Source organism: Triturus cristatus, chromosome 12, assembly GCF_964204655.1.
Source record: "Triturus cristatus chromosome 12, aTriCri1.1, whole genome shotgun sequence".
Classification (NCBI taxonomy): Eukaryota; Metazoa; Chordata; class Amphibia; order Caudata; family Salamandridae; genus Triturus; species Triturus cristatus.
The window spans coordinates 166,196,593-166,340,771 of NC_140595.1; the positions used below are offsets into that span (position 1 = coordinate 166,196,593).

The 144,179-nt window shown below is 46.3% G+C and overlaps 1 long non-coding RNA gene across 2 annotated transcripts; it reads left to right on the forward strand.

Annotated features, from left to right (window-relative positions):
• The first annotated feature begins 27,074 nt into the window (after nt 1-27,074).
• On the forward strand, nt 27,075-105,273 carry LOC146772987 (uncharacterized). 2 transcript variants are annotated; one of them, XR_014972115.1, is made up of 5 exons: nt 27,075-27,184; nt 72,044-72,112; nt 81,558-81,598; nt 102,940-103,574; nt 103,850-105,273. It is a non-coding gene; the product is annotated as an uncharacterized LOC146772987 (long non-coding RNA). The 2 variants fall into 2 exon arrangements; XR_014972114.1 differs by having other exon boundaries at nt 102,940-105,273.
• Nucleotides 105,274-144,179: the final 38,906 nt, after the last annotated feature.

Below are 144,179 nucleotides of genomic sequence, written 5' to 3' on the forward strand. Positions count from 1 at the left end.
ATCCATATTCCTATGGTGGAAACCATAAAACACAAATCTAAGATTGGTATGCTTTATCAGTTATTTGTACATGAACTGCCAGATGATTTGGAGAAAAAACATGCCAAATGGAAGATCAGGTTAGTGGTTGAGGGGCCCTATATCTATCATTCATTGGAACTAGGGAACAAGATACTCCTAACATCTAGCTTGAAAAATCAATACTTTATGACAGCTTTTAATTTGTATTATACACCAGCAAAGGTTGCACAATGGAGAGGTGTATTGTAGGCAATTGCAATAGGTGTGGGGCTCAGCTTGCAGATAGTGTCCACATTTTTTGGAATGTCCAGAATTGGGGATTTATTTACAAGAAATTGAAAGGTGCCTCGTATCAGTATTAGGTGTACAGTTTCAAGTAACTCCCGCCTTGATGATCTTGGGGGTTAAAGATGACATGTGTAACAGCGAAGTGGAGCCACAATGGGCATCTTTTTTTATTTTTAGCTATGTCAATTGCTCAGCTATGTATTAGTCCCAGTGCCTAAGTCCGGAGCCCCCCAACTTTGCAGCTTGGGAATCCAGGTTGTTAGCAATATATGTACTCGGCCTGAAGCTGGCAGATTTATTTATTTACCATGCACCTTGGGTTTATTCCCTTCAGTCTGAAAGAATGTTTTTGTTCTACCTCTGAGTAAGAAACCATCATTCAATCCAGATGACCCTAATAGCTATTGTCCCATTTCTTGTATTCCACTCTCGGACAAAATATTTGAAAATGTCTTGAACTCTCAACTGAGCGAGTATATCTTTCAGAACAACCTTCTGGAAGCCTCCAAATTTGGCTTTCGTGCCAGTCACAGTACGGAGTCTGCTCTCATTACTGCCATGGAGGAGATCAGGCAGGCCTTAGACAGGCACAGTTCCCATGAGGCACAGGGTCAGACTGATTTGCATATGGCCATGTCTGAACTGGGGTGGCAGAATGGGCTAAAGAACGGTGATGGATTAAACCCAGATCAGTTGACTGGGGGTGAGTGCTTGCAATGTTCAACACTCCGTCCATCATTTCCTTTGGTTTAGGCCTTAGACAGAGGCGGCTGGGCCGCCCAGATTTTGCTTGACGTATCGTCAGCCTTCGATACGGTCAACCATGTGCGGCTGATGGCTCGCTTGTGCGAGATTGGGGGGACTGGATGAGACTGGAAGCTCATCAATTCATTCTTATCTGGACAAGTGCAAACGGTGAGATTAGAGGGATTCTCTACTCCTTCCTTCTCTCTACCCTGTGGGGTTCCACAAGGGTCTTCATTCAGTCCACTCTTGTTCAATATTTATGTCACTCCTCTAGCGGATCTCATTAGATCCTTTGAGTTTGAAGTCACGTCCTATACTGATGACAACCAAATAATTATCTCCCTGGGAACAGCGGATAGGACAGCAGCGGAAAAATATTGTGCCTGCTTGAGAGCAATAGGAAATTGGATGTCAAACAATTGTCTTAAATTGAACACCTCTAAAACAGAGGTGATGGTGTTTGGAGCTCAGCCATCTTTCTGGACCCCAGAGTGGTGGCCTTCTGAGTTGGGGCCCCTCCCTACTCCTTCCAGGCATAAAAGAAACCTAGGTGTTCTTTTCTTACTTTCTTACAATGACCAAGTGAACGTGATCACATCAGCAGCCTTTTTTACCTTGAAAATGACAAAAAAGATTTTGCATTTTCTTCCAAGACCCCTTAAAAAAACAGTAGTCATCGCTCTAGTGGTCTCAAAAATTGATTATTGCAATGGGCTGTATCTCAACGACCACTGCCAAGATCTAAATACATTACAGGCGCTACAGAATATGGCAGCAAGATTGTTAGGTAATATTCCCAAGCAACGATCTGAATCTCATTTGATAGCCAATTTACACTGGCTTCCAGTTAAACAAAGGATACGCTTTAAAGTTTTGTGCACGGTCTTTGAACCACTACACGGAACGTGTCCAGACTTTTTGAAAAAATACTTTTGGTGGTACACTCTCTGCTGCTCCCGCAGGTCCTCCTCAGCCAAACTTGGAACTCACTAGTTTGGGGTGGGGATGGGGGTAGAGGTTTTGTTCTATGAGCAGCAAAGGCGTGGAACGCTCTCCCATTGCATATTAAATCCCAACCTAACCTCTGGTCCTTTAGGAAACCACTTAAAATCTGGCTTTTTACCTCCAACAAATTTGTTTTGGAAATCTTTTTATGCTCAGTCAGCCAGCGCCAAGATCCTCTTTTGGGCATGTGTGTGCTCTACAAAAACAATTAACATTAACATATATAATATGGAGGTCTCTTTGCATGACCTTGAAGGGGCTCAGAAAAGAAGTCTGGGATGCAGAATCTGGGCACCGATTCCCACCTGGATAGAAGGTTAAACAATTCGGAAAGACCTGCTAACTGTGGGGGATCTTTGTTCCAATTTTAGAAGGCTGTGATAATTCTCAGATATTTAAAAGCCATGGGGGCTCCTTTTTTACTGTGTTTGTTTTATCTGTAATATTAACTTAAATGCATTTGTGGTATTTATGAGAGTGCTATTCTGCTGCTTTTTATATTTGCTGTAATGTCATATAACATGGATTTTATAGAGTAAGACTGTAATGAATTTTCTTTGGGCTCTGCTCTGTACATTTATGCTAATGAAAGCAAATGTGTGTGATGGGAAGCAATAAGAAAAAAATGATTTAAAAAAGATGTTTGTATACTCTTTCCGGTGGTTTGAAATGCTCCCGCTGCCCCACCGCAGTTGGTGACACAAGAGGAGGAAGTGAGGAGTCATTGTTTACCTCCTGCAGATGTTTTGCCATAGCTGCAGATGGTTGAGAATAACATTTACATCTTTAACAACACCCCTGCTGTTGATACAGCGGCCTTTGTTGTTGTTGCTGCATCTGAGGCCATTGTAAAGCTTGAATCCTCTTTGGGAAGTGGCTGCAGTCACACCAATTGTAGTCATGCTTCTTTGTGGCCTTTCTTTTTTCACTTAGCCCACACCCCTAAGGATTGCTATAGCCATCTTCATTGTATTAATTTCCTAATTTCATGTGCACCAGAGTATTTTTTGGGTGGGAGAGATTTTGAATTCCCCGGTTAGATGCTAGTAGTAAGCCAAGATGTTCCCCTTAATGACAGGCAGTGGCCATAGCCTAGTTTCTAAAACAAAAAAATTATAATTTTACTGAGGACCATCATGCCTCCCTTTAAAATCTCCATGAAATCCTCTGGTCTCTTCCATGGTAAGACATCAGCAAACTGCTGTTGGAAATCCTGCAAGGGTGTGTTGTATCTGCCCAGTAGGGCAGTAACACTTATACTTTCATCGCCATGGCACATATTCTAGAGACTTTCCACCCCACAGAGTCTCAGTGTTTGCTCTCCTTCTAACGAGGAACAGTAGAAGGGATGCCGTGCCATGGTTCTTTTTTTGCAGGAGAGATAATGGCTTAGTTTGGAGGATGATATCTTAGGAGACAAGCATTGGCATAGCCAATAGGTCTCGCCTTTGGGACCTTATAAGTGCTGGATAACTAAAAACTTATAAGGTCCCAAAGGCGATACCTATTGGCTATTCCAATGCTTTTAAATATCTGTGAACAAAGAAAGGATGATCACAGCCACAGATAAACGAGTTCCAAGTACTGAGCTCGGGTCCTGCGCTTCATTTATTTAGCACAACGAGTGAAGCACTGGAACGGTCCGCGCTCAGCAGGGCTTTCCAGAGACTGCCAAAGCGGTTGAAGCAAGCAGGCCCACGTTCAAATTAAGGGCTTAATTTGTGTAAACAAAGCCTGCCTGCTTGGCTATTAAAAATCTCCGCCACCCTGAGAAGTACAATTCGGCTAAATTAGCACTAATTGCTGGCAAGCCAATTAGGAGTCCACCATCTACAGAAATATTAATCGCTCAAATGTGTTAACAACGTGGGCAACAGAAAAGTCACACATTCACCCCTTTAAAGTTTTGCAGTCCAAATATTTTAATGCTGCACGTCAGATATCCAACGGCATAAATCGTGGCAAGCCCGACTATGCGCCCGCTCCCAACTGTCAGGGCAGTCGGGAGGCAGCGGGAAAGGTCGGAGGTGCCAGGGAGAGGGGGCTGGACTCGGAGAGGAACCGAGGAAGCAAGGAAGAGAGGGGAAGACGAGGGAAGAAAGAAGAGGAGGAAGAAAAGATGAGAAGAAAAGAGGAGGGGCGACGAGAGAAGAGAGGGATCAAAGGAGGAAGGGGTTTAGAGGGAGAACAGAAAAGGAGTGACAGAATAAACACTAAGGAAATAAAGCATGAAAGCGAGCGAAAACGAAGGAAGAAGTAGAAGCAAGAATGGACGGTAGAAGGAATAGAGGGGAAAGATCGACAGGGAAGAAAGAAGAGAATGGAAGGAACAACAAGAGGAAGATCAAAGGCAAGGGAGAGCGGTGGCTGGTAAAACAAGCGCTGGTCACACGCCGCTCCTGGCACCCCGAGCGCAGCGAACACGCTAATTAACATCTGTTTCGAATTAGCATGGTGAAAGCGACCACGCTAATTCAAAACCTTGCTTGTGAGAGAGAGGGGGAGGGGGAGGTGAGCCCGCAAGTGGTGCACGCGCACACGCTTGGGACAGCAGTCTGCTCATTTTCAAGAACTGCACTCGTGCTTGTGGTGCGCCGTTGCTCGCTCCCGCAAGGTGGATGCCGCCACAAGCACGAGTGTGTGCTTGAAAATGAGCAGACCGATGGCTAAAGGTCCTTCTAGGGCAGCGCATGCGCGCTGCCTAGGCGAGACCTAAAAAGGGCCTTGCTCCCATGGTCTGCATTTTTTCTGAAGATTGGATAGAGCAGCTTTCACTGATACAGAAACCAAAAACAATTCCATCTGGAACTAGGGCAAGGTGTGGTTTTGTTGGATAATTGTAGATTTACTTCTCAAACATTACAGTAGCAGTTGCAGTAGAAATATGGCAAAGGAATGTTACCTTCATTGGCGCCTCGGATCAAGACTTCTTGAAAGAGTTCATGTCATCAATGGACGAAATTTTGGCGTTAGGCAAATCAGCTATGTTTGTAGAATATTTTCTGGCACTTGATCTAGAACATGAACAATAAGGCGGGGAAAACGTCCTTACTCTTGAAGCATATAATCAACAAACGAGATCTCCTAAAGCAGCTAGAATGACAAAAGTGAAGTCTGTGTTGATGCCATCACAGAGAGTGTGATCAACAATGTGGATTTATGGATTTCCTTAGGGTATTATCAGGAGTAGAGTGTGGTTTTGCTTCTGGTGCCGGAATGGTTGTAGCTCTCCTCTTGGGGGAGAACTGCCTGGCTGTGGACACAACTGAATGCCTGAAAGAGGAGAATCCAGAATTTCTGCCACCGGTTTAGCAATCTTGTGAGTGCTCTAGCTCTGAAGTGGAAGGCAGCCTTCTTGATTTCAGTTTGTGAATTCAACGACTGGTGTAAAAAGGTCGATTGAGTACGCCTCAACATCAAGTGATACATCGGCATCATAGACTCTTTCAACATCGAATGACTCTGTTTCGTCAATGTTCAACTGCTTCCATGACAGCAAGCCAGCACTCGATGGCAAGCAGGTAGCCATTGTACCTTACCACAATGTCATGGTTCTTGGCATCAAGTGGTAATTGTATAATTTTACGTGATGATGTATACTCTTGGATTTCCCCCGAGGTAAACCTTCAAAATGGAAATTGGAGTTCTGGCAAAAGGATTCCCTTCTTGCTCACCTGACCAGATTGCCCTATGAGCAATTCATTCCTCTGTCTGAAGTTCATGAAGCCTGATTATTTTATTTCTCCTTCAAGGTGCACCTTGAACAATTCTGACAGTGCTGTTTTTTGTCACTATGATAATAATTATCACTACGTATGATAATTCTGCTTGTGGTAATACTGCATGCCAAATCACTGCATTGCTCAAAATCCAGATTTGGGTAGAAATCCCTGTTTCTCCCAGAATACGGAATTTCGAGTACTACAGGAGGCGATCCTAAGTGATGATACTACCCGCTGAAAAGTAAAGCTCTAGAACTAACAGGAACTATGTGACTCGTAGTTCCTGTGATGGGCATTATATCTCCTGGAAGAACATTAACATTTGGATTTCCTGTGTTCTACTTCAGAACTAGTTGTAAGAACCTTAGTTGTTTGCACAATGTATTGGGCAACTGTGCTTTAAAATTCTACTTTCATTCCAAATTGCTTAAAGTGTCCAAGAATGCGTCAGACATTGGAGCCCTGGGGAGGAGTTTCCGGTAGGTGAGACCACCCACGTGGTATCATTGTACGTCGACGACGGTCTGATGCATATGCAGAGCAAGGAACACAATGGGCATCATTTTGATGCTGTGAAAAGGCTGTTGGAAATGGATATTGTAACCCCGAAGGCGGTGCCTGTCTCTGCGCCGCCGCAATTGTAGGACACTGCTCCAACCACTTTCCCATTGGTATCTATGATCGTGGTGGAGTCGGCGGTCTTGTTTCTGACAGATTAGGATCCGACCACCAGCATCGTAATGCAGCAGTTGGACCGAAGGGATGTTGGCAGTTGGACCGCCACCAACAGCCTGTCGGTGAACCAACCCCCAACATCCTATTCAGGCCCTCTGTTCCCATACTCCTAAAGTCTCTGAAGGCCTTTGGAGAGGTATTGGGAATCTTAGAAAACATTAATAATCCCAACTGTTTCGGATGGGTACTCTAGCTGGGGTTAGGATGGAGACACTCCCATTGGTAAGGCTCCCATGGGGATCCAAAGGGGTCCGTTATCTGGGCGTCGAGATGGCCTATACCAAACAGAAATTCCTAGATCACAACATGGTAAGAATGCTGGCGGGTCTGCGGGCATCGGTCTGCTTCTGGACGGACTTTCCGCTGTGTCTGATGGGAAGAGTGGCATTTGTCAAAATGGCGGTCCTCCCCAGATATCTGTATGCACTGCAAAGTACACTTTATGAGATTCCCCGTCGGTACTTCACCGAGCTCGATAGCTTGCTCGTGGACTTACTTTGAGGTGACAAAAGGAAACGGAGAGGACTACACATGCTGAAACAGACCTGGGAGATATATAGAACTCTACTTTATGGCGCACAGCTCCAACACACGGTCCACTGGCTGGATACAGCGGATAACTGGGAGAAAGGTCTCTTGAAGGGATCCTAGGTACCCGGGCACTGCGTGTGTTGCTCATGTGTGGGGCACAAGTGCCGTCGGACATGCCCTTCTTCATACGGCAGGTATGCCGTATATGATACCGCGCAGTGACGAAGGTATTGCTGCGGGCCCCGTATGCACAGGACATGCCACTGTGGGAGCTTATACCATTTGTTAGAATAGCTGAGGTAATATCAGTTCATAAATGGAAAGATGGGGGCTGTTTTTGTGCGACTTATAACTCGGAGGCCAATCTATCATGCAGGAGGATGCAATAGAGTGTTTCGCACTAGGCAGTGGACAATACTTGCAATATGAGAAGATATCCGCTACAACATGATAAATATGGCCCTCTTTCCCAAACAAACCATCACCCTCTCAGACACTGACAACACTCCTTTCACTGACAGGATGCTGTCAGCTAATTTCACACCTAACCCTGCGTTATGGGAAGACTTGCCGAAGATAACCCCCACAGCACACACGAAATGGGAGGGCGCCCTTGGAGAATTCCTATCCAGCTGAGACCCCCACAGGGTCCATGCAGGGGTAGGGACGGTGAGCTCCAATCCGCGTTTCAAACTGATACAATATCATTATTCCCATCAAGCGTATCTCTCACCCAGGACTCTGCACACCATCTACCCCTCCTGGCCAGGTCGGTGTGCTCGCTGCAGGACTCCCGCAGCGGATTTCATATACGTGTGTGGCACTGCTCTGCAGTAACACACTTCTGGGGGGAGCTGACTGAAAGCCTGTTGGCTGCCCGTGGTCCACGAAGGGGACCATCCTAAGAGGGCGGCCGCCTTAGTGCCACATAAGGGCACACCAGTAATTCCAGTTGTGAGAGACCCACCAAGGGTCCGCATGCCTCGTCACTTCCTGTAATGGGTGGGCGGGGGATGCAATATAAGTGCTTCTCCCCGCCCATCTGGCGGCCTCTTTGTGGCTGCCCTTTACGCCATTTTTGTTATGCAAATAAACCTGCAGCAATTTTCTCCACAAACAATGTGTTGTGTGGTTTATTTACTGATGATATTGCTGTATGTGGGATGGGGAGTGTTGCTGATATTGGCACTATAAACAAGGCTGCTGGTTGGGAGGTACTGATTACACCGCGTGTTATTTTGCTGGGTCTGATTCCTATGCCAGCTAAAATGAAGCTTTGCCACCAATGTATTTCACTAGGCCTATTGCTTGCAAAGAGACACATTGGCATAAAGTGGATGAGTACTTTGCCCCCCAGTTATGCGGACTGGCTCCGCGATATGACGGAGTGGGCAGTGGAAGAAGAAATCAGGATGAAACATGTGCGGACGGATGAGAAATTTGAGGATGGCGTGGTGGCATGGGCACTGCTGTTGACTGAACAGCGTGTGTGGACTGATGTGAATGTGAATACGGGAGAGGTAGGAGAGAGGGTGGCGACCCACGACACAGCGAGGATCACAGGGCAACTGGAGAGAGGGAGTGTTTGTCCTGATCCCACTCCACCTTCCTCCATACTGACCGGAGGTTCAGAGACCGCCAGAGGAGACTAGGCCCAGGCTATCCCACTAGACAGACGACATTGAAATGCTATGGCCAATTTAAGAGCTGTAACTAATGGCGTGACCGCCGCTCCTTACTATGATGAGCACCCAAACGTACACTGTGGAACCAGGGATATATGAGTAGCACTAGCGGGTGGGGGCGTTGGGGACTGATTTTACTGCACAATCTTATCGTAATATTGGAATTGTGTACATACTGATTTATTGTTATGATATGATGTTTCTAAGCTTGCGAAAATCAATAAAAAGTTATGTGAACATAAAGTTAAGGCTATCTAACCCCATTCCGGTTGGATTTGCTCAGTATCCCACCTCACTTGGTGTATTCTAGGGTTGATTTGATATCTTTCTCGTTGGTTCTGTATATTTCTACTGGACCCTGAACGTAGAACTGAGAGGCATGGAGTGCATTACAGTGAGGTCAGGGCTTTAAGTGGGCTGGATCCTGCCAGTGCTCACCACCAGCAGTTCTAAAAAGCAGGTGCTGAGACGGGTCCCTATCGGGCTCTCCGTTTTTGCCCTCAGGCTCAGGTTAAAAAAAATCTGAACTCTGCAGCAGTACCACCCTTCTCTGCCTTAAATGTAACTTCAAAGAAACTCGTTATAGTTCTTTCACAGTCTCATCATTTCAGAACTGAAGCATGTTCAATATTCTATACAAGGAAGCCATAGTTGTTTGCTTATTTTTCTTATGCAAATAACAACCATTGGCAAAGCCAACAGTCCTGGCTTGTTGGAAGTGTAATTTTTTTGGGGGATGGGGGCGTTTGGGGAGAGTGACTAGGCGCCCCCCTCGCCTAGGGGAGGGGTGCCCTTAGTCGCGCCATGAAACCCAAGCTTCAGTTGCAGAGGCTGGTTTGGGTGGCCAGATTTCGCGATGACGTGTGAGTACACGTTTGGAAACTGAAACCTATCTAATTTTTGGTATATAAGACAGCGTCCCTGGGGTCTCCTCCTCTTTGTCTCCTTGGACCCAGGGAAGCCGCAAGAACATCGGAAACTAGGTGGAGTGTGGCACGGGGTTTCAAGGAGGCCGTGGTGTAGAGGTGAACGGTTGTTTGCTCAGTTAAGTGATCTCTCGATTCCTTATGGGCAACGTTGCATTTTTCTATTGTCGACTTTATTTCATTTGAAGGTTGCGACGATGGCGGAGGCCGTACCTATCTCTGCATGTCCTTTTGAGACTGCAGAGATGAAACATTGGGCTGCGAGCGGTTTCATAACACATTTTTGTTGGTGTAATATTTCCCGCATAGCCGCTTTTATTTTCGCGGCAGGTAGCGGTGTAAGTTGGGACGGGCCCATAGGCGATTGGGGCGTGAGGCGGTATAGTTCTGGAGGCTGCGGAGATCTCGTAGGGGGATCCCATTTGTGCACGTCTTTTTCAGAATGCTGAGGATGAAATGTTGGGCTGCGAGCGGTTTCATAACGGGCAGGCACATTTTGCTGGTGTAATCTGTCCCGCATGTTTAATGTGCCGGTGTTGGGTCTTATCTATCAGTGTGGTTTTATCTATCAGGGTGGCGCTCCATGTTACTGAGGAAACTCGAACTGCTGAAACATGAACTGTTCTTACTATACCCGTTGTTATGTCTATGTACGTACCTGTCTTCAAGGAGGCCCGTACTACTCACTGTACAGTCTGCGCTCCATGTGACAGAGGAAACTTGAACTGCTGATGTTCGTATTATACTTGTTGTTTGTCTATGTGTGCCTCATTAAGTGTGCACTCCTCATGCTGCCCACGCTGTACCGGTAGGACAGGCGCATTTTTACTCAATTGAATAGGACTAGAACGGCGCTGCTCGTGTCATCCTCCAACGCTCCCCAGTTTTTGACCCTGTTTCTCCAAGCCACGGGTACTTCCATGGGGAGTACCTTTGCTCCTAGTGTGGCAGGCCTTTACGTGTATGATTTCGAACAAAAGTACATACTGACCCCCAACAACCCTTTTTCACTCTATATATCTCTTTGGAAAAGATATATAGATGATATTTTGTTGATCTGGAAAGGACCTGAAACCCAACTTGTAAAGTTCTTTGAATGGATCAACACCTGCGACCCCAGTCTGAAGTTCACCTACACGTATGACCAGAATGAAATAATCTTTCTGGATCTTACGATCACCAAACGGGAAGGCAAGCTACTCACAAAAACCTATTACAAACCGACCTCAAAAAACAATCTGTTAGCCTTCTCCAGTTTCCACCCACGACCACTTAGAGAAAACCTCCCTTTTGGTCAATTTTTGCGTATCAGACGCAACTGTAGTCGCATGGAAGACTTTCGCACCCAATCCGATAACCTTTCCACAAAACTGAAAAGAAGAGGTTACCCAGAAAAAATTCTAAATCGCAGCTACAAGAGGGCCAAGAATCAACACAGAGAGGCGTTACTGGAGGATTCAGTAAAAGCAGCAGAAGATATCCCTCTGACATGTGTGACGACTTACAGCACGGCTTCTAATGCTGTTACCAAGTCCATCCGTAAAAATTGGGGCATTCTTATGAGTAACAACTTGAAATGGGAAAAACCCTGTTTTCTTTCAGGAAGGCTAGAAGCATAAAAGATGCTCTAGTACACACGAGACCACAAACGCAATCACCTGACAACATCCCGTCTGTCCTACAATCCTGGGGACTTCCCAAAGTAACAGGACATTTTCCTTGTGGGCAGTGCAGTGTGTGCCACCTCACGAAAGCAAGCAAGACTCTGAATCTGGAACAAGACAAAGTGTGGAGTCAACGTACTCACACGAACTGTAACTCATCCAATGTCATCTACCTACTTACATGTCCGTGTGGGATCAGATACGTTGGAATGACCACACGTAAAATCAAACAACGCATTGTCGAACACAGAAGTACAATCCGCTGTGGGAAAAGCATTACCAAAATGACAGAGCACTACGCAGCACTCAAACACACCCCTGACGACCTAACCTGGACTATAATTGAACAAATTAATCCAGGGATCAGAGCGACCAACATTCTGTTCGAAAAGGAACAACGTTGGATTTATCGCCTGTCTAGTCATACTACGGGTTTCAACGATAATATCCCATGGGGCACAGTGCTAAAAAGATAAATAGTTAATAAGATGATATGCCAATGAAATAATCTGTTGGAAGACAAAACATCTAACCAGTCACTCTGTGGTTCACTACCTGTATTTTCATGACACCACGATACTGTGTTTTTTGCTCTTCATAATGAACAAGTCTTGGCACCACTGAACACCCATCAGGCAATATTTCTTACACTCCCGCCATTGCCTTTATTCTAAAGTATTATTATCACGGGTTTAGAGCAATAGAAACTGAGCAATGGGCATGTCTTTTAAAAGTCTTTACTCTATTGAACATTCCTGTCATTGCTTTGTTCGAGAGTATGTAAATATTAAAACATCGTAAAATCCGTTGAAAAAGCCACTCCAGCCGAAAAAGTTGTCACATACACCCGCTTAACAGGCGGTACGCATAACTCGCACAATGTGATAAGCCTCCCTTCCGTCACATTGAAACCCCCGCCCCTTTTTGGCACCAAAACCTCTAAGAGTTGTGCGATTCTCCCGGAAGTCGACCAAGCTTACTGTATTGCCTGACAGTCAGCAGTCTAGCTGTTTCCTCCCACGGTAACGTCTCACGTGACAAGCGCGATGACGTTACGCCTTCTGATTGGTAAATGCCTACTATTTTTTCTTCTCGGCTGCTCCGGACGTCAATATCCGAGTCCGCAGGAGGGACGAATAGGTGTTGCAGAGGGCTGGTGACTTTGGAGTAGTAAGTAAAGGTTCTACGGATTCCCATACCTTTACTCCAACCGTGTAAGTTTTTAACTCTTTTTATTCTTTTCGCTCCCCGTCCAGAGTGTGACTACAAGTCCCGCCTCCCACCCGGACTCATGTAGCGAAACTGAATTGAACATCACGTAAGCACTGTGATCAGCTTTCTCGATGTTCACAAATCCATACGACAGGATAACCCTTCGAAACTCCATCACAAACCAAGCATTTTACTTTCCTTTCGCCTCCTAGAAGTCGGCCAGAGTGCAGTGCTGACCATCAGTGTGAAGGCGATACACTTATGCCGCTTTGCCGTATCACCCCCCAAAAAAAAGGGTGTAGCACTTTCTCCGGCACGATCAGTTATAGCGCTAATGAGCACCACATGATTTTACATTTTGATCACGGGTAAATACTAGTGAATTTTTCCCGTAGGCTCAGAACAATGGACAATTCCCACCATGTGTGTGCATGAAATACTTCCACAACACTTGTGTGATTAGCCCAAGTCTGTTTTCTTGTGAAAATATATATGTATTTTGTGAATCATTGTATGTTTGTTCTGTGTTGTTTCTTTTTACTTTGCCTCAACAGAACTAAAGCTCTCAGAAATTGCTGAAGGGTAATCTTAACCGTAAGTCTCAAGCGGTATCTGACCCCACAGGTTAGGGTACGCCTTAGCGCGCGTATACCGCCGTGGTGGTCTCACTTTAGGTCCTGACGAATGCTTCGTGTACTGACGCCAGAAGCAGAAACATGTTGACCACTTTTTTCACTTTGCACTTGATTTAGGACGTAGCTGGCCTAATTATCACCAGTTTCTAACGTCCGTCACACCAATTTTAATTGTGTCCGGTTTACCACTATTAAAATTCCTTATTGGTTGAAACTGTGGCATATTTTAACTTACACTATCACCCTTTGCACTGCATCCACACACAAAAAACCAGCTCCGCTGTAATTCAGGCGTCGCAGCACACCGGGGAGACATTCGGTCTCTCCGGTGGGAACCCAATGATGAAGCATGTCACCAACCAGGTTGGTGAGTGAGGGTTCTTTTAAAAACATAGTGATTCACTTTTCTTAATCGCTCTGCACTTGTTCACATCTGATGGACACACTCTTCTGTTGTTGATCTATACTAGCCCTGGGGGACTAAGAGTGGCTCCAAAAAACTCCCTCTCTCTCCTGTTGTTAATTTATATCCTCCAACGCTCCCCAGTTTTTGAGCGAGAACACCTCCCTCTTACATTCTTCTCAGGGACAGACTCTTGGACACGAGCCAGATGCGAGAAGTCTCGGCGCCCAGGAACCAGTTTCTTAGACACTTCATTCCCATCCCCGTTACTCACCGGGTTGTAGATCAGTTGCTGATAGGCCATTCTGGGGGCACTGCTGCTTCCAGGGGCGGCTGGTGACATTTGAAATTGGTAGGGCGGAAAAGTTGAGGATAAGTGTTATGTCGATAGCGAGTGAGCCGGCTATCATAGGAGGGACTCGAGGGGAGAGGGACTTGCAAAGTTTACAGCAAATTTGAGAGGGCAAGAATGTTTCCAAAGCAATTCTGAAGGTGTAGACTTGAAATATGCAAATACATTACAAAATACCCCATATCTTACAGCACTAAACATATCCCCCTTTGACTGTAGTGTACATATAGTAGTGCAACATGTAAGCTTTTAATTATCTTACCAGGTAAATACTACACCCTTACCACCACATTCCTGATGAACGAGTGTAGTGCATTTGTGACACTTGTCTTGTGCTACCTTTGGATTTTACACAATCCCTATGATTTCAGTCACAGCATTGATGGCAGCACCCCCACTCTGAAAATTGTTCCAGCATCCCTGCTGCCTTCAGTTATCGCAGACCAGATCAATAGACCTTAAGTCGATGCACTTTCATTGTGGGCCTGTCTGCCACCAGCAAGCAACACGTGAGTTCTTTTAACCATAGATGGTTTTGTTTGATTCAGACAAAACTGTAAAATTAGTTGCCAAACAAAACCACATGATGTCAGTATTGCATGCTCTTCGTAATTTAAACAAGCATTTGCAATGCAATCGGTCTCGCATTTACGCAAGTTTGAGTTACTGGCATTGTAAATGTCAATGCCTTTTATTTATGTTTTGGGTTTTAAAACATAAATAAAAGGCATTATCATTTACAATACCAATATCTTAAACTCGCGTAAATGCTAGACCTATTGCATTGCAAATGCTTGTTTTCTTTGGTTGTGGTGGCCTTACACTAGTGGCTGGGAGGAGATGGAGGTGTCAGAGACAAGGCAGTGGGGTGCAGGAGGGCACTTCAGGTGATGGGCTGAGGGGCATTTGTAGATTCAGTCCACTGTGAATCCTTCTATTCTGCCTAGAACAATTGTTTTCCGTGCTGTAATCGGAATGGGATGTTCTCACTAAGTGCCTGGATTTCCAAACTGTATGCCATTGCATAGTCCCCTGTGCATAAAAGGAGTGCATCCGATCAGTCAGCCATGAATGTGGACATTGCACTGACAGCAAGTAACCACACATTATTTGTGTCTGCATCTGTGCCCAAATTCAGCATGGCTTAGCAATTAGGTTGGCCACGAGTATCATGATAAACACAACATGTCTAAGTAAAAAATACAATACACACAAACATGAAACTGGAGGTTAACCCTAGTCGGCAAATTATGAATTTAAGGTAACATAAAAAGCATAACCCAAGCACAATTAAAAAAAATCACATCCATCTACTGCCTGATAATAAATAACTGGCAAAAACTAAAGAAAGCAACAAAGACTGAAGCCAACAGGACTGCTTATCTTTAAACTAATCTGGCAAACGGTCAAAAAATACACGAACATATTGCTGTGAAATCCTAGTGCAGTGAATGGCATAAACACCAGTGAAACAGCGAGGCGAACATACTGCGCGGAAAATGAAAGAAAGCCTGGTCTCAAGAGGATAGAGATGACATACTTCAAAGGGAATTGGCTAGGCCGGGCATGAGGTATACTGTCAGTGGCGGCTGGTGTTAAGGGGCGTAGGGGGTGTTGCCCCACCTACCAGCATCGTAGAAAACTAATGGGAGAGAAATTGAATGAACACCACCAGTGGAGCAGTTTAAAGAAGTGCTCACTGCTTGGTGCTCCCCCGTGAAACTTTAAAGTTCAACTATGTTAAATAAATATATATATATTTTTACTTACTTTAACTTTGTCCCGGAGTCTTCCTGCGCAATGTGCGCATGTGCAAAAGCTGGGCGAGAACTATTCCTCGCCCTCGGGGCGCAAGTGAGGAGCGAGGAGGCGGGTGACATCAGCCTTGTGGGAGTGGCTGAAAAAAGCAGCAGTAAATAGGTTTCAAATGGGGCGATAATGAATTGGCCCAGGGCGCGGTAAGTGGAGCGCCATTCAGAGTAATGGGAAGGGGCAGGGCTGGCTCACAGTGCACTGAGTGCAGGGGGTGGTAACAATTACAGCACTCCTTTTGCCTCCAAGAATGAGGCTTTCTCATTGGGTAAGGCCAAGGCGACCGGGAGTGGCAATCCATTTAGTTTCAGTTTGGCAGGCAGGCAGCTCCTATTTCCGGGAGGGGTGTATTTGTTGCTGGAAAAAGGCGCCTGCAGCCGTGGTTTCAAACGACACGGCACATGTGCAGGTAAGCTTTTTCCCTTTTTTTGAACTCCCGGACTGGGCAAACCTACTGGTAAAGTGTAAAGTCGTTGCGCAGTGGAAGCCTGTGGAAGCGGGCGCGGCTTGGCCTCCCCGGTGTCCACGGGCCGCACTCGTCGCCGGGCTGACCTCGGGGGCCCCGAGGTCAGCCCGAGTCGGGGCTCCATCTTAAGCTTGTTCTGTTGGGAGGTGGTGTTCATACGGTGCAGGCAGCTCACTGTAAACTGCCACTTGAAAAGGGAGAACCTTGTTCAAAATGCGTTTAGAATGCTACAGTATACAGGGGCGGCTGGTGACATTTGAAATTGGTAGGGCGGAAAAGTTGAGGATAAGTGTTATGTCGATAGCGAGTGAGCCGACTATCATAGGAGGGACTCGAGGGGAGAGGGACTTGCAAAGTTTACAGCAAATTTGAGAGGGCAAGAATGTTACTCTGAATGGCGCTCCACTGACCGCGCCTTGGGCCAATTCATTATCGCCCCATTTGAAACCTATTTACTGCTGCTTTTTTCAGCCACTCCCACAAGGCTGATGTCACCCGCCTCCTCGCTCCTCACTTGTGCCTCGAGGGCGAGGAATAGCTCTCGCCCAGCTTTTGCACATGCGCACATTGCGCAGGAAGACTCCGGGACAAAGTTAAAGTAAGTAAAAATATATATATATTTATTTAACATAGTTGAACTTTAAAGTTTCACGGGGGAGCACCAAGCAGTGAGCACTTCTTTAAACTGCTCCACTGGTGGTGTTCATTCAATTTCTCTCCCATTAGTTTTCTACGATGCTGGTAGGTGAGGCAACGCCCCCTACGCCCCTTAACACCAGCCGCCACTGGCTGCTTCACCTCACTGCCTCTGCCTGTTTCTCGGGAAAGACACTGAACTCTAGTGCTCTACAGGAGACGCGCTCTTGCAAAATCAGACCAGCTTCCTCCTGCAGTAAGTTTCGTTTCTCTTTTGGAGGGCTGTTGCGCGGTTGGCTTTCTCGAGGGAAATGAAGCGTGCATTGTTAACCCCAGAGATGCTGAATCCTTATGCTAAATCTATACCCAGGGCCACTGGAATTATGCGGTAATGGAAAACAGCATTATGCGGCTGGGCTGACTAAATTATAGGACAAGAAAAGACAAATTAGTCCAGGACAATGAGATATATCCCGTGTACTAAGGCATGCACTACTTTGCCATTTAACACACACATTCATATTTTCCATCTAGACAAATGTTTCACCTCGTATGTACCAGCAGAACTCCTGAAAACACCAATCCTGCAAATGAAGGATGACAAGTAACTCTGCAAAGTCCCGGGGCCTGTCACTGTCAACTCAATTGTGGCAATTGACATCTGGCGATTTTTTTTTTTTTTTAGTGTCTCTTGCCCTACACATATTTTTTTGTTGAAATCTGTAAATGTATGCATCAGATGGTGGGCTGAGTTCAAGTGCACTAAAGCCATAATTACGTGGAAGCACAGCGGCCACACAATCCCATAATTTCAGTGCCCCTGGTTTTGCCAGACCCGCCTACACGCAATTAGTCAGCGTTTTGCATTGCATAAAAAATGAATGGTTTGCTCCACACTTTATGGGTTTAACACTGTAATGGGTTCAACAAACAACATACCGCAGTACCATTCATAATAGATGTTTTGACTTGAAAACATGCCTAAAAGCATATCTGATTGAATATAAAGTAATATCCTACATAATGCCACGCTGAAAAAACTACTTATTTTGGATATATTGGAGCTTATATTGGAGCTTCCACATTATGCTCCATTTAAACGTGTAATGCGCGCTTAAGTACAACATTTCGTCTATAAGAAATATTACAGTTCTAGAAAAATAATTTGAATGCTTGATAAATTCTAAAATTATTAAAACAATGATCCTTATAGTAAATAGAATGCAATCTGTTCTCTCGTTATCCAGTGATCTTAGTGCAGATATGTAGCAGTGTTATTTATCAAATTCCTTCGAATTGTCCACATAGAAAACAAATATTTAGCAATTGCAGACACAATCACTGCATTAGTATTAGTTTTTAGAATCCTAAAAAAAAAACAAATATTGCTTTACGCCCAGGTTTTTGCACAGCTGAATTATCCATTTCCTCCTAATGTTAGCATATGCTGGACAGAAAAGGATAACATGTACAGTAGTTTCTTCCTCAGTTCGACAACCTGGGCAGGGACGTGCCAGACCCCCTTTCCACCTATCAATATTAGAGTAAAAAGGCAAAGTGCCATATCTAAATTGCAAATAGAGCTTTTTCGTTAAAGTAGGTTGTATTACATCAATCTCCGGCTCAAAGCTATAAAAAGACTTGACATCCAAGAAGATGTCAGTTAAGCTGGAAGTTTTTACTGAGCGAAAGATATTGCTTAAATTAAAGTCTTTTACAACACAAGTCACGGTTTTCTTAGAAATGGCTGGACAATAGGCCTCGGGGTTTAGCCAGAGTTCCTCGAGCCCAGTCAATGTAAGTGATTGTCTTACAAATGTTAACCAAGGGATCCTACCGGATCCTAATGAAGCCATGACTACTTTAAGCTCCTCCTTGTAGTTCACCAGCTCAGGAATGCTCCACAGGCGCTTCCAATAAAGTAGGGGCCGGATAGCGATAGCGTCTGCGATTGGACGAATGTTCAAGTATAGTCTAAGCGGGACCAAGGGAGTGCTTTTTGGCAAATCCAATAGTTGCCTTATAAAATTATTTTCTGTTATCGATAGGTCACTTGCCGATATATGTCCCCAGAGTTCCGCCCCATAAAGGGATGATGCCCTGGCTTGGACTCTAAAGATTTCAAGGGGGGGCACTTATTGCTTTGAGGGTACAATTCTTCTGCACTTTTAGAATACCCCCAGCTGCTTGGGTTAGTCTTAGGTTGGCCTTGGCCAGTTGAGGACCCCACCCCATTTTGTCATTCAAGGTTAAACCCAAATAATCAAAGGTTGGAACCCTTTCGAGGGGTCTGCCTTCCATCATTGGATGGGGGCAGTTAACAGTACTAGCATTAAAAACCATGTACTTGGTCTTATTTATATTGACCACCAGGTTCCTTTTATTACAGAATTTGGAAAACTGATTCAACACCCGCTGCTTCCCCATTGGGGATTTAGAAAGCAGCAGCGTATCATCCGCAAACATTAGTGCGGGAAATCTTTGGGCAGCCAATTTGCGGGAGTCAATGTCGTTGATGGCAAGGAGATCTTCAATAAGCCCGTTGAGGAAGAGGGAAAACAGGGACGGGGTAAGCACACAGCCCTGTCTAACGCCTTTCTCAATCGTGAATGATCCAGTTAACTGACCTTGCCTACCAAAACGAACTCTGGCAAAAGTGCCTTCATGTAGGATCTTAAACTGATAGCATAGATATGGCGGAACCCCCATTGATAATAACATGGTCCATAGCTGGTTCCGGTCCACCATATCAAATGCGGACTTTAAGTCCACGAATGTAAGATATAGACTACCCCCTTCCAGGACCACATGCTTCCAGTGGAGGACCTGCAACCGGAATAGTTGGTCTATTGTTGATGTTTTGGCCCTAAATCCCGCCTGTAACGGGGTCAGGATGTTGTTATCATTAGACCAAGCCTGTAAACGTTGTAACAGGAGCCTGGCATAGATTTTTTGGGTCACATCAATAAGGCTAATAGGCCTATAATTAGAGGGTTGAAGCGGGGAACCCTTCTTATATATTGGAATTATCTCCGCCCCCAGCCAAGTACTTGGGAGTGGTAACCCCTGCAATATCGCATTAAATAGTACCTGACGGTATGGGCCCCAAACTACTGGTTCGTCTCTATATAAGTCACCTGGGATCCTATCAAGTCCCGGTGCTTTGTTTGGCTGAATACTTGAGATGGCCGACTGAACTTCGACCAACGTAAATGGTTGTACTGGCCACATGGGGTTCGGAGCCAATAGGCTCGGTGGGGCTTCACTTATAAGTATGGAGGAAAGAGAATAAAGATCTTTAAAATATGAGGACCATGCTTCTTCAGAAACGTTTGGGGCAATAGTAGTCCTGCCCTCTGATTTTCCAGTGTGGACGAGATTCCAAAATGACCTTGAGTCCTTTGCCACAAGTGCGGATGTAATAGCAGACCAACGATCTGCCTCCCATTCTAATTTTGCGTTTCTTAGCATTTTCTTGTATGCTTGCCTGGCTTCTGTAACACAAAATCTGTTACCTTGTCTTAGGGCCAACAGTAGTGCAGCTTTCGCATCCCTACAGCACCTATTAAACCATGGGTTCCCATCATTACGAGGTTTAGGCCTGGCAAGACCTGTTTTATGGAAAGTGTCCTTTAATAATGCAACCATTTCACTATGGATGTCCATAAGTTCGCCCATATCAATATCCGAGGGATTGGTAGGAGTGGAATTTGCCCTTTCGAGCAGGGGGATTACATCTCTATAAATTTTTGCCATGGTTTCACTGGACGATTTCACAGCTGCCCATCGGATTCTTCTCCCACCTTGCACTATTCTTAAATCGCTACTTGGGATACTCATCGTAAGACTATCCTCCCTGATTAGTTGGAAATCCATTTCAATTATCAGGGGATTATGGTCACTTTCAGTTCGAAGTGGAACGCTAAAATCTATAATTTTGGGCCACAGAGACAAACTAGCCAAAAAATAATCTATTACAGATGCATGCCCCATGCCACTGTAAGTATGCTGAGCTGGAATGTCGCTCTGGAATCGACCGTTACAGGCTCTGATAGAGAACGTATAGGTAAGGGAAATTAGCTGAAGGACTAGGGCTGTCCAGTTTTTTACAGGATAAGCATTAGGGGGCGAGACTGACCAGATTTCGTCTTCTTCCATTGTGATCGGGGGGACCCCTTGAAGTGGTTCAAAATGACAATTGAAATCTCCACCGATCAACAAGGCAACGTCGCCCCCAAGCAGGTGCAAAAGGGTAGTTAATTTATCTAAAATGTTAGATGTTCCACGCGATCGCACTGGCCGTGAATATATATTGATGAGTGCCAGTTTTGGTGTTTCTTTGTGAGACATCAGGATACACGTAAGATCAGGACTATTTGTTTCTAGCCTTTTCAACGTGAATCCTAGATGGACACCCACCCATATACACAGCCCCCCTGACGGTCTGCCTCTCGGGCCTTTTACTGCAGGTTCCGCAAAGGTTACATAGCCTAACCTATGGGTAGGACCTACCGCCCACGTTTCCTGGAATAAGCAGATCCCATGTAAATCCACAAATGAACACCAATCCGGAATATCTAAGTTAGATGTGGGCCCGCTATATTCCAAGATAAAATATTTAAGGTCCAGTTTGTCATTGCCTGCTTATTTCCCAAGCTTCCCTCTTGACCAGATCCAGCAAGACCGTGCACCCCAGGGCTGGCTAAATGCCCATCAAAGTGCGTGCGGACAGTCTGGTGTTGCAGCACAGGGATAGAAGGGGGAGGTGGACCATCCCCTAGCTCCCCTGAGATTACATAAAGCTTTTCCTTAGGGGTCATTCTTGCTTCGGTAGAGGGTGAAAGATTAATTACGGTGTCCGCTACCCCCAAAGAATCCCTCCTGATAATCTTCAAACCTTCCTCCTTCTTATTGACATCTGTTCGATGGACCAATAGGGGACTGGGGGCATATGGAGTCAATCCACTTGGTCCAGCAAACTATATCTATTGTTTATTGGAAAACACAACACTTCACCCCTGACCTGTCCACCCCTACTTCTATCTCCATAATGCCAGGAATCCTCTTGCTGGAGCCATAGGTCGTAACTCCTATGATTGGAGGCCTGATGAGCATGATCTATTTGATAAAAGTGGTCTAACCTCAAGGATTTAATAATTGTGTCGGGGCTTGTCTGATGCCTGCTACATACGTAATCAACTGCCCTATAATCCTCGAAATTAATAATTACACAGTCCCCAAACACATTTTTTGGCTTGCAACCCACCCACCCCACCCTTCTAACAAACAAGATTTTACTTTGAATGGATCTAGGCAAGGGTCTATGGGTGTTCAACCAATGCATTGTCTTATTCTTCAGTTCCTCATACGATTCATGTTTGATGTTCCTCAACTTTGGAACCCCGGTTAGGATAACCACATATGGAGCACAGTCCGGAGGCAAGTTGATGCATGGTAAATCTCGAGAAGCGTCTTTTTCCCCGGGTTGATTTGGGAGCTCCTTTCCCGGGGTTTCGATATCTTCGGAGATTACCTGTTGCAGGGGCTGTGCCTTTTTTACAACTATGGGGCCGTTTTTAGGCCCGGTTATGCTAGAACTCGTGTTTGGCCCCTGTGTGATGGTCGATGTGAGTTGATCATTTATAGTAATAGGTGTTAGCTTATATTGGGACTGCGGGACATTCGCTGGTTTAGCCAGAGCTTTAACTTGGGCTTGAATAACAGAAAAGTCTTTTCGGAAACCCATATTTTCCACAAGCAGTGTCTCCATTTTTCCCAGCCTGTCATCTAAGGATTTCAGTTTTTGCTCCACAGGCTGAATAACAGAAGATAGAACCATGCTTAGTTTTCCTACCAATAAGTCTAAGTCGAGGGAGCATGTGGATATAGAATCTGTGCCATTCCTATCAGGGCTATTTGGGGAAACCACAGGGGGGCTAGGCTCGGGTTGATCTACAATAGGGGGTTCCGGTTGGATGTTGTGTTTAGACTGTTTAGGTTTTCTACCCCGAAGTGAGGAACCAGCCCTCTTCCTTTTCGGGATAGCACCCTCTTTGCATCTTGTCTTGTTCAGCGTATTTATACTCACTTCGGTTTGGGCAGGTATTGTATTTAAGGACTGTCCACTTAGTAATTGGATTGACCCATCCACCTGGTCTAGTGAATTGTTTCGAGTAGGATGTACATTAGTAGGAAACTCTTCGATAGCTGTATTTGGCTGGAAAGGACCAGGTGAACATGCTTGTGCAACGGAGCCCAGGGATGATCTCCTTAAGAAGACCGGGTCCTGGGACAAACGGCGTTGCGTCATTACAATTTCACGTTCCAATACCGATGATGCTCTTGTAATGAATTGGTCTAGAGTCCCTGCTACAAGCCCTATTGGTGTCGGTTTTAAACCCCTTCTAGCTGCCATAGTGGTCAAATGTTAGTATTGGGTACGAGCTATAGATGTACTCACGGTTCCCTCTAGATGTCAGGGGGCTGGCCCGGTCCGGCCTCCCTCGGCCCCTGACGGCCACAGACGGTCCCGCCCTTGTCCCGGGCATCTCCCGGCGCGTCCCGCGCGCGTCCTCGCGGGCGAGGGACAGGGCTGGGCTTTAAGCGCCTCCTGGCGCGTGGGATGATGACAAGCTGGCCCAGGGGATCTTGGGGATTGTGGTTCTCCGGCGGAGCAAAGCCCGGCCGATCCTCCGATGTCCACGGGGGGGGCGGAGCCAAGCCCGGCCGCGGGAACAACAGTAGAGCAGGGAGGCAGGCAGGAGAACCTCACTGGCGCCCAAAGGAAGCGAGGTAAAACGTAATAACATCAGCTGTTGGTCACTGATGTTTGCAGTTATTCGGTCCTAATACTTCTGCCAGTGGCAATGGTGGCTAAATTGCTACAGGGTAAGTAGGTCCGGCCAGTGTCGTCTGGGTCAGTTCGGTACCAGCCTACATACCTATGCTTACATCTAACAACATGGCTGGGGTGATAGCAAAAGGGGTGAACTAATTCGCGGCATTAATAGGTAGTTTCTCATTGGGTTCTCATGGTCCTACTACTGCGTCTAAATAGCCAGTGCCAGATCCTTTTAAGGGCGATTGTCGCAAGAGGACCGCCCTCCACCCAAAGTTGGGATAATCAGTCCGTGACCATGCAGAGCAGAATATATTCCTTTCCCCAAGGGTGGTTAGGAAAACTTTCAGTGCCACCTTACTAGGGACAGTACATGTACACAAGCACAATAGCGGGACCACTTACTGGGGACATGAGAAACATCTGGGTATTATATATTGTTTGGCTGCACCAGCGACTTCTCTTTGAGTGGGTACATGATCTGGCTAGTCATCAGGTAAAAAACAAAAAGAAAAATATTAATAATAATAATAATAACAATAATAATAATAATAATTTCTACAGCTACTGCTTGCCTGGAACAAGAGCAGCACAATTTTCTTATTGCTGGGCACTTAGGTTCAATAAAAGTAATAAGCACTTGGGTTAAATAGAAGTAATAGGCTTAAGAGACTGAATAAGTGTCACCAGTCGAATGAAATGCACTGGTCTTTTCAGGTAGAGGGAAGTGTTTAGCAAAATCTACGCTGAGCCACTTACCTGGGGACAATGTAACAGGAGGTGGTGTATCAGTTGGATTAGGGTCCAGCCTCTCTACAGGCTGCTTGGTAGACGTGGCGATTAGGTACCGTATTCATAGGCTTCATCTTGTGTGCGGAGTAATTACACATCATGAGGTATATTGTCATAAGTAAGCCAGCCTGGGATACCATCGGTAGACATCTTGCCATTTGGTCTTAACTGTGTATAGACAAGCACCAACCCCCACATAGGGAGCAGCCTCGGTCAGCAGGGGCAAGCTGTACATCAAAGGAAATATCCTCAACTCACGCAGAACATTAAATGGCAGGGCGTGAGTAAGGGATCCCGACAGAAGGGACACCTTAGAGTTTGTTGGGCTCAGGGCGAGTGAGGGGGCTGACCTGCTGTTGGTTCCGGACTTTCTGTCCTCACTTGTGATGCTCGGTGGATGTTCTTCGGGTGTTGCGCTGGGCTCCAGGCACACTGACTAGGACAATGCGTTATTGGTGGCCTGGGTGGGGTCGTTTCCTCCAACATGCAGGGTACTGGGAATACAGAAAGTGGTACAGATGCGGACGTGTCTCTGGTTCCGGTCAAGTTGGCATGGATTCTAGACTGGGATAGGAAGCAGGAGTCTTCGTAGTTGGCTGGGAAGCAGGTGAAACTCCGGAGTAGGTTAAGGGTGTGTTACCCTCTCACTTCCGGTACAAGCTGGCCAGGTGTGGGAGATTACACCTGGGAGCAGGTATCCTAGGGGCAGTGCTTACGTTGTAAAAGAGGGAGGGCAGGTGCCCAGATTTCTGCTGCTGGGAAGCACACTAAAAAATTGTAAGTGCTGGTCCCCATAAATAACGTTAGTGGCCAGCACGGGCTTCCATTGACTCAGAGTAAGCACTGCCCAGTGGGCCAATGCGGTGTGCGGTGCTCCCTCCCCCCCACCTCCGTGATGGTGGAGGATATGGACATGTGGTGAAGTTGTCACAATAATTTCCCGTACATTCCCTTTAAGAAGGAGCAGGGATGCCCTGAGTGGAACATGGACATGGTTGTTGCAAGGTGGGGCCTGCTGGCACACTGTGCACAGCGGCTGTCACAATAAGTATGTGCTTCTCCCCTGATGGGGAAGGAGTTGGACATGCGGTGAAGTTGTCACAATCATTTACCGGTACATTCCCTTCAAAGGCGACAATATTAAGGTCGGAAGTGATTCCGCGAATGGCCTGAGTCGGTGGGTTTCCGGTAAAGGCCATGAACGAATCGGTAAAGAAGTTGAACCATTCCATAAAAAGCATTTTAACAAAGCCCTCCATGGGTACTATTAGACACAAATTGCTACATCCCGGGATGAGGGAGTTTGTTCCATGAGGATGGGGTGTATCTGTCTGCCAAGGGGATGGCGATCTTTATCCACGCTGTACTGGGGGCTATTGTGGAGCACAGCCAGTGCCAGGTAGAGGGGGGAGGGCGAGTGTGCCAGGGACCTTCTCACCCTGTGGCGGAGCGCTGGCAGTTAACACCAAAGGGGGCATGCGCAGCAATGGAGGTTCAGCGACTGGATGGACCCCAAGAGGGGGTATGATGGAACTGTGCAGTGGATAGGCGGGGAGGGGACTGACCTACTGGTGGTCCTGGACTCTACTGCCAAGGGTAGGCGCGGGGAGGGGACTGACCTGCCGGTGGTCCTGTCTCTACTGCCCTATCCCGCAACGTATGGACTGTGTGGACTCTTTGGGAGGCTGCCTGTGTTCAGGTACCTCGGTGGGCCGGTGCGCTATGCGGTGCCCAGTATTTCAAGCAATTCAATGTTTGCTGTAGCGCGTTGGGGCTTGCCGGCACAATGTGTGCAGCTGAGTGGGTCAGCCGAGTCGGCCAACGAATTTAAGTACATGTGTATGGCAAAGCTAAAATCAATTATAATGTTATGCCTAATTTCCTTACTGCCTTTGACATGTGGATGTTGCAAAAAGTATGTTGCTGTGGATCCTGATATATATCCAAGTAGTACTTTACTCTTGTAATGGTTGTGTAGATTTATATGATTTGATGTGAATAAAAGTCTACGCCTTGGACAACATAACCGATGTTTGGATATTCTTGGGCCCGTGGGCACTGAGGGGTGTCAGAAGTGAGGGGGAGTGAGTGTTTCATTGTGCGCGTACTATTTTATATAGTGCGATCTTGACCTGACGGTATGAGAGCACTTTACATGAGCACCTGTTGCCTTACAGAAGGACACTTGTCACTTGTTGTTTTAAATAACCGGATGCAATGACAGAAGCACCAAATTACCAGTGGGGCTGCACACTATGCTACGCACAAATTTGTAGCTTACATGTTGCAAGCCACGCCCTACTCACATCGGCCACGCCCCTTTGAGAGACCCCCCCTCCCCCCATTTACTTCATCCCACTTAAAGCCGTGAGCGAGATCATGCTAGTAAGAACACCCTTCGTTTGCCAATGATTAAATGTACCAGTAAGACTTCTGTAACCAGTTGTCTGGCTACGGAGTATAGTCGCACACCGCCAGAAGTAAACACATTAAAATATCAGTCATTTATCCACAACGCAGTCATGTGAACCCACTTCATAACGAAAGAAAGGAGGAGCGTGTGACTTTTAAAAACACAAACGACTTCCTCAAACCATCAGTCTGCAAAGGCTCTAGAGGAAAAGGGAACAGCAACTACACGAAAGGACGGAGAGCGGGGCCAGGCAGGATGTTAACTCTACTGACAATGACTTTGATTCTCCAGCTTATAACAGGTAAAAAAAATAGAATGCAAATGACAAGCACCGTATTACAGCTTTGTTTTATGATGTCACTAATGGAAGTCACTTAAAAAAAAAAATCTTATTATGGTAAATATTATTTATACTATCATCTTTGAAAGCTGTTCAAAATGCTTCAGTGGCTTTGTTACTATGAGGTGCTGTATTTAAAATGCAAAAGGCGGCATCTGCGACTATCCACCGCCTTTGAAATGCATGACGTCACAGAGAGGATGAGCGCAACATTTATTTTAATTTTATTTATTTTATGCGTTTTTATACAGCGCGGACTTTACCCGAAGGTGTCAGAGCGCTTCACAATAGGAACAGTACTGATACATGAGGAGAAAATTACAAGTGAGCATGTTACAAAAGCAAACGTTACGTAACATGAGGCAATAGTGACAATTGTGCAAGTATCAAGAGCAAACAAAATACAAGAGGTAGCAAACGATACGTTACAAAAGGAAAAAAGTGACGTGTGTGCATGTTATAAAAGCGTACAAAGTACAAGTAGAGGTATAATACTGCAATAAATGGCAGACACTCAAAACACAAAAACAAACGTTACGTTACATGAGGCAATGGTGGCAATTGTGCAAGTATCAAGAGCAAGCAAAATACAAGAGGTAGCAAACGATACGTTACAAGAGGAAAAGGTGACGTGTGTGCATGTTACAAAAGCGTACAAAGTACAAGTAGAGGTATAATACTGCAATAAATGGCAGACACTCAAAACACAAGAACAAACGTTACGTTACATGAGGCAATGGTGGCAGTTGTGCATGTATCAAAAGCAAACAAAATACAAGAGGTAGCAAACGATACGTTACAAGAGGAAAAAGTGACATGTGTGCATGTTACAAAAGCGTACAAAGTACAAGTAGAGGTATAATACTGCAATAAATGGCAGACACTCAAAACACAAGAACAAACGTTACGTACCATGAGGCAATGGTGGCAGTTGTGCATGTATCAAAAGCAAACAAAATACAAGAGGTAGCAAACGATCGTTCTTCAGACATAAGACTGTGCATTATTCCCATTTCCAGTGCATCATTCGTGCTGCGGTTTCCTTTTGGTGTGCCAGAGAAGCTCAAATGTCTCAGGTCTGAGTAGCTCATCCAGCTAAGCTCACTTATTTACATTCAAGTACAATACCAGAATGCAAAGAAAACAAGCACTGGCAAAGGCAATAGGTCAGGCTTGCATTTTTGGTGCCTGAATAAAATATTTAAAAAAACTGCTGCAGTGAAAAAGAAACGAAAATCCTACTAGATTTCTACCCGTCGAAAATCGTGCAGTGGGAAACCTTTTTGTGCGGTTATTTCTGCACATTTTGAATATTTTGATTCCGGGTAAACTACCATATGTGTCTAAGCAGAATTACCACGGCCCATAGAACAAGGACATGGTGTCTGAAAACCTTTTTGGCGGACAGTTTCCCGACTGTAGTCTGAAAATATACAATTTTTGACATTTAGTCATTGGGAATGACTTTAATTTTCTGTCACCATCCCATCCATATACAGACTTCCATTCGATGTTTCTAGTTAGTGTCAAGTGCTTTGACTAAAAGCGCTATAAACATCCGACAGATACCTCAATAATAAATCAGTATTAACGCTACATGTTTTTCTTGATATTTCCATCCAACATAGCTTGGAAGGCATCAAGCCACTGCTTAGTTTAACAACCATTTTTAATAAAAGAGCTAAATAAATAGTGGGGTAATCACAAAAAAATCCCCTTCATAGTAGCAAACGGAAAACGCTCTGTATTCTGGGAAACACATCTCCGTTTACTGAAGAATTTTCCTGGCAACTCAGGAAACAAATTCACTGGAAAGATATCAGAGCCTCTATAATTGTTTTGAAACAACATTCCTGACAGTGGTTTCGTAGCACCGGGTGACGTATTACCTTTGGGGGCGTGGCTATCAATAGTGCAGCAGGTGTAGTGGGCCGGAAGAGACCCAGAGCACCCTAAGTGTAACCGTTTTCAACTTCCAAACCGGATAATGGGTGCCATTTTCCTTGCTTGCATGAGGGCCAATCAATCAATAAATCAGGGTATTTTAAGCGTGCTACTCACCCCTGAGGGTCTCAAGGTGCTGAAGGGGGGGGGGGGGGGGAGCAGATCCATTCAGCCAAAGAGCCAGGTCTTAAGGGTCTTCCTGAGGGTGTTCAGGGAGTCAGGGAGGGGTCCTGCCTGATGTCTGCCGGGAGCTCGTTCCATGTTTTGGTCTCGGTGTGGGAGAAGGATCTTCTGCCTGCTCTGGCTCTGTGGATGCACGGGGTTTCGGCCAGTGCGAGGTTGGAAGATGGGAGGTTCCTTTTGGGTGCATGGAAGTTTATTCTGTTGTTGAGGTATTCGGGCCCACTGCACCTTTTCTAAGTCACTGCTCGACTTTGCAACCTTTTGAATGTATGAATCGCAGGATTCACCAAGTTACAACAGTTGGAGAGCACACCTCATGTAAATTTAAATGTAAGCTTGAAGTAAATAAATGTATTCATGGTGTCCAAGACAGCAGTGTCTATGCTCCGTCTTTGCATAATAAATAGGGCCAGATGTGTTAAGGACAAGCCCGGATGCTTAATTTGTGGGGTCTACACAGTGACATTGAGGTGTGTAGAAACTATCAACTATGCACGCAATTCAGAAGACCCGTTTTACTCCCAGACGTAAGCTCTCCGGACCTTTATGGTGTAAATGGCACTTAGGGAAATTGGGACCTAGCTCTGTGGGCACACATTTCAGCTGGGTTAGGTTGGGTGTGGACACTTCCAAGGGAGTGTCATGGGAGTGCCAGCTGCTAATGTTGGGAAGAGCCCAACATCGAAACTTTTGCAGAAAATAAATATATAGCACACTTTCACTAACCCTAGAATTGGGGATTTTTTATTTTTTATACCACGCAGTCGTACAGTTAGAGCTAACTGTACAACTGGACAATTTCCCCAGTTATGTACCTGACAGTTGTATGGGTGCCCCAAATAAGCAGTTCCACTGAAACTGCAGGTATAAATTCATAATTTACTAACGCTCTGGGATTAAAACTGTTACAGCTATATTTTGGTAAAGAACGACACAAAATTGGCATGCAGGGGAACCTTTGAATTTCTAACACCACGAGATCCCGCAGTAAGTCATGCGAGAGGTGTGGGGTGAGGTTTTAGGCGGAAGGAGAGAAAGGTATTTTCATCTATTCAATAATAGTTCATTATTAATCCATACGACCTGATTCATGAAGCGGCTGGTGTGACAAGAGACACTAGGCGCACAATTACTATAACTTACAAGTACAAATTCATGTGAGCGATTCGAAAAAAGTGAATTTCCACCGGATGTGTACACACATACATGAAAGTCTGACACCATGGCTTCTCAATTTGTAGGTTTTTACACCATTTTTTATTTAGGCTGGTTTAAGGCACGAGAAACAGGGTCTCTAGCCAAGAGCCCGACTCTTTTAGATGCCCTGTTATCAGAGGATCAACACTTAACTCCTGTTGGTCCTGTGTTCTGATACTTTTCTTCTCATAACCTCAAATAGGGGGTTACATTTGTTTTTCATAATGCACATTTTTTTTTGTAGCTGAGATAGGAGGGTGGAACGGGTGGAAATCTAGCTAAGACGCTGTGCAATAAACTCAGGTTATGTTTAGTAAACATAGTGCAATGTCTACAGGACTTGTCCTTTAAGCAGCAACATAATACACATGTATTTTCACTCGGCACTATTAAATAGGGTGCTAGTAACAGCTGCTCTTTACTGTGCTAAGAAATTGCAAAACTGCAGTAAGAATTATTAGCCACAGGGCCGGCTTTAGCGCTGGTGGCGCCCTGTGCGAGAATCATTTTTGGTGCCCCGACACCCCATGACTGCCCCTCGATTCTCTCACTACTACCAGGCATAAGTGCCTCTCATCTCTCCAATCATAAGTTATTGCTAAACAAGCGTCCCTCTCCCATGAGGTCCGCGCCCCCTCCACAGGTCAGCGCCCAGTGCGGCCGCACCAGTTACACTGCCCTAAAGCCAGCCCTGATTAGACAAAAACGACTTTATTATTCCTGCACGGGGAGAGGTTGATCTGCTTTATCACAGCAGTAACACTGGTGAGCATTGGCTAATTCAATTAATAATGAACTACATGGTATTTCACTGGCCGCTGGTACATGCATTGTGGATATTAGATGGCAGCATCTATGGCTGATAAAGTACTGATGATAAATATTATTATTAAAAATGCGGTGTTCGTTTACTATTGCTCAACGACTTTTTGTCGCAAAGTGATAATGTTATTAAAGTGTCGCAAAATGACACTAAACTCGAATTCACGTGCTCGGAGCACAGATATTTCTTTCGCATGTTGCTAAAGTCAATAATCTGCTTCTTTCAAGGACGTAGGAAGATGTGCAATCAGGGGCGTAGGCTTAAAGGGGGCCTCCTTTATTAAGGCCCTCGGGATCACAATTTCTGTGTGATGCCGGAATCAATCCCGTCTCTATAACCAGAAGGATTAGTTCTTTAGCGACATCGATCTGTAACATCACCAAAGGCTCGACCTATGGTCTGAGACCAGTGTCTTCAAGATTTGTGCAGCATGTGGAACTGTTGTTCTTCTTCCTTAAGCCTCACCATTGAAGATATCTGTACATTGAGAGCCACCTCTAATATCAGATGGCCTGAGTCGGTCAATTCCCTGTAACCAGAGGGATAACCGTTGCTCTCTTAGGGCTGTGCTTCTAAGATATGTTCATAAACATGGTGATCCACCCACAGGTAGGTGCGATATGTCAGAAACTCCCGCAGAAAATATGTATCCCACAGTCGTGGAGAATACACATCAGTTGTTTAAATACCCCTCACACACCAAAAGGGCCCTTGGTGTCATGCTTCATCATAGGGGTCTTCCCGCCCCTCTACGGGACGGGGCGTGCTACGACCTACATTTGCGTGGGAGCACTGTTATTAGTGAGACGACTATGTGTGATGCGAGGGTGTGAGAGGAAGGGTCAGGAGTGGATGGAAAAGTGAATTAAAAAATACCTGGCTCTTTGGTCTAAAGAAATTTATTATACCGTTTGAGCTGGTATGAGTAAAAAGGTGAGGGGGAGGAGGAATGGATGCCTCAATGAGCTGTGCCTCCTAAGTGTGTCGACATGTTTCGAAGCTTCCCCATGCTTCTTCTTCAAGACCTTAAGGATCCCTTCCTAAAACTCACTGTGATGTGTAAAAAGGCAAAAAATGAATGAAAGAATGAAAAATGAACAAGGAAGTAAATAACCTCCTTAGGTAAGTAATGCCTAAATAGGTCTTGTATGGTCCATTAACCTAGAAAAAACAAAGGGGAGATAAAAGCCATATTCACGTAGCTAGATGATCAATCCATCGTGAGCATTCAGTGATCTGAAAAAGAAGTGATATAGTAATCTCCTCTTAACGCTATCCATAACGTTATCACGTGGTCTGTGGTAAAGATAATGGGTGACAGTAGACACAAACATAAGACAGAACATACACGTAACATAAAGCACAAACTCTATTCAGAAAGGAACAACGTTCCTATGATCCTAAAATCCCAAATCAATAGTTATCCATAACAGTGGGAACATGTCAAAAAACAACATACTTGCTGTCAAGAGAGTAAGTAACCTCATGAGCTCGTGGACCGAGTGGTGGAAGTGCCAAATCGGCTATCTACATGGTGGACAAAAAGAAGAAAGTACATTCCCGATGGGACACAAGAATTACGTTGAAAAGGTCCAAGTAAGGCAACCCCTCGACGTAACGGCTATGCCGTACTTACAACTCCCGGGATCAATGTCCTGCCAAGATAACCACCCCGGTCAGCTCCGCCGATGATACTGAGCGGGTGGGAGGGAGTTTAAATATAGGTTTCAACCAAGGTAAGCGCGCGAAAATCAGTGTATACACCGTTGCGCGTTGACCCGCTGCCTCTGCCATCAATGACCCGGAACCGGAAGTAAACCGGCCGGGTCAAAGGGTGCGTGAAACGGGAATTAAATAAAGTTATTCAGAGCCAAACACTAACGTGCCTATTCAATGAAGCCGCGGACAATAATCCTAAGGCTGGTATATACAAAAAGTGGGATATAAAAATGAATTCTGCTTCGGTGAAAAAAGTTATCGCCGAAAAAAAAAATAATAATAAGGGTAGAATTACATACAACCATGTTACAATGAACCAGGTCTAGGCATAGTAAGTTGCCACTTGATCGGAAAATATACTTCAAAGGGGGTTTAGGAGGAATACACCACCCGCTGTAGCCAATGGCAGCGAGCATCAACCTTGGTTACAGAGAACCAGGTATGGGCACAATGGTACTTAAAATTATAGTTAAATGGTGGCAAAAAACACGGGAGACGACCACAAGAAGGGCAATCTCTCTAAAAAAAGTGGGAGGAAAGAAGGTTGCACAAAACAGGAAATAGTCAATGTTACATGAATAGTCAATAGTTGAAAATCACAAATGGAATTGATTCCATGGTATTTCGTCATTTAATCCACAGATATGGGTTCTAAGACGGAAAACCCAACGCTGTTCTTTTTCAAGATGGCCATGTTCTCCGTCCAGTTGTTCGATCACTGTCCACTGCAAATCATCAATACCATGACTGCTGGATATGTAGTGACTGGACATCTTAGTGGTACTCCTCCCACACCTGACATTACTTCGATGTTCACCGACACGTATCTTGATTGGTCTAGTGGTCATCCCCACGTATTCAAGACCACACGGGCAGGTGATTAGATAGACCACATTTTTGCTATTACAATTAGTAAAGCTTCTCTGGTCCCACTCATCACCATTCCTGAATTTGATGTGCTTGCTTCTTTTCGTGAGGTAGCATGTGCTACAGTTACCACATGGGTGATGTCCCTGTATTGGTGGTAGCAAGCCTTCAATTATAGGCCTTGGTGTGTTCCTAGGTCTGGTGTGGACAAGCATGTCTCTGAGGTTTCTACCTCTTTTGTGTGCAAACATCGGTTTAGTGATATTTAGACCGCAACTATTTAGAAGTCGCCAATGTTTGTTCACTATCTTCGTGATTTTGTTGGAATGCGTGTTATAAGTGGTTACACAAATGGGTCTCTCTGAGTGACCACTTTGTCTTCCAATAGGGCTTCTCTGTTGTTATTCCTTGCCCTCTTAAGGGCTTTGTCAATGACTCTGTCGGGATAGTTCCGTTTAATCAGTTTTTGGCGTAGTTCAGATGCTTGTTTTCTGAACTCAATAGTTTCAGTACAATTCCTCCGTAGACGAAGGAATTGCCCATACGGTAGGTTCTTCTTCAAGTAGCGGGGGTGGAAGCTATCGAACAGAAGTAAGCAGTTCTTAGCAGTAGCTTTAAAATGTGTGGTGGTTTTCAGTATACCCTGGTCTGGATAGATATTAAGATCCAGAAAAACCAAATTATCACCTGATACTGTATGTGTGAATTTAAGAAATGCGTTTTGTTGGTTGAGCCACAGCATGAAGGCTTCAGTTGAGTCAGCATCACCTTCCCATATGACCAAAACATCATCAATGTATCTTTTCCAGACCTTGATGTGTGAGAGGAAAGGGTTGGTGGTGTGCAAGATTTTGTTGGCCTCTAGGTGATGTACATATAGGCCTGCCAGGCTCGGAGCAAAGGTACTCCCCATGCTGGTACCGTGTCTTTGTTCATATATGTCTTTGGCATACATGAAGAAGTTCCGGGTAAGTGCCAAAGATACACATTCCATCACTACATTGCGAGGTGTCTGATATTCCCAAGGAGCGGAGAACAATGCTTCCTCTATAATGAGCAGCGTTTCGTCATGCGGGAGGCTAGTATAAAGACTCTCAACATCAAGACCCATTAGGAGATTCTTGGTAGGGTCAAAATCAATATCCTGCAGCACTTGCAAGACATTCTTTGTGTCTCGTAAATAGGTGCTGGTGGCTTGAACCAAGGGGCGAAGAAAGGCATCCGCGAACCTAGATAGTGGTTCCAAGATGGAGTTGACCCCGGAAACAATGGGTCTACCAGGGGGGGACCCAAGGTTTTTATGGATCTTAGGTATAGTATAGAAATAGGGGACCCTATGACTTTTATTGATCAGAAATTCAGCCTCTTTCTTGGAGATCCAGTCATTAGCTAGCGCTTCTTCCACCATGGTGACAATTCTGATCCTGATAGATTCTGTAGGGTCTTCCTGTAGGATACCATAATTCCTACGATCATTTAGGAGTTTCCTACATTCGTTATCATAATTGTCTGTAAATTGTAACACAATCGCTCCCCCCTTGTCTGCGGGTTTGATTATGATATCCTGGTTCATTGATAATTGGCGTATGGCCTCCTTTTCCTCCCTTGACGTATTCTGAAAGGTATTATCAATCACTGTGGAGATGTCCTGTATTTCCCCCATTTTTCGCGCACTTACCTTGATTGAAGCCTATATTTAAACTCCCTCCCACCCGCTCAGTATCATCGATGGAGCCGACCGGGGTGGTTATCTTGGCAGGACATTGATCCCGGGAGTTGTAAGTACGGCATAGCCGTTACGTCGAGGGGTTGCCTTACTTGGACCTTTTCAACGTAATTCTTGTGTCCCATCGGGAATGTACTTTCTTCTTTTTGTCCACCATGTAGATAGCCGATTTGGCACTTCCACCACTCGGTCCACGAGCTCATGAGGTTACTTACTCTCTTGACAGCAAGTATGTTGTTTTTTGACATGTTCCCACTGTTATGGATAACTATTGATTTGGGATTTTAGGATCATAGGAACATTGTTCCTTTCTGTATAGAGTTTGTGCTTTATGTTACGTGTATGTTCTGTCTTATGTTTGTGTCTACTGTCACTCATTATCTTCACCACAGACCACGTGATAACGTTATGGATAGCGTTAAGAGGAGATTACTATATCACTTCTTTTTCAGATCACTGAATGCTCACGATGGATTGATCATCTAGCTACGTGAATATGGCTTTTATCTCCCCTTTGTTTTTTCTAGGTTAATGGACCATACAAGACCTATTTAGGCATTACTTACCTAAGGAGGTTATTTACTTCCTTGTTCATTTTTAATTCTTTCATTCATTTTTTACCTTTTTACACATCACAGTGAGTTTTAGGAAGGGATCCTTAAGGTCCTGAAGAAGAAGCATGGGGAAGCTTCGAAACATGTCGACACACTTAGGAGGCACAGCTCATTGAGACATCCATTCCTCCTCCCCCTCACCTTTTTACTGATACCAGCTCAAACGGTATAATAAATTTCTTTAGACCAAAGAGCCAGGTATTTTTTAATTCACTTTTCCATCCACTCCTGACCCTTCCTCTCACACCCTCGCATCACACATAGTCGTCTCACTAATAACAGTGCTCCCACGCAAACGTAGGTCGTAGCACGCCCCGTCCCATAGAGGGGCGGGAAGACCCCTATGATGAAGCATGACACCAAGGGCCCTTTTGGTGTGTGAGGGGTATTTAAACAACTGATGTGTATTCTCCACGACTGTGGGATACATATTTTCTGCGGGAGTTTCTGACATATCGCACCTACCTGTGGGTGGATCACCATGTTTATGAACGTATGACTGGGAGGAAGTATCCACCTCCACCACTCGTGTGAGTGGTACCTCTCTACTCCCCACTTTGTTCCTCTTCGCTTCTAAGATATGTGTCACATAAGCAAATGATTTGCTGTAAGATGCTTTCACCAGAAAGATCGGTGTAGCATGAGACAACAATTTACTATCAAGTGCATCGGCCTGTGAGTCTTGTGGGTGGATCTGCAGCCCGAACTTTGGTTTAAGGTTGTTGCAGAAGGAAACATCCATTACAACGCAGTCATTACAACGACCTACCTTTACAACGCAACTACCTTTACATCGCATGCCATTACAATGTATGCCATTACAACGCATGTCACTACAACGCATGCCATTACAACGCATACCATTACAATGCATGCCATTACAATGCATTATAAGGTAAGTAATGGAGATTTTTTTAGTATTACGATGTGTATGGGTTATGGGGTACATGGGAATAGTAATTTGTACCCCTACACTATCCAGCACTTTCCCTACTGTTGCACTCACTGGAGTGGGAATAGTAATTTTTACCCCTACACTATCCAACACTTAGTAATTTTTACCCCTACACTATCCACCATTACCCTACTGTTGCACTCACTGGAGTGGGAATAGTAATCTTTACCCCTACACTATCCAACACTTAGTAATTTTTACCCCTACACTATCCACCATTACCCTACTGTTGCACTCACTGGAGTGGGAATAGTAATCTTTACCCCTACACTATCCAACATTTACCTTACTGTTGCCCTAAAAGTATTATGCATTGTAATGGTATGCGTTGTAATGGTATGCGTTGTAATGGAATGCGTTGTAATGGTAATTTTTAAAAAATGCGTTGTAATGGCGTGCGTTGTAAAATCACGCAATGTAATGGTAGTTGTGATGTAAAGACTGTGTTGTAAAAGCATGCGTTGTAATTGCATGCGTTGTAATGTCATATATTCTGTTGCAGACCATGTGTGCAAGTTCAAGAAGACCTTTCTTTTGGTCTTTTCCCTTTTGTACTTTTTGATTACAAATCTGTCTTTTTAATGTTTTTATGTCTTACAATGGCCATCTCAGACGGTGATCTTTCTTGCAGAGTAGGCTAAAGTATATGTTGTTAATTTATTGAAGCTGGTGAGTGCAGGAGGTCTCCAGAATGATTCAGGTCTGCAGAGTTTGGTGGCTTAGAGGATTAGCATGAAATGGGGACAGGGGTTATTTTTTCGAGGATGTCATACTTGTCTTCTATGCTGGCCGCTTCAGCGCTGTAGTGTGGTCTGAAACCAAAATGGAGATCTTGTAGAAGGTAACTGAAGTTAACTTTGCCTTGTAATTGGTTAGTGAGTGATCAATTCATAACATTTTAGAGGCATGGTAGGTATGTGATGGGTTAGTATCCGATGAGGGTTTCAGGATCACTATTTGCTATTTTCTTCTGTATTAGGGCCATAAGTGTGTCTGAGTGCTTTTGGGTAAATCACTTGTGCAAGCAATCCCTTTACTGTGTTGAGGAGCGTGCTTCTTCAAAGAGAGGCTTGATGGTGATGGATAGAAGAATGTTACCTCCCTATGTGGTGAATTAGAGGGTGGAAGACGTGTTAGCAAGGTCTATATGGGAGCTCAATAATATAACTCGATTATTGTGTGCAAAGGGATGGAAGAGAAGGTGGTAGCTTACTCTGAGCTGTTAATGTTGTACATATTTTCTGTGCTTAATTCCTGATTGCATTGCCGGGAAAAGTGGAATAATGGGATATGTGACCAAATTAAGACACTACTTGATGGCTTGTAATGTTGGCCTTGATGGCTTTGAAGACAAATTGGCATGGAGTTTAAAGTCCAGGAGAAAGATGTTGTTGGATTAGTTAACAAATAAGGTGCTGAAGTAGTCTGTGTTTACTCTATGAAGGTTTTTCAGGATTAGATGTTGCTGTTCATTTACCTGATGGATAGAGTTGGCAGCCCAGAGTGAAAAGAGTGTCCATTTTATGCTATGTTAATTTTAAATTATTACGCACTCGAATCACCCCTAACGGGTTTCTCGGCATAAGACAAAGACAACGGGTGGTAGGCAAAACGCACTCTTAAAATAGGTAGGTCTTCAGTGCTTTTCTGGAGTGGGAGTGATTTTCACAGATGAGTAGTTGCATTGGCAGTTTAATCCAGAGATGAGGGGCAAGGAAGGAGATAAGTAAATACGTTTCTATATTAAACATATGAGGCCATGCTTCTGAGTAAACTAGCCAATGTCACAAGGAAGTTATTTGCCCACATTATTCTATCATTAAATTACTGTACATACTATATTGTGACTGCATTTTACTCAAGCATAATATTGAACCCCTGTTCTGATTAATTCTCAGGAAATAAACAAACTTTGGGATTTGTAATTTCTATGTTAGAAACACCAACAAAACAGTAAGCATGCCAAAAAGATTCACATCTCATTTCATCATGTCTATGGATAAAGAGAGATTATTTCATGTGCTTATCAGATTTAAATCTGCAGATAAGATTCCTGAAAGATTATTGCATTCAATGATCATATATTTATTCCTCGCATCATAAATTATGACTACTACATGAACAGGATTATGCGACGAGGGAGGAAGAGCTAAGCGAGAAGACTCCTGAAGAAATCCAGGAGAATCTCTAGCTACGGAAGTGCAAAAATCAGCAGGGGTGGCTGGTGTTAGTGGGCAAAAGGGGCGTTGCCCTGCCAATCTGAGAGGAGAGGCAAGAAAAGAATTTCAAAAGCCAAGCAACTGAAAAGAAACTACTACTTGCTGGCTGCTCTATTTCTTTTAATGCTGCAGCTGTAATAAACTGCAGACGTCCTGCTGCACATGTGCCTGCCAGGGCGAGGTCATCTTCCGACCTGCAGTGACATAATAGCGCTTCAGGAGACATGGGCACTGGATGATTTACCCCTGGCAGGCTACACACACTATACAGTACCAGCAGTAAAAACAAAAGATTCATGGACGGCCGAAAGGGGGATTGGCAGTCTATATATCTACTGCATTAAACATCGAATCGGAACAGATTGTCTCTTCGGGCCCAAACATACAATTAACAAAACTCACCTAAGGCATCGTCGGCAGAACAAAAACTGTCCTGTTGACCAATCCATATGCACATCCGATAGCAAGGATAAAAACAGCCCATAACGCCAAGTTAATAGCTACAATTAAAGACATAAGGAGCACATACCCCTTATGGGATATGGTACTGACAGGGGACTTTAATTCCAATTTAATATACAACCTGGATGAAGACGAGAAGCTAGTAGCTGACAACATATTTTGGAACATCCGGCTACAATACCAACTGAAGAGAACATCTCCGGAACTCGTAGGTCAACGCCTGGTAAATGCTTTAGAGGTTCTTGGATTGAGAGTAATAAAAGGGAAAACAACGGACGACTTCCCACCAAAACATCCATTCCATGGAGGAAAGACATGATCCAGACTGGATTATACAGCCATCTCACTAGCATTGATGCCATTACTCTCTCATTTTTCCATAGAGTACACAACCAGGAGTGATCATTCTTATCAACATGTACATTTCAGCTTAAAACTAGCCAAACATCAGGTGAATCCTACAATAGAAGGAAGCATTTACACAACTGACCTAAAGCGTCTAAAATGGTCAAATGAAATGATAGAAACACTTCAAACTAAATTAAAGAGGCTGATAATGGATATTGAATTCGAGGCCCCAAATAAAATTCAAGCATGGGTAAAATTCACTTCAGATCTTACAACATAAATGCCCAGGAAACAAAAGCAGACTAAAAACAAAAAAAACAAAAATGAAATTAAACAAAAATTAAAGGAAGGGGTGAGAGCCTTGAAATGCGAACTCAAAAAAGCCATCAGGAGGCTAAAAATAACATTCCTAGACCAAGCAACCTGGGACAATGTACGTCATCTGAGGAAAACTTTTAAAAAAAAGTTATGGGAAGAAAAGAGAATCAACAAAGATACATTTTGGGCTGAATTACTCTGTAGTGCAAAGAAAACTAACTCGAATACATTCTGGGAAATAATAAATAAATTGCACAGGCCGGTGAACATGCTATCATCAAATATACAAGACCACAAGTGGGCTAAATTCTTAACTATAAAGTTTACAGAAATCATAATTCTCAACAAGCCAACATTGAACAATCAGGAATTACTGGAGGTAAAAAATATAATGGAAAACATCATACAAGGGGTTAGTGGTACAAGCAATCCAGGTGAGACCAGCACGAGCAACTTAATAGCAAAGAAGGGTTCTGGTGCTAACCCAATGGAGGAAAACACTAATCCGCTGGGCAATAATTGCTCCAGTTCCCTCAAAGCAAAGACAGACCGGTTCTCCGTGTCAGCTGATGGAATAATACGCATAATACAGAAAGGCAGAGGAGATGGTGCTCCAGGACCTAATGGCATTCCTCAAGGAATGGAATGGAATGGATGTGGATTTATAGAGCGCGAATTGCTGCCCGAAGGCGTCCAAGCGCTAGAATAACCAGGGACCTGCAGAGGGGCCTAACTGGGATTAGTGGGGCAGATTAAAAAGAAAAGTTTTTAACTGTTTCCGGAATGTGGGCAGATTGCAATTGGCTCTCAGGTGCAGGGGGAGGTTGTTCCATGCCATGGAAGCGTTGTAGGCGAACGTCCTGCCGCCAGATCTGGATCTTTTTATTCTTGGTATCGTGGCCAGGAAGGTCTGGCTGGAACGGAGGTTTCTGCTGGGGAGGTAGTGAGTAATTAGGTCCCAGGTAATCCTGGGGCCCGTATCCCAGAAGGCCTGATGTGCAATGCACATGGCCTTAAACAGAATCCTCTGGCGCACTGGTAGCCAATGAAGGTTAGCCAGCCCGGCCCTCACCGATTGTCTGCGCGGGATGTTCAGCAGCAGACGTGCTGCGCAGTTCTGCACTATCTGGAGTCTGCGTATGGTATATTCTGGGGCACCGAGATAAAGCACGTTGTTGAAGTCAAGGCGTGATTGTATTAGACCCTGTACAGCCACCTGTTTTGCCTCCATGGGAAGGAGAGGGAAGATTTTTTTTAACATTCTCATGAGTCCAAAACAGGCGGCTGAGAGTTTTGTGGCCTGGGTGCTAAATGATAAGGATCTATCCAACCAGACCCCAAGGCTCTTGATGTTGTTTTTTGGGGTTGGAGGAAGGCCTAGACAAGGGGGCCACAAGGTGTTGGGGAAGTAGGGATCCGGGGAACCTAGGAGCATCAGCTCCGTTTTGTCCCCATTCAATTTGAGGAATGAAGAGGACATCCAGCCCTTGACCTCCTCTAGGCATTCTTTGAGACCGCCTGACGCAGGCATATTGGCCTCCTGCGCCAGTGAGACCACCAGCTGCGTGTCGTCCGCATAGGAGGTGATCTTAATCCCAAATGAGCGGACAACCTCGGCCAGTGGCCTCATGTATATATTAAACAATGCGGGGCTCAAAGAGGAGCCCTGAGGGACCCCACACTTTAAAGGTCTACAGGTGGACATAGACTCCCCCTCAAAGACTCGGAAGTATCTATCCTCTAAGAAGGATTTGAACCACAGCCAGGCTTTGTCCCTGATCCCGGCGTTGGATAAACGGCGCAGCAAGATGTCATGGCTGACCGTGTCAAACGCCGCGCTGAGGTCAAGGAGGATCACTGCCACTGAGCCTCCTTGATCCAGGATCTTTCTGGACTCCTCTGTGACCATAAGAAGGGCGGTCTCAGTCCCATGTTTGGGTCTAAAGCCCGTCTGGGTGGGATCTAATAATTGTTGTTCTTCTAGAAAGTTTACCAGTTGGAGATTTATGAATTTTTCCAGAAGCTTACTCACCCATGGGAGCAGGGAGATTGGACGGTAATTACCAAGGTCAGTCGGGTCCAGGTTGGATTTCTTCAATAAGGATCTGACCATAGCCTGCTTCCAGGCGGGCGGGACAATGCCGGAGGTGATAGATGAATTTAAGACATTTCTAATGGTCGGCAGAATGAATTGTGAGGCCGCCATGATAATGTCTGGAGGGGCTGGATCGTCAGGGGATCCGGACTTGACTTTTCGGGCTATGGATTCAAGGGTTACAAGGTCTAGAGAGGGGAAATGGGTCAAGGTAGATAGAGGTTGTGGTGGGGAAGAGATTGGGGTTTCATTGGGTTGGGCTGATAGGGTGATGTCCTTATGGGGGAAGGCTGAGTAGATTTTATTCACTTTTTGATGAAAAAACTCAGCAATGTTATTACAATGAGTGGAAGATTTAGTGATTGGTAAATCAGGTGGGGGTTTTGTTAACTGTTTCACAATTTGAAAAATTTCTTTAGGCTTTGATTTAGCACTCATAATCTTGTTCAAAAAGTGGGCCGCCTGAGCAGTTTTAACTTCTGCTTTATATTTGCTGAGTGACTCTCGGTAGAGGGATTTGTTCTCCGTCGAATAGTTCAAACGCCAGCGTCTTTCCGATTTCCTGCACTGACGCTTCATGTCCCTGAGAGCTTCAGTATACCAGGGAGCAGTTTTGTGAGAGCGTTTTAGCGTGACTTTCTTTTTTGGTAGTATGACATCCAGAGTTTGAGAAATCCAGTCAGCGTAAGTTTGGTAGACTACGCAAGGGTCTTCACTATAATGGGGGTGGCTGCTAGCAAGTTTGACGGACCAGTCGTCAATTACGAGGCGAGACCAGGCTCGCATGACCCTTGTGGTGGGTCCAGTCGGGGGGGGCTTGAGTGAGGTCCACTCAAATGGGACCAGTGAGTGGTCTGTCCACGGCAGAGGAATAGGTAGCCCAGCTACAAGGTCAGTACAATTGCTAAAAATCGGATCCAGCAGGTGGCCCTTAGCATGTGTGGGGGTCTTCACATGCTGGGTGAGTTGCAGGGCTGCCAAATCGTCAGCCAGGGTAGTGGCTGTATGATCTGTAGAGGAGTCAAAATGGAGATTAAAATCACCTAACAGGGTATAATTAGACGAAGTAAAAGCCCGTTCAGCCAGGCTCATAGGTAGGCACTCATGGAACTGCTTAGAGGGGCCAGGGGGACGGTAGATAAGAGTGCCTGAAAAGCAGCTATTAGGAGAGAGATCGATGTCAAAAGTGAGGCTCTCACAGTCTGGGATGGTTTCAGAGGTGACACGACATTGAAACCGTTCCTTGTAAATAATGGCTAGACCTCCTCCCCTGCCTTTCGGTCGGTCTTGCCGCGTAATTTGAAAGCCTGGAGGGAGGGCGACGGCTAAGGCGGGGTCGGACTCCGAGGTCAGCCAGGTTTCTGTCAAAAACAGGATGTCTGGCATATGCTCCTCTATCAAAAGTGCAATTTCAACCTTATGTTTCGGCAAAGAACGACAGTTCAGTAGGAACATTTGGAAGTCGTGGGTGAATTCGGCGGTAGGTTTGGGTTTAAGGGAGCACTTACATTTGGGACAGGCTTGTGGTAGAAGCTCAACGCAGTAGGGATGCTGCGTACAAGCAGTGACAGGGGGTCTGAGGCTGTACAGAGTTTCCGCATTATAATGCCTGAGCTCTGGTATCTGTAATGCAGGGGTCATAGCCCTAGGCCCGGGCTCGGCGCGGACGAGCGCAGACGAGCTTGCCTTATGCGCGCCTTCGGCGCGCAATCGTCAAGCCATCTTCAAGAACAATCTATCCTTCTGGAGTGAGCATTTATTCATGTTATTTAAAGAAATAGAGCTGCTAAATTGTATTCTCCCTAACTGGCAAGACTCGATAATGACACCTATCTTTAAAGGAGGAGATAGAACAAATCCATCGAACTACAGGCTAATCGCCCTTTTAGATTTCAAAGCCAAATATCATGCCTCACTGATTTTGGAAGACCTGAAGTCAAACAATCTCAATCTGATTCCAGTCAACCAAACAGGTTTCAGGCAAGGCATAGGGATGATCACGAACATCTTAGCTCTATCACTAATAGCAAACAAATGCAAGCGGAGGAAACAACAACTTCACCTATGTTTTATAGACCTAAAGGCAGCGTTTGATAGCGTAGACCGTCACCTCCTATGGAAGAAACTGTGAGCCAGGAATATCCCAGAGAGGTTGCTACAAGGAATACTGCATTCCAATTCTAATACATGGATAAGAATTAAGATAGGAGACGGCTCTAAACTATCCAGAAAGCTGACTACGACTAAAGGCCTTAAACAAGGTTGTGTATTGGCCCCACACCTTTTCAATTTGTTTATGTCTGATCTTGCACAAAGGCTAGATTGTATTAATTCCCATCCTCCGCAAATTGGCAAACTATTGCTTACACATCTCTCGTACTCCGACAATGTGGTGTTAATAAGTTTAACTAAGATCGGTCTTCAAAGAGCTTTAAATGAAATGTCAGATTATATCTCGTAATAAATTAGAAATAAACACATCAAAAACTAAAACAATGTTGATTGGCAATCACCGGAGAAGCAAACAGAACATCTGGCTCAATGGCAACAAGTTAGAGGAAGTAAAAAGCTACAAATACCTGGGGTTCTATATAGACGATATACAAAATCATCAGACAACTGGCAAAAAAATTGAATGGTCTATCAAATAAACCTCTGCTATCGGTGATTGCGGCCAAAATCCTGCCAACGCTAACGTATGCCAGTACCGCTCTCCATGGCAAAGACTCAGACCTTTTAAACCGACTAATAGTCTCTAGATACATCGGTCAGCCTCACCGGCCCAGGTACGTCTTGAATTTGGTCTTTTAAAATAAACTCTAGTGAGAATGTATACCACAATAAAGCTTTGGTATCGACTGAAACTGAACGCTGCTACCTCACCAATTAACAAAGCCCTTTGGTCTGAAGTGGACGAGGACAGAAAATCACCATACAAACAATATCTGTATGAATCTTTGATAACAACCTGCACGACCGAGTTATGGAATAAAAACTTGCCATACCAGTCCTTCAAACAAGCAATAAACAAAGCAGCAAAAATCCATTCATCAATGTTCGACAAAAATATCTTCAGACTAAGGTTGCATGCTTGGATGGTGATTAATAACTACAAGACTCTTGCAACAGCGCCTTACTTGAATATGACATTCTCAATCTACCTGAAGAAGCAATTAATGGCAATACATTTTGGACAGCAGATCAGCCTACCTGGGAGCACACAGGGCCTAAATCAAGTCGACTTTGCGGCAACCATAAAGAGGATTTTATCCCTATAATCTGTATGTGCAATAAACTCTACAATGCACAAGTCACTTTACTCAGAAAATCTTTTAATGCCAGAGGTATCAAGACCTGCAGAGCTGCAATACTTTCGGGGCTAAATCCATCTGACCCACAATTGAACTGCAAATTGATTAAATTCCTTAATGTCTTTGACCGGGCCCTGAAAACTGATTTTTTTAAAAGCCACCCCGAAGGTGGTAACGTTTGACTCTTTCAAAGTACAGTGACTCAAACTTCTAAGGAAAAAAAAATAGAAAAATAAATCAAGTTCGTTGAAAGGGTTGGCATTTGTCAGAGGTAATGGACAAGAATCTGGAATAATAATTTAATCAACTGTGTTTAATATTTTATAAGCTACATATTGATGTAAAGTGCTAACAATTAGCAAACAGTTTTTGAATTTTAAATGTTTTTTATATTGTTAAGGTTTTAATTGACCAAACAATAAAACTTACTTTGACTTTGACTTTTTGACCTGCAGGCACAAGCTTCTGTAGTGACATCATGGCAGGGGGGTGCTGAGTTAGAATGCGCATGAAAAATCTGCTTTTCGGGCGCTTTACAAAATGGCCCTGGGAGGAGTTTGCAGAACTCCATTGGTTTCAATGGCAGAGGGAGGGGCAGGCTGAGAGGCAGAACAAGGTAGTGGGTGGCAACAATTAACAGTCATAACGAGAGGGGCCAAGCTGTAGGAGGGGTGCATCTGTCTGCACTCTTCCTTTCTTTCCTTGTGTGGTGTGCTTTCACTTTTGAAAGCGTTGTGCAGCTGAAGCTGAGTCACGTTTCATTGGGATTGTTACAGCGTATGCCCAAAAGAATACAGGTTGGTAGGTGCCTATTTTCCTCTTAAGCTGAAATCAATTTACATAACTTTTTTTGGATTTTTAAATTTATGTGCAGTTAAGCAGCCATGTGTTGTTCACGCAGGAGAGTTTGTAGTTAGCAAACTCAACCTTAAGGTATTGGCGCGCATGGCATAAGCACCCGGCCGGGCTACATTAACTCCAGGTCCCTTATGTCCTTGTCCCATTCATTACTAATTGGAGATGACCATCTCCCGACAGAAAAAAAGATCAGAAGAATGCTGGGACACTAACCCCGCCCCTCCCACTGGGAGTACATAAGGGGCACTTACCCAGCATTCCTCCTGTTCTTTTTTCTGTCTGTCGACAGTCTTGATGTGGATGCTGGTGCTGCTCCTGCTGGGCTTGAGTGGCTTCTTTTCCTGTTTTACCCCGTCCGGCTGCCTGGCTGTGCGGTTGGGGATTCTGGTTCCTTGCCTCCCGGCTTGCTGGGAGGCTTGGTTTCTTGGCCGGTTCTTTGATTCCCCTGCATGTGGTTTCTGATGGCCCTTTGCGGCTGGTGAGCCGGCCTCCCAGGTCCTTCCGGGTTACTGGAGGCTCGTCTTCCTGGGGCTTGGCTAGGTGGATTTTGAGCTGGTTTCCTGGTTCCCCTGGTTCCTGCCGACGCTCTGCTACCTTTGAGGTCTGGCGGCGGCTTCCTGGATCCCGTACGGTGTAGGGGGGGCCTTGTGACTGTTTGCGGCCCCCCGGGTGAGTCCCGCTTTGCGGTATTGCTTTTCAGTTTCTTGGTGGCAGGCTTGCCTTCTGAAAATTATCGAGTGATGCAGCGGAGACTCCTGGAGCTGCTGGGGATTGAACCCAGGGCCTCATACATGCGAAGCATGTGCTCTGCCACTGGAATTTCTCCTGCTGGGTGATTGGAGTGGGGGCCTTGTTTCTGGGGTTGGCCCCCACTCCGGGTGAGTGCTGCTTGCAGGTTTCTAGTTTCCCTGCCTGTTTCACTTCTTTTCCCCGCCTCCTGTGCGCTGCGGTGCTTCTGCTCTGTTGGTGTGTTTGACTGCGGTTGGTGGTGGGGGCCTTGATGTCTGGTGGCCCCCGCTTCTCCTTGGTGTTGTAGGCAGCATGGGGTGATGCTCGTGGCTTGCGGATGGGCTTCAGCCTGCCTGCACTGCGCGTTTTCCTTTTTTCCTGGCTCCTGCGGGGCCTTTTTGTGTTCGAAGGGGCGGGTTACCGATGTCCTGGCTGGTGGCGGACGGCTCTGTGGGTTGCTCGGCTCCTGTACTCTGCTTTCCCGAGTCTGTGCCCTGGTGGTGTCTACTCCCTAGTATGTCTGGGTTTCTGTTCCTTTGGGTACTGCCTCCTGCTGTGGTGGGTCCTGTCGGCCAGCATTGTTGCATGCAGCGTGCTGTTTCGCCTTTTTTCTCCCCCTCCCACACACACCCCCCTCGACCTCTAGCGGGGTTTCTGCCTTTCACTGGGTTGTATGTGTCTTCGGCTTTGCTGGTTGGGGGTGTGCTGCTGCCGGCTTCTTCATGGTCTGCGTTGCTGTTTGTGGCCGTTGCTGTTTGCGGCTGCTGCTGCTGCATTCCAGACTGGGTCCTTGGGCACTGCTTTGCCCGGCTTGACATTGGTTGCTGACATGTCGTTCTGGCACGGTTTCTGTTTGCTGTTCTTTCGTGCTGGTGTTGCTGCAGGTCTCGGCTGTCATTGGGGTTAGTCTGGGTGCCCCGCTGATGCCGGGCGTGTTGCGCTGTGCTGTTGTGCTCCCCCAGCGGCTCTGCTGTTGTGCTGCCTGCCGCTGACCCCGTTCCCCTGTTGTTGGTGGGTGTTCGTGGCCCTCCTCCCCTGCAGGCTCCTGCCGGCGCCTGTTCCCTGGTGGTCCAGTGGGGGGGCCTTGTTCTTCTGCTGCCTGTTTTCACGCATCTTTGGTTGCCCGTGGTGCTGGGTTTCCTTTTGGCACATTCCGTTGGGTCTTCGTGTTCCTGCGCTCATTCTCGGCTGTCGTTCCCGGATACGGGGTGCTTTGGGATGTGTTGTGCTCTGGCAAGGCCTGGTTGCTCCGGGGAGCCCTTGCTGGGGCTCGGTTCCTTGTCCCGGTTTTCGTCTTCTGCCGGTCTGTGAGGCTCCCTCAGTTCGGCGTCGGGTCTGGTTCCGTTGCTGTGGTGTGTTTCCTTTGTGGAGACCTCGCCTGTCCCACGCATACTTTGTTCTTCTTCTGTGTGGGGGCTGGGGTTTTGCTCTTGCTGGCTTTTTTTCAGGCGCGCTGGGGTGTGCCTCCTGTTCTCCTGCTCTTTGGCAGGTTGGGGCGGTCGCGTTCCGACTTCTTGGCCCTGGGTCGGGGTTGTTTGTCTCCCTGGCCGACTGCTGGTTGGTTGGTGTGTTCAGGCTTGTTCCTTGCTCACACTGCGGAATCGTCTCTCACTGGGCTGCCTTGCATGGTTGTTCTGGTGGGTGTTTTCCATTGCGGGGGAGGGGTGATTGTTTTTGGGTGCCTCCCCTCCTGTTTCCCGCGGTTCTCCTCCCCTGTGGTCCTGTTCTTTTTGGCGGCTGTCCGTTTGTTGGCATGCAGTTTTCGTGCTGTAGCCGGGTTGTCTTTCTTGGCCAGTGTCCAGTGTTTTTTCCTCTGGCCCCCCGGTGTTGCCGGTCTGTGGGAGCCTGGTCTCTTCTGCTCTCTGACCTGGCCTGGCATTGGCATTCCTTGTGTCTCTGTGGTGGTGCTCTGGGCCCCAGTTCCTCTGGTTGGCTTCGGTGGGTCTCTACCCGTTGCTTCTCCTGAAGGTTGTGCCTGGGTGGCTGTGGTGCTGGTTGTTGGCTCTGTCATCCTGCTGCTGTCCTGACTCCCGCGGTTCTGTTCCGTGTCGCTTTGCCTGCGCTTCGGCCTGGCTCTTCTTGGCGCACTTGTTTGTTTTGCGTTTTTGCCCTGGTGGTCTGCTGGCCCTTGCGTTCCGGCGGGTTGCTGGGGTTTCTTGGCTGTGTCCTATGCCTCGGGGTTGCTGGTCCTGGCCTGTTGTGTTTTTCCTGTGGCCTTTGCTCCCTGGGGGCAGCTTCTCTCATGTTTGGGGTTGTCTGCCTGGGTTTCCGGTTGGGGTTTTCTCCTCTTTCTGCTTCCCGGGATGCTGGCGGGCGCTGTGGTGCTGGTCTGGCCTCCTTTTTGAGTCTGTCCCCCTTGTCGGTGTGCTTTGGGGGACTCTGGTCGGCACTCTCTGGTCCCTGGGCTGCTTGCTGGGGCTGTGTTGGGGGTTCTTTGCTTGGCCTGCCACTTCTTTGATGGTGTCTTTTCTGCCTGTGGGGTGGCTGGTCCCTCTGCTGTTGGGTTCTGGTCCTGGCGGGTGTTGTGTGCTCCTGCCCTTGTGGCCTCTTGGCTCTGGATGGGCCTGTTTGGGTCTGTCCTCAGCTTCTGTTTTCCCCTACTCTGGGGGTTTCGTTTGGGCGATGCCGGGGCTGTTTGCTCTCTGGCCTGTGCTCTGCTGGGGCCTTCCCTCCCCTGGTTCTGGGTTGGGCCTTTGGGTCCTTCTGGTCGGCTGGGCTGCTCGGTTTTGGCTTCCCGGCTGCGGTGTCCTCTGTGGCCGTTTTCTGCCCTGGGTGTTTTTCCCCTGCTCGGGCCCTGCTTTTGGCCGTGCTGTGCCGTGGGGTTTGGTTTTTTGTGCTTTCCGCCCTGGCTTCTGTTGCTTCTGTGGTCAGGGCATTTTTTTGGGTGTTGCCTCTCCCCTGGTGGGCTGCGGTTTCCGTGCTGTGTTGTTTGGGCCTGTCCCGCTCCTTTGGGGCCTTTCTGTGTTGTTGGCCCTCGGCGTTTTGGCTGTTTGGGGCCGTCTCTGCCTGGCCTGTCTCTGGTTGGGCTTGTCTGCTGCTGGTGTTGGCACCCTTGGGGTTCCCTTGCCGTGGTCTTGGATTCTCTGGGTCGTTTGCCCGTTCCGTTGCTCTCCTTCTCTGTGGTTTGGGGTGTGCCTTCTTCGGGCTGTGGCTTCCTGCCCCGATTTCGCCGGTTTCCCGGTTGGGGTTTCTGCTGGGGCTGTGTTCTTGGGTTCATGTGTTCCTCTTGTTGCCTTTTCTTCTTTGTCTTCCCGGGGTCCTTGTTTCCTGGTCGGTTTTCATCCTTTGGGGTTGTGGTCACTGCTGGGTCTGCTCCCTTCTCGCTCTTGGGTCCTCCTATTAGTAATGAATGGGACGAGGACATAAAGGACCTGGAGGTAATGCTCTATTACTTATCGGTAATCTTCATTACTCCTGGTTCGTTGTCCTCGTCCCATTCATACACCCCGCCCACCCTCCCGGATGGCCGGCCTTCCTTGTAGGCTTGGTTGTTCAGGAGGAATGCTGGGTAAGTGCCCCTTATGTACTCCCAGTGGGAGGGGCGGGGTTAGTGTCCCAGCATTCTTCCGATCTTTTTTTCTGTCGGGAGATGGTCATCACCAATTAGTAATGAATGGGACGAGGACAACGGGACCAGGAGTAATGAAGATTACCGGTAAGTAATAGAGCATTAATCAAGGTCACTCAGATTTTTTTAAGGCACCAGCAGTATAAGTGATTTGCCCAGAATCACAGGATATACTCGAGCCGTGCGCCGAGACTCGAACAGACCTTATTGTTAACCCCTTGTTCGTCTCGGCTCAAGGGTCAATGTTTAAATATTTTCACTGTAAGGAGCCATCTGTACACCTCTTTTGTGCCAAGTCATATCTTCCTGCACTTCTCTGCTCATATACACTGGCAACCACACTTGGTTGCATTGCTGCCGTGTTGGTGTTTTGCCACCATCCGTCTTCACATCATATTTATTATTTGCACTCTAGAGCATGTAGGGTTCCGATAGAGGTACTGTACACTCCAGCCCTTGCACATTACTTCTGCCCTTGGTAAAAATGCCTTGCACCTTTCCTTGGATGTTTGTTTTAAGGCTGTAGCTGACGTTTCATGCCAGAACTGGAATTTCACAGTTACCACCTCTATGATTTCACTTATAGAGAAAATGTGCTTGAACTGGCAACCTATTTCACGTTTCTGTCTGATAATGAATGGAAAGACTGTTGACATCAGTAAATTGCGAGCTGGAATGTGTTCATCTGGTGACTGCTTCCTGCTGAAGAATGAAGAGCGAAAATAAAAAAGAGGGAAAGCTGATCTGAATTTTAGATGGTGACATTCACATATGAAGCAATTGGAGTTTCATTTTGTGGGGTTTTAATTGTTAATTGACAATTATAATCCTAAAGAACTCAAATTTAATTGTTTCAAATGTAAATGTCACCATCTAATATTCAAGACCAGATTTTCATTTTTCAGGGATGTGTTTCATTGTGCATGTTTACTTTCACTCAGTCTACACACTCTAACCGGACTACTCCACATTTATGACTCAACAACAATAATGAACTCAATTCCCTGGACACTGGCCATAACTAATTGTTAATCATTCTTTGCAGGGGGGCACCTGCTCTCAATGGCAGGTTTTGCACTATGTTGATCTGTTTATTTATAGCTGCCAAGTATTCAGATTGCTTATGTGCAACATATTCATAGTTTCATTTGCACAGTACTGAAGTCCAAACATTCAAGTGGCTCAGTACAGTAACTGTTTAACATATTTAAGGCAGTCAGATATGGGGCAGCTTTTGATGAGTTTAAATATTTCATCACTGCACTTTCACAATTGGTTAATAAACCTTTCTTTCTCAAATTTGCTTTAAAATATACAATTTGCCACTGGTTTCTTGATGGTTTTCTCCCCAAACACGAAATAACACTTGAACCCAACCTTTACGCCTTACAACTTTCAAATGTCAACAGCCGCCACTGAAAATCAGTACTAAAAATACAAGCAAATGGGCGATGAAAAAACTGAAAACCATTGTGTAGCAATAGGTCCATCACTTGTAAATGCCTCCTTATATATATTTCAAAATAAACTAACATCACAAGAGAACCTCTTCTTCCATCTTGGATTGGGAAATCTCACATACATTTCCCTGGATACACCACTATCATGGAAGGGGCAGACTGTAAGGCTTCTCCACACATTGTTCCTAAAAATTATGGAATAGATTAGGGTATGAAGAAGGGTAAGTTTGGCATGTTAATTTTAGTTATATTTATAGAATGCTTTTACTCTCAAAGGTTTCAAGGCGCTTATATCAGCATATGAGTGTTGCCGTGAGATGATAGAGGCCTCACTTTGCAGCCCATCTGTCTGTGTCATTAATTAAAAGCTTGTGTCGAAGAGCATGATTTAAACGGTCTTAAGAAAGATACCAGGTCAGTTTTAGAGCATAGCTCAAGAGAGGGAGAGTTCCAGTCTATGGGGGATAAGCTAGGGAAGCTGTGACCACTGAAACGCAGCCTCAGTTTTTTAAATCTCTGTATTTTAAGCAGGATACCTGAGGAGGAGCTAATGACTTCTGACATGATGGTCTTAATGCATGTAATTCTCTAACCCTTCTTAGGAGAAAACTATACTTTGAGACAACTGCCTTAATATGTAGTCTCAAGGATAAACGAATGCCCGCAATAACTCCTAAGCTTTTAGCAGCTTCCTCGGGTTTAAGGAGGAGTCCCGTCTCTTATGGCCAGCACTCTTCTGTCTAGAGCAGATAAAATGCATGGGGGCTTATTTACAAGCCCCTTGCCCCACCCGTACATCACATTTCCCATGTAAAAATGACGCAAAAGTGGTGCAAGGGGCTTTATAACTAAGCCCCACAGTGTCTTGGAAATTATGTTGCAATGAGGCATTTTCCTCTGGGCAGAATATTATTTGAAAATCGTCTGCATAGTGGTACAACTCTTCCCTAGCTCTTTTAAAAGGGGTCTCGTATAAATGTTAAATAGGTGTGGGGATACTTCGGATCCCAGGGCAACTCCGCATTGTAGCTCTTATCTGTCAGCTGTGAAGGTGGGCGATTACACTGCTTGAATTTCGTTCTTTAAGTATGATTCCACCCATAAAAAGAAGCACCTTCAATACCCGCATATTTTACCCACTGCAATAGAGTGTTATGATCAACTGTATCAAATGCTGTGGATAGATCTAATAAAAACAAGTGCAAGGCAGGGCCCATGCCAAGTCTGCTCTCAACTCATCCATGGCAGACGGTAAACAGCCAAAATATCGAAAAAAAAATATCGAGTGGACAGAATATCGAGTTTTAAATATAGAATGGACAGAATATCGACATACCAAAATATAGTGGTGAAGAATATCGAAAATCAGGTAAGAAATATCGATTTACATAATATCGAAGTAAGTAATATCGACAGTCATAATATAGTTGTGAAAAATATCGATTTTTTTTTATAGTGTTTTAAGTGTTAGTATATGTGTTAAAAGTATGTATTAATTTTGGAATGTATGTTTGAATATTTTTAAAGTGATGAATTTTATGTTATTTAATTTTTTGTAATTTAATTCCGTAGCGGGTTGTGGGTTTATAGGGGATTAGGGTGGGAAGTAATTTAATTATAGTACAATAAATAATAATTTTTAGGAATTATTAATTATTTGTCATTTAAGTTTGCGTTTTACTTCTGTAGCGGGTTGTGGGTTTATAGGGGAATAGGGTGGGAAGTAATTTAATTATTATTAATGAATTATTAATTGGTAATAACTAATTTATTGTAATTAATTATTCATTGGTAATTAATTTGTAGTAATTGGTAAATAATTTTTATTAATTGGTAATTAATTTGTATTAATTGGTTAATTGATAATTATGTTAATTGTACTAATTTCTTATTCGGTGCGGGTTGTGGGTTTATAGGGTAATAGGGTGGGAAGTAATTTAATTATAATTAAGTAATTATTGAATATATTTTTGTGTATTAATAATTAATTTACTGTTAATTATTAATTGGTATTTGTTATTATTTATCAATTTTTGGTATAGAAAATTAATTGGTTGTTGATTAATTATTAATTGGTAATTAATGTGTATTATTTGGTAATTAATTTTTATTAATTGTTTAATTGATAATTATGTTAATTGTATTAATTAATTATTTGTAGTGGGTTGTGGGTTTATAGGGGAATATGGTGGGAAGTTGTTTAATTGTAAATAAATAATTTGTTGAAAATATTTTTGTATATTGATAATTAATTTATTATGAATTAATTATTAATTTGTATTTGTATTTATTAAATTTTTTTTATTGAACATTAATTGGTTGTTAAATAATTATTAATAGGTAATTAATTTAAAAAAATATTTATTGGTATTTATAAATTAATTATTAAAGGTTGTGTGATTGGTAAATAATGTTAATACATTTTTTATTACTATTAATAATTAATTTATTTTTAATAAAATATGAAATTATTATTTTTCCTACTATTGCACTCACTGGAGTGGGAATAGTAATTGTTACCCCCACGCTATCCAACGCTTTCTTTACTGTTGCACTCTTTGGAGTGGGAATAGTAATTTGTACCGCTATGCTATCCAATGCTTTCCCTACTGTTGCACTCTCTGGAGTGGGAATAGTAATTCTTACCCCTACGATATCCAACGCTTTCCCTACTGTTGCACTCACTGGAGTGGGAATAGTAAATTTTACCCTCCCGCTATCCAATGGTTTCCCTACTGTTGCACTCTCTGGAGTGGGAATAGTAATTTTTACCCCTACGATATCCAACGCTTTCCCTACTGTTGCACTCACTGGAGTGGGAATAGTAAATTTTGCCCTCCCGCTATCCAACGCTTTCCCTACTGTTGCACTCTCTAGAGTGGGAATAGTAATTTTTACCCCTTCGCTATCCAATGCTTTCTCTACTGTTGCACTCTCTGTAGTGGGAATAGTAATTTTTACCCCTACTCTATCCAACGCTTTCCCTACTGTTGCACTCTTTGGAGTGGGAATAGTAATTTTTACCCCTACGCTATCCAATGTTTTCCCTACGGTTGTACTCTCTGGAGTGGGAATAGTAATTTTTACCCTCCCGCTATCCAGCGCTTTCCCTACTGTTGCACTCTCTGGAGTGGGAATAGTAATTTTTACCATCCCGCTATCCAATGCTTTCCCTACTGTTGGACTTACTGGAGTGGTAATAGTAAATTTGACCCGCCCGCTATCCTACGCTAAAAATATAGAATATTTTTTATTAATATTACGTTAATATATATAGGTATTAATTTTTTTTTTTTTTAAACTTACATTAATTATTTATTAATTGTAAAGTTATTTAAGTATTTGTAAGTATGTTTTAGTTAATTATATTTATTATTTCATTATTTTTACATTACTTTTAATATATTTTAAAAATTCGATATTTTGACTAACTATATTTTTTACAACGATATTTTGGAATCGATATTTTAGTACTTACCTGTTTGTAGATAGGCAGTCGATATTTTGGCATTCTATATTTTTTCCTCGATATTTTTGTAGATCGATATTCTGTCAGTGATCCATGGCAGACAATATTGCTGACTCTATATTATGCCTGGCACGAAAGGCAGCTTGTATGGGATTCAAGGAGTTTGCACATTGCAAATGAGTGCTGATCTCCGGTGCCACGTGCCATTCCAGAACCTTTGCATAATATGGCAATACAGAAACAGGGCAAAAGCTTTTTAATATCTCCAGGTTGTCTCCTGGCTTTTTAGGAATGGGATCACTGTGGCTCTTTTAAAGTTTTCTGGGACCACACCCTGCATCAGGTAAAAGTATAATACTGTACTACTGTAAGCAGAGATTCCAAAATAACAGGAGTGATCCATTTTATTACCCCGGGTGGACACACATCGTCGAGGGACCCTGATTTTATTTTATTAATCAGATTCTCAAGAGAGTCTCTAGCCACAGGTTTAAATGTGGTTAGATTGGACTGGTTAAAATCATTCTCTATATGCTAAATTGTCATAGCACCGACATCCTTTGACAACCATTATACTCTGCTGCTCCACTGCCACCCTTGCCGCCCAGCACTTCATATGGCTCGCACAACATGCTTGAAGGTCACAGAAGGGACCAATGAAATCAGGTTCGGCATGGGGCATTGCCACTTCGCAGTAAATGTTCGAAGCAGCAGGGTCCCAGCGTGGAACTTAATGTAAAGGGATCTGGCTGCTGGAGGCTCAATTGCATCCATTTATTCTTCCAGATAATAGGTGTCTCTAAATTCTGTAAAAAATTGGGGTCAGGGTACCTAACCCCCCCCCCCCCCAGTCCTGTGGGGTTTGCCATCTGCGTGTCCTTGAGCATGGACTTGGAAATGCCACGTGTCGTTTTCGGATGTGCCCACATATTTTCGCACCCAATCTCTACTAGACAGCGTCTAATGACCCCCAATCATGGGATCCCAACAGCCTTAGTGAGATTTAAGATTTCTTCCAGGCCCATCCGAAAGGGCAATAGGTCCACTGAGGACCAAATTCTCCTCCAATACAGCAGGGGTCTGAGTAAAACTGTGAGGGCAAGAGGTCTAACGCCAGGGTTTAATTGGAGTGGCATGAGTGGAGTGCTGGCAGGGAGATTGGTGAGGAGTTGTATAAAACGATTTCCCATCAATTCCATGTCACTGACGTTATTGTGACCCAAACTTCAAACCATATAAGTACGCCAGCACTTGAAAATAATACATTTGAAATGCTGGGGTTATCAGAATAAGGCTAGAGTCGTTCAAGGCTCTCAAAATACCACCAGTATAATGTTCTAATTTAAGTTCGCACTTTGGATCTGAGTAGATCAACCAAAATGCTTGTTAAGGGTGAACTCAAAATATTCAAAGGTACGGACTCCCTCCAGTGGACAGCCGTTATGGATTGTGTGCGACCTTGTTGTATTGCAGGGATTCAATACCATACATTTTGTTTTACTAATGTTGATCTTCAGCCCTCTCTGCTTGCAGAAGACACTGGACTGCTCCAGGAAATTTTGGATGCCCATTGCGGATTTCGAGACCAGTAGGGTGTTGTCCACAAACAGGAGCGCCGGGACCTTCCTTTTGCCAGACACGGGGTATAGGAAGGTAGGAGCCTTATAGCTTGGGTACCTCACTTTTTGCCTGGTGTCAGTCTGCTTTTGACCTAGTCTGACTGGGATCCTGCTAACTGTGCTTTTTCCCTAAATTGACCATGGTAAGTACTTTTTTACATCGAAAATTAACTACTGGTGTACTCTTGTAAGTCCCTAGTATATGGTACAGAGGTACCCAGGGCATAGGTACACCAGGGGTCTCTCAAGGGCTGCAGCATGTATTGTGCCACCCATGGGAGTCCACTTAAACTGTGACTACAAGCCTGCCGTTGCAGCCTGCATGAGTTGCTGCTTGCACCTCTCACAACAGATATAAGTTACTTATACCTGGGGTCACTACACTTACAACCTATAATTCACCCCTAAGGCAGGCTCTTAAGTCCTGAGCGCAGGGTGCTTGGTCATAAGTGTGAGGGTGCCCCTGCATGAGCAGGAAACCCCTACAAACCCCAGAGTTGATTCTCCAGGCTGTGTAAGTGTTGTCGGCCATTTTAATACATATAGTAGACATCAGTCATTCCGAGATATCAAACTACATAGTGGCTGCACCGAACCTGGTCATGGTTGGTATCAAACATGTTGAAATCATACACCCACACTGATTCCAGTATTGAAAGTATGATCCCATATACAGGGGGTCTCCCTTGGGGTACCCCTGTACTACTCAGGGGCGGCTGGTGACATTTGAAAGTGGTGAGGCGTAAAATTATTGTCCTAATGCACCACAGCGAGCGTAGCGAGTGAGCGAGCCGGAACAACGTACGCAGGGTTCGGGGAGGTTACCCCCGAGAACATTTTGAAAAAAAGAGTGGACAAATGGTGTATTTTCGAGCACATTTGAGAAAGCAGGAAGGTTAATAAAGCAATTGTGAAAGTGCAGTTATTACATTAATAAAGAGATGTCATATAACATAGGTAGCTGCTTATTCAGTATATGTGTCTTTGCTCTCCCTGTGCCCTTACATATCACTCCTCTGTGTCTTTGCTCTCCCAGTGCCCTTACATATCACTCATCTGTATCTTTGCTCCCCCTGTGCCCTTGCATATCACTCCTGTGTGTCTTTCCTTTGTCCGTGTCCTTACATATCTCTCATCTGGGCCTTTGCCTCGCCATGTGCCCTTACATATCACTACTGTGTGTTTTTGCTCTCCCCGTGTCACTACATATCACTCCTCTGTTTGTTTTCCTCTTTTTGTGCCCTTGCATATCACTCCTGTCTGTCTCTGCTCTCCCAGACCCCTTACATATCACTCCTCAGTGTCTTTGCTCTCCCTGTGCTCTTACATATCACTCTTCGGTGTCTTTGCTCTCCCTTTGCCCTTATACATCCCACCTCTGTGTCTTTGCCTCTCCACGTGCCCTTACAGATCACTCCTCTGTACATTTTCTTTTCCCTGTGCCCATCCCTCCCAACCCCCTTTGCCTTTATCCACCACTTCTAGATCCTTTGCTTTCTGTGCCCCTTCTGCATCAGTCGTTGTGTCTTTCCTTCTATCTGTTTCACTTTTGCCTTTAACTTTATCTCGTATCAATCGCTCTGTCCTTTGCTCTACTTGGGACCTTATAATAATCTGTTCGTCTCCGTCCTCTCCCTGTGCACTCATGCACCTCTCCAGAAAACTTGAATAAAACCATCATACTAAAGGGCTGCTAACCGTATCTACCTGCCAAAAATGCACCCATATCCCACAGCACTCTATCTTCAACCACCTCCTTCATCGCACTCTACGTCCTGCGACGCGTCCTCAGGCCCTCTGATCTGTCACAAACGACAAAAAAACACTCCCCCACACAAGATCCCAACAATACACCCTGCCTACCACTCATTCCCCACTGTGCAGCATGCGACCCGCTATGTGTAGAAAATATGCATCAGCTTCCAAGAGAGATTTCTCTGAGTGAGGGACGTGCAATACTTTTGATGGGAGAGTGCCAGCACTTCTCAATACCACAAAGGCACTCTTGGTTACTGAGTACCTACACACCGTTGTATTTCCTTTTCATTCACTGTCCATTACTGAAATGTGCTGTTGAATAAAAGACTTGGCCACACGTGCAGTGGACTTGGAGCACGGAGAGTAGACGAGCCACACATCTCCCCTTGCTGTGATTTACCCCCTACGACAAATGCTCGTGACCCGGGACACAACAAATGGCCTGCGGTGCTCTTGGTATCTGTTAGTAAGCCCAGAACCCATGTGCCAGTAGCTAGACTCAGCAAGAACAATTGTCACAGTTAAAATACAATTTACACCAGGGAGTCTAAAATCATACGTAAATGGTATTATTGCTGGTGTTAATCTTTTACATCACACATAACAACAAATAGCATTGTATCTCGTTGCTTCATCGTCGTACCCGATATACACAATGGTCTAAAACGATGACGGCAGAGCCAGGGAACCAACGTTCAGCCTTCGCCTCCCCGGATGACAAGAACTGTGTGATCTTGGACATGCCACTTCGTTTTGCGCCCTTTCTTTAAATTTCCTCCTCACCTGAAAAACTCGACCCTTTAATTAGTAATAGCTTCACCACTGCTTTAATAACTTTATCAAAGCACGGGTTGTGACTGGAATTTTAAATGAGCAACAGTTGAAAGATCAGGCACTGGAGGGAAGGGCCTGGGACATGGGATCTCCTTTTCCCTAGGATTGGCATCTCCGACTGTAAACAAGACAGCGCTTGGAGGACTATGGCCACGCTCTAGGCGCTCTAAATATGGCATGAACACACAGAGCATTCAAAACATCATCTATAGCAACTCAGCCAATTGTCAACTGAAGTGTGTGGAATAATTACGCAACTCAAGGGTGGGCAAAAATCAGATGCACGAAATACCTCGTCACCCAACCCCCTTTGAAATGTGCTTTGCTCCTTTGCCTTGTTCCACCTCCCTCCCTTCCTGCGCCTGAGCGAAGCGCCTGTGAGTCAAATTCCATATCTCTCATATATCCTCCCTGGACTCATGCTCCCACCAGCCGAGGCACCGGCGTGTTTCCCAGACCTCTTGGTGACACTTCCAGGCTGTTGGCTTGAATTACACCGCGGAAGCCCCTGGTGATGCCTTCCAATGAGAGCAGCCAATGGCAACAGATGTCTGAGGAAGTTCATGCAGCGTGTGCGTGTTTTCTATGTTTGGTGAAATGCGGAGCTGCCTTCTTCCCGAAGCCGGCATCACGTATTAGGGAAGTGTGGCCGCGAGAACCGTAACGTGCTCCTTCCCGGTCTGTCCTCAGTGAAGCGTTGTCAGCTTGTTACTTCATAAAGTGCGAAGAAATAAAATGACATTTGAAAGTGTATTTTTTACTTTATCAAGTTCTCATATGGAGATTTATGCAAGTTCTTTAGAAATGTCTCTATAGGTGTGTCATTATTTTAATAATAACCATATATGTAGAAGACAATAACGGATTTTTTCATATACTTCTCTATACGCCTCTTCTGTAATAACGCGTGCACCTTTTGTCTAATTTAATGGTATTCAATTTTTTTCCCTGGGGAAGTTTGAAGGCTCAGATTTGCACTCGTGAGCTATAAGGTACGGAAGGTTCAATCGGCAAGTGTTCAACTCACTGAGTCATTCATTGCACCAGTGCACACTGAATTGGTTTTTGGCACTTTATAATAAGGATTGATACTTGTCAAAAATAACCACTGTAGGAGAGTAGGATCTGCACTTATGTTGCCCCCACTTTTTTTCTGATGGTAACACTGGTTTCTGGCTATAGTCTGGCTGGGTCCCTGCTAATCAGAGCCCCAGTCTCTCTGTTCCCTCTAAACAACTTGGAGTGCATACTAGATGCACTAGTGATTGGATACTGTGTTACCTTATGAGCCCCTAGTATATGGTACCCTAGGTACCAAGGGCATAGGTACTTCACAGGCCTACCAGAGGCTGAAGCATGTATTATGCCACCCCTGGGAAGCAGACTAAATCTGACAACACAGGCCTGCTACTGCAGCCTGGGTGAGGTAGTGTTAGCACTCCTCACTGAGGTATAGGTTCCTATATCTCACCATACACACACATATAAACCTATCAGTCACACCTAAGGCAGGCCCTACCAATCCTGAGGGCAGGGTGCTTGTTTTACAATCTGAGGGGGTGCCTCTGCATGAGCAGGACCCCTCTGCAGCTGGCAGAGTCTATTCTCTGTGGCTGTTTGTGGATGTGGTTAAACCATATACTCTTAAGTGCATTATAACCCAACGGTAAATGCTAACTTTGGAATGACTGCATCAAAACATGTTGTGTTTGGTGTCAAACAACTTGGAATCATACCCCCACACCAGTAACTGGTGTGGGAGTATGATCCCACCCTTCTAGAGGGGACGACGTGTACCCACTGTGGAAACACGGTAGAAATCTGAAAAAGCCCTGACATCACAAAATGGATGCCACCAGCACAGACACTGGGCTGCCCTCCTGCTGCTGACTGAAATTCGCAGTGGAGGAGGCCCAACAATAGGCATCCTGTCACAGGGAGGTGTCACCACCTTCCAGACAGGATTTAGTGTATTGGGGCTGGGTGTGTGCACTCCTAGAGTGCTTTGAAGTCCTGCACTGGGGGAGCAGTAGGCTCCTCTGTGCATATGCCAGCTCAAACCGGTTCAGGGGCTACCTGTCCCTGCTCTGGCGTGAAACTGGACAAAGGGAAGTGGGTGTAACCACCCCCTACCCTGACCCTCCCAGAGGAGGGGTCATAAAGCTAGTCCCTCTCTTTCTTTTAGTATAAGATAGGGAACCCTTGCCATTGCAAACTAGATATCCCTGGACGACGCTTTACAAGAAGAATCCTGGTCCTTCAACGTTCCACTACCTTTGAAAGAAAGAAGAATCTCCCTTGGAGTCAAGGAGTGACTCCCCTGCTTCGCAGGCACCAAAAACTCTCATCAACGGTCGCAAACTTTCCTGCTCCCACCGGAGTCCAAAGTCCCTGCAGCCCCAGAAGTAGATTTCCTGACTTCTCGACAGCCATTGTGAGTCCCCAGCAGAGCTGAGGTGAGTGGACTCCACGAGTGACGAGGAACATCAATACCCGTGTACTGTGCACTATTGTCAAGTGCAACCCCTTCACAACGTTCTACGAACTTGTGCTTTAGACCATTTGTGGCCCAAGCCTCCAGCAGGTTTTACAGCAAAAATCAGAGGCCTACCCCGTCCTGAGTGACCGTGGGCTCCTGTGAAGCATTTCCTCATGAGGCATCTTTGCGATCCCTTGCCTTTTGGCTTGTGGGTCCCCTGAAGACTTTCTGATCAAACCAAAGGGTTCCCCTGGTTGCTCCCGGCCCGCCCTCACTCATCTTTGCTGGGTGAGTTCCTCAGACCTTGCTGGTCTGCACCACTGACTTTATTCACTTTCCATGAGGCTTGCTGTTGCCAAGGCTTGTTGGCTCCGATCCGGTTTCTGACACATCAGTAAGCTGCAGACGTCATGGTACACTTAGAATCCAGCTGCTGGTCATCATTGATGCCTCCTGGTCCTCGTGAGCGAATAGTCAAAACACCCTTGATCACCTGAAATCACCCGACTTCCGTGGGCCTCCATCTTCCTGGCCCCAGGTCACTGGCAAGTGACTGTGAACACTGTCCCTTCTACTTTCAGGTCATCTTCATCTTGAATCCAGCCTTGGATTCCACCGGACACTTCTTCAGTCTTCGCAAGCAGCAAATCTTCTTTGGCTTCCATAGAAAACAGCGATGCGACCCGACACAAAAAGACACCTATGCACCCGGCTTCCCTGGGTGAGGTAACTCGTGCACTCCGGTGCCCTAGTGTGTGTTGGCCCTCAAATTACTTACCTTGTAAGTGGCTTGTTTGTAGACGTTAAAAATCCAACCGCGACTTGCTCCATTGAAATCAAGAGGGAACCCGCGGCTGTGTTCTCACACTGCACGCGTCTCCCTTGGGTCTTTCACTTACCTGCTTTTGCTGCATTAGTGAAGCCCCAGCGATTCTACAGGCCCTAGGCCTTGTCCCTCTGCAATTCGACTTTCCTAAACCTCTTTTTTAGTATATGGTCTGGTACGCCCCTAGGGCCCCAGCCATATTTGTGCTTAACTTATTGTGAAACGTTGATATTTGAATGTGTTCCTGACTTCTAATCTCATAAAGAGATTAGTAGAGTGTGTCTAGTAATAAATACATATATATTTGATATATATACCTGTGTGGTGTCCTTTCATTTGGTAATTCAAGAGATTATAAGGTAAAACATGTTGCTTTACATTCCTCAGAGACTTAGCCTGAAGGCTTCTCTCCACAGCTACCACTAGGATAGCTTTCTTTAAAAGGTTGTCTTAAACCTATCTACCATAAGAGTCGAATTGAACTGGTGCAAGGTGGCCACTATAACTAGTGACCAGCATATGCCAGGCCAACTTCTCACAACCACTTTAACCAACCTTAAAATAATAAAAGTTTCAGTTGCCTTACAGGTATTGCAGTGAGTGAATACCTCATACAGGTACTTTAACACTTTTGTAACGCGTGATCTGCCGGTTATACATGCATCTCTGAACACATGCAACAACTCACTGAGCAATCTTACCGATAATACAAATAAGTGACCTACAACTTACATGCAACATTCTGCAGTAGGTACTTTTGACCCTCTAAGTTATTTTATAATTCAAACCTATGATTAGAGTGAACACAGACCTCTCCAGCAAGTGCATTAACCACCTGAGCTGTATTAACCACCTAAGCTGTATTACTGGCATATCATGCGACGTGCCTGATGCCGAGAGATGCCTGCAGCAGGTGCCTTAACCCTCTAAGCAATCTTAAATTGTGGTTTTGACAAAGGAAGGCAGAACAGTTTTACTATCACATTTTTCTTATTGTCAATTTATTTTGGGGGCAGTGTTTGTAAAATTAATCTATACGTACTGCCAGACCATAGGCGGACTGTCACCCGCTCTATTCCTCCTTGCAGTGCTCTCTATGGGGACTCACTCGCCCCATTTCAGCCGCCATCCCCTCCCTTGCCTCAGTTCTAGCCCTGTTGGCAATTGACTGACTCTGCCCCAGCCCGACTACAGCGAAAAGGGATTGCCTGAGAATGATGTGATCGGACCAATTTGCACGCTGCTACTTTATTTTCCCGCTCACTGATTTGTGAAAATCTTAGAAGTAATGATGCGTATGGCTTAATATGCCACCCCAGAGAAATCTTCTTTGCCGCGTTATTACTTGCTGTAAGTATATCGCGCCGCAGTAAACGCTGTAGCCAGACCCAGGCGCCCTCGTGACCCTGGGACACCAGTCATTAAGGAATGGCAGTAATTATGGGTTAATTCCAAGCCACAACTGAAAGTAGATGTCTCGCAGGTGCCTGGTTTACCCTCTGTCCATCCACAATGACATCCTGGTCGCAGTCTCTGATCTCGAGGCCTGCGGTGCTTGACCCTGCTAACATGTCACCCCCTCTCTCCACATACACAATCACACACTTTCCCTGGGGACCTTCCCACACTCCAGTACCGTGGCACAAGGGGCTTTATTCAGTTAGTTTTATGGCTTTTGTCGGAGTCCGGATTGGAATGCAACAGTCGAGGGGGGGGGGGGGGTCGCGCAGGGGTGGGGGCTGGGGCCCAGGGAGAATAAAAATGTTAAATTTAGAAAAAGAAAACTTACCTGACCTCCTCTGCTCCGCGTTGGCAATGGCGCCTCTTCAAACAGGAACAGCACTGGAGTGGCAACCCCTCAGCCAATCCTGGCGCTGCTGCAGCACCAGGATTGGCTTAGGGCATGGTTACTCTTTGCCCGCCGCCTGACCATTAGGAGACTGAGGGGCTCCTAATGGGCATGCGCAAGCCAGTGGAAACACAAGTGCGCATGACTGGGCACGAGCGAACAATTCGCTCACCTTCCCCACTCATGCGCACTTGTGCTGCAGTGCTGCCTCTCCCTGGCTGGTCTGACAATGCATGTCAGTCAACATGACACCGGACCGCCCACCCCCTTCAGACTCTGAAGGGGGTGGGTGGTGCGACGTCATGCTGACTGACATGATTGTCAGTTCTCCCTCGGCGTCTCTGAACTTAAGTAAACTAAGTTCAGAGACGCCGAGGGAGCTGCGGGCACGGGCGGGGGGGCAACACCCCAACGCCCCAATGGACGCACCGCACCTGGTACTACTGGTAACAGCCTTTCAGGGTGCGACAGCAAGATACTGCTGGTGTCGACCACAGACACGATTCTGCACTACTGCTGCTGAGCAAGCTCAAGCAGGAGAAGGTAGAACAATACATTTCCTGCACAGGGAGGTGTGACCACTTCCCAGACAGGACTTAGTGTATTTGGCTGGGGTGGGGGCGCTTGCCAGCACCATCAGACTGCTTTGAAGGGCACATTTGGTGCCCTTCTTGCATACTCCAGTTTGAACCAGTTCAGGTAGCCCTTGGTTCCCACTCTGGCACGAAACTGGACAAAGGACATGGGAGTATCCTCCCTCTGTCCGGTCCCTCCTCTGGGAGGGACCCCTGAGTCCTTCCAACCCTTTCCCCAGGGTACCTAACGGCTTACCCGTGGGTGGTTCCTTAGATTCGTTGTGGGACAAGACTCAAGCCTGAAACCATGTAACTCTTCGACCGTCTGGACACTTGGACTTCGCTGAACTTCGCCTAGAACCAAAACTGTACCAAGGAAGACTGCTGCTGCTCCTGGTCTTGCTGTTTTGCAAGTCTCCTTCATCGTCTGTGTCTGTGCTTCTTCCAGGATCTTCACTAGACCTGTGGGAATTAAGGACACCCGAAGTAATCTCCATTGAAGTGAAGGAGTCACTCTCCTGCATCTGCTGGCACCTCAATGAATCTGACTGGTCTGCTGCCCCTGACATCCCACGGACTTCGAAAAGCTCAGCAACACAGGTGGTGGTTCTGCAACTCCTTCGAGGATTGACCTGTACTCTCTGCAATTTTGAGGCCAGTATCCCTCGTCGGAACTGCTGGAACCAAACACCTGTGCACTGTGTCGACTTGCCATTGCCAAGGCTTTGCACTCCAGAGATCTTCAGGCTACAAGAAGCTCCAGTATCCAACATCTCTTCCTGCCAAGTAAAGTGTCCTCACCACATCCTCTGCGCCGTGGGCTTTCCTTCTTGGTGAGCTGCTCAAGATCCTCTTGTGACTACTGTGCCTTTGGCCTGTGGGTCCTCCTGAGGGTCTTCTCCTGCTTCAGTGGGCTCCCCTGATTGCTCGGGCCTGCTCTGACTCTCCTGCTTGTGGTGAGTCCCAGTCCCAGTTGCAGTTACCAAGGCTTGCTGGTGTTTTTGCCGGATACTGCCCCCCTGGCCATGGACATCCAACATGGGATAGCTTGTGCATGGCTCCTGGTCTTCCTCAGTATTGCTTGGTCCTCACAGCTGCAGCTACAAGGACACAGTCAACTCATCTGAACCGTCTGACATCGGTGGGCATGGCTCTTCCGTGCCCCCTGGTCACTCCTGAGTGGCATAGACTCTGTCCCCTCTGCTTGCAGGTTCTTCACATTCAGAATCCATCCTTGGGTTCCACCGGATTTCTTCACCAAGTCTTCCATTGTCGTCTATGGAGGTTTCTGACGTCTCTACACCCCTATGCACCTCGCTTCTCTGGTATAGGTATCCTGGTCTCCAGGGCTTCCACGGGTGGGGTGGCTCTCCAACGTTCCATCCTCCAAGGCTATTCTTCTGGGTCCTCTGGGAAGCGTCCTTCTTCTGCAAAACTGCAAAGCAACTTCTCCATTAACTTCCTTTGGGCAAGCATCTGTGTTCCCACTCTGCTCACAATCTCCTTGTGTTAAAAGCAAAACGACAATCGTGAACATTGCCTGCGTCATCTTGTCTGGTGGAAATTTCTATGTGCACATAAGCTGCAGTCCTTTTAATCTATCATAGCCATTTTGTACTCTGTTGGTCACCTTTGTTTCACCCTGCCCTTACTAGCATCCCTCTGACCCTCTAACCGACCTAGTATGTGTGCTGGGGGCTATAAACTCTATTACCACAACAAACCTTAGTGCCACTTGCTGCCACAAACTCGTTTTTCCTCTCATCTCTGTTTACAGGCAAACCTTTGGACACTCTACCCCTCACTGCACCTGGTTACACAAACAGGTTCCAAACACCAAAAAGACTCTTGCAACATGATTTATTGCACTGCAAACAGCAAGACTTGTTTTTACCAACAATGGGACCTGTTTTTATCAACAGAACGGACCCGTAGATATGTCCGGTCTCACATGTTTTAGACCCTGAAGCAAGGTCTAGCTGCAAGATAAGATTGTCTGTTTGACCTGGGTGGGAAGAGAATTACTGTTGGCCTTGTGTGACAACCTGCCCGGGGCGGGGATTCCAAGCTTGTGTAACCATGTTGATGAAACAAATGCATTGTGACAAACCTGTATAAAAGGAAGAGCCAAAGGAGTTATCAGCAGAACACCTCCCTCAGACATCCCGGTGTCTGCAGTTGACGTGATCTCCTCATGAGAAATAAACCTTTTTCTTGTCTTCCAGTTTCCAGCGCTTGCCTCATTATTTTGATAGCGAACCCAACGTGAATTAGAGGTGGAACCCTGCACCAGGCAGCATTGAGGGTCTTAGAAGACTCGCTGCCTTTCACAAATTGGCGCCAAACGTGAGGGCCCATAAGCAACGTGTGGGTCCAGTAGAGAGGTGCTAACGACGGAGTGAACGACTAAACGATTGGGGTATACCTGCCTGAGAAGACCCTCGTCTGGCTGCTGATCGATTGAACTTCACCGGTTCCGAACGGACCTCTCTCGAGTGACCTGCCAAAAGGAGTGATGATCTTTCCCCTTGTTTGCAGCTAATAATGGCTTCCATCTAGCCACTTAATGATCATTTGACCTTGCCCTGTACAACTTTATAGGAGGCTCTAGCTTCCTGGATTTCAGCTTTGGTCCCTCACTTAATGGCAGCCATTAGGGACTGCCTAGCTAGCCGACATGCCTTAGTGAACCATTTGCCTCATAGGCCCGTTTTGGGAGAGTCCTAACTTCAACCAAGAAGAGCTCCCTTATGGAGAAGAACAAGGAATTGTGGGTGGCAGTGAGGTCCTCCAATGAGCACACTGCAAGGGAACTCCCTCCTAGTGCGAGAACTGCTTCAAAAGCGGTAGCAATGACCTCTTACAGCTGTGCCTGAATAGTCAAAGTGGCACTGATAACACTCCATTTCAGTCTGCGTTGATTGCTGGTTGGCAGTAGCCTCCTGTCAAGGGGTGCTCGGTCATGAGATGGAATGCTAGAGCCCAGCGACCTCAAGGAGAAGTCCAAAGCATTATGGAGCTCAAGGAGAAGTCCAAAGCATTATAATCGCTGTCCTGTCTGGAGGGGAAACAGCGTTTACAACGCTGTTCCCACAAGGCAAAGCTATTACAATGCAGTTGTTACAATAACCGCGTTGTTAGTACGCAATACCTTTACATCGCAAGTCATTAGATCAACTTGCTGTGGGGGGCGCACTGGTATTAGATATAAGATCCAACAGCCTTCCCTGCTGTTGCACAAACTCGAGTGGGAATAGTAAATAATACTATTCCTAAGTCCAGCGCGCCCCCTACAGCAAGTTGTTGTAATGACTTGCGATGTAAAGGTATTGCGTACTAATAACGCGGCCGTTGTAACAACCGCGTTGTAATGGCATGCAATAAAATCGCATGCCCTGTAACATTCTATATTCGTCCAGAGACCACCTCCATGTCAATTACTTGCGACCACAGTCTAACATCCATCAATATGTAATCTCTATGGCTGTCTCCACTCTGCCGATTTAAGGCAACCTTCCCCTCTTTATCTAATGGGGTCCTCTCATTGCAGAGTCGCAATCCATTATAAAAGGGTAAAGGTATTTAACTGCAAAAGTGTAAGCTCCGGAATTGCCCATACTTCATTCTCTTCTCCACTAAGTGTGTTGGGGGGGACCTCAAGCCATTGAAACTCTTCTTGTTCCCTGCCTCATCTCATAGGTGATTATAGTACTGTGAATTGACAGACTGGATGGTGGTGCCTTCCTGATTGTAATGTCATCTCTTCAGGTGGAATCATCTGTAACAGGGTTTCTGTTCTCTACAACCACACAAATCTCATTGTAAGAATGCCCTTAGGTCACATGACCACAGAATTATTGTAAGGTTTTGATAGGTGCTAGATTATAGCTTCCTGTATGGATGCATTAGGTATTATTTTCGCATACTTATTTTGTGATGACAATACCCATCTCAATCCATGCAAGCCATTCCTTGTTAAAGCATGACCCTGTAGAAACCTGCTGTAGTTTTAAGAAGTGTGTTATTTATGTCGTTTTTTACATTAAACATAACTTCCTCTGCTCCTTTTAGGGCTTCATTACAACTTACATAGATATAGGTACCGAAGTGTGGGAATCTCTGACACATATCCAGGGAATGGGAACTAACAGGTGGACCCTAGAATACTGTGTCCAGTGCTGCATGTTTTCCCCACTACTGGTGGAAATAATGGGCACAATCCGCACACAGTTACCTTCTGCTTGGGAACGGCGGTAAATGTTCGGGAGGCCTTCTCTCTCAGCCGCAGTGCGAACGGAGGAAGGATGGCAGAGGTCAGTACAAGTTTTAAATCAGCGTGATGGAGCTGTTTTTGTCCCCCGCACACATTCTGCCGTATGAGGAAGTGAGCTGGGCACAGCAGCGGATAGCACTCGTTACAACGCATGCCTTTTCTATGTATGCCATTACAACGCAAGCCGTTACAACGATGCGCTGTTACATCGCATGCCATTACAACACAATTCGTTACAACGACTTGCTGTAGGGGGGCGCTGGAGTTTGGAATAGTATAATTTACTATTCCAACTCCAGTGTGTGCAACATTAGGGAAGGTGTTGGTGTTGTCTGCCCCCTACAGCAAGTCGTTTTAACGACTTGCGTTGTAATGGCACGCGATTTAACAACGCATCATTGTAAGGACTTGTGTTGTAATGGCATGCAATGTATTACATGCGTTGTAAACAATGTTTCCTCACAGCAGCTCCTCACAGCCACCATTGCTCTGCCGGCAAGCCTGGGCCTCCTGTTTCCCTGCTGGAAATTATTGGGTCCAGAGTTTGAGGACCTAATAATTCTGTGCCTGGAGACACAGGGAAACTCATAGTTGCACGCAGCTGTACCCAAGAATGCCACACGTCATACAAACATAGAGGATGAAATAAGATTACTTGATAGCTCCATGTCATGGGACACATGATGTTCCAGGTCTCGGAAAGGGGGGAGATCACAGAGACCCAAACCGGAGCCGGACCATACCCTAGTATACCCGTGTGGGGCACATATTGAAAAGGAGGAGAGGGGGAGGGGAGCGGCCCCCGTAGTGCTGCGACATCCAACTATCACACTTCCTGACACGTCTTTCATCCAACTAGGCTCGAGGTTCGTCTGACCAACACAGAAGGGACACGGGGGCAGACGGCAGTGCTCAGGGACACCAGGTCCAACTGGCAGTCCGTTTTCCTTAAAGTAAATCTAGATGAGTTTAAAAAAATGAAAATTAAACCTTTAAGTTTCTTTTTTAGGAATAGACAGTGGTCCATGGGACCTTTGTCTGCTCTTAAAAAAAGATGTTTTTTTCATTCTCAAATGGGAGAGGTCCCATGGGGACCCCTTGTCATTTGGGAATGGTTACCACTACCTTTCAGTAGTCGTAAAGAATTGCTATTTTGCAACCATAATTCAGTTGCAAAACATTAATACATACATACCACTGCAACTTGGTATTTGGAAGGGACACCCAAAACACGCCTCTTCCAAAACCAAATTGAAAGACCAAATCGCGTTTTGATAAGAAGTTACCTAATCACAATTTGGCTTTTGTACATTTCAAAAAGCTTGTTTGCAGTTACAAATGGCTGGATTCTAGTCATCGGGCCATTTGTGACCTCTGAAAATGTTTGTACATGAGGCACTTGATTTTGTAACTGCGTCTGCTTCTGCACATTGCAATCCTGCTTTTGTATACTGTGAATCTGTACTGGTGAGGATACGAGTTGTACCAGCTCTTCAAAATCATGAATTTACACTGACTTCATTTTTGCATATTTTCTTACATTTCTAGCTTTGAACCTCATAGCGTTTTTTGTACTTTTAGCTTTTTAACTTTTATTTATAACTGTAATGATTTTAAATAATCAAGCAATAAAACATTTAGTTACGAGACCAAAAAAGTAACAAACACAGCTTCGATTACATCTGGTTGAAGTCTCTTTTTGCCTCACAGTAATTGGTAAATGTATTTCATGTGTTTTCCAGGTTCTCCGACTCCATCAGCATTTTTCGATTATACAGGTGGATGTGCATTCACACATGAAGATTATTATGGTAAGGCATATCTAGTTCCATTGCTAGTGCAGCATGTGCCTGACCTTTCAGTGTCTGATTTAAAAATGTTAGCTGTAGTACTTCCAAAAATCCATCATGCCATGTGATTGTTCATATGTTTTATTCTTGGGTGAGGGGAGCAAGCACGATTCTCCTTCGCAACTAGTATAGGAGAACTCATAGCGCATGTGGAATCTGGATCAGTAGACTGCTGTCACAGGCAAGAGAGACTGGAGATGTGAGAGTTGATTTTCTGTCAACAAAGAGCATTGCGAACCAAGCCTATGCTAATATTAGATTGTGGTAAAGGAACGCGTGGTAACGTAGCAGTCAGGGTAGTGACTGCGTTGTAAAGGTATGCGTGGTAAATGCTTGCGTGATTACGTCATATGTCCATTTACGGGGAAACATCCTTTACAACGCAGTCTGAACTACAACTTTCCTTTACAACGCAGTAACTACTGCAACTGCGACGTTACCACGCGTTCATTTACCACACAAGTCGTTACAACGACTTGCTTTAGGGAACGCTCTGTTGGACTGATGTTGGATACTAAGTCCAAATCCTTTCCTACTGATACACCGACTGGAGTTGGAATAGCAATTTATACTATTCCAAAAACCTGTGCTCCCCTAAAGCAAATCGTTGTTACAACTTGCGTGGTAAAGGAACATGTGGTAACTTTTCAGTCGGGGTAGGGACTGCGTTGTAAAGGCATGCGTGGGAAATGCATGCGTGGTTCCATCAGACATCCATATTTACACTGTCCTCCATCTTGCCTCAATCTCAAAATATGGCATTTGATGACAGCTGCTGATTTCTGTTCTAAATCAAGTATTGCTATAGGTCACATGACTAAGTGGAGAGTGTTCGCTGAATGGTTTTTTAACTGTACCGAATCAAGGACGTTTCCAACCGTCCAGGCTCATTCTGAAACAATATATCTGTTTAACTGTTCAGCTAAACTGTGAGAATGACTGAATCTCAATGTATTACTATCCCGAGAGAATCCTCGAATATATTCTGTAGTAAAATGTTTTTTCTAGTCTTCTCCCTATTGGTGCAAAACCTGAGAACCATATATTGCCACTGAATGTATGAAAGTGTCTGTCTAAAGTCTATAAAAGTATGTGCAAATCTGGAATCAGAGAGACCCCTTGTCCCCACCCTACAAGGCAAATCTATGCCAGATTTTAATTAGAACTGTACCAAGTTGCTTATGGCATCTTTATTGTAATTTGTCTAATAATTCTTTATATAAAACTTTGAAATGTCAATCCTTTTCAGTCATTCTTAACAGAATGTTTCAACATATCTATGTGAGTCCCTGTAACTCGAACCAGCCGTGAAGCGCCAAATCTGTATCAGGACTACACCACTCCTGGTCCTAGCAGTTGACGTGCCCCATGCAATAGAATTTGAGACTAATTAAAGCGCTGACGGAGAGTTGTTAATAACTATGAAATGCTTCCCAGTGAGCAGATGTAAGCAAAAGGTAATACGTCCAGGCCCAGTTTTCTGGCTACAAATGAGTCTTTCGGTAGCCTAGCACGATTCTAAGTGAGCCTGTCACAGGTACAATGCATCCCGGTTGAGACCACTGGATAAGGGTCCCAGGTACAGTGCATTCTGGGTGAGACCACTGGATAAGGGTCCCAGGTACAGTGCATCCCTGATGAGACCACTGGACAAGGGTCTCAGGGACAGTGCATCTCGGTGAGACCACTAAATAAGGGTCCCAGGTACAGTGCATCCCGGGTGAGACCATTGGATAAGGGTCCCAGGTACAGTGCATCCCGGATGAGACCTCTGGATAGGGGTCCCAGGTACAGTGCGCCCCGGGTGAGACCACTGGATAAGGGTCCGTACAATGCGTCCCTGGTGAGACCACTGGATAAGGGTCCCTGGTACAGTGCATCCCAGGTGAGACCACTGGATAAGAGTCCCAGGTACAGTGCATCCCGGGTGACACCACTGGATAAGGGTCCCAGGTACAGTGCATCCCGGGTGGGACCACTGGATAAAGGTCCCAGATACAGTGCGTCCCGGGTGAGACCACTAGATAAAGGTCCCAGGTACAGTGGATCCCGGGTGAGACCACTGGATAAGGGTCCGTACAGTGCATCCCGGGGGAGACCACTGGATAAAGGTCCCTGGTACAGTGCGTCCCAGGTGAGACCACTGGATAAGGGTCCCAGGTACAGTGCATCCGGGGTGAGACCACTGGATAAGGATCACAGTTACAGTGCATCCTGGGTGAGATCACTGGATAAGGGTTCCAGATACAGTGCTTCCCGGGTAGGACCACTGGATAAAGGTCCCAGGTACAGTGAATCCCGGGTGAGACCACTGGATAAGGGTCCGTACAGTGCATCCCGGGTGAGACCACTGGATAAAGGTCCCTGGTACAGTGCGTCCCAGGTGAGACCACTGGATAAGGGTCCCAGGTACAGTGCATCCGGAGTGAGACCACTGGATAAGGATCACAGTTACAGTGCATCCTGGGTGAGATCACTGGATAAGGGTTCCAGATACAGTGCGTTCCGGGTGAGACCACTGAATAAAGGTCCAAGGTACAGTGCGTCCCAGGTGAGACCACTGGATAAGGGTCCCAGGTACAGTGCGTCCCGTCCCAGGTGAGACCACTGGATAAGGGTCCCAGGTACAGTGCATCCCGGGTGAGGCCACTGGATAAGGGTCCCAGGTACAGTGCATCCCGGGTGAGACCACTGGATAAGGGTCCAGCTTTGTGTTAAACAAGATAGAATCTTGTTCTCACTCTACGCCATTAATATTTGTCAAATAAATGCTGCCATTCTTGCAGAAATGCCTTCTGTTTCAGGTATTCTTTCAGAAGCTGATGACAACCGAAGGGTTTTGTCAGGGAGCTATGTGCACAAAGATGAAAGTAGTTGTCTGAGATTGTGGTGTCCCATTTAAGATATTAGTAGTTCTCTGGGTTTTGTTTCTTACCTTTTTATTTTGCCATGTTAGTTTGCATTTACCAATAAACACATATATACAAGTACTCACTCTTCACTAGGGACACCCTAAAATCCCTGGGTGGAGAGGCTGTCAGGGCCCAGCAAGGCAGCCATTGTTCTCTCTCCACAACTAACAATTACAAGGCTCGTCAACTTTCAAAACCATATTATGTAATGTACCCCCTGTAAGACCCAGTTTCACATCTGCCTTTGCTGTGCATCTTTTTGTTCAACTGGCTGTAAGTAAGAACAAAAATATTTTGTATTTTTAAATGTTGCTAGCAGTCTCATTTTCCTGCAGTTTAGTAAGGCCGGAAATAGGAAAAGTTATTTAATAAGGCCAGTAGTCTTCGTTCCTCAGGCATTTTCATTGGAAGTTCTTCCTCAGAACAATACTATGACAGATGTCCAAGCCAAGCACAACCATTTTAAAATATTAGACTGCTCAGCTGTGGACCCCTGAGAGTGTGTTGATCGCCTAATCCATTCAAAGACTTCGGGGCATAGTTATTAGGATGGCAGTAAATAAACGCAAAGCGTGCTTAGCGCTTGTTTATTTATCGCCGTCTACCGCAGGAATTTATCGCCCTGGTAACATGTTATTAACAACGCGCTACTCCAGGGTGATAATATTCCAGGGAAATGGGCCAACATCGCTGGAAAACCAGCGATGTTGCACCCAAAACGGAGATTGCCTTGGTGATACGACCCTGTGGTCGTATCACCATAATCCACCTCCCATGTTAGCTATGCCTTAGTCAAGAATTTAACAGACGTTAAATTCCTGCGTTAAGGCATAGTAAATGGGATTTAAAATATCGCTACCTCTCGTTGATGATATCACGAAGCTGGGGTAGCGATATTTTCCCATGGTGTTATGTTAGGCACGTCTCCTTTGCATCTCATTAGAGATGCAAAGCGAGGCGTGAACAAAACGGGAGCTGAATCAAGGAAACATGCGCTAGCATGTCCTTGCAAATAATATATAAATATAATTATTGCCACTTTTCACCCGAAAACGGACGCTAAAGCAGCGATAACTATATCTTCAGCCCTTGATGATATGCCCCTTCACCTCTTACCCACTCAGTTAGGCTCTGCCCCTAAATCCACTAATTCCTACATGGAACGAATTATTTCTGGCCAGAAGGGGACTAGGGAGCCAAAACGTGTGATCCAACCCCTATAACTTGTCAGAACCCAGATAAATGCGTCTAGAACCCACAGATAGTTTACGTTTTTACAGCATGTGAGGATCGAATGCTGAAGTGGTTCTCAAAGGTTTTCTTCATCTTCAGTCTACATTGAACCCTTAGAACTGTGTATTGCATAGCTTTAAAGATCATCAATTGTGCTGCACAACCTTTTTTTGAAACTGCTTCTCATTTGCAGTTCCATAAATTCCTTTGTTGTTGTCCTGTTTGACCTAGATTTTCGCAAATCCTCAAAATACAATCTCCACTGCTTCAATCGGCTGATGCCCATGGGGAGGAAATTAACCCATTTTGGTTTATGACTAAAAGAAATATGACTCCCCAATACCATACCGTAGCACTTTCCCACTGAACCCATAACTTGTGACTCTGACATCACCTGACAGGATAACTATTGTTTTTAGCAGGTATGTAGCCCTGCGGCTTGCACTCAGCAGCCTGTCCACCATATTTGAGATTTCAAACACTTATGGCAACAGTTTCTTTACCAAAGGTGCTCATGCGGCTTCGAGAGAGCACTTTTGGCTAAGATTTGAATCTGACCAGGCCATGCCAAGGGAGCATGGTGTGCAATATTGTTCTGCAGAAATAAACCTTGAAAGGGAGAGTTTCTTTCAAAAAACAAAAAGCAAAGTCCCTGACGCCCAGAGAGTTTGCAAGCGCCATACCTTTCATGGGGTAGCTGACCAGGAAAAACACCATCCGAAAACCTGCCCTAAACAGGGAAGGCCTTCTGACACTGTGGAACCGGGTCGCTTTAGGGAAGTGGCCCACCATCAAGGGATATTTCATTACGAAACCTCTTGAGGTTCTGGCACCAGAACTGAGTAGTTCCCCTGTCTGTCTAAATCAGGCAGCAAAATAGAAAAAGAAACCAATGTGATATCTCCAGTTGTTTTACAGAATGTTCTGTTGCCACTCTATTTAACCCCTTTAGGCTTAAAATTGTAATGTTGCTGGTTTTTGCTCTTGCCTTTGAATCGTTGATATTTACTACAGCCTTTTAACTACTATTTGTGTCCTGTGTCCGTTATCTGTGGACTTTTTTCTGCTGCCTATGAATTGCAAATAACCAAACAATTTTCTAAACATGGCTTGGACATGCTGGGTAATCTTGACGCTGCCATCTAAAGAGAAGTGTTTCTAAAACCATGAGAGGTAGTCCTGTTTCTGTCAAAGGCCTGCTGTGTTATCTTTATGTCCAACCTGATCTTGCCAGGGCAAGAGTCACTTCATACCTGGCCCGGTATCTGCTTTACAATTGCAGATGGGCCCCGAGGCATTGGCCAGCATTGCTGGTGCTCCACGCAAGGTGTTACACTCTCTTCAGTCATAGGCAGAGGCACGGCGGCGTGGGAATAGCAACCCAGAACTGTTCTTGGGTAAAGCCAGGGGGTGCAACTGATGGCAGGTCCACAAAGAGCCCAGGCCCTTGGGTAAAGCTTGGGAGCAGGCCAGCAACCAAACACTCTATTGCCCATGAGAAAGGCCAGTAAGATCGCTGACATTGGAGGTGTCTTAGCCAATACAACCCTGCCAGCACAGGGGCATGACAAGGCATGGTTGACGTTGGGGTCTACCACAATCTTTCTTAGGGAACCAATAACAACTCATCCAATCCTTGAGCAAGGCCTGAGGGTGGCTGACCTAGAGGGCATCAGGCCCCACAAAACCGTCTCTGACCCTCGAGCAAGCTGGGAAGTAACTGACCGTTCACAACTTTGCCAATCCGAAGCCACAAGAATGACTTGGGTCCTGTCGTTCCAGATCTTTTTGAGAACTCTTGACAGGAGTGGTTTTGGTGGAAAGGCATACAGGAGGCCAAAGCTCCACTCAAGGCGTAAATCACCTCCCAAGAGAGAGCTGCCTATTAAACTCCAGCATGCAAAACCGCTGACATTGCACTTAATTGGCAGAGATGAACAGATCTAACCAAGGATCTCCCCAGTCTTGGAAGGGACCTTGCACCACCTCTGGATCGAAAAGCCATTAGTGATCCGCTAGGCAACAACGGCTTAGTTTGTTAGCTGCGACATTCACAGAGCCCTCCAGGTGTTGTACTACTCAGGATATACCCTGGTGTTCCAGCCATGTCCAGAGGTGCAAAGCCTCTTGAAAGAGGGTCCATGACCCCACCTTGCCCTGTTTGTTGCAATACCACATGGCGGTGGTGTTGACTGTGATCACCTGTACCAGCCCTTCCCTCACTGTAGGAATAAAGGTTTTCAATGCCAACCAAATCGCCTGCAGTGCCTGATGTGGTGCTCAGATTCTGCTGAAGACCAGAGTCCTCTGATCTTCACCTCTCCCAGATGTCCATCCCGGCTCAGGATTGACACATCTGTCACACAGTCAGCTCTGGTTGGAGAAGGGAGAAGGGTCTGCCACTGACCCAATCGCAGTTCATCAGCCACTACTGGAGGTCTTTTGCAGTTCCCTCCAAGATCTGGACCATGTCAAAGAGAGTCCCCTGATGGTGCGCCCACTGTAGCTTCAGATGCCACTGCAGAACTGGCATATGCCAAGCATAATGCAGGAGGCCATGAAGCCCAAAAGCCTCATGGTCGTTCTCACTGACATCCAGGCTAGGGACTGAAATATTGGTATCATAGTAGAGATAGCGGAAGCTGGATCACCTGACCTTTGGAGGTGTCCTGAAACTACCGCTATCACCTTGTTGAACACCCAAGGTGCGCTGGTAGGGCCAAAGGGGAGCACAGCAAGCTGAAGTGCTCTTGGCCCACTGTGAACCACAGGTAACGTCTGTGTGCAGGCAGGATGGGGATGTGGAATTATGCAGCCTGCAAGTCCAAAGCTACCATCTAGTCTCCCAGGTCCAGGGCAGACAGGACTTACATGAGCGTGAGCATTTTGAATATCTCCTTTTTCAGGAAGAAGTTGAGAAAGCGCAGGTCTAGAATACGTCAGAGGCCTCACTTTTTCTTGAGCACCAGAAAGTAGCAGGAATAGCAACCACAACATACTTCTAAGGTTGCGGTGCTGGGAGGGGGTGATGGTTCTGGCCCGACTTCTGGCTACCCGTAAAGTGCCATCAAAGGGCATGCCCATGAGCGAGGCCTGCACATCCGCCGAAAAGTCAGTGAATTTCACAAAGTCGTGGCGCCTAAGGACTACTGACAATGACATTGCCCTGGCCAATGAGTCTCTCGTGTCCAGTCCACATTTTATGGTGAACTTGGCAGCATCCCTCTCATCAGCATTTAATTGATATAGTATGTCTCGGTCCTCCTCCGAGACCTTGGGCAACACTTGCGCATCTGAGTCCCAGACCATATGGGAGTAACAGCCCAAGAGGCATGCGGTGTTCACCGACCGCAGTGCCAGGCTGGAAGAAGATAACATCCTCTTCCCGAAGGTATGCAGCCTTTTGTAATCCCTTTCCAGTGGAGTGGTAGGGAATGTGCTGTAGTTGGTTTTGGGGGCTAGGCGATGGCGGTGGACAATTGTCTTACCCACAGGAGCTCCTGTGCAGGGCTTCAGTCGGGCCCCGATTAGGACGTCAGTAAGGGCTTCATCAAATGAGACCAATGGTTCAGTGGAGGGAACTCCTGGCTGAAGCACCTCCATCAAGACATTTGTCTTGACTGCTACTGAGGGTAGGGTAAGATCCAGGACCTCAGCTGCCCTCCACGCCACCCCTGCAAATGAGGCACTCTCCTCCGTCGCCATGGCAGGGAGAGAGAGATCAGGCCAGTGTCTGGGTAGGTGGCCAGTGTCTGGGTAGGTGGCCAGTCCATTGGCATCTGCCAGATCCTCATACCAGGTGTCCTCGGGCTTTTCTAAAGGTTAGTAACCATAAGGGTAAGCAGACCCCTCCCAATCATACCAAATCTAGACCTGTTGAAGGACTAAGGCACTGGCTCCGATATGGGGAGTCTGTCTCGATTCGGCGCCGGAGCCGGGTCGTAAAACGCCTGTCTGACTCTGTATTGGACTCGGGAATGATGATAGGGGTGGCACCACCTCTGCCCCTCGGTTGTACCAAGTGTTTCAGCACTGGCGTGGGCACCAGGGGAGGTCAAGGTTGCCTGACCGGGGCCACTCCGAATCCATCACTAGATCTCGGGGACCTGACCGGCACTAATGGCAGGCCCATCTGCAGAAAACCGGTATGGGGCCTGAGAGCACTTCATAGGGGTCAAGCAGCCCGAAGATGAGGTGCATGCCCTCATAAAATTATCTGAGTTGGGCGGTGGGGTCACTCTGGCTCCCGGAAACTCAGAGAGGCACCCAAATGGCCCAGGCGCAGGCTACACCACAGAGCTAGGCCTTGAGGGCTGACGGTCCCACGACTTGCCCGAAATATTGTGCAGCAAAGTCGAAAACCTCTTCAACTTCATTTTTTTGTGGGGCGTACCCAATTTCCTCGATGACTTCGAGTGGGATGACAATCACCGTGTATGACTTCGCAAACTATCTCGGGACTTTCCTCGCGACTGAGATCTGGAACTTCGCAGTGTCGGGTAGCGTAGGGTGGCAAGGAGCATGAGGAACTGCTCCCTCAATCCCTTGATATGCATAGCGTGGCAATCCTCGCACATCTTTGTGTTGTGATCTTCTCCAGATACCAAAGACAAACCAAGTGCGGGACCGTCAGCAACATCTGACGGTGACAGGTACTGCATGGTTTAAAACCTGCCTGTCTGGTGTACATCCTCACACGAGGAAACAAAGTCTCTAAATATCTTTGACAAAAGGTCAGAGAAAAAAATCACTGGGGGTAGCTCTCTCCAGAATTGTGATGACTGGTGCGGAAAGAAAAGAATTGATGTCAGCACATCAGCTGGGGGGGCACCTATATATGCACCCCTCATGTCACTTCTGGCACGGACGACAACGCTGACGCCACGGTGAGCCGAACAACGCCACCATCCAGCGCACAAATGTTTCTGTATCCAGTTGTACGTCTTGGGAATATTCTAAGGTAAGGAATCTGCAGCTAGAAGCCTTTATCAGATTTTACAATTCATTTTATTCAATGTTTTATGAAAGTATGGAGGTAGCAACTACATGAACATGGACATAATGTGTTCTTGCAATAGATTTTTAAAAAGTATTTAATGGTATACTGCATGTTTTATATCACCCCGGCTACTCACCATCTGTTCACTCCCAAGTGATTATTTCACATTTTTTTAATAGTTGAATTTCTTTACAAAAGCCCTTTTAATTGTTTTCGACTAATTCGAAATGTGATTCCTAATCTTTGTCTTCATATTTTCTAGATGAGTTCAATGCTACGATTGACGAAGGATTTCACAATACCGTAAGTAACTGCTCTTATTATTATTAAATAAAAATTGTCTGACTTTGAAACATGTCCTCTTTAAAGTGTAGCCCTTCTCTTCAGTGTGTGAAGATGATGAGCCTCCTGTTTCAGTGAGACTAGTGCAATGGCACCTTTATATAATGTGTGAAGCGATCAGTTGGTGTTACTTTATATCCCTACGTGGATTGAGTAAGCCCACCCCAATCCACTCTGAAATTACATAACATTTGTGGTAGGGGTATTCACACCATTCATGATATAATTCAAGTAGAACAACTAAGGTAAATCAAACAGATAGACTTAGTTAGAACTTTCATAAATGTAGTTTATTCTCCTATAAGTCCATGCAGCTCTGCTCATCTTAAATTCCAGCCACTATGTGTTTCATCCCTTTACTTGAGACGCAGGCCTGGGAATTTTTCAAGGCTGTGAATTATATATTAAATCAAACTTTATTTGCAACAGGTGTCATGAACGTTAAGGGCAATCCAGTAAAAAGCATAAAACGTACTCTTCTTAGAGATAAGAAAAAAATCATTCTAAAATTAAATTTTCATAAAAAGACATACTCATAAAAAATATTCAATTTCGAAAAGTTTTCTATACAATATATGAAAGAATTCTCTAAAATTACAGTGCACAGTAGGCCTGTGAATATTCTATGCAAACTTCTGCCAGCCTGATAACGGTGCTGCCAGCCTGTTAAAGGTGGGATCAAGATAAAAAATACAACATGCTCGTTTATAGTGGCTCTCCAATCTAAAAAGATATCACCATCTAGAAGTAGTAAACACAGCTATACAGCCATTAAGTATTGTGCAAAATGCAATGTTCAGTCACTACATCATTATAAAGTTCTGTAGGCTCGAAAACAATTCTAATTCGCATAGTCTAAAATGTCCAGGAGCGTGCTCTTTTTTTTTAAACTCAGCCATGCAATAAGAGAAATATATCCATCACCAATGAGACTGAATGATGACATTATATCATTATTCAGTTAAAGACTTCAATGCTAGAATTAAAAAGAGATGGGTCCTCCCCTTCTAAAAATACATGACAGCTTGGTTAGCTAGTTTATGCTTGTATTACCAAGGCTTTTTGCCTATATATTCCACATCCAGCCCAAATATTTATCAACGGAACATGCATAAAGAGGCCTGGGATCAGACCTTATTATTTTTAAAGCTACTGAATAGTTCTGTACACCTAGTTGCAAACAGACTGGCTTGATCCATCTTAGTCTCCGGCGTATATGGGAAACAACCATTACAACGCAGTCATTACAACGCACTACCTTTACAACGCAGTCATTACAAGACAACATACTTTACATCGCATGCCATTACAACGCAGCCATTACAACGCATGTCACTACAACGCATGCCACTACAGTGCATGCCATTACAATGCATTATAAGGTAAGTCATGGAAAATAGTCATTTCACCCCCACACTATCCAACACTTACCCTACTGTTGCACTCACTGGAGTGGGAATTGTAATTTTGACCCCTACACCATCCAACACTTACCCTACTGTTGCACTCACTGGAGTTGGAATAGTAATTTTTACCCCTACACTATCCAACACTTACACTACTGTTGCCGTAAAAGTATTATGCGTTGTAATGGTATGCATTGTAATGGCATGCATTGTAATGGAATGTGTTATAAGTGTAGTTTCTAAAAATGCGTTGTGATGGCATGCGTTGTAAAATCATATGTTGTAATGGATGTTGCGGAGTTAAAACCGCGTTGTAAAGGCATGCGTAGTAAAGGTTTGCGCTGTAACGTGCCCTATTCGGCGTATATAAGCCGTACAGGCAACAAGAACGTGGGCTACATTTTCAGTATGCATTTTGCATGCTGGCTGGGCATTTCACCAGTGACCTTGGCGAGACTGCCCATTTTGCATAAAACACCTTGAGGGGTAAGAATCTTATCCTAAATTGGATAAGAATATCCCCTCAGTTGGATCACTGATGCAATCCAAATATTGTTCATAAATTCTGGTTGTCTTAAATTGGACAAATTCAGAAGACTAGGACCCTCTATTGGTGTTCTGAGCGTCCATTTGTACCACCCACAGCCAGTATAGTTTCTTTATGTGCTCTTTTAAGGGAAATGGCTAAGACCCAATAGACTCCCAGAACCTCTGCAAACCCAGAGAACTCAGCAGATTTTTGATGTGGTCAACCCAATCAATTTTGCTAAACCTATCCAGCTTTATTACATCTTGTAATGCTTCTGCATAGGCAGCAAGTTCGGAGGTAGTTCTTAATCTCCTCCAGAAAAAGATGGTTTTATTCTTGCTTTCTCTAAGATTGACGTTCTTCCCATGTCAAGATTAATTGGATATGTTGGTGTACTATTGGGTAGAGAGACTAAAGTTCTCGCAAATTTGTGTTCAGATTTTACAATATCTGCTAGGTTACAAAAGCTCCAGAGTTCTGCGCCATACAGTGTTGCGCCTATGGCTTTTGAATGATGAACCTGCAATGCCAGGGCAACTGGTTTACTGTAAGACATGCTGTGTCAAAATAGTGCCTACAATTTGTTTGTGCTCTAGAGTCGCTTTATCTACATGTTTTTTCCATGTCATACCAGCTTAATTCCGAGGTAGTCGAGGGCGTCCACTCTTTCCAGTTCCACTCCACCCAGGGTGATCCTCCCTCCATATGATTTGCGCTGGTTAATAAACAAATACATAGTCTTGGGTGCATTTACCCATAAACAGCATGCAGAGCAAAATGCCTCCAAAGCCATTCAGTAGGCATTGTAGCCCACTTGCTGTTTGCGAAACTAACAAAGTGTCATCAGCAAAGAGTAGGGTGAGGATATTTGCCTTGGCCAAGGATGGAGCATTGGCGGGAAAGAGTGAAAAGAAATGCACTACCTCATTCAAATACAATTAAAAGAAGGCAAGGACACATCCCTGTCGGACACGCCTCTTAACAGGGTTTGGGTTTGTGAGCAGACCCTTCTCTCTCCATCGGACTCTAGCAAATTGCCCTCATGGAGGCAAACAAAAATTGATAGACAATTCAAGGGCCTTCCTATCTCCCACAACACTTGCCAAAGCTTCTGCTGGGGTACCAGGTGAAATGTGGACTGTAAATCGACAAAGGCCACATATATGAGACCCTTGCCGATTAGCACGGTTTTTCAATAGAAGAGTAGGAAGCAGAAGACCCGATCAACAGAGCTAGTATTCTTCCAGAACCCTGCTTGATATGGGGTAAGTAATTTTTCTTCATCAACCCACTCATGAATTTTCTCCAACACCACCCGACAGAAAACCTTCTGGATGGAGTCATTAAACGTATTGGTCTATAATTTATTGGGAGGTTTCGGTCTCCTTTTTTATAAATAGGTACCACTTCAGCTCCTTTCCAGGTGCTGGGAATGGGCACTCCCTTAACAATGGCATTGCTCAGCACTAAAATGTAATTGGACCAATTTTGTTTAACATAAATTAAAATGTAGCCTGGTATGCCACCTGGCACTGGACAGTGGCACATATAGCGACTTCTACATCACTTAGGTCAAACATTCACTCTCTGTTAATGCTTTAAGACTGTACTGGGCGTCATTAGTCAGGTCATGTGTTTTGTCGCAATACAGTGCCCAAAATGATTTGCCCAGTATAGAGGCGAGATGTAATTTGCTGGTTGTGATGATGCCTCATTTCTGCCCCATGTCACCAGAGACCAAAATGTATTCAAATCTTTCTCAACACAGGTGTTTAAGAGATCTTGCCACCTTTTCTCATCCCATTCCCCTTTCGCTTTATGTTGGGCTTGTTTATATACCTTCCTTAGGGTACTTATTTGCCCAAGGGTCTTTTTCATGATAACTAGTGTTAACTGACTTCTAGGTTTCTATACTCCTTATTCAAGCAAGTGCTATTTTTGCAAGGGTTCCTCTTGCTATGTGGATTTGGCACTAAAATGTAAGAAACTATGTGTTCGAAAAAACTTGAATGTTTACTTGTTGCCAGCATGCTATCATTTTTGTCCATTACAGCTTCTAATCTTGTTATAGCACTCAATAAATTGGACCCAATAGAAGACAAGGTGTCCAGGTGTGCAGCTAGCTGATGCCATTTAAGATGTTGTTTGTCATTAGCTAGCTGATCATCCTTAGTTACACAGTGCAGGTAGAGGTCGAGTGGCAATTTCTCCCAATATGTGAGCATATAGAGTCATAAAGGGTTGTGATCTCTCTTGATTCTTTCCTTAACAACCATGTCCTCTACACTTTACCATAGTCTAAGATAGATCAATATATAATCAATACGGCTCTGGCGGCAGGGTTTATTATATGTAGCTGCCCCTGCTGTCCGATTTTGTTCTACCATTAGCTGCCCTAAGCACATATTCTAATGTAAGGGCCTTCTGTTGTAGAGCAGCCTGGGTCCACTTTTTAATAGGGGGCTAGATCGAGCTGAGGAATTGCCCATTTTTCAACCTCTTCGCTAGTCAGATTAATCTCGTCCCCGTGCAAGGTTCAAAGGTATATACCGGGTGGTTCCTCTTTTCTTACTGGTCTTCAAATATTTGTATTGTTTCTGACGATTTGCCTCCCTGGACCCCTCTTGCGCAGATATTATAAATTTCCATATTGGGATTTTGTTTGTCCTAAAGTGTAATACTAGGATGTCTGGGGAATCAATGTCTAATCTCACGATTTTACACTTGAGTGAAGCTCTCTCTCATACAGTCATCCCACAAAATGGATATGATTTTGCTTTAATGCAATAATTTACATAGCCAGCCCTGAACACTGGGTCAGTACTTCAAATATCCTGGAATAATCAGATGTCAAACTTATCGACAAAATTATTCCAATCAGGTAGGTTCAATTTCGATTTTAAGCCTGCCACATTCCAGGAGACAATAGAAACTTTATCAGTCTCATCACTGCTTAACATTTTAATAGACACACTGAGCTGTGTCGAAGGAATAAAGTTTGTAGAAGGAATCATTTTTTGGGCTCTTTGGGGACTCGGTATTGTCATCATCTATTGGCCTTCGCTTGGGGTCTAAAACTCCTTGCATGTTAGTTGGCTTAGAGGCTGCTAGATCAGTTTACTTACTGTGCCCTGTGACCCGATGTGGAGGCTCCAGTGGCACCTGTTGTGCCACTAGGCAGGGAGTAATCCCTCTACTCAGCCAATCAAGTTCCCCCAGAATAGAACTAGTATCTAGGTGAGAATGCGGGGATCGATTAACATTAGTTACATCCATACTTGCCCATCGATATTTAAATTGGATGATTGAGTCTTTTGGAGGACTAGCACTTGCATCTAGGGCCCCCAAGTTATTGGCTAGATTTTTGTTCTTTAAAATTAATTCAATGCAGTTGTATTTTGAGCCATGAACAAATTGCCTTTTGATGCTTCTAATGTCCTTTCTAATGAGTGAATTCAAGTCCCTAACGTGTTGGATCTAGTGTAGGACTTTATTTTTTTTAAAGAGTCCTCACACTCATAACTTGAGAGAGACTGAACTTTAGGGACATTTATCACATAGATTTGGGGGGAATAGTATGAAATCCCTCCGTTGGCCATGTCTTATTACATTCCCATTGTTGACTGGTAAGTCTCGGGTTCTAGTCACCATCAACTTGCCTCCCAGTGCACTATAACCAGGTCTGGATAACTGCTGTTCTCCAATCTGCATGCTTGATTATCATCTGTGCAGGACCCCTAACTGGTCCCCCCAATGATTCCTTGCATGCTCTTGGGTTAGTAGATCTCATGTGTGGCCTCACAAGACTCCCAGTTCCATTTTCCTCCTGGCTACTCTTTTTGCTGCTATTAATTTCTGCTTCTGCCACTATCAGTTGTTTCATCATACCAGTTAGTTGTGATACCATGGGCATATTAGCAAGGCTCAGCGATAATTATCGCTAAGCGTGCTTAGCACTGTATTTTTTATCGCCGGCTATCGCTGGTTTACATCGCGGAGATAACGCATTATTATCAACGTGTATCTCTAAGGCGATAATAAACCAGCGATAGCGGTGATTCTCCAGCAATAACGCGGTAATTCCAGCAATGAATTCCCATCGCTAAGAAAAAGGTTGCTAATTGGCAGGTGAGGATTCAGCCGTAGAATCCACCTCCCATAGAAAACAATGGCTAAGTCAGGATTTTAGCAGGTGTTAAAATCCAGCGATAATCGCGGTTAGCTCGAGTTTTTTTATCGCTTCGCGGGCATTGCTAATAGGGAGAAGTTGTGTTAGCGACTTCTTCCTATTACTTTTAGTGAGGAACGCCTACTTTGCATGTCATTAGCGATAAATATCGCTGACATGCAAAGCGGTAAAAAACGGCCGCTATCCCCATTAAGCTGTCGCTAACAGCTGTTAGCGACAGCTTGCTAATAAGGCGATAAAAATATTGCCGCTTTATTGGCAAAAAGTGCCGCTAAAGCGGCGATACTGCCCTTGCTAATATGCCTCCATGTTTTTAAGGCTCCCTATCTCAGCTCTTCAATTGACCCTGCAAAATCTTCGAGGTAAGTTGGAGACTGATCGCTAAATACCCTTTGTCCAGCCTGCTTAGATGATACTTATGGGCCGGCAAAAGGTACAGGTGCCATTTGTAGGGGCCAAAAACGATTGCTACAAACAATAGAAGGATTTAAGTGAGGTTCCTGTGGTGAATCTGGGCAGGGCGATTTAATGAGGTAGGATTAGTGCAAAGAACCTCCTTACGTGCTGCCTTGCTAGCTTCTTTCTTCTTAAACAAAGTAGGTAATGTTTTTGAGGCGTGTTTTCTTAACTAATCTTCTCTGGGTCTTAGTTTGGGGCTTTTATTTTCAATAATTGATTCCACCTCTTCTATCAGGAGATATATTTAGTTAAGGGTACAGTTGTTCGCTTTCCTCGTCGCCTTGCTGAGCTTAGCAGCTTCCTGGGCTGGTTCTGTGGCTTTGCGTTTTCCCATAGCACCACAAGTGTGCTATTTACCCATAAAGTAATAAAAGTGCTAGAATCTTGCACTTAGCTTTAATGATACAATATAAAGGTAACTGCAGCCAACAAAATACCAGCAGTAAAAGTCAATAAGAATAGACCACAGTCACAGATTGGATCAGAGATTTCACAAGTTGCTGTTATTTGTTTCCCTTTATAATTCAATGTTCAGCACCCTTGCATCATCCAAATAAGAAGGGGAAACAACCAGAGCGTTAGGCAAAGTGTTCAACTCCTGCTTCTTCACCAGATCCATACAAGCCTCTGTCCAGCTAAACCTACCAGTATTATCTGCAAAGCGAGCTATTGCAACAATCCCTTTCCTGGATCAAATCATGAGGGCAAGTTCCCAGTTTGTAACAATGAGGATTACAGTTCCTTATGGTGATAAGAAGAAAATATAAGGTCAATGGGGATGGCCTAGACCAGCCTCATCCAGACTCTGATGGGCGCAGAAGGGCCTACTCTTGGCCCGGGCAGGTGCACGGGTACGTCCCACGCACTACTATGACAGCGCGTGCTTTATAGTGCTTGAGGTCTCCAGGCCCCTCCTCTGAGGCAGAACAGTGCACTCTGGGGGCTGTGTCGCCCCTGCAGCTCCTCACAACAGCGGAATGATGGCCCGCACAATGTGGTGCCAGGGTGTGCTTTGTAGCGCTTCAGGTCTTCAACCCCTCCTCTGAGGGAGGTCACCCTATGGCTCCTCACAACAGTGGAATGATGAATTATATAAACAAATTAAAATAACAATATATATGGGTCAGTATACAATATGATTGTAACATTAGCTCCAAACCTACATATCTAGGTGGTGCATGTAGGAAGCTGGCTCTTCATATTCTATACCAAAAAGAGGTATTCTGTGTAAAGAGTTCAGGTATCCCTTATGAGTGGACAGGGGCTTGCTCTAGCAATCCCAAGGTGCTCTATCTAAGGTAGTGTGGTCGAGCAGCCTTAGAAGGCTAAGAGAGGAGTGTTAGACATGTGTTACACAGAGTCAATAAATAATGCACACATTCAAAAATGAGATAGGTACCAATTTAGAAAAATACTTTTTTTAAAATATATATTTATAACACCAAGAACTTTGTAATTGGGTAAGTACTGCCGAAATACACTTGCGTTTGGGGAGTTATCACTGTTTTGCTGTATACCGAAATACACTTGCACTAGTATCTACAAGGCAGTCATGTTATCCTATAGGAAAGAAACATATACTGAATATGGGTACTAAGCAGCGACGGTTCTTCCAGATTTAAGGTAAGTGTAGGGCAGAGTCCAAGGTAGCACCAACAGGTCACCTTGGTCGGCTCTGGGGCTTCCATGTGCAGAGGTACATTACAGCGCCGGGTGCCCCATTTAATTCAATGGGGAATGGTCTGGTTCAAAAGAGGCTGCAAGCAAGGCCTGGGGGGCCAGTCCAGGCAAACCCACAGGGGGCTCAGTCATTGAGAGTCTTGGTCACACAGAGCCACCTCTGGCCCACTGGAACTCAAGCTGGGCGTGTTGTGTTCAGTGGTGCTTTCTCCAGCAGGATTGCACTGCGGGAGGCACTTGCCCTTTTTGGTTGTCTGCAAAAACAGGCTGGAGGCAGAAACTGGAAGACCAGTCAGCTGAACCCAAGGTGGGGTCAGCTGTGGAGGGCCTCAGGACCCCGTAGGCACTGTTGGTCTACTGCTCCTTGGGCTGTGGGGCTCAGGTGCAGTGGTGTCTTCAGGAATCGGTTGTGGCAGCCCAGAGGCTCTTGTGATTCCTGCTTTCCTGCAGAAAGAGGCGGCAAGAAAGGGCTGGGAGGCCAGTCCGGCTAAACCCAAGATGGGGCCCAGCTCTTGAAAGTCTTTGTGACTCAGGGGCACCGTTGGATCAAGGCAACACGGGCTGAGGGGCTCATGTGTAGTGCAGCTTTGTCTATGGGGGGTCACGCTGCAGAGGCTTTGTTGGTCTTTTTAGTGCCTGAAACGTGCAGCAAAGCAGCTCCTCTGCTCCAAAGGAGATTTTGCTGGCCAGTTGAAGTTGTGGGTCACTCCTCCACAGCTATCGGAGATGACAACACTTTCTGGATTAGTCGGCTCCATGCAATTTTCGGGGCCAGCCAGCAGGCTGGCAGGGTTGGCACCACGTCAGTTGCTGCTCCTCAGTTCTAGCATTGTGGGTTTCTTTCTTCTCCAGGCAGACAAATTTGATTTCCTGTTGTCAGGGGGCACCCTAATTACTCAATTTAGGGATGTTAAGGAGAGTGAATGGTATTAGCCAATGGGTTACTTACCCATGGAGTCACTACAACCTCTAGAAGACCACTTCCTGTGAGGAGTGGGCATCACTCTGTCCCTAGTTTCACCACAACCAGTGTGGTGAAAAATCCTAATTTCTGTGTTCACTTCAAGTAGCCCACCTTACGGGTGGGCCTAGAGGTGCAATACGCCTCCTTGCTTGCTAATTCACACCTGTCCTGGTGCAAAATAGGCCTCAGGGCAGGGGGGTGGCATCCTCTAGGTCTAGAGAAAGCCAGGCTCACATATCAAAGGCGGTCTGTTCTTTGAAGTTCCCTGCCTTGACTAATTTACTAGCCTACCTGCTGGAGGAGGTGTAAACACCTCCTGCCAGAGCAGGCATTGTTTCTGATCTCTGGGATCCGGGGCTCTCTCCTCCTAGGGGGTCAGAAACTCGTCTGTGTTAGCAGGCTGGACAGGACTAGTCAATCAGCACACTAGAGGACTAGTAGAGTTCGGGGGTGCCTCTACGGTCCCCTCTTGGTGCAGGTATTAATAAATCCATCACTGGAATCAGTGTGGGTTTATTAATATGCTGTGTTTGGTACCAAACACCATGTGTTTTAGTGAAGCCACTATGTAGTGGAGTAACTCGTTTTGACCAGTTCCCAGTACATATTCTTAAGATGACTTCCCTGATCACTTGTAATGTCTAGTAATAGAATTAGACATCTCAGGGCATATCTACTCATGCAGATATGTCCTCAAATAAAATATAATGCACTGTGCATTAGGACTCAAAATCCTGCTGTAGGGGGGACTTACTTCTATTAAATGCGGTGACTTTGGCATGTTTTCACTCATGGTTTGTGTGCAGCCCTTAGTGACCCTCTTTAGTATCCATGCACTTGGTACCAGGGGTACCATTTACTAGGGACTTACAGGGGTGCTAACGTCCTTTGCCAATTGTACTACAATTAATCATCACCTTGTTTTAACGAAGGAGCAATAGAACTGAGGTCTAAACCAGCATCTAGTAGCTAAAGGGGGCTAAATGTGTGTGTGGGGGCACTGCAACAGAAAAAAACAGTTTCCTACATTGCACCCCAGTGATCAACACATAGTGGAAGAGGAAATGTGGTACTATTCGGGACTGAGGGTGTGTGTATAGTGCTAGTGAGATTAGTTGGAAGCACTCCATGCTAGAGCATTTGTTGTAGACAATGCTGAAACAAGAAGAATTATAGGACATCTACCAAATGAATAGAATTATATTTACCTTTTATCAACTATTAGGAGGAAAACAGGGACGTTACACCACTCAAGATAAATCAGAATTAAGTATGCAAGTTTAAGATAAGAAATTAGAAGAAAGGATATCTGAAAAAATTATTAGACTATGGGCCTGATTTAGAGTTCGGCAGACGGGTTACTCTGTAACAAATGTGACGAATATCCTGTCCGCCGTATTACAGGAGCCACTGGATATAATGCACTTGTAATACAGTGGACAGGATATCTGTTATGTTTGTGAAAGAGTAATCCATCTGCAGAATTCTAAATCAGGCCCTACGTTATCAAAGTAGCTGAGAAGAAAAAGGTCTCTTTTTTAAGATCGCTGTGCTACATCTCTCGCTGCTCTACATCTGCAAATTATAGATGCCTGCAAAAAGGGCCATTTGGGTTGAGACACTTTTTTTGATGTGCCAATACAATGAAGTTGACCTGCTTTAGCTTGAAATAATGATAAGGCTTCTGCCACCCAAATGGGCATCTGTTGTTTTGATAGTGATTGCCCTTTCTGAAGTGGTCCAAAAGCTCCCAATATCGGGTTCGATGTACGAAGGTTCCTTGGTCTATACATATAAAATGTAATGCATCTTCTTAAATCCAAAGTGTGCTATGCTCTATTGGGTCACTGTAGTCAGATTATAGAAAAGGTTTTTTAAGCTCGCTGGCTCATTGAGATGAAAGTCTGTGGGAAACTGGGGAATGAAGCACAGGAAAATTCTCAAAGTGACTTTCTTTCCCAAATTGTAGAAAAGGCTCTTTTATTGTAAATGCCTAAATTTTGCTGACTCTTCTAACCAATGGTATAGCCAGAAGTAGTGCAACCTTCCAAGATGAATAGTTCATATATGTGGATTTGCCCAGCTGGACTTATCATGAACTGTTAGAAATCAATGTTCAATTGCCATGATACTGGTGGGCATCTTACATAGAGAAACCCCATATTTGTGATAACAGTAAGAGTGCATAGTGATGGTTGGTTTGTGATTTATCTAATAGATAGCTGCAAGATGGTGCGTTAAGCCTGAGCGTGCTAACTGTAGGAGGTACCTCAGGATTTGGTGAGGCAAAACAGTAATAGGATGAAGACCTTAACCACTGGTCCATACATAAATCTATTTCCGCTTATAAGTCTTGTTGGTGGTCAAAGCCCTGGCCTGAGACAGCACCTCAGGGCAGTCCTGAGGAGTGTGTAGGTGATAGTGCTCATTTTACTCAGAAGCCATACTGACAAGTTCATGTATATTGTATTGAGATGTACGACTTGACCTTTGAAATTGGACAGATTTGGCACAGACGATAGGGTACCGAACCTCTGACAGGAGAAGTAGCTGTGTGAAAGTACTGTCTGCACCATGAAGGGGCCATCAGAATTAAAAGACGGACCAATCGACTCAATTTGCTGAGTACTGTTGTGAGGAGGGAATACCACAGAAAAAATGCAAGCAAAGGTCCATGCAATCAAAAAACACACTCCCAATGACCTGGATGGTGCAGTCCTGCTTGTGTAATACCAACATTTGTAGTTCACATTTATTGCATAGTAATATAAATTCAGCTTGCCCCAGGGTTGAAAATTCTGTTCAGTTGCCTTTGACTCAGCCATTACTCGGTGCATCCTCCTGGAGATATGGTGTGTCTGCCTAATTGTTACTTAGTCCCAGTAAGAGCTTTATTGTTAGAGTTTTCCATAGTTTTTTTCTTTCTCTGCAAAAATATGTGACTTGGTTCCATCTGGCTTGTTAATGTAAAAAACCGAGGACATGTTGTCTGTTTCTGTTATAAATGGGGTTTGTAGTTGGCAGTCCATATGCACCCTATCCAACTAGGGACCCTCACTCTAGTCAGGGTACGGAGATCACACAGCAAAGATAGCTCCTGCTCACCCCTTTGGTAGCTTGGCACAAGCAGTCAGGCTTATCTCAGAGGCAATGTGTAAAGCATTTCTACATACACACACAGTAACAAAGTGAAAACACCACAAAATGACTCCACGTCAGTTTAGAAGAATAGCCAATATGCATCTGAGTAAAACAAGATCAAAACGATAAAAATACAACATACACAGGTAAAGATATGAATTTTGCAAGAATAAATTTAAAAATACAATTCCTCGAAGTCGATAGTGCCAACTGGGGCTATTGCGGTGTAGTGAACAATACAAATGCAACAGTTCAGTGATACGGAGTGGGACAGTCTGGGACCTTGCGTTGAAATCCGAAGATGAGGCGTCGCCGGTAGTCATCTGTTCTCAAAGTCGGCGGGCCTGGGTCTGCAGTGCCGTTGTGTTCGATGTGTTATGCTCTTCACAAGTGGTGATCATGGCTTTGGTGCAGGCAGCGGCTCGCTGTTGGTGATGAGCTCTGTGGTCGTCAGACCCGGGACTGCGATGTGAAACAGGGCAATACATCATGCTCTTCATGAACTGTGCCCTCAGTCACGGTGCAGACAGCAGCGTTGGAGAAGAGGTTGGAGTCGATGGCGCTGTCATCGGTACACCAGGGGCTGTGATGTCATTGAGGCGATGCATCGTGCTCTTCACGAGCGGCGCTCTCAACTTCGGTGCAGGCAGCGCCGTAGATGATGGTGTAAAGCAATATAAGTGGTGAGGCCGGGGCTGGATGTCATCATAGTCACAAGTGGTGATCATGGCTTTGATGCAGGCAGCGGCATCGGGATGGCGTTGGGTTTGCTTTTCTGGAGGTTACAACACAGCCACTCAGTTCCAAGGGCCCAGGACTGGTTTTGACACACCTTGGCAATGCAGGACTCACAGCAGAAGCATCCCAGTACTGATAACAAGATGTGGATGAAGTCTTTGACATCGCCGAGACCTCCTACAGAAGCTCAAGCCCTTGGAGAAACTTGGAAAGTAGGATGTAGAAAGCAAAGTCCAGTCCTTTCACTATCCAAGACAGAAGCAGCCAGCTGCAGGCCAACACAGAAAGCAAACAGCAAAAAGGTAGTCCCTGCTGACAGCGAAACAGCTCTTCTTCCTGGCAGAATGTACTCAGTCCAGAAGTGTTCTGAAGTTATGGTGTCACAGCTCCAGTACTTATACCAATTACTGCCTTTGAAGTGAATACATTTCAAAGGAAAATCTGTGTAGTGCACACTACCCTGCCTTTCCCTGACCTGGCTCCAGACACACTACAGGGGGGGGTGGAGACAGCTTTGTGTGAGGACATGTACAGCCCTATTCAGGTGTCAGTGACAACTCCACCCACCACTCTAGCTCAGGAAGGCCCATCAGACTGGTGATGCCTCATCAGGATATGCAAAGCACACCTCAGCTCCTTTTGTGTGACTGTCGAGAGTATATGCACAAGAGCCAAACTGTCATCCTCACCCAGACGTGGATTCTACAGGCAGTCAGAGGCACAGAAAGGTTAGGCAAGAAAATGCTCACTTTCTAAGGGTTTTTTAAACAAAGAAGATCTGACCACCTTATTTTGGTTCCTGCTATTTCTTTCAGCAGATTAAGGGCCAATGGAAATGTTTCTTTCTCTTGGTCCTGGCTATTTCTTTGCCGTTACTTCAACAATGTTTGCATGTTTTTCAGAACATTTAAATGCTTGCCTGAACATGGAACGATACACTTAATAATCATAACAAATCAAAACATAAGACGAAAACAATTATTCCTGAAGCTTAACGATAAGTACATGAGTCACATATGTTACACCTTTACTATCAGAAACGATTGTCAACAAGTGCGCGAGTAGCATTAATCGTAAGTGCATTAATCACATTACACCTACAATTTGTCAAGATCCATATCTTACATGAACTCTATTTTTAACAATTATTTGACTGACTTTTTTAGAGTTCCTTAAACCATGGGGCTAAGCTCAAGGTCTATGTGGGATATAATTTTAGTTCATTATCCCTCTCTTGCCTTTGGGCTACATTTCATGTACGTCCCTCATGGAACCTTATATAGAAAAGTGCAGACGCATTTCAAATCCCTGTATTATCAAGGGATTATCTTCAGGGCAAATTGATTCGGTGTAATCTGAAAAATTAAGGGAAAGTGGAAGAATAATTTAAATTGAGCTCTTCTCTATAAACAACACTACTTTCCATTCTTAAGATTACCTTCACCTGTTCTTTGAATGAACCTGTGCTCTAGATCGATTGACTGTTGAGTTCTTCCTGAACTGACTCCATGTGCAGAAGACAATACAGAATTAAGTGAATGCAGGAAGACATTATCCACATGAAGGACTTCTAGAAACGATATCTGCTGTGAAGACTAAGGAAAAACTTCCTTGTTGGGGTAAATATCTTCAGACAGACTTTTGTAGATGTTTTGGCGATTGCAAGGAATTTCTGAATAACAGCAAATCCTCAAAATAGGGAAATACTTGACAGCCTAGTGTCTTGAGATCTGCTGCCAATGGGGTGATACACTTTGTAAATATTCTTGGGACTGATTTTAGACCGAATGGGAGGACCTAGAATTGTTTTTTGGTGGCCAGTCTCTTCAGAGCACAGATACTTCAATTATTCAATCATTTGGGGTGGAATGTAAATTTACTATAAAATGTAGACTTGCATGTCTCCACTCCAATAATTCAGGCGGTAGATCATAATTTATTAGTGTAAAGTTACTTCTAGTAACTTTACACATGAAGGACGAGATTGCCGCTACAGGGGTGGAGCTCTCCCTATTGTAAAGTATTGGGAAAAGTAAAAAAAAGTTGAATCAAACAAAATAAAAAAATACTACAGCGCTATTAACTTAATTTGAATTACAAATGTAATTAATTTAAATATAGTAAATGATAATTATATTTTAAAGATTTTTGTTTTTAAATTACAACAGTACTCTCAAACCTCCCACCAACACTTACTTCTCTGTCAGAATTTTTTTTAAAAGTGAATAGGAGATTGAAGGGTTTCATCTATCCTGGAGATCTTGAATGAAATGCCTGTGGAATTAAGAATACAAACAGATCCCAGATATTCTTAAACATCTTAAAACAAATATATTCAATCTTCGTCGCCTAGTTAGGACACCTTGGCCTTAGGTCAATGCTGCACCATAGAAGATATGCATTCCTATTCATTCATTCACCTAAAGTAAAATGCTTATATTTATTTATTATGTATTAAAACATATTAAGTTATGTAAATAATTAAATTCAGTTAATTTAATTATTTTAACCAATTAAAAGTCATATTTATTTTTAAACTAATTAAGGTTGATGACCTTTTAGAATAAAATAAAAACATGTTTGTATCCATATATAACCATGTGTGGTGCTGGACTTACTCCTAGTGTCAGCTGGAGTACATTTATGACTGTTTCAGGTCATTTTTGTCGGTAGTATCTTTAGATGTGCGCTTGTGAACAGGAATGGGCTTACCCTTTTGTGGGGGGGGTACATGTCCCTCCTTTAGCCCCTTAGCCCTCCCTTAACCCAAAAGACCTACACATACAGATTAGTGAATAGAATTTTGTAGTCTGAGATTAGTACTAATGTAGTACTACTAAAAGTACCACAAAATAAAATTTGTGAATAAGCCCCTTTGCTTATTTTCTTCATGGCAAAAGATCTAAAATTGGCCTCTACTTGCAACACATCTTGTAAGAGAGGAGAAGCGAGGATAAATTCCTCTATTTTGCTAGAATTTGGGTGCTAGTTCAATGGCCCCTATGTGTAACGTAAAGAGACTCTTCAACAGCAGATAAAGGTGTTAGGATATCCTCTTGCAAGAAGGACTCTTGTTGAACTCTATGTTTGCCCGTACTTTGCTGTAGCAAGCTGAGATTCTCCTCTCCTCTGGGTCTTATGGGAATAAGTGAATATGAATCCTGGCCAGAACTTATTGGCAGTTAGCCTGTCAAGTAACATCCTGCACTTTTCATTGGCTTCCTTCTGTTGCCGTGCTGAGAGTATGGTTGTTATAGCATTGTAGTGCCACCTAATATGATAGATACCTGTAGGGCTGTCCTAATTCTACTCCTTAGTCACCAGGACAGAGCTGCTGTTAACTTTGTTGTAAAACTTCCCGTGAACCCGGCAGTATTTGGGCCAAATTTAGTTCATTGAAGCGTCACTTTTATATGCCTGCCAAATAGATTCAACATAAAACAGCATGTCTAATATTTTGTTCTGAAGTTTGGACCCAAACAAAGTTAAGCAAATCCCACTTTTTCATCTTACTACAGTTGTTCCTGCTAGATTTCGGAAACATATTGTGAGCGCATCCAACACTGAGGGCCTCATTACAATGGCGGTCAGACGAGTGTACGACCGCCATTGTTTTGAGCCCGAGACCGTCTGACAAGGAGTCGGCAGTTCCGACGGCCCAATTACGATATAACCAACGTGCAGGTGGTCGTAAACATCCCTTTTTCCATTGCGGCTTGTGTTACGGCCAAAAAAAGGGCCGCAGCACAAGCCGCAATAGAAAAAGGGATGTGTTTAAACATCCATGCTCACGGTGCATGGATGTTTGGGAGGGCATCACATGTGCATCCTAGGCCTCATCACGGGGCCTACACAGGACTGGGGCCCAGCTAGGGGCCTGCTAATGTCACTTTCCGACAGCCTTTTCATGGCAGCTGGAATGCCATGAAAAGGCTGTGGGAAACTGATATTCTAATCCCTACTGGGTGCCTCAGCAGGCACCTCCTCAATTGTAGGGATTAGGCTCTGACCGCCGCCCCAACAGGCTCCTTTAGCATGTCAGAGACTGCGGTCTTTCCCCCCAGCTTCTCGGTGGTGCCGCGTTCTTTTCCCCCAGCTTGGGTGGTCCACTCAATATTGTAATCGGGCCCAGAGTCTGTATTAGCTGCAGAGTCCCATTCAGCTTGCTACAAAATTGCTTTCATCTCAGCTCATTTATCCTCTGGAATTTTATCAAGGAAAGTGACTATGTATGATCACATTTGCCTATCAAATCAATCAAGAATTGCTAAAGATCTGACTGCTCAAATAGAAGTTACCACCATGCCAAATACTGTTTTTCCAATATTATATAACTTTCTTCTTTCCTTATCAGGTGGGATAATGCAGGGTGTTGTGAGATTCAGTGATATTCGCTGCATTACCACTGAATCTTCCCAGGGATAGCCAAACAGGCATGTAGGGGTAATATTTGTGGCCTTGTATGTGTTATCTAGACAAGGTACGAATGATGCCAAAGAAACAGGAGGATGTTTCACTTTGAGTCCTTCATGCCAGATGTGACTAATTATTGGTATTGCTCTGTCTGTTTTTTCAAGTTGTTCTTTTAAAATAAAAAAAACAGTCTTTCTGCTTACTTGATGTATTCAGCTCAAACTTTGCAAAGCTCTCTCAATTAAAGAGTGAAAACCTATGATGATGTCTGGCGGTGAAACTGTAGGAGGTACATGGATGATCCAGCAACCAGAACAACATAATCATCCTATTCCACTGTCCTATATTGAAAAGTGGTTCACTGACAGAATATCGCCACCTAAAATATCCCCATACCCCAATATCGAGTTATAAAGATCGATGTCAAAAATATCGACATCCTATATTTATAATGGTAAGCATAAAAATATCGAGGGGAAATATCGGTCATAAATATGGTTGTACAAAATATCCAATGTACTTACATAATTAACATATTTAATTATCAATTAAAGAAATATTATTAATTAAAAAACACATAAGAATGTTTTAACTTCCCACCCTTTACCCCTATAATACCCACACCTAAAATTAAACTGAAAAAAAATTACACAATTAAAATTGTTTTTCAATTAAAAAACTAATAGTATTAAACAATGAATTATAAAGTAAGTAAACTTAATTTACTCCCCACCCTTTACCCCTATAAAACCAAAAATACATGCACACAAAATAATGCAACCATTACCCTGATTAATTCTCAATTAATTAATATTAATTATCAACTAATTAATAATTAATTAAAAATAAATTACTTCCCACCCTTTACCCCTATAAAACCCACAACCCGTGCCTAAAATGAATACACAATTTCCATATTTAATTTTCAATTAATTAATATTAATTATCAAATAATTACTAATTAAATAAATTACGTCCCACCTTATATCCCGATAAATCCCACAACGCTCACATACAATTTACAAAAATAAATAATTACACAATTAACACTATAAAATCTCAATTAAATAAATAATAATAATACAAAATAATCATTAATTTATTATAATTAAATTACTTCCCACCCTATTCCCCTATAAACCCACAACTCCCTACGGAACAAAAAAACGCAAAATTTCATTAAAATAAAACTGATAACTACTAAAAATGTAACATATATATTGAAAAATCATGATCAATACTTATCCCAAAAAATACAGAACATACATTTAAAATATATACTAAAATACATAACACTTATTAAAAAATCGATGTTTTAAACAACTATATTTTTGCAAATGATATTACTGACTTGTATACTTTTTTTAAAACAATATTTCTTACCTTAAATTCAATATTCTTGATCACGATATTCTTGCTGTTGGTATTTCTGTGTCACGATATTTACTACTCGATATTTGTGTAAGTCGACATTTCCAACTCAATATTTTGTCTAAATACCTTGTAAAGTATTGTCATGTATCTTCACAGTGATTGTTGTAGAAACAATCATTCTGTGGTGTGGGGCCTGAGTTCAATAGGTACTGGGATATGACATTGCAGGTCAGCAGCTGGATCTGTTAAACACTAAGTGCAAAGGACGAGATGGTCTGAGAATGATCAGAGGGAATTTTAGAGTAGTCCTTAAGACTCATATGAATTCCTTCCAGAAATTGCAATTTCCTCCTGGTGAATTTTCAACACATTGGGCATTGATATTAATTGCAAAGTACTGATGTCATGAAGGAACAGTGTACACAAACAGGCTAAATTTTTTAAGACTTGGATCCAATTTAAATGTTGGCAGGGAGGGAAATCCATTACAACGACGAAGGAGTTTCCTCCCGACCAACATTATGGTCCGACCGCCGACTTTTATTTGGGCGGACCATAGTTTGATGACGGCGGACATTACTCTGTCTAGGCCACGGTCAAAGTTCTCTGATGGTGTAAGGGACATTCTAGATTTGGCTATATTACACCCAGCTAATTTAGATGGAAGGACATATAGCCATTTTTCAATGTCCGTAACTGCTAGGAAAAATCTAGCAGTAAAGGCACTGAAACATCAATCAATCAAAGTGGATTTGTATAGCACCGCTATTCAACCGAGATGGCCGAAAGTGCTCAATCCCCCCCATAGGAGAAAATCCCCAGGGCGAGGCGGCACTGTTTTTTTTTTTTTTTCAAATAAAAAAAATCCAGTTTTAGAATTTTCTTCTAGAAAATAGAAAAAAAATTGTAACTTTGACATACGTCTCCATCAGGTTTAACAAAGCTTTACGGTAAAGTTACAATGTATTGACAGGAACACCCTTGACGGCGGTTCATGTCAATTCTTGAAATGCTAAACACACAAGATGATGGACGGAATGTTGCACATTGGCAAAACATTCACCCCCAGTCACAGATCTGGGTTTAATCCATCGTTATTTTGCTCACCACGCCACCCCAGTTCAGACATGGCATATGCAAATCAGTCTTGACCCTGTGCCTCATGGGAACAGTCCAGCCCGAACTGCCAAGCCATGTCTTCCCTGGACCGGAATCAAGCATCCCAGGACCGGTTTCAGGGTTTCACCCCTCTTCAGCCAGGATAGCTTGAATCCAGTGGCGTAGTGAGCACGGGACCCACGTCTGGGCATACCCTTCCCACATAGGGCGAACAGCAAAACACACAAGATGAAATTCTTGAAATGCTTGCTGGGCTGGTGGACATCTCAAACTTTTGAGGGCGGCACCTCCGTCAGGGTGACGGAGTAATTTACTCCATCGCCCTGGCGGAGGACAGGCCATACTCCAAATATTAACCCAGGCCCTTTGTCTGTGGCCCATCAAGGTCACTTCAAAAACAGTTAAAACATGATGACTTTGGACAAAGGATCCAAAAAGGACCACTCCCCATCAAAGGATTCACTGTGAATAAGTGTAAAGGAACACAAAAAGCAATGGATTTGTGTGGAAGTTTACCAGACTCTAACTATAAACCAGGAGAGTGTAGGTAATGCGGCAAGTGTCCTCTATTATTGGATCATGGCTTCTAAGAGCTAAAATCTAAACTTTAAGTCAACTACCAAAGCTGTGCCCTCTGTATAGCAGAGTCATCCTGGGGGCTGGAGCACGATGCTGTTGTTTTCTCTGTAAGGCTGGGCTGTTATCTGCCCAATTTCTTTCATTTCTCAGTTTAAAAAAGAAACATTAGTAAAATGTTTAGAAGTTTCTTCAGCTACCTTGTTGGTTTAAGGCTTTCCCTTGCGATCTTTAAAGGGAAAGTATATAGGCATGTTTAAGAGGCTTTTACTCCTGTAAAGTCTCCAGGATGCCACACACAGTCAAATGTATTCATTTTGAATGCCTATCAGTGAAGATGAAATGATGAAGGAAAAGAACTCAGAATCTATCCATCCTAAGGTGTAGCACACTCACGATTATATTTCAAAACACATTCATGCAAATGGGCATTCGTCAGCAGCACTACCACTGGCAGAACTTTTAAAAGATGATCTTTGAATTGTTTATACATATATTACTTCTTGATGATTTTTGACGTATATGCAATGAACATGTCATGTAGCCATTGAAGAGGAGTTAACATGATATACACTGAACAACTATAATAAAAGTATATGTTTTTTCCTGTTGACCTAAAATATTACACTGGTACAACTACTTCAATAATGTATGTAATGGTAAAAAGCACCTGATTGTATTGTGACAGCACTATTTCTTTGTGTTTTACTACAGGGACACTGGATTAACCCCCCGCCTTCTCAGTTTTCAGTCTTTTTCTTCTGCATCTCTTTTACATGGATGATCATCTGTCAGTGTTTTATATGAAAAGTAATATATATGTGGCATTAGAAATAAGGGCAAAATACTCCACTGCCCTGGCTGAGTGCCAGACTCCTAGAGATGTCTGCCAGCCCAGTGGACATCTCTGACCATTGACAGGAACTGCCATCAAGGCGGTTTTTGTCAATGTACTGAATGCATGCTGTGCGGCATTCTTTCAATGTTTTTTTTTATTTTCAAAAACAAAATCCCTAAGTAATTTTCTTTTCTTTTCTTAAATAAAAAAAAATGAATGACCACCTCACCACGGAGGTTTTCTCCCATGGCGTTGGAGTCATGTAAAGGTTTTTACTTACAATTATGTTGTGGATGGTGGAATATGAAAATAAAAACTGTCCATTCTGTCACCCACTCTAAATCGGGCAGAGGGTCAAATAGTCAAATCTCCAACAGCGCTTACTCCATCAGACCATTGGAGGAGTATGCCAGCGATAGAGATGGAGTAATTTCCGTGTCTGACATCCTCAAGCTAAACCCAACCAAAAATGTGGCGGATGGAGTTAGTTTGGTGGAGAGGGTAATCTGCAGTAGCAGCTCGTGGAGGGAGTGCTGCGGGACGGCGGGGTGGGGGAGGACCAGGGTGGGGGATAGTAAACTACGGAATATGGCCGAACAGAGGTAAGTAAAAAAAATAATTATTAAAATGAATTTCATTGCGCGTGCTGCATTGCCAAATGCGATTTGGCACGCGAAACGAAATTCGTTTTATTTATTTATTTGTTTACTTACCTCCGTTTGGCCGTATTCTGTAGTTTACTACCCCCACCCTGCTCCTCCCCTACCCCGCCCCACCGCCCCGCAGCACTCCCTTCACAAGCCGCTACTGGTACTCTGTTGCAACAAAGTACCCTCTCCGCTAAACTCTAAATCAGGCCTTAAGTCACAGCAGACATACTCGGTCATCCGTGGGTGAAAGAAAAAAAAGCGTTACTTGCCTTCGATAACTTTATTTCTTATGGCTACATACCTTCTTCCAAATTCTTCATCTTGGACCATTCACAGACCTCTAGGCTGGATCAGAAAATGTTCAGCAATTCTGCATCACTGGTGAAGGTGGTTCTTTAATGGAGGATGCCGCAGACCCACGACATCATCTCCAAAAGTGATAAAGTAGAACTGGAAAGGGGCCAAATTATGACGTCAGTTTCACCTTGTCTTTCATGTCTCATAAAGGCCAAAACAGAAAGACATCGAGACATAGCAAAAATGTAATCAAATTCTGTCTTTTTGTTTTGTAATGTAATGTATTACCGATTCACATATATGGTGCTTTTATTTTTCACATGCTGTACTCCAAATATGTTTGTTCATTTTTATGTTTTTTCTTTGAAATGAAAATTTGTATTAACTTAATTAAATTGAAAAAGATAGAATTAAACAGTGATATAAGTTTGAAAGGATGTTACAGAAGAATCATCATCTGATATGTTTAACGTGCTACAAGGACTGGGGCATGGCCGACCCTTGTTCCTTTTGCTTTTTGAGAGTATAATTGAGCACTTGGCTGAACTGATAAGGATACGTGCCCAGACCAAAGACCTCGAGTGGGTGCCAGGGATAAACGAGAGTGTGGCACTGGATGTACGGGCATCCTTGAGTGACCTGGAGTGATGGGGATCATGGGTTTTACAGATTCTTCTGATATTTGGTGATTTCACAGATCCCCATGTAAAAAGGGATAAGTCATCCCTGTATGTGCCTGATGCAGCTCCTGGGAGCCTGGGATGGGCGACAGACTTGTGAGTGGGTGCAGATGGCTGTAAATACTCAGAGGTATATGTTACCTGGATGCTAACAGCCCGTGGAACATGAATATACAGCCTCAGATCCAAAGAGTACAGAATGACACACGATTCTGGACGGCTCTTCCATTTTCCTGGGTCATTCTGCAATGGTTAAAATGGTAGCCTTGCCACGTCTCCTCTACCAGCTGTGAAACTTCTGTTGTACTTACATTTCCTGCTGCTCAGCCAGTATGCATGAGTGTGTGTTTGGAATGTTGGAATGCCTGATGACTGTGTGGAATGTTGGTGTGCCTGGTGGACTGGAGGAATGACAGTTAGAGAGAGTGGGCTGAGCAGCAAAGATGCAGCTCCTGGTGGGGTCTTGAACTGGTCTTGAACTAGCCATGAAATGGCCATGAACGAGCCATGAATTGATCATTACCATCTTATCTACTTGTAACTACCATCCTGTAACTTACCAATAAAACTCTACTTTGACTTACCTCATGACTACAATTCATCTTTTCAACATTGGCGACGATCTGGAAGAAACCCTGCGTGCTTTGGCCACAAGACTACTGAAGGTGAGAAAACTTACATCTTTACAGAACAACTTCTCAACAACTTCCATTAATAGATCCTTCATAGTTTTTATCTTAAATTAAATTCTATGCTCCGGGGTTTTCTCTGGAAAGATGGGACTCCCAAGATTGCTCTACATAAATGTTTTAAATCCATTTACGGGGTCATCATTGCGGCGGATGATACTGAATCATACTTTTGAGCCTCACAGTTAGTTATCCTAAAAGAAGGGTAGTGGAATGCGGACTTAGAGCCAACGTTTTTGCCTGAGAAGTGGGCAATCCTGGAACAGCAGCTGGCACACCTTTTATATGAGTGTAAGGTGGAAGGTGTTCTGCCACCAGCCACCGAAGTGATGATACAAGTTTGGCACAATACTATGAAGGCGTTGGGTTGGAGGTTCAAACTCACCAAGGAGACCCCATTGTGGGAAGGGACGTGGTTGCGGCAGTGCTCGCAACTGCAGGAAGTCCGTAGCTGGGATGTGATCGACATCTCCAAGTTGGGACATAGTATGCCTGGAGTGATGATTAAATCCTTTTCTACCCTCAAGGGGGAGTTCCACCTGCATCCAAGTAATTTTTTTAGATACTTGCAGCTCTGACATGCACTTAGACCTTAGTCAGAAGCACTCACAGAGCTCCTAGATTTAAGTCCATTAGAGACAAAGGTCCAAACAAATGATTTGCTGGAGCACAAACTTTTAGCAGGGCTATGCTCTGAATCCTTAACTCTTCTGCTGGAGGCCTGGGGGAAGGACCTGGGGTGTTTGACCGTCTATGACTAGTGTGAGTCCTTAGCCTCGTTGCGTGAGTCAGCAATCGCATCCCAGTTTAGAGCAGTTTGACTTAAGTTTCTACATTGGGTCTATTTCACTTGACTTAGACTTTGGAGAGTAGGAGCGCCTGAAGTGCCGCTGTGCCTCTATTGTTCGAGGATTGATGGGGATTTGGTACATAGCTGTGAGGTGCTGGCCCCTATTGTGAAAGGGTGCTCTCCAGGCTGGTTGGGGTGCTGGCTTGGTGAGAGAGCCGGCTGCCATGCTATCCTAAGATGGCCCATCGGCACATCAAAATTGACTTAGATAGTGTTAGAAATGGAGGTCTCTAGTTGGCAAGGGCTTGCACCTTTGTCCAAATAGGGACCCTTCTTCCTAGTCAGGATAAGGGAGTTACACTCCTAAAATAACCCCTGCTCACCACCGTGGTAGCTTGGCACGAGCAGTCAGGCTTATCTTAGAGGCAGTGTGTAAAGCATTTGCACATAACCAACAGTAATACAGTGTAAGCACTACAAAAGGACACCACACCAGTTTAGAAACATATCCAATATTTTATATACTTGAAACAAGACCAAAATGATAAAAATCCACAATACAGTACTTACAAATCTTCAGTTAGCAAAATAACTTTGTAAAACAGTTCCTTGATGTCAATAGCTCCGTCAGGGGCTATCACGGTGTCGTGAGCAAACAAATCCAAACAGTTCTGGCTGAACGCGGCGTCGCGGGCCAGTTATGGCATCGGGAAGACCCGCAAACAGTACCTTTCAGAAATGCAGTGCGTCAATGACCTCTCGTTGAGCTTCCGAACACACGGCGTCTGCAGGCATCGGTTCCGGAGGTCGGTGCAGGAGTTGTCGGGCCCTCAAAGTCACACGCGTTGCAGGTCGATCTCCTCTTTGTTGAAGTCAGGAGCGCTGGTGTCGGCAGGAATCGGGTGCTGCGGTGAGAAGTGCAGGGGTGCGGCGTGCGGCGTGCGGTGCCCTCAGGTCGTGGTGCGAGCAGCGGCTCGATGGCGGCATCAGGTGGCATCGTCGGTGAGACCAAGGTCGTGGTGTGAGATGACGGTGGTGCTCGTCATGGTGCTGGCAGGTCACGGTGCAAGCAGCGGCGGCGTCGTTGCTGAAGTGCTGTCATCAGCTGACGAACTGGAGTCGATGGCACCAGCATCGGTAGGCCAAGGCTGCGGTGCGGGATGAGGGTGGTGCATCGTGTAACTTTACGAGCGGTGCCCTCGAACCATGGTGCAGGCAGTGCCGTTGATTCTGGCGTGGAGCGGTGTTGTCGGGGATACCAAGGCGTCGTCGCGGTGCGGAGTGCGGTGCCCACGGGTCGTGGTGTGAGCAGTGGCTCAGTAGCGGTGTCAGCAGGCGTCGTCGGTGAGACCAGGGTCACAGTGCGGCATCGCGGCGGTGCCCTCTGCGGTGCCTTCAGGACACGGAGTCGGCAGCATCATCGTAGACGGCGTCGAGCTTGAAGTCTTTGCTGTTACTGAGACTTCGTGAACAGGGGGCAAGCTCTACCTCAAGCCCTTGGAGAAACTCACAAAAGTAGAGTGCAGAAAGTTCAGTCCAGTCCTTTCACTGCCCAAGACAGAAGCAGCCACTGCAGGCCAACACAGCAAAGCACACAGCAAAGTCGTAGTTCCTCCTCACAGCTTCTCCAGCTCTTCTTCTTGGCAGTCTTCTTGAGCCAAAAGAGTTCTAAAGTCTTGGGTTTTGGGTCCCAATATTTATACCAGCAATTCCTTTGTCCCCTGAAGGCAGAGGGGCCTGGACCTAGTTCAAACCAGTTTTGGATGCATCCTGTCAGTGTGCACCTTCTTCCTTTGTCAGTGTGGGTCAGGGTCCTCAGATGCACCACAGGAGGTGGAGCCAGTATTGTGGAAGGCAGGCTCAGCCCTATTCAGACCCAGGTGCTACTCCTCCCACCCATCGATGTACAGATAGCCCTATTCAGCCCTGTGCTGACTCACCCTGTCTCCTGGAGTCTCCCCCAGCCCTTGTCACTCACAAACCAGACAGACAATACACAAGCTAGCAGAGGCAGGCTGGATGGTTAGGTCAGAAAATACCCACTTTCTAAAAGTGGTATTTTCAAACACAGAATGTTAAAACCAACTTCACTAAAAGATGTATTTTATCATTCTGAGTTCAGGCATACTAAACTCGACTTTCTACCATGCTCCCTGGGTCAGTTAGGATTATAGGATGTTATAATCAAACTGGCCACTCTAGCCTATGGGGAACAGGTAGCCTTGCAATAGTGAAAAAAGAAGTAGGCTGTAATTCACTATCAGGACATGCCACACACACCAGGGCATGTCCTACCTTTCACATACAATGCACCCTGCCCATGGGGGTACCTTGGGCCTACCTTAGGGGTGACTCACATGTAGAAAAGGGAAGGTTTAGGGACTTGCAAGTAGGTGCACTTGCCAAGTCGACATGGCAGCCCCAGGCTGCGCACAGGCTCTGCGATAGCAGGCCAGAGTTGCACTTTACAGGCTGTTTGCGTGGGTGGCACAATCCAGTGCTGCAGCCCACCAACAGCATTTGATTTATAGGCCCTGGCACTCGCAGTGCACTTTACTAGGGACTGACACATGAATGAAATAGGCCAATCAGGGAAATACCAATCCATAACATAGTTTACATAGAGAGCACTTGCACTTTACCACTGGAGAGCAGTGAGAAAGTGCGCAGAATCATTACACCAGCAACAACAGAGTCAAAACCGGGAGGTCAGAAAGCAAAACCTCAGGGGAAACACACCAAAAGATGCCAAGTCTAACAGATAGTAACTGCAATAGCAATAAAATGGCTTTGTTATGGTTGGGTCTCTTGGTGGCTAAGTGGGACATTGCAGGGAGATGGAATAGTATGAGCCATTCCCCCTTAGAGGAGCGAAAACTGAAATCGATCATTGCATTGGCCAAGAAATGCTGATATTCTAGACCAGAACCTGCCTCCAAAAACACAAGAATATATGGGGGATTGGGCTGAATATGGAGGCATCCTGCTACCGCCCGGCAGGAAAAGGTCATTCAATTTGGAGGATTAACTCTGCACCTATCACCCAGTCAATATTTAACAAGGGGATTGCTTGGGTGGGGATGGTTGGAAGAGTGAAATAAGCACCGAATAATGTGATGTTTGTTGTAACTGTGGGAGTCTAATGCGCATGTTTTATCATCATTCTATGTTTTATGCCGCTTATTAAGCATACAATCAAATTCAATTAAATGTGTTTTTTTTTTTTAAACTGTTGCCACTGTGCATTCTCTATGATGACAAATAGATTGCTCCCTCAGCAGCAGTGCACCCTTTCGAGGCTTCGGTATGGGCTACCAGCAAAGGCACTCCTTTCGAGGTTGAGGCCAGGGAACAGGACAACAGCGTCCAGGCTCCCATGGGCAACTGGCTGCCCAAACTACAACCACCCCCTCCTGCAGCTGCCACAAAACGCCTCTCATTTTTTTGGGCGGCACACGGTCGCCAGCTTGAAGGTCGAGCAGGGCCGGACTGGCTGTAGCGGCACGGGCAATCCCCGGTGCGCCGGATGGGTGAGGGCCCGTTTTTTGCCCCTTGGGGCTGTTTTTGTTACAGGGCCATGGTGAGGGGGGGGGCGAGCACTTTGCCAGGGACGGTTGTGGTTCCCAGTCCGGCCCTGAGGTCGAGTCACATTTCACCTGCCTAGATAGAGTATCACATCTGATTAGTGGGTGCTCAAGATCATGGAACAAGGATACCTCCCAACCTCCTGCCACATCCCCTGACATTCCAGCCACACAGCAACGTTTTCTGGAGGGCCACGTGTCCATACTCCGCAGCGATGCATTTTGCATGCAAATTGTTTTTGTAACGAAAGTCTGTGCAAGAGCATGATATGAATTGTGGAATGTTCAACTCCTGGTAATGTATTCGAAGCGAACATTAGATGAGGGCGAAATGTGCATACAACCATAGGAGTCAATGCAAACAAATGCCTACTAAAGTGATATGAAGCAGGGAAACAGCAGTGTGTGGAGTACTAACAACAAATGCAAACAGGCACACACATTGGGCAAAGGATGGGGTGGGTGCAGTGCTTAATTTGAGCCGGAGCTTTCCGGTGCTGAGCACCGGCACTTAATTGGTTTCCGGTGCTCGGCACCGGGACCTAATTATCAACACCACACTTGGGGAAGTCTGCCACAAGGTGGCGCTACTCATGTAATTTAGAGATCAGCAGATTAACAGTTGTGTAGGAAAACAATATACATAAACAAATTGCTAATACATGCCTCCGTAGCCATTCCTTTAGCTTTGGGGACCTAGAATAATCTGACCTGTCGCATTTACATGCGAGAGACATGGTTAGTGATTGTTTTGGCAGCGATGACAGGGGTCATGGTTGATGCAAGCTGCAGTGGCCTCCTGGTCAGAGCCCTGGCACTTAATATTTTACAAATTAAGCACTGGGTGGGTGACACTGAATGCGTTTTACACCGGTAACACAAGTCACATTAGTAAAAAGTACACATGTTGCACAATGCACTCTTGGGAGATTAACTGTGTGAAGTTATTTGTACTTGAGATTATACTCCAAGTAGAAAAGTGACGTAGCATACAGATTAACAGCCTTTTCACTAAACTGCAATGCTCGACTGTTTGATTTGTGTCAAACAAGTGTGGATGGATTTTGTTTGCTGTGCAACAAATTGTTAATATCATAAGTTGCATGGTATGATCACTACTGGCATCATTGATTCTCACACTGTGACTTGGCGTCTGGTGACTGAAGTACCAGAGACAGTTCTTGTGTTTTAGAGTCAAACATTGCATCGAAACCCTTAGTTTTAGCCACTTGAAGAGGACTTTCTGGATTTTCCTGGTTACTATGCTTAGTCAACTGAGTGCCCTGCCACTAAAAGTTGAATAGTGGATAAACGAAGGGTATACAGACCATTGCTAACCTAGGCAAAGATTGTCAGAAATTCAAATGCAGGTTCTACTTAGCTCTCCATGAACTGTTAGATGTTTTCTATTTGTTTTATTTTTGCATTTGCTTGTACTAAAGCGTTTCTAACATTCACTATAGTTGCCTTTCATCAAGTACAATCCAGGTAGGTGTTATGTAAAGAATTGCTGTGAGAACTCCAATTGTTTTCGGTCATGCCATATCCAATGGTTTCTTGAGCCCACAAAAGAAACAGTGACCTTTGCAAATAAGAAGAAAACTCCATCTCGAGTTATGTTCATGCAGAATCGCGGTGTTCAGAGTCAAATGAACTAAACAGAAAATCTGTGGACCTACAGTATCACTGTACACAAAAACGCAGACATCTTAGTGATTTCGAATTTGTTATGGTATATTCTTCTACAAATCACGTGTATGCCTTGTCATGATCATGAATAACACAGAAAACTAAATTCACCCCTAACATTGTACATCACACATCCCTAAGAAAATTAGATACTCACCTATAACCGTAGTTCTCCAGTATTGGTATCTGTCATAGATCTCACATGCTTGAATCATACGCCGTTGTCTAAGTAGGAGTCTAAATAATAAAGCAACGTGTATTAATATCATAGACAGAATGGCAATGAACCATAGGTTTTATAACCAATTTATGTCCTTTTTAAAAAATGGAACAAACTACAAACTTTAGCCAATCAAGCAATAGCATCCCCTCAAACACTCCCAGGAGAGGCTGAATTCCGCAGATTTTCATACACTCGTGTAATAAATATAAGTACAGAGGGGAGCTTTTCAGGGGAGGAGGGTTGGTCACATGTGAATCTATGAAAAATACCAATACTGGAGAACTACAGCTACGGGTAAGTAACTAATTGTCTTCTCCAGTATTGGATCTTTCATAGATTCACATGCTTGAATCAGAATAGTAACCAGTAAACCAAGTGAGGAGCCAATATTGCATATAAACATAGATTTAGAGGACAGTGGGGAAAAAGGGAAAAGAGGCTCACATCATTAGAACAGATGTCTTAACACTGCTTGTCCCAGACCCACATCCATGTTATGAGTCTCATCTAGGCAATAATGCTTCATAAATGTGTGTCATGTTGGACCATGTTGCTGCTTGGCAGATATGCTGGATGGGCACTCCAGAAAAAGGGGCTGGAGATGTGGAAACAGCTATGGTGGAATTGGCCTGGACTTTGTCCAGCAATGGCTTTTCTGCTTGCGATTGACAAAATTGAATGGTAGATGCGATCCATCTGGCGATGGTCTGTTTACATACTGGAAGACCTTTTCTGATACATCCATAAGGCAGAAACAATTGGTCCGCTCCGTGGATCTGATGGGTCCTGTGTAAGTAGAAATTTAGACATCTTTTGACGTCTAGAGAATGTAGAGATTTTTCTGCAACCGTTTGAGGATTTAGGAATATAGTTGGTAGAACCACTGGTTCGTTCAGGTGGAAGTCTGAGGGAACCTTGGAGTAAACTTAGGATTGGTTCAAAGTATTACACTGACTTTAACTGTAGGAAAGGTTCTTTAATGGTAAAGGCGTGAATGTCACTTACTCATTTGGCAGATGTGAGAGCCACTAGAAGTGCAGTTTTCCAGGTAAGATACTTCAATTCCGCCTTGTGAATGGGCTAAAATGGTGTTTTCATAAGCTGTCCCAGTACCACATTCAGGTACCACGATGGTGAGGGATTTCTTAATGGAGGGAAAGTCCTAATTAAGCCTTTGAGGAACTGTTTGTACAATTCGACTAGACTAAAGAGAAGGTGCATTACTGGATCATCTAAACCTGGAAATTGCTGCCTGGTGCACTCTGATGGAAGAATGAGTCAAGCCAGACCTTGCCAGGTGGAGGAGAGATGGGAGGATCTGCTCCAGTGGTGATGTGAAAGGATAAACCATAGAGGCCGCACACCAAAGGCAGAAACGTTTTCACTTGAGTTTATAAGTTCTGTTTGTTGTCTCCACTCTTGCTTTGGAAAGGATTTCCCTGCAGTCTTGCGGAATGTCCATCATGGAGAACTCATTGAACTCAGGAGCCAGCTGGATAAGTGTAGTGATGTCAAGTCAGGATGACGGGCCTGGCCCTGGTTCATAGTCAATGATGTTGGTATTGGTTTTAGCTGGACATGAGGTTGTTCTAAGAGGAGCAGGAGTTCCGTGAACCAGATCTGTCTGGGCCACCTGGGAGCTATGAGGAGAAGTCCACAAGGCTTCTCTTCAATTTGTTGAGCGCCCTTGGGACCAACAGAATCGGGGGGAAAGTGTAGGCATAGATTCCTGACCATCTCATCGAATACGCATTCCCCCACCATCCTTGTTGGGAATGCCAACTTGCAAAGAATGGGCATTCTTTGTTCTCTTTCATAGCAAATAGATCCAAGTTTGGCTTGCCCCACAGTTGGAAAGATTGTCCAGAATGTGCGTGGTCTAGCTCCCACTTTTGGTAAGGGATAGTTGTCCTGCTTAGCAAGTCAGCGAGGAAGTTGGACACTCCTGGCACATGTTCTTCTTTGAGCGATATCTGATGTTGAAGAGCCCATTTCCAGATGTGTTGTGCCTGACAAGATAGTGCTGGTAAGCGTGTACCCCCGTTTGTTGAAATAAAACATTCTGGTGGTATTGTCTGTGTGTTTGAGCACAGATGATTTTTCCATCTTGGGGAGAAACAAATTCACTGCTAAGGGATCGACTTGAGCTCTAGCTGGTTGATGTGGAGCTTTGTTTCGTCTGGGTTCCATTTTCTGCTTATTTGTAAGTCCTGGAGGTCGGCAACCCAACCTTCTAGGGAGGCATTCGTTGTTATGATATAGTTTGGAATTTGTGTTAGGTATGAGAGACCTCTGGAGTGATTTAAAGGTTCTGTCAACCAAGATATGGCTACTTTGATTGTTGTAGTTATTTAAATTAGGTCATTGAACGACCCCTGCGCCTGGAGCCATTGATTGTCCAGTTCCCCTTGAAGAGGAAACATTTGCATTGCAGTCTGCAGTTTGGACCAAGAGGAATGCAGGAAGACGTCATTTACGGAAACTGACTTTTTTGTGGATAGCCTGTGAGCTAGCTGCTGAATCTTTACCTGTCTCTCTTGTAAGGAAAATGCTTTTTTTCACACCATGTCTAGGAATGCTTCCAAGAATGTCAAAGTTTTTATGGGATGCAAGTGAGATTTCTGAAATTTGACTGTGAGGCTGACTTTGGTGAACAATGGGAGGCAGATGGCGGTGGGGGTTGCTGCTTTTTGATGCATGGGAGCTTTTAGGAGCCAATCATCCAAGTATGGAAATACTTGGATTCCTCTTTGTCTAAGATGGGCTGGTACTAGGGTTAGCATCTTGGTAAAAATTCTGAGGGCTGATTTTAGCCCAGATGGAAGGACCTTGAATTCTAAGTGGGTGCCGGCTACCCGGAAGTGGAGAAATGTGTGGTGTTTTGGGTATATCGGAACGTGAAAATATGTGCCTTGAAGGGCAAGTGACGTCATACGATCTACCTTGTCGAGGAGGTGCAATATATCCTGAAGCATCACCATACAGAAAGTTTTCTTCTTTAGAAATATGTTCAACCTTCGCTCGTCGAGAATTAGACGCCAATCTCCTGAGGGTTTTTTAATGAGAAAGAAATGGGAGTAGAATCCCAATCCCTTCTGAAGTTTTGGAACGACCTCTATTGCTCCCTTTTTTAGCATGAGGAAGATCTAGTTTAGGAGTTGTCTTAAGTGAGGGGGAGGTGGTCCTGATGGTGGGGTGTTTGGAGGTTTTTGGAGAACCTCCAAGGTGTATCCTTGGGAGATCACATCGAGCACCCACTTGTCAGATGTTATTCTGGATCATTGGTGAAGATGGTTTGAAATTCGACCTCCAAGATGGTTTGGTGATGGCTGGGTAGTCAGCACTAAATTGAGGTTACGGTTTTCGGTTGAAATCTTTGCCATGGACAAACAATTTTCCCCTGGCTAAGTGCTTATATGGGGATTGTCTGTATCATTGCTGTTGTGCATACTGGGGACGGTACAGTATCTGGCTCAATTTATATTGTTGCTTGTGGGGTTGGTAACTACCGCTAAAGGAATGAGCTCCTCTGCCTTTGGCTCCTTGAAAGGGCTTGCTTCCTGTACTGGAGAGTGCCAAGGGACTTCGTTGTATCTGTGTCAGCCTTGATGGATTGTAGGGCATCAACTAAGTGTTTTCTAAATGATTCAATGTCAAATGGCATGTCCAGTATTTTACTTTAGCTCTCAGGGTGGAAGGAAGTGGATTTTAACCATTCTTGTCTGCAGAGAACAGCCGCTCCCACAAGTTGTCTGAAACTAGTGGAAGAGACATCAATAGTTCAGTCAATTATCTCTGTTGATATTCTTTCATTCTCCTGTAGAATCTTTTGACCTTGTATCTTGGCATCCTCTGGCAGTAAGTCTATATAAGTGGACATATCCGACCACATTTTGCAGTCATAACAGCCCAATATAGCCAAGGAGTTTGCTGCTCTAATTGTCGTGGCTGCCATGAAGGAGAATTTCTTGCCAATATTATCAAGCTGACAACCATCCCTGTCTGGAGGAGAGGAAATTGGTGTGGACAGGTTTTTAGAGCGACATTGCACAGCTTGGGATACCACCAAGTCTGGTTTCAGGTGTCCAACCAGACAAGTTGGAGAGTCATCTGGAGCGGTTGTATGACATAATTTCGACAGACAGAATATCGACCTACAAATATATCGCAACAAAAATATCGATGTCAAGACTATCGACATCCTATCTACAACATGGTAAGTACAAAAATATCGAAAATTAAATATCGATGTCAAAAATATCGTTATTAAAAATATCGTTTTTCTTTTACTTTAAAAATATATGTAAAATAAACCAAATTATACTTAGAAATTAAATAAACATAATTAAATATATTGTATAATATTTAAAATGTATTATTAATATATATAATTTAATAAAACTTTAATTAAACATGTACATATAATATATAATATATATACTTACTGAATAATTAATTTTACTAATAATTTCTGTAACGTATAAATTATTAAATGTTTTTAAAAATTACCAATACATCTATACACATAAAATAATATCATTAATAAATATTTAATAATTACATATAGCAAATAATAATCAATATTTTTAATGTGATTAATTTTTATTATTAATGATATATTACAATAGCAAAAAAAATACAATACATATGAAATATCAGACACAATAAAACTACTAGTCCAACTCCAACAAAAACAACAATAAGGAAAATGTTGGATACCGTAGGGGTAAAAATTACTATTCCAACTCCAAAGAGTGCAACAGTAGGGAAAGCGTTGGATAGCGTAGGGTTAAAATTACTATTCCAACTCCAGAGAGTGCAATAGTAGGGAAAGCGTTGGATAGCGTAAAGGTAAAAATTACTATTCCCACTCCAGAGAGTGCAACAGTAGGGAAAACGTTGGATAGCGTAGGGGTAAAAATTACTATTCCAACTCCAAAGAGTGCAACAGTAGGGAAAGCGCTGGATAGCGTAGGGGTAAAAATTACTATTCCAACTCCAGAGAGTGCAATAGTAGGGAAAGCGTTGGATAGCGTAGGGGTACAAATTACTATTCCCACTCCAGTAAGTGAAACAGTAGGGAAAGCGCTGGATAGCGTAGGGGTAAAAATTACTATTCCAACTCCAAAGAGTGCAACAGTAGGGAAAGCGTTGGATAGCGTAGGGTTAAAATTACTATTCCAACTCCAGAGAGTGCAATAGTAGGGAAAGCGTTGGATAGCGTAAAGGTAAAAATTACTATTCCCACTCCAGAGAGTGCAACAGTAGGGAAAACGCTGGATAGCGTAGGGGTAAAAATTACTACTCCAACTCCAAAGAGTGCAACAGTAGGGAAAGCACTGGATAGCGTAGGGGTAAAAATTACTATTCCAACTCCAGAGAGTGCAACAGTAGGGAAAGCGTTGGATAGCGTAGGGGTACAAATTACTATTCCCACTCCAGTAAATGAAACAGTAGGGAAAGCGCTGGATAGCGTAGGGGTAAAAATTACTATTCCAACTCCAAAGAGTGCAACAGTAGGGAAAGCGTTGGATAGCGTAGGGGTAAAAATTACTATTCCAACTCCAGAGAGTGCAATAGTAGGGAAAGGGTTGGATAGCGTAAGGGTAAACATTACTATTCCCACTCCAGAGAGTGCAACAGTAGGGAAAGTGTTGGATAGCGTAGGGAAAAGAATTACTATTCCAACTCCAGAGAGTGCAATAGTAGAGAAAACGTTGGATAGCGTAGGAGTAAAAATGACTATTACCACTCCAGTGAATCCAACAGTAGGGAAAGCGTTGGATAGCGTAGGGGTAAAATTTACTATTCCCACTCCAGAGAGTGCAACAGTAGTGAAAACGCTGGATAACGTAGGGGTACAAATTAGCATTCCCACTCCAGTAAGTGAAACAGTAGGAAAAGCGCAGGATAGCGTAGGGGTAAAAATTACTGTTCCCACTCCAGTAAGTGAAACAGTAGGGAAAGCGCTGGATAGCGTAGGGGTAAAAATTACTATTCCAACTCCAGAGAGTGCAACAGTAGGAAAAGCGCTGGATAGCGTAGGGGTAAAAATTACTATTCCAACTCCAGAGAGTGCAACAGTAGGGAAAGCGTTGGATAGCATAGGGGTACAAATTACTATTCCCACTCCAGTAAGTGAAACAGTAGGGAAAGCGCTGGATAGCATAGGGGTAAAAATTACGATTCCAACTCCAAAGAGTGCAACAGTAGGGAAAGCGTTGGATAGCGTAGGGGTAAAAATTACTATTCCAACTCCAGAGAGTGCAATAGTAGGGAAAGCGTTGGATAGCGTAAGGGTAAAAATTACTATTCCCACTCCAGTGAGTCCAACAGAAGGGAAAGCGTTGGATAGCGTAGGAGTAAAAATTACTATTCCCACTCCAGAGAGTGCAACAGTAGTGAAAACGCTGGATAGCGTAGGAGTACAAATTACTATTCCCACTCCAGTAAGTGAAACACTAGGGAAAGCGCTGGATAGCGTAGGGTTAAAAATTACTATTCCAACTCCAGATAGTAAAACAGTTGGGAAAGCACTGGATAGCATAGGGATTCTATAAACATAATAACCAATTAAATAATTAGTTATAATAAAATAGCATATTAATAACTAATTTACAAAATATGTATTATTAAATACCAATTATTTAAAATAAATATTTATATAAATAACTTTAAATTACATCCCACACTATTCCCCCTTTAACACACAACACACTACACATACAAAATACACAATACATTTAAATATCAGTTTATCTATTATTTACAATTAATAATACATTCTTTATAATTAATATACTTATTATTTACAAATGTATACATATTAACTACCAAATTACAATTATTCACAAATTAATTATTATTTAACAATACATTAATTAGCAATAACAACAAAGAACATGAAATAATAAATTATTTATATTTACTATATTTAACGTACTAATAACAATTAATTACCAATTAATAATTAATTAACAAATAATTATTATTAATTACAAATAATTAAAAATTATCAGTACTTTTTTTAATTTAATTACATCCCACCCTATTCCCCCATAAACCCACAACCCACTACACATAAAAATTCACATAATTAATTTAAGCATCAATTAATCACTTAATAAAATTAAATCACCAATTAATTAGTAATTAACAATTAATTAATTAACAATACCAATAAAGAAATATTAATATTAAACTAATTATAACTTATATAATTAAACAATTAATACAATTAATTTGCAATTAATAATTAATTAACAATTAATTAATCAATTAATATATTTAATTAACAATTAGTAATTAATTAACAATTAATTAATCATAAATACCAATTAAACAATACATATTAATTAATTAATTATAATTAAATTACTTCCCACCCTATTCCCCTATAAACCCACAACCCGCTCTGATACTAAAACGCTAAATTATATTTTAAATAATTATTAATCTCGAAACATTTATTTTTAAATGTATTAAAATACATTACAATAATCTTTCACATACAAATAAAATACATATTAAAATACATTACACTAACAAAATATCGATATTCTTGACATCGAAATTTTTGATTACGATATTACTTACATCTATATTAATGACTTCGATATTATTAACTTCGATAATACTTACCTTGGGGTCGATATTCTGTCCATCGATATTCTTGACTTCGATATTCTTTACCTACGATATTTACAACTCGATATACTTGTAGGTCGACATTTAAAACTCGATATTTAGACTGCTCACCATCTGGAGCTTTGTATTTCTTTTCAAATCTTGGGACGATTGCTGAAACAGTAGCCGGGCTTTTCATGGCTTAAGACCTTCTTGCCAAATAAAATCAATAATTGGGATAGCCCTCACAGGTTTCTTCGAAGGTTCTTTAAAATCATAGAGGAACCAGTCCGCTTGTTTGGTAATCTTTGGAATTTCAAACCGTTTGACTGTCCTCTCCATTAAGTTATGAAAGCTGACAATGTCCTCTGATGGAGAGTCTACTGGTGCCGCCGCTGGAGGGGATGGCGTAGGTATAAGATAGTCATCCTACTCATTGGACACTAAGGTAGCTTCTTGTATTCTCCCTATTCCCTGTCTTCGTCTGTAGACCCAGCATCATCATCTGGGGGGCAGTCAAAGTAACTGCCATTCTAATTGAGGGGCAATAGGTGCCTCAAGCAATCATGATAGTTGCGGTAGCGGTGAAGGGGTTTGAAGCAACTGTACAGGTCTTGGTGCTTGTGGCGGAGGAGTCGCAGGAGTAGATGGTGGAAATCTGTGATAATAGTCTTGGAGCATACTTTGTAAATTGGTAATCGGAGACAGGCATTGAGATAGAACGCTCCTGTTGGTCTTGAACTGAATATTCCTGTTGGTATGGTTCAGAGTGCTCTCTCGCAGAGTAGCCCTCCTGATACTGGTCGTCATCATCCTCAAAGTCCTGGCATTTGACATGTAGTTGGAATGGACTACTAGCTTCCCCACTGGGATCTTCATCCTCAGAACCTTCATCCTCATCTAAGAGGTTAGTAGGTCGATAGGGCAACACCTTACTCTGAGAGGTGTTAGCTGATAGAATTGTGGCTGCAGACAATTTATCCTTTACAGGAATGAAAGACAATGATGAAAATGTAATTTTTGCAGTCGCCATTGACTGTTCCATCGTCTATGTTTTCTTTGTTGACAGTAAATTAATTGTCAATGGCTTTGTTGATGGTATCATCGATGGTGGCATCATTGACGGCATCAACAGTGTCTTCGTCGACAGTATCATCGATGGTGGCATTGTCGACAGGAGAATTTATGGTATAATTGTTGAAGGTATTATAGTAAACAAGTCCATTGTCGACGTATTTGCCGTTGAGTGCAGCGTTGACAGCAATTGTGATTTCCCGGCGAGGACTGTAAGTTGAGGAGGGACACCATTGAAGGAGCATTTGTCGACTGGCGTTAGTATCCTCGTTGTTATGATCGTTGTTGATGACAGCAGTGACCAGGTTATGATCATAGGAGATAATGCTGTGGTAAAAGTTGACATTGATGTCGTCCTCGTTACCGTAGCCGTGGTCGATGATGAGGTCGTTGATGACGAGAATGTAGCTGTAGAGCTTGATGATTTCTTTAAGGATTTTGTCAATCATGGCACAGACTGTTAAGCACGTTTAGAAAGTGCTTCTTTCAGGAAAGGAGTGGAAGGCTCTGAGTGAACCTTTTCTGAGGCAATTCCCTTCTTGGAAGAGGAAGGAATGTCCTCATGCCTCTCTAGTGCCCAGAAGTAGTATGTTTCGATTTTTTAATGGCCTTTGACGGTGGTTCTGATGCAATTTTTTCCTTAGATTCAAATGTTTTGAGGGAAGATGACGTCTGTGAAGACAAATCACTATCCACCTGAGATAATGGGCACTCCTTATTTTTAGGTCGAGCCTAGACAGCGCATGCGCTGTCGCAAGACCTGTAGTGAATAGAATATCGAGGGTAATTTCTCCTGCCGCTTGCCATTGGTTAACTCTTGCATTGCTCTTCTTATCTCGACCAACTACAGTTAAGTTACGCTGCTGGGCTGTATCTATTAATTTATGGACTACTTCGATGTTTTTTGCCAGGGCGCCTGGTTCACCGGACGCCATATGCATACGTTTAATATGCACGTCCGTCTTTCATTATTACTTTTGCATTACCATGGCGGCCATGCTTTTTTTTCTAACATTTACTGTTTATTTTACCTGCTCATAACTCAAACGTCGCCACGCGCCACGCTTTCAATTCACCCGTTTCCCATGTTGCATTTAGCCCCGCCCTCCCCTCCTCATTCTTTACCAGTTGAAAATTCCATGCTCCACTCCCTTCCCGTTGTTTCTGTGAAGCGGTGTTAGTGCCTCAGGCAAGTGAAACATGAGGCGGTATATTGGGGCCCACTCCCTGCCTCCCACTCTCCCCTTCTCACAGTAAAGCACGTCCGTGCCTCGGGGAAGCTCAACAAGGCGACATCACAGCTGCTGCACTTCATGCATGTTTCCATAAATCACCTTATCTCCCCGAGGCATCCTCCACCTCCTCACGCACGTCGCTGCTGCTCCAACAAAATAATTCAGATTGTATGTGCCCCTTTGCATCATAAATCACGTACATAAAATACAATGTGAAAGGTTGTTGGAAATAGGACCCTTTTGGAAGTGGAAATCGCTGCTTTTTTCAGGTACAATTGGACACTGTATTTGAACTAAAGCTCCCCCTGGGTGGTAACTTCATTTTGCGGACGCGCTATTTTACAGTGAACTACCCTGAAGGTATTAAAGCACTAAGGTGCCGATCACGATCCGGTAAAAAATTACCCCGTGCGACTCGTATCCGGTCTTTTTACCGTACGAATCGTACAAGTGCCGTACGAACTGGCAATCACGATTCGCATGGTAAAAAGTCCATACGAACCGCATTGGGAATCATTCCCCACACGTCCTCGGGTCGGAAAATGTGTCCGACACGTCCTCGGATGATTTACCGTACAAACGTGAAAAGTCAAGTCCGACCGAGGAATCACGATCCATCCCGTGCGTCCGAGGTTACAACCGTATGGAAAAAACACGGTCCGCACCGAACTCCTATAGCAACCATGGAGACATGTGCCCGCATACGCGCCCAACACTCCCCCCAGCCCCCGTACGTCCGACACGTACCCCCCGTGTATGTACACCCCCACCCGTCTAGGTACACCCCAGTACGTTCGAGTCCTACCCCCACCCCTGTACGTGTCGTACCATCGTGTACCCACACCCCAGTACGGTAGAGTCGTACCCCCACCCCTGTACGTGTCGTACCATCGTGTACCTACACCTCCGTCTATGTACACCCCAGTATGGTAGAGTCATACCCCCACCCCTGTACGTGTCGTACCACCGTGTACCCACACCCCAGTACGTTCGAGTCCTACCCCCACCCCTGTACGTGTCGTACCATCGTGTACCCACACCCCAGTACGGTCGAGTCCCACCCCCACCCCTGTATGTGTCGTACCATCGTGTACCCACACCCCAGTACGGTCGAGTCCTACCCCCACCCCTGTACGTGTCGTACCATCGTGTACCTACACCACCGTCTATGTACACCCCAGTACGTTCGAGTCGTACCCCCAACCCTGTACGTGTCGTACCATCGTGTACCCACACCCCAGTACGGTCGAGTCGTACCCCCACCCCTGCGCGTGTCGTACCATCGTGTACCTACACCACCGTCTATGTACACCCCAGTACGGTCGAGTCCTACCCCCACCCCTGTACGTGTCGTACCACCGTGTACCCACACCCCAGTACGTTCGAGTCCTACCCCCACCCCTGTACGTGTCGTACCATCGTGTACCCACACCCCAGTACGGTCGAGTCCTACCCCCACCCCTGTACGTGTCGTACCACCGTCTAAGTACACCCCAGTACGGTCGAGTCGTACCCCCACCCCTGTACGTGTCGTACCATCGTGTACCCACACCCCAGTACGGTCGAGTCGTACCCCCACCCCTGTACGTGTCGTACCATCGTGTACCTACACCACCGTCTATGTACACCCCATTACGTTCGAGTCGTACCCCCACCCCTGTACGTGTCGTACCATTGTGTACCCACACCCCAGTACGGTAGAGTCGTACCCCCACCCCTGTACGTGTCGTACCATCGTGTACCTACACCACCGTCTATGTACACCCCATTACGTTTGAGTCGTACCCCCACCCCTGTACGTGTCGTACCATCGTGTACCCACACCCCAGTACGGTCGAGTCCTACCCCCACCCCTGTACGTGTCGTACCACCGTCTAAGTACACCCCAGTACGGTCGAGTCGTACCCCCACCCCTGTACGCGTCGTACCATCGTGTACCTACACCACCGTCTATGTACACCCCAGTACGTTCGAGTCATACCCCCACCCCTGTACGTGTCGTACCATCGTGTACCCACACCCCAGTACGGTCGAGTCCTACCCCCACCCCTGTACGTGTCGTACCACCTTCTAAGTACACCCCAGTACGGTCGAGTCGTACCCCCACCCCTGTACGCGTCGTACCATCGTGTACCTACACCACCGTCTATGTACACCCCAGTACGTTCGAGTCGTACCCCCACCCCTGTACGTGTCATACCACCGTGTACCCACACCCCAGTACGTTCCGGTCCTACCCCCAACACAACCTCCTAAGTACGGAGCGCACCCCAGGCCCCAACATCACAACCGCATGTACGAGTCGTACCAACCCACACACAAGGACAGCACCGTACAACCAAATGGCCCATGTACACACCGTACACACGCTCAAAACGCACGTACGCAACCAGGCCAAAACTAAACAACACAAGAATACACCATACGAATGGCACAAAGCCACTAAACATGGCCAACAAACACTACAAAAACACCTTCACTGACCTGCAACTGCCAAAGACAAACAGAGGCCCAAAACACCACCACTACTTATAACACACCCACCCAAACTTCAAACACTGCCACACCCACCCATGGACCAATAAAAAGGGCCCACACACACAAACCATGAGCCTTTGCAACAGACTCACTGCTGCCAGACACCACAGCACCATACTATAAGCTTCACCACACCTTACACTTGCACACCTTCACACAACCACCTTCACAAACACACCCTCATCACATTCACACACACACACACCCACAACCATCCACACCCCCCCCAACATCCACACACCCCCCCACCATCCACACCCACACCCCTCACCATGCCCACTACCAAGAATCCAAAGTTCAGTAACCGAGAGTTGGAGGTCCTTGTTGATCAAATCCTCAGAGTCGAGCCACAGATCTTTGGAACATTGGTCAGAAACACCAGCCTGGCAGCAAAAACAGCCATGTGGCAGACCATCGTCGATGCTGTGAATGCTGTTGCGGACACCAGAAGGACCAGGCAGGAATGCCAGAACAGGTGGTACGATCTGCGGAGGAGGGTCCGAGCCAAGAGGCAGGAGGAACACGACCAGGCCAACGCCACCGGAGGAGGGCCCTCCCGCAGACCCGTACACTACCATCCCTGGGAGGAGAGGGTGATGGCCATACTGCCGGTGGAGGCAGTCGAAGGATTAGAAGGACTCCGAGACCCGGGTGAGTACACAAACAACGCACCTCACATGGGGGGAACGGCATCCACAACCAAATTCACTAACAGGCACGCAACCACCACAAGCCATCGCATGACACAACCACACTCCATGAGCACGCACATGCCACTGCTGCCACCATGCCCCATGCACCCAGCTGGACAATGTCAAGTCACAGGCCACAGAAGACAACAACACATGACACGGTAACCCGGATGGCGGGAGGCTGGGCCCCAAAAATCACATAGTGCGACTCCGAAGCAGACAACAATGCACTCTGCCCATATGGCCCAGGTCACAGCCAGACAAACAGTGTGTCCCAACACAGGAATGACTTGCCAGCAAATGGCGGACGCCTTGCATCAACACATGGGGGTGAAGGCACTGTTTTGCACATGACAGCAGCTAATGAACAGCCAACATTGTGAAAGAGTGGCAGCACACACCACCACAGCAGCAGCGCACAGACACACATCACACCCAATGGGTGCCTGGAGATCAGAAACAAACTCACATCAACAAGCCAAGGGCCACTCAAAGATCTGCTAACAGTGTGTGCCCAGGAAGCTGGGCTGAGGTGACAGAGGGTGACACATGGAGGGAGGGAGAGGGGGACACAGAGGGAGGGAGAGGGGGACACAGAGGGAGGGAGAGGGGGACAGAGAGGGAGGGAGAGGGGGACAGAGAGGGAGGGAGACGGACAGAGGGAGGAGGCTGACACACGGAGGGAGGGAGAGGGGGACAGAGAGGGAGCGAATCAGCCGTGTGGCGTGTGCGAATGTCTGCTCGTCAGCAGGTAGACTGCGTGCATGTAGACAAGGGTGGCCAGTGCCAGAATCCCCCCTCTTCACCATGGCAAAACACAGGGCCATGTCACAACCTGTTCACGAGCACAACGACAGCTACCTGGATCATATAAGTGTGTGGATCCACTCCATGTGCACATGTACAGTGCTACACGGAAGGCGCCAATGCATGGCTCGCAACACCTGCCCACTCCACTGCTGACTGCAGTCACACTTGACGCAGCAAGGAAGACTGTGCCACACATAGTTAAAGGGGCCAAAGTGGTGCCCAAGGGACACACCCATGCACAAGTGCACTGTGAGTGGAATGCAAGACAGATCCTAATTCCAAGAGGAAATGTGCCAACTTTGAAACTGATAAAACATGGATGTTGCATGGACCAAAATTAACATTGTCTCTCTCACACACAGGTCAACGTCGTGGTCCACCCCCCAACACAGGGGGGGAAGACTCACAGGACCTGGATCTGCAGGAGCCCGATCCCACCGGCAGCGACCACTCTCACCACTCTGTGGACGACCCCGACCGACCTGGCCCCTCTGGTGTCCAACCACCTGCAGCACCTGCGTCAGGTACAACTGTGCCAACCACCACCCCCTCTCCTGCCACATCCCAGGAGACACCCAGGATCCCTGCCCCAACAACACAATGCAGCCAGGCTGGCCAGGAGGGACACGGTGTCCCGGGCACCCAGGAGGAGGCAGGCGACAACGCCAATGCCACCCCTCAGGGGTCCCGGAGACCCGATGTGCCCACAAGGGCAGGCCAGGCGCAAGTGGGCAGGGGTGGTGGGAGTGGAGGACATGTGCCCTCATACGCGCCCAACACTCCCCCCAGCCCCCGTACGTCCGACACGTACCCCCGTGTATGTACACCCCCACCCGTCTAGGTACACCCCAGTACGTTCGAGTCCTACCCCCACCCCTGTACGTGTCGTACCATCGTGTACCCACACCCCAGTACGGTAGATTCGTACCCCCACCCCTGTACGTGTCGTACCATCGTGTACCTACACCTCCGTCTATGTACACCCCAGTACGGTAGAGTCGTACCCCCACCCCTGTACGTGTCGTACCACCGTGTACCCACACCCCAGTACGTTCGAGTCCTACCCCCACCCCTGTACGTGTCGTACCATCGTGTACCCACACCCCAGTACGGTCGAGTCCCACCCCCACCCCTGTATGTGTCGTACCATCGTGTACCCACACCCCAGTACGGTCGAGTCCTACCCCCACCCCTGTACGTGTCGTACCATCGTGTACCTACACCACCGTCTATGTACACCCCAGTACGTTCGAGTCGTACCCCCAACCCTGTACGTGTCGTACCATCGTGTACCCACACCCCAGTACGGTCGAGTCGTACCCCCACCCCTGTACGTGTCGTACCATCGTGTACCTACACCACCGTCTATGTACACCCCAGTACGGTCGAGTCCTACCCCCACCCCTGTACGTGTCGTACCACCGTGTACCCACACCCCAGTACGTTCGAGTCCTACCCCCACCCCTGTACGTGTCGTACCATCGTGTACCCACACCCCAGTACGGTCGAGTCCTACCCCCACCCCTGTACGTGTCGTACCACCGTCTAAGTACACCCCAGTACGGTCGAGTCGTACCCCCACCCCTGTACGTGTCGTACCATCGTGTACCTACACCACCGTCTATGTACACCCCAGTACGGTCGAGTCCTACCCCCACCCCTGTACGTGTCGTACTACCGTGTACCCACACCCCAGTACGTTCAAGTCCTACCCCCACCCCTGTACGTGTCGTACCATCGTGTACCCACACCCCAGTACGGTCGAGTCCTACCCCCACCCCTGTACATGTCGTACCACCGTCTAAGTACACCCCAGTACGGTCGAGTCGTACCCCCACCCCTGTACGCGTCGTACCATCGTGTACCTACACCACCGTCTATGTACACCCCAGTACGTTCGAGTCGTACCCCCACCCCTGTACGTGTCGTACCATCGTGTACCCACACCCCAGTACGTTCGAGTCGTACCCCCAACCCTGTACGTGTCGTACCATCGTGTACCCACACCCCAGTACGGTCGAGTCGTACCCCCACCCCTGTACGTGTCGTACCATCGTGTACCTACACCACCGTCTAGGTACACCCCAGTACGGTCGAGTCCTACCCCCACCCCTCTACGTGTCGTACCACCGTGTACCCACACCCCAGTACGTTCGAGTCCTACCCCCACCCCTGTACATGTCGTACCATCATGTACCCACACCCCAGTACGGTCGAGTCCTACCCCCACCCCTGTACGTGTCGTACCACCGTCTAAGTAAACCCCAGTACGGTCGAGTCGTACCCCCACCCCTGTACGTGTCGTACCATCATGTACCTACACCACCGTCTATGTACACCCCAGTACGGTCGAGTCCTACCCCCACCCCTGTACGTGTCGTACTACCGTGTACCCACACCCCAGTACGTTCAAGTCCTACCCCCACCCCTGTACGTGTCGTACCATCGTGTACCCACACCCCAGTACGGTTGAGTCCTACCCCCACCCCTGTACGTGTCGTACCACCGTCTAAGTACACCCCAGTATGGTCGAGTCGTACCCCCACCCCTGTACGCGTCGTACCATCGTGTACCTACACCACCGTCTAAGTACACCCCAGTACGTTCGAGTCGTACCCCCACCCCTGTACGTGTCGTACCATCGTGTACCCACACCCCAGTACGGTCGAGTCGTACCCCCACCCCTGTACGTGTCGTACCATCGTGTACCTACACCACCGTCTATGTACACCCCATTACGTTCGAGTCGTACCCCCACCCCTGTACGTGTCGTACCATTGTGTACCCACACCCCAGTACGGTAGAGTCGTACCCCCACCCCTGTACGTGTCGTACCATCGTGTACCTACACCACCGTCTATGTACACCCCATTACGTTCGAGTCGTACCCCCACCCCTGTACGTGTCATACCATCGTGTACCCACACCCCAGTACGGTCGAGTCCTACCCCCACCCCTGTACGTGTCGTACCACCGTCTAAGTACACCCCAGTACGGTCGAGTCGTATCCCCACCCCTGTACGCGTCGTCCCATCGTGTACCTACACCACCGTCTATGTACACCCCAGTACGTTCGAGTCGTACCCCCACCCCTGTACGTGTCGTACCATCGTGTACCCACACCCCAGTACGGTCGAGTCCTACCCCCACCCCTGTACGTGTCGTACCACCTTCTAAGTACACCCCAGTACGGTCGAGTCGTACCCCCACCCCTGTACGCGTCGTACCATCGTGTACCTACACCACCGTCTATGTACACCCCAGTACGTTCGAGTCGTACCCCCACCCCTGTACGTGTCGTACCACCGTGTACCCACACCCCAGTACGTTCCGGTCCTACCCCCAACACAACCTCCTAAGTACGGAGCGCACCCCAGGCCCCAACATCACAACCGCATGTACGAGTCGTACCAACCCACACACAAGGACAGCACCGTACAACCAAATGGCCCATGTACACACCGTACACACGCTCAAAACGCACGTACGCAACCAGGCCAAAACTAAACAACACAAGAATACACCATACGAATGGCACAAAGCCACTAAACATGGCCAACAAACACTACAAAAACACCTTCACTGACCTGCAACTGCCAAAGACAAACAGAGGCCCAAAACACCACCACTACTTATAACACACCCACCCAAACTTCAAACACTGCCACACCCACCCATGGACCAATAAAAAGGGCCCACACACACAAACCATGAGCCTTTGCAACAGACTCACTGCTGCCAGACACCACAGCACCATACTACAAGCTTCACCACACCTTACACTTGCACACCTTCACACAACCACCTTCACAAACACACCCTCATCACATTCACACACACACACACCCACAACCATCCACACCCCCCCCAACATCCACACACCCCCCCCCACCATCCACACCCACACCCCTCACCATGCCCACTACCAAGAATCCAAAGTTCAGTAACCGAGAGTTGGAGGTCCTTGTTGATCAAATCCTCAGTCGAGCCACAGATCTTTGGAACATTGGTCAGAAACACCAGCCTGGCAGCAAAAACAGCCATGTGGCAGACCATCGTCGATGCTGTGAATGCTGTTGCGGACACCAGAAGGACCAGGCAGGAATGCCAGAACAGGTGGTACGATCTGCGGAGGAGGGTCCGAGCCAAGAGGCAGGAGGAACACGACCAGGCCAACGCCACCGGAGGAGGGCCCTCCCGCAGACCCGTACACTACCATCCCTGGGAGGAGAGGGTGATGGCCATACTGCCGGTGGAGGCAGTCGAAGGATTAGAAGGACTCCGAGACCCGGGTGAGTACACAAACAACGCACCTCACATGGGGGGAACGGCATCCACAACCAAATTCACTAACAGGCACGCAACCACCACAAGCCATCACATGACACAACCACACTCCATGAGCACGCACATGCCACTGCTGCCACCATGCCCCATGCACCCAGCTGGACAATGTCAAGTCACAGGCCACAGAAGACAACAACACATGACACGGTAACCCGGATGGCGGGAGGCTGGGCCCCAAAAATCACATAGTGCGACTCCGAAGCAGACAACAATGCACTCTGCCCATATGGCCCAGGTCACAGCCAGACAAACAGTGTGTCCCAACACAGGAATGACTTGCCAGCAAATGGCGGACGCCTTGCATCAACACATGGGGGTGAAGGCACTGTTTTGCACATGACAGCAGCTAATGAACAGCCAACATTGTGAAAGAGTGGCAGCACACACCACCACAGCAGCAGCGCACAGACACACATCACACCCAATGGGTGCCTGGAGATCAGAAACAAACTCACATCAACAAGCCAAGGGCCACTCAAAGATCTGCTAACAGTGTGTGCCCAGGAAGCTGGGCTGAGGTGACAGAGGGTGACACACGGAGGGAGGGAGAGGGGGACACAGAGGGAGGGAGAGGGGGACACAGAGGGAGAGAGAGGGGGACAGAGAGGGAGGGAGAGGGGGACAGAGAGGGAGGGAGACGGACAGAGGGAGGAGGCTGACACACGGAGGGAGGGAGAGGGGGACAGAGAGGGAGCGAATCAGCCGTGTGGCGTGTGCGAATGTCTGCTCGTCAGCAGGTAGACTGCGTGCATGTAGACAAGGGTGGCCAGTGCCAGAATCCCCCCTCTTCACCATGGCAAAACACAGGGCCATGTCACAACCTGTTCACGAGCACAACGACAGCTACCTGGATCATATAAGTGTGTGGATCCACTCCATGTGCACATGTACAGTGCTACACGGAAGGCGCCAATGCATGGCTCGCAACACCTGCCCACTCCACTGCTGACTGCAGTCACACTTGACGCAGCAAGGAAGACTGTGCCACACATAGTAAAGGGGCCAAAGTGGTGCCCAAGGGACACACCCATGCACAAGTGCACTGTGAGTGGAATGCAAGACAGATCCTAATTCCAAGAGGAAATGTGCCAACTTTGAAACTGATAAAACATGGATGTTGCATGGACCAAAATTAACATTGTCTCTCTCACACACAGGTCAACGTCGTGGTCCACCCCCCAACACAGGGGGGGAAGACTCACAGGACCTGGATCTGCAGGAGCCCGATCCCACCGGCAGCGACCACTCTCACCACTCTGTGGACGACCCCGACCGACCTGGCCCCTCTGGTGTCCAACCACCTGCGGCACCTGCGTCAGGTACAACTGTGCCAACCACCACCCCCACTCCTGCCACATCCCAGGAGACACCCAGGATCCCTGCCCCAACACCACAATGCAGCCAGGCTGGCCAGGAGGGACACGGTGTCCCGGGCACCCAGGAGGAGGCAGGCGACAACGCCAATGCCACCCCTCAGGGGTCCCGGAGACCCGATGTGCCCACAAGGGCAGGCCAGGCGCAAGTGGGCAGGGGTGGTGGGAGTGGAGGACGGCGGAGGCGCGAGCCTGACCAGTTGACTGGGGATCCGGTATTTGCCCATGTCCGTAACATCCTGGACTCATACCGGCAGGACACCACGGGCATGGCCCAGGTTGTGTCCACCCTCAATGAGATCAAGGGGAGCCTCGATGAGATAAAGACCCAGCAGGCCCAGCAACATGCGGAGCTACATGCCTGTCTACTGGTACACCAACGGAGGATGGAGGACAGACAGGCTGAGCAAGTGACGGCATTCCAGGGGATTCACGCTACACTCCGTCGGATGGCCGACAACATGGCCGACCCTCCCTGTGCCAGAAGGCGGAGAACATCACCACCCACAGGGAGGGATCAGGAGGAGGAGGAGGAAACATCCGACGGAGCATCCCAGACGTCGTCACGGCCTGCTGCTGAGGTTCCCTGCAGGAGGGCGGGTCGTCCACGGAAAGGACCGTGAGGGTCGGCGCTACATCACCATCTCCCAGGACACCTGGCCTGGCACCTGGCCCACTGGAGCAACAGCATCACTGCATCAAGAGACATTCTCTGCCACATGGCCCTGCTGGTCACTGGCTGACCAATGTTGATAAAGACTGTGGCATGGACTCTGAGGATTTCCAATGGCAAGGACACCAACTCCCCTACTGAACTTTGGATTCCAAACTCCCGGAAAGCCCCTCACTTTGTCCCCCCCCCCCCCCCCCCCAATAATAAATCACACTATGAAGAGTAGATGCCTGCTGGTTGCATTATTACCTAACATGTGTCTTGTAAAGTCTAAACATGCCTGAGTCATCTTTTGTCTTCAACCATCCACACCCTGGGGCCTGAGTCTGGCACAGGACACATGGGTCACAGTGTATTAGGCAAGACAGACATGGAGCACCATACACACCCGTGATGGGCCCAACCAGCTGAGGGGGTTGCCGAACAACCGTGCTGACACACACATTGAGTACAGTAACAGTCATGCGCAGAGGTCAGGGATCCAGTCCAGTGTCCTGGGGGGCACCCAGGTATGTGTAGACAGGTGGCAGAACCATGTCCTGCAAGCTTGAGTCCGGTGGATGCAGAGAATGGGGGCCTGGCCAACGTTGGATGCATGGGGATGGCACATGTCACAATACCCACACAGTCATGGACATCATGCCCAATACACAGTCTCAGCCCACACACACAGCTTGCATCTTGCCACTCGACACATTGACACATAGCCACAATCAGGGAATACCATGCCAGACATGCAGGATGCACCGTGGCAACACACCAGCATTGACTGAGAAGAGGCACCTTGGAGGCATAGGGACACCTTTATTAGTCATGTATTCGGGATTGCAGAGGCAACTCGAAGTACACATGAACACATCATGTGGAGTAACATGTGGGTCCAACACTGGCACCCCCCTTCAGCAGCACACATGCGTGTTCGCCATGGAACTGGCACACAAGCGTCGGCTAACAGCTAAATACCCACAGCTGCACACGGAGAGCCTGCCATACACCATAGATCCGCTGATGTCGAAGTCCCACACCATGTCAAGCCAATGCTAACCGTATGTGTCCGAGGGCAGGGTCACACACATTGATGCCATCATCACAATCCCCTATCCCATCACTGATGACTGTCAACCAGGCAGACCATCTATTCAGGAGTACTCAGCTGCATGTCGTGTCCCATGGGGATGCGACATGGCTGCAGAGGAACCAAACATCGACAGGGGCAGTGTGCATACATCGTGAACAACTGCCACACCCAATACACCCCAGATGCATCCCTTACCCCATGGAGACTTCCAAACGTGTCCATGCCTGTAACGCTGAGTCAGCCCACGATGTCGTGTCCAGGAGGAATAGCAGTGCCACAACAATGCAACCAGCAGACGGCATGCGCAGGTACCTGGGGAAGAGAGACACACAAGAAGTCAGCCACAAAAAGCACAGCCACTTGCATGTGCATTTACTCGACACATGTATGGATGACAACATGCTAGGTCACAATTATGACTGGGGAAGTACAACCATCACTGGCACCATCACTCCAGTGACACACCCACACACACCTCTGACTCACGTGCCATACATGCAGGTGGAGACACACATCACAACGCATGCCACACGGGGACCAATGCGTGCACACTCAGACACTGGTACTCACCACTAAGCAAAGAAGTCGCGTATGAGCCGAGTCCGGATGTCCTCTTGCGGCTCCACATCCTCCACATCACTAGCCCCATTGCCAAGCCCTTTGTCCTCCACGGGTGGATGGTCCTCGTCATGTTGATCCAGGATCAGTGGCACAGCTCTTTCAACTGCCATGTTGTGCAGCATGCAGCAGACCATGAAGATCTTGCAGACCTTCGCCGGGGCATATGGGAGTGCGCCGCCGGTCTTGTGGAGGCACCTGAATCGGCTCTTCAGCATGCCAAACGTCCTCTCTATCACTCGCCTTGTCCGGCCATGGGCGGTGTTGTAGCGGAGCTGGGCCGGCGTGATGGGGTTGCGGAGAGGTGTCAGCAGCCAAGGCATGTTGGGATAGCCAGCGTCCCCTACATGGGAAGCACATGGTCATCGTTAGAAGTGGTGAAGCAGTCGTGCTGGTAGGCTATACAGAATACAGGACAGACAGACTGTACCCACCAACAACACATGCCCGTTCGTTGCGCAGCTGCATCATCATATCAGGCATCCCGCTACGCCTCATGATGTAGGCATCGTGTGCTGATCCTGGAAAACGAGCACAGACATGTGAAATCACCATGTTGGACTGACACACCACAAGGGCATTGATGGAGTGGTAGTGCTTCCGATTGCGGTACGCCACCTCCCGTGCGTGTGGTGGTACCAAAGCTACATGTGTCCCATCTATGGACCCAATGACATGGGGCATCCCTCCCAGGGCATAGAATCCACGCTTGACCTCAGTCATCTGTTCAGGGGTTGGGAACTTGATGAAGTCATCCAGGTGAATCAACATGGCCTCTAAGAAATCATGCAGCACACCGCTGAACGTGCTCTGGGACATGCCACCAACGTGAGCTATGGTATTTTGAAAGGTACCCGTGGCAAGAAAATGTAGGGCAGCCATTACCTTCAGCTGGGGTGTCAGTGCCGTGGGATACCTGTGCTGCGGTTGCAGGTGTGGTGCCAGTCTCGCCGTCAACTCCAGAATCAACGGTTGGGTGAAGCGGTAGAGCCGGATGCTGTCATTCTCCTGCATGGCAGCCAAGTCTGGAATTCTTCGGGCAAGAGGCGGCGCTCTGCAGTAATTTGGAAGTGACAAGGAAGAGTGAGTGCACTACGACAACAACTCATGTGTACTGAGCACATGTTAATCTGTCAATACACACATGCTACATAGGGAGTCAGGTATGTGCTACATGGCCAGGACACGTATGGATGCAAGGTGACACTCCTTCCAAGACCCAGCTACACACGGAGATTGAGAACCTCCCCATGCCACGCTATGGGAATAGCTGTGTCCCAGTGCAAGTGAACAGCCAGACGCAACACAGGAGTGACATACGCCCACACATCAGCAGCAGTAGGATGCCGATTGCAGAGACTGGTAGCGGAACACTGGAGCCACAGGTCACATGACATTACACTAGGACAGCCCACACACCTTGCCATGAAGGTGCACATGTCATGACTCACCACACAATCATTGTGAGGATGCAGACATGTCCTTGTCACGCTACTCCGTGTCCCATGCATACATGTGCACCTCACATCCGATACCACATGTGGCATGGTGTGCGGAACAGTGTGCAATGACAATCTACACACAGACACATGTTGGTTGCTGCAACGGCTGCAGCTTTTGAGGGTGCTACAACATCAACCTGATGGGAAGCCCCCACACATACATGACATAGTCACATTGTGCACCGTGGGTAGTGACAAGTCAGGTGTCATAACCCCTGTACCGGGCATCAGGGGACACTTCCGTGGGTTGGTGTCCGTGCCATGCCAGTGACGCTCACCCCAAGTGCGCAGTACGACATGCACACATGTCAAAGGAGTCAAGGGCATGCCTGGCACACATCGCACCATCACACAGTACATCTGTACACATCTCATCATACATCTGGTGCCTTCTCGACTCAGGAGTAATGTACCACATCACAGGCCGTCACACCTGTGCCCCACACATGTAGTGATGCACAGACGATGCCTCGATGTCAATTAATGGACAAGTATGTCCATCCATGGACAAGTATGTCCGCCCTATCCCTACCTGTGTGCCGCCTGTCACCACTGTGATGTGTGAAAACCGCTGTACTGCTGCCAAGAGGGCCTGTGTACGTTCCCATATCACTATGGGAGTGCTGCCGTATGTGTACCCATCGTGATGGCGAGCGTACAGGCATGTGTACGGCCCGTACCACTACGAGTACGCATACGCGAGGACACCCATAGTGGTACGGGCCGTACACACGCCTGTACGCTCCCTATCACTATGGGTGTCCTCACGTATGCGTACTCGTAGTGATAGGGAGCGTACAGGCGTGTGTACGGCCCGTACCACTATGGGTGTCCTCGCGTATGCGTACTCGTAGTGATAGGGAGCGTACAGGCGTGTGTACGGCCCGTACCACTACGAGTACGCATACGCGAGGACACCCATAGTGATAGGGAGCGTACATGTGTGTGTACGGCCCGTACCACTATGGGTGTCCTCGCGTATGCGTACTCGTAGTGATAGGGAGCGTACAGGCGTGTGTACGGCCCGTACCACTACGAGTACGCATACGCGAGGACACCCATAGTGATAGGGAGCGTACAGGCGTGTGTACGGCCCGTACCACTATGGGTGTCCTCGCGTATGCGTACTCGTAGTGGTACGGGCGCGTACAGGCATGTGTACGGCCCGTACCACTACGAGTACGCATACGCGAGGACACCCATAGTGATAGGGAGCGTACAGGCGTGTGTACGGCCCGTACCACTATGGGTGTCCTCGCGTATGCGTACTCGTAGTGGTACGGGCGCGTACAGGCGTGTGTACGGCCCGTACCACTACGAGTACGCATACGCGAGGACACCCATAGTGATAGTGAACGTAGTCACGCATGTACGGGCCGTTGCAATGCATTTGGGGTGCCCTAGGGCCCCGGAACGCACCGTACCTGTGTGTGAAGCTCCAAATTACATAGGGGACACATGAGGGACAAGTATTAAGGCCTACATGCATGCTGGTTGTCATGGAGACCAAGTTTAAAATTCGAATTTCTTCTGGAAGGTGAACAGCAGAAGTCAGTTGGAATTAAAATACTTTGTTGCAATGTGTTTGTGGAGCTGACATCATGCAGGAGAATGAAACCGATAGAGTACACACAGACTGCTAGGTTTGAAGTGATTGGTGGAAACATAGGATGCAAATGTGAGTGACCAATCACTCTGTACTCCTGTGCATGAGACAGGGCAGAAAGGCACATATAAGGCAGCCAGGTCCCATGAGGGAGTACTTGCCTGCACATCTTTGAATTCGTCGACCTAGCTGCTGCTACTGATTCCCTGGAACCATGTCAAGGGCTGTGGAGAGGTCACAGCCATTCACCCTGGAGGAGAACATGGCATTGCTGGATGTGATCCTCCCACAGTACCCCATGCTGTATGGGCGACCAGGGTATCAGGTGAGTGCATAGGCCACTGGCACAGACTGTCCCTATGTTGTGACTGTGACTTCTGGCATTGTGTCCTGGTGTGACACACATGCCATGTACTGTTGGGGGGGTCCCAGGGGGGGATGCCTGATGTCTCCCAGCAGTGCCCTGAGACAGGAGGGGTGGGTACAGAGTGCTCCCAGCAGTGCCCTGAGACAGGAGGGGTGGGTACAGAGTGCTCCCAGCAGTGCCCTGAGACAGGAGGGGTGGGTACAGAGTGCTCCCAGCAGTGCCCTGAGACAGGAGGGGTGTGTGCCTATCACTAACAGCAGTGCCCTGAGACAGGAGGGGTGGGTGTGGAGTCCTCACAGCAGTGCCCTGAGACAGGAGGGGTGTGTGCCTATCACTAACAGCAGTGCCCTGAGACAGGAGGGGTGTGTGCCTATCACTAACAGCAGTGCCCTGAGACAGGAGGGGTGGGTGTGGAGTCCTCACAGCAGTGCCCTGAGACAGGAGGGGTGTGTGCCTATCACTAACAGCAGTGCCCTGAGACAGGAGGGGTGTGTGCCTATCACTAACAGCAGTGCCCTGAGACAGGAGGGGTGTGTGCCTATCACTAACAGCAGTGCCCTGAGACAGGAGGGGTGGGTGTGATGCACAGTGTGAGCCTTGATCATTGATTGTGACATTGCCATCATTCCACCTGTGTACCCACTATGGCACGTACTGCTTTTTCCATCACCAGAGGATCATGTCCCTATGACAAAGGTGCAATGCGTTTGCTGCATGACATGCCTTGTTGTAACCAGCTAATTTGTTCTCATATGTCTCTCTGTGACATGTGGCTGGTGTATTGATGTGGTGTCACTTGTTCTTCCTCACAGGTAGGCGCCACTGCCAAGGAGCAGATCTGGCTGACCGCCGTCAGTGCCGTGAGGGGTGTGGATGGTCGGAGGCGGAGCCTGTCCCAGGTGAGGAAACGCTGGCAGGATATCCGGTGCTGGACGCGGAGGATTGCACGGGTCCTGCTGGGGGACTCACCTGAGAGCCACAAGAACCGCGGCCGCCGCCGTCTGAGCCACCTCCACAGGCGTGTGCTGCCGGTGGTCTTTCCAGACTTGGAGAGGCGCTTACAGGCGATGCAGCAGCCGGAAGGGGGTAGGTACATGTGTGTTTGTTGTGTGTCACCGGCATTTGTAAGGGCACAGTAGCATGAACACACTGCCAGGGTTTAAAGGTGCTGTGCAGATCCAGTTTGCCCCAGTATAGCGCTGCGCTGCGCCCCTGCCACCCTTCCCCTCCTTGCAATGTGTTCCCTGGTCTGTGTGTAGTCACTCCTTCACAAGGTAATGTAGGCTGGCGCTTTGTCCACGAGAACTATGCCTGTAGCATCATGTGTGGGGGTGGTGTGTTACAGGTTTTGGGACCTTGGCTGTGCCCTGTCAAGTTCACTGCATGTGGGTTCCATGTCAGTTGGCACTGATGCTGACTCCAGACATGGGAGTTGGTCTCTCATGTGTCATGCCTTACAGCGCGCATGTCCTATGTAGTGGCCTGTGACATGATGTGCATGAGTGTGCGATACGCATAGTGCAGGGATGGTGGCGTGTGTTGCAGTCATTACCATTCAGGAGCATGGAGTTGCGTGGCCACTACTGTCCCCTGGGGCACCTTTTCCTCAGTGTTGTATGTGTCATCATAAACGTGGACACTCTCAGTGTCTACAGCGTAGGTTGTGCTCTGTGCCATTGTCCCCTGGCACCATGTATATAGCCTTGCTATTTTGTACAGGTGTCCACTGTGCAGCCTGACCTGAATGTCCTTCTTCATACTCACAGTTGCCAGTGCCTGTGTGTCTTGTTATACTCATCTGAGGATGGGCACTGGTACCTCATTATTTGTACAGGTGCACCTTGGCTGTTTGGCGTCAAATCTTGCATTTTGCCTGCCCCTGTGTTTATCACCCAGACTATGAGATGTTGGTGCCACCTGTGTCTCAACAATTTGCCTCGTGTAGGGGGTGGTTGGGGCGGGCAAAGCCTATATGTAAAATCCTGATTTCTACTTGCTGGGTCTGGGCAGTGTGTGATGTTTGTCTGGACACACACGCAAGGTGCAGTGACCGAGTCATGATGGGCATGTTTTCAGCATTACCTATGCAGCATGTGTCTCAAGTTCATGGATATGGTCCCTGGTCATCGGTATTTTCGCCAACGCTGTGTGGTGCAGATGCAGTGCTGGATTGTCCCCAGGGCCTGGGTGCTATGTCAGACTCCGTTTCCTGTCTTTAGCTATTGTCTCATGCTCTCCATGGTATTTCAGTGGCATGGTGGCTCAACCAACTGTGTGTTTCATGCCCTACATCGGTACCTTGTTTAGTAGATGTTAGGGATCTTCCTTTTCAGGCTATGCAATGTTACCTATGTAGATTGGACTCATGTGACAGATGTGTACAGGTGTCTGATTAATTTCTGTCTCTCCACCCTGCCCACAGCATCGTCGGGGGACACAGAGGGAGACATGGACACAGACAAGGCGGAGGGACCGAGCACCAGTGCCAGCCGTGACATCAGGGCTGGCACATCGAGTGGGACAGAGGCGGAGGATAGTGCGGCCGAGGACCTGTCGACTGGCACGTCAGAATACGAAGCTGACAGGTCCGAGGAGGATGTCTCCGAGTGGGCGGTGGCTGCACCAGCAGCTGACAGCGGAACAACACCTCGCACCGCCCCCTCAGTTCCCATCAGCCGCCTCCCACTTGCTCGTGTCCCTTCCCAGCGTGCCCGGTCACCGCATGTCTCCTTCATGCCAGGCACCGCACCCCCTGCCCCTGTCTCCACTGCTGCCGCCAATGCTGAGTCTGTGGACATCCAGCGGCAGCTGCAGGTTGGTCAGGCTGCGATCCTTAATGTCCTCCATGCCCACGGCCAAACCCTCATCAACATCGAGGCATACTTGGAGGGCATTCATTCATCGCAGGCTGACCAACGCAACTTGCTGAGGTCCATAGACTCCACACTGACTGCAGCAGTGGGTCTCCTGCAGCGCGACCTCCCCCCACCTACCCCTGCCCCATCCACACTTCCCACTCCCATGCCTGTCCCACGTACACCCAGACATCGGCATGCACCCACATCAACAGACACAGGCACCACACCAGCAGGGAAGGTCCACCGCACTCCTCCTGACACGCACACACAGGGTGAGGTAGGCACACCCACTGGGTCGGGGGGCAAACGTGTGACACACAGCCAAAGTGGGAGTCCGCATTCCACCCAGTCCACTCCCTCCAAATCCCCTCCCCTCAGCTCTCCTGGCCACATCTCCCCCAAGGACTCCTTCATGGCCGCTCTGTCCCTGAGCCCCACAGTGACACCACCACGCAAGCGGTCAAGGAAGTCCTCGGTCAGGGTGGTTGATTCTCCCCCCCTGTCTACACCCTCCCCCGGTGGCGCTGCGACCCATCCCTCTGACCCCCCCCCCCTCCTTGGGGCCTGTGGATCCTTCGGGTGCAGGGGAATCCCTGGAGGACCTTGCAAAGGTGTGTAGTGCCATCCTGGCCTCCGCCTTTGGCCCTGCCCCACCCCCTGTGGTGGAGTCCTCTATCCCTGCACCCACAACGCCTCCCCTTTGCCCTGATGTCCCTGCGGTGCCTGTTGCTTCCCCCCCCCATGATGCCCTCACCCCTGTGGAAGACGATGGCATGTAACTGTGCAGGCAAGGTAGGGGACACGCATCCCACTGTGTCCCCCATCCAGCTGAGACTCATTGACTGCCCTATGGGCTTTGTGAATATTGAACTGCCTGCGATCCACGGACATTGTGCTCATGCTGAATAAAGCTTTATTTCTTTTTTCATTATAACACTACTGCTATGCTGGTATTGGTGTTGGTGGGGCTGCTACATGGTTTTGGGTGGTGTTTATGTGTTGGGTGTGTGGGATATGTAGTAGTGTGCTGCTCATTGGGGGGACCCTGGGATCTGTGTGCCATCACAAGGTGTTAGCTAACTTTCTTTGTTCATGTAAGCAGTTACTGCATGGTGCAATTGTCCCAGGGTGTATTCCTTCCTCTGCGTACCCTGATATCTTCCCTGCAGGGTGTTCCCAATGTTTAGCGCAGAGCTGTGTCTACATGAGCTGTGTGTGTGACGGAGCCCTTCTACTTTGGCCATGCATGCAGGGCCATGTCTCCACCTGCAACATTCGTGGCATCCTTGGTGATCACTGTACTTGTGTGTGGAGTCTGTTGACATGAGTTCATGGGGACATGTTCCCTTGTAGGCAGTATGCATGTGGGTACTTCCAGCCTCACACACATGTGTTACACCCCTCCTGTCTCAGGGCACTGCTGGGAGCACTCTGTACCCACCCCTCCTGTCTCAGGGCACTGCTGGGAGGACTCCACACCCACCCCTCCTGTCTCAGGGCACTGCTGGGAGGACTCTGCACACACACCTCCTATTTCTGGATATGTACGCTTGGAACATACACGGTGGGGGTACGCTCCATGCATTCGAGGTGAGGGTACGAGTCTACTTACACTGGTGTGGTGGGGGTACGGTCCGTACATCCGCGGGTGAGGGTACGAGTCGTACTTACACTGGTGGGGTGGGGGTAGGCTCCATGCATACGCGGGTGAGGGTACGAGTCGTACTTACACTGGTGCGGTGTGGGTAGGCTCCATGCATACGCGGGTGAGGGTACGAGTCGTACTTACACTGGTGGGGTGGGGGTAGGCTCCATGCATACGGGGGTGGGGGTACGAGTCGTACTTACACTGGTGGGGGTGGGGGTACGGTCCGTACGTCCGCGGGTGAGGGTACGAGTCGTACTTACACTGGTGTGGTGGGGGTACGGTCCGTACGTCCGCGGGTGAGGGTACGAGTCGTACTTACACTGGTGGGGTGGGGGTAGGCTCCATGCATACGCGGGTGAGGGTACGAGTCGTACTTACACTGGTGGGGTGGGGGTGCGGTCCGTACGTCCGCGGGTGAGGGTACGAGTCGTACTTACACTGGTGGGGTGGGGGTAGGCTCCATGCATACGGGGGTGGGGGTACGAGTCGTACTTACACTGGTGGGGGTGGGGGTACGGTCCGTACGTCCGCGGGTGAGGGTACGAGTCGTACTTACACTGGTGGGGTGGGGGTAGGCTCCATGCATACGCGGGTGAGGGTACGAGTCGTACTTACACTGGTGGGGTGGGGGTAGGCTCCATGCATACGCGGGTGAGGGTACGAGTCGTACTTCCACTGGTGGGGTGGGGGTAGGCTCCATGCATACGCGGGTGATGGTAGGAGTCGTACTTACACTGGTGGGGTGGGGGTAGGCTCCATGCATACGCGGGTGAGGGTACGAGTCGTACTTACACTGGTGGGGTGGGGGTGCGGTCCGTACGTCCGCGGGTGAGGGTACGAGTCGTACTTACACTGGTGGGGTGGGGGTAGGCTCCATGCATACGGGGGTGGGGGTACGAGTCGTACTTACACTGGTGGGGGTGGGGGTACGGTCCGTACGTCCGCGGGTGCGGGTACGAGTCGTACTTACACTGGTGGGGTGGGTGTACGCTCCATACGTACGCGGGTGGGGGTAGGGTCCGTACATATCCGTCCCCACGCTATGTGATGCTTGTGCGGGCTGTACCCAGGCCTTTGCCACGTGGGTACGATCCGTCCCGCCATTGTTGGGGTGACGTGGGTGTGGGCGTGGTACGTCTCGTACCCACGCTCTTCAGGCGTGGGTACGGGACGTACCGGTCTGGTTGTGTTGCCGGTTCGCGTGGTGACGGACTTCCGTTGTGGCGGTCGCTGGCTTAGCTGGACACGCCCCCACCCCCTCGTAGTGACCAGGGCATGGGTGTCAGGTATGTCCTGGGCATGTGTGGTGTGTGACTTTGGTGGGGGTTTTGTGGCCTGCCCTGGTCCTGCCACCCCCACCCCACTTTCCCCCCTCCCTTAGTTATTCTGACCTTCTACGGCGTCTGCGTCGTAACCTGTAGAGGAGGTGGACTGCTATGAGTGCCGGGATGACACGTAGGTTCGGGTCCATGTCTGTCCGTCGCGTACGGGTCCTCCTTGTTTGCGTCGTCCTGTGTGTCCGTCGCGTACTGGTCCTCCTTGATCGCGTCGTCCTGTGTGTCCGTCGCGTACTGGTACTCCTTGATCGCGTCGTCCTGTCGCGTACTGGTCCTCCTTGTTCGCGTCGTCCTGTCTGTCCGTCGTGTACTGGTGGTCCTTGTTCACGTCGTCCTGCTTTCCCGGCAGTTTTTGGCAGCCGGAAAATATTCACCGTGCGGGATGACGTCGGTGCGAATCGTGATTCCTGGTTCGTGAATGGCAGGCTGCGAGCGTCCCGACGTCAGGTCGGCGCTTTCCCGGATCGCATTGGTAGGTTTATTTTGTTCAGTCGGGCTTTTTTACGAATCGTACGGAAATGGTGTTCCCGTGCGATTCGTAATTCCTTGTTTGTAAAATTTGACGACCGGGTACGCGTCGGACGGAGATTATGCTCCGTCCGACGGTTCGTACCCGGTTTTTACCGGATCGTGATCGGCACCTTAATGTTGATTTTGTATCGCTGTGCAGGCTCCCTTTAATACTATGGCGGAATTGCGTGTTGTTATTTTCTGTAAGTCGCGTTCTAGCCCGCAGTGCATATCTCCTAGAACCCAACTTACAGAAAATAACAACAAGCAATACCGCCATAGTAATAATTCAAAACAGGTGGTACTTCGCCTCCCCCCACCTGATTTGTTTTGTCCTTCCCCCTTGTTGCTTCACCTAACCCTACTTGCCCATGGTGTGTGGGTAGTCGTTTGGAAAAAGTAGGTTTAAATATCTCCTACACAGTGCTTTTACATCGCTGGGCTGTGACTGGTCCTTAAATTGACTGTAACTTTGAGGTGGAAAGATGTAATTATCTGGATAGCTCCTTCTAGTTGCATCAGACACACAAGAATCTTTAGGAGCCGCATGACACCAAAAACAGAACGAGGATATCCGGACAAGGAAGAGACCAGTGAGAGAAACAACATAAAGCGCATCTCC